The sequence below is a fragment of the Tachyglossus aculeatus genome, chromosome 4, assembly GCF_015852505.1.
Source record: "Tachyglossus aculeatus isolate mTacAcu1 chromosome 4, mTacAcu1.pri, whole genome shotgun sequence".
NCBI classification, from domain to species: domain Eukaryota; kingdom Metazoa; phylum Chordata; class Mammalia; order Monotremata; family Tachyglossidae; genus Tachyglossus; species Tachyglossus aculeatus.
In genome coordinates, this window is record NC_052069.1 from 114,421,385 (window position 1) to 114,545,817 (window position 124,433).

The 124,433-nt window shown below is 48.0% G+C and overlaps 1 protein-coding gene across 1 annotated transcript; it reads right to left on the reverse strand.

Moving 5' to 3' along the window:
- Positions 1-20,810: 20,810 nt before the first annotated feature.
- Positions 20,811-119,869, reverse strand: ASS1 (argininosuccinate synthase 1). The gene is made up of 16 exons (XM_038745109.1): positions 119,776-119,869; positions 106,770-106,837; positions 100,108-100,217; positions 97,352-97,420; positions 96,326-96,514; positions 80,727-80,783; positions 76,140-76,214; positions 67,012-67,082; positions 65,750-65,780; positions 58,075-58,165; positions 52,936-53,020; positions 51,067-51,131; positions 35,340-35,471; positions 27,678-27,834; positions 22,597-22,662; positions 20,811-21,090 (listed from the first exon to the last, which is right to left on the reverse strand). Exons 3-16 carry the CDS (start codon positions 100,210-100,212, stop codon positions 21,045-21,047), a joined length of 1,239 nt encoding a protein of 412 aa, XP_038601037.1. The 5' UTR covers positions 100,213-100,217; positions 106,770-106,837; positions 119,776-119,869; the 3' UTR covers positions 20,811-21,044.
- Between the last annotated feature and the right edge of the window lie 4,564 nt (positions 119,870-124,433).

The window sequence follows — 124,433 nt, forward strand, 5'->3', positions numbered from 1 at the left end:
GCTGGGAAGTGTGTCATGAGGATCTATGGATAAGGGAGGAAGGACCCTTTGAAAATGAGTATAAGCTCCCTGAGGGTAGGGATTGTCTTGGTTATTTTCCTGCACTTTCCTAGCACCAAGAGGGCACTTGTCTACCGTGGCTCACTTGAAAGAGCCCGGGCTTTGGAATCAGAGTTCATGGGTTCAAATCCCAGCTATGCCAATTGTCAGCTGGGTGACTTTGGGCAAGTCACTTAACTTCTCTGTGCCTCAGTTATCTCATCTGTAAAATGGGGGTTAAGACTGTAAGCCCCCCGTGGGACAACCTGATCACCTTGTAACCTCCCCACTGCTTAGAACAGTGCTTTGCACATAGTAAGCGCTTAATAAATGCCATTATTATTATTATTATTACCTCCCCAAGGGGTTGAGGGATCAGCAGAAGAGCGCAGGAAACACAGTATTCCTATGAGCTCAGCACACCCCCTTCCCAAGTTTGAAAATGTTTTAAGGCATTCCATTTTCCCCTTGTATTGAGAAGCGGAGGGATGGGTCTTGGCTGCTAACCCCTCCTGGCAAAACTCCTGGCTGAGCTGGCAAACAGATTAGTGACTCCAGGTGAAAGAGCAAACCTTCTCAATGTCTTCAGCTGGATTTCGTTGCCTGCACCTACTCCTGGGATTGGGCTAGCCTTCCTCTCCAGTCTTCAGCTTCTCCCTTCCTTCTTCCCTGTAGTCGGGGGGCCATGGGGCAGTGCTTGACACATAGTAAGGGCTTAACAAGTGCCATAATTATTATATCGCTTGATTGGTCATATTGCAGGGGGTTGGCAACCTGCCTGAAGAGTAAGTTTGAATAGCAATCAGAACTGAACATCAAGCGTTTCGTACAGTGCTCTGCACACAGTGAGCGCTCAATAAATATGATTGAATGAATTTCTAAGTCAATTCCCAATTTGGACCAAGCTCTCAGTAATTCCAGGTACATTAACATTGATTAGCACATACGACAGTTTTGACATGTTCCATAGTTTTTTTCCTAGATCACTATAAACTTGTGGTTAATACGTACCACCTCTCACTTTTATATTTCTTTATGCCCACGTGATCCTCATTTATTTAAACAAACCTGTCTAATTTCAGGGTAGTAGCCACTACTATTTAGTCACCTTTGAAGAGAACCCCATCTATTAGGTTTAAATAATGACTTCATTATCTTTTATCCACTGCATATGCATCAATTCAATCAATCATCTTTATTGAGCACTTACTGTGTGCAGAGCACTGTACTAAGTGGTAGGGAGAGTACAATACAATAATATAACAGAAACATTCCCAGCCCACAATTAGTTTACAGGCTAGAGGGGGAGACAGACATTGATATAAATAAATTACATAAATAAATAAATGTACATAAGCGTTGCCAGGCTGGGGGTAGGGGGGGGGGGGGGGGGGGATATGTACTTGTCTACCCCATTAGATTGCAAACTCCTTGATGAAAGAGGGTTTGTCTAAAATGATTTTTGAATATCTCAAATACTCACCAAAAAGATTGTCCTCAATAAATGCTGTTGAAGATGATAATAAAGTTATCTAACTCCCCATTCCGGTAGCAGAATTTTCTTTGTGAAATATCTGAACTGAATTTCATTTTTTTATCCACATCTTTTCTTGGTCAAATTGTCGTTATCCTCAGTTAGATATCGCCCTCTATTGCATGTACAATTGACCTATTTTAATGTCTGAGTTTAAATCCAGTTTACTTTTCTTATTTCCTTTCTTTTCCCATATTTCCTATTTCTTTTTTTCTTCCACCAATCATCAGCTGATCTATAAGGAAGGAATCCACTAGAGTTCTAGATTTGCAAGTTAGAGTTCACGTCTTCAGCGCTGTAAGATTGCAAAATCTTCATCTTCTGTCTGATATCCTAACATTAAATTTAAATCGTTCCATTATCTCATGGATCTTTGGCAAATAATTCCTTCCCTGATTAAGCCCTCTTTTCTCCACATCCCTCTCAATCATATTTGATTGCTTACCATGTACAGAGCACCTTACTAAGTGCTTGGAAGAGCGGGCTGTGTACTGAACACTCTACTGAGTGCTCATGAGCTTCTTGAGGTCAGGGATCATGCATTGTGCTTTCCCCAAGCATTTAGTATGGAGCTCTGCATGAAATAAATGCTTAATTAATACTATTGATTGATAGACGAACTTGGAGAGTGTTTCCCCTCCTCTATACACATTCACTGAGTCCTAAAAGTCATGGGTACTGGAACCAGAGAGGGCAGGAATCTAAATGTGGAAGAGCTGTTAGGGGGATCACGGTGGAACTTTAGCAATTTGAGGTCATAATACTACCTGCCTGCGAAACCAATCTCCTCTCCCTTTATCCTAGGGGCGGGTGGGAAGCCACACAAAGACCTGGGTCACTGACCACTGACCAGATGGGGTTCCAGCAGAGCTCTTGGGTTAGACCTCTTGTTGGCAGTGGGCTCTAACTGTCTATTCCCTCAGGGCAGCCTTTTGTCATAAGCAAAACTCCCTTAAATAAGGCCAGGCTGTTCCCTGGCTCTCCCTGCCCCCATCCGCCTGGCCTCCCCCTTCCCAACAGTGTATCCCAGGGATAGATATAATGCTGTCTTTCAAACCTCTGAGGGCCGACTTTGGGAAACTCCCGAGGAGAAGCCAGAGCGATTCCTGTTAAATGTTCAGACAAAGCCACCTTGTTAAGGGGTTTACAAAGAAAATGATATTCTCATTACCCTGAAAAACATTCCATTAAAGGTCCCGGACAAGAAAAGGGAAGATTTCTTCCCGATTCCCAGTTAATGCCCATTTTGTGCCTAAAGACTGAAGCTTGGATTGAGAGGTAGAGCCCGGTGAGGGAAAATAAAAGTGAGAGGCCTTACTTTTGGGCTGGCGATTGGCTCAGAACAGCTCAGAGGATGCAAGCACCAGAAAGGACTTCTAGATGGGACTCCATGGAAGGAGGAGACACTGGAAATCCGTGAGAAAAGAAGAAACAACTATCCACAGAGATTTCCATTCAAAATGGACAGCTTAGATAACCACTGGCTGGGAGGCGGAGGCTTAGATAAGTTAACTTATTGAGAGCTCTTCCTGTGTCAGAATTTGATAACTATCAACACATGGGAGCCAGGACTCCAGAATCCCAAAGAGTTTCCACCTGAAAGAGGGCTCAGTTCCTGTCACTAGAGTGGGTGCGGGAACAAAACTAAACAATGAATTTCTTGTGCTGTTTTGACCACCGGATCCCCTCCCCTGAAGTTTGATGAGGTGAAAAGCGAGGCAGGACAGAGTTTGGGGTCTCTTGCTTCTGGAAGTTGGAGATGCTAAGACCTCTTTGAAGGGAATGGCTTTCCCAGCTGGAAAGCCCTCCTCCTTATTCTCCCATTTCTCCTTCTCCTCCCACTCCCCTTCATCATCATCAATCGTATTTATTGAGTGCTTACTATGTGCAGAGCACTGTACTAAGTGCTTGGGAAGTACAAATTGGCAACATATAGAGACAGTCCCTACCCAACAGTGGGCTCACAGTCTAAAAGGGGGAGACAGAGAACAAAACCAAACATACTAACAAAATAAAATAAATAGAATAGATATGTACAAGTAAAATAAGTAGAGTAATAAATATGTACAAACATATATACATATATACAGGTGCTGTGGGGAAGGGAAGGAGGTAACATGGGGGGGATGGAGAGGGGGACGAGGGGGAGAGGAAGGAAGGGGCTCAGTCTGGGAAGGCCTCCTGGAGGAGGTGAGCTCTCAGCAGGGCCTTGAAGGGAGGAAGAGAGCTAGCTTGGCGGATGGGCAGAGGGAGGCCATTCCAGGCCCGGGGGATGACGTGGGCCGGGGGTCGATGGCGGGACAGGTGAGAACGAGGTACGGTGAGGAGATTAGCGGCGGAGGAGCGGAGGGTGCGGGCTGGGCTGTAGAAGTAGAGAAGGGAGGTGAGGTAGGAGGGGGCGAGGTGATGGAGAGCCTTGAAGCCCAGGGTGAGGAGTTTCTGCCTGATGCGCAGATTGATTGGTAGCCACTGGAGATTTTTGAGGAGGCGAGTAATATACCCAGAGCGTTTCTGGACAAAGATAATCCGGGCAGCAGCACGAAATATGGATTGAAGTGGAGAGAGACACGAGGATGGGAGATCAGAGAGAAGGCTGATGCAGTAGTCCAGACGGGATAGGATGAGAGCTTGAATGAGCAGGGTAACGGTATGGACGGAGAGGAAAGGGCGGATCTTGGCAATGTTGCAGGCAGGTTTTGGTGACGGCTTGGATGTGAGAGGTGAATGAGAGAGCGGAGTCGAAGATGACACCAAGGTTGCGGGCTTGTGAGACGGGTAGGATGGTAGTGCCGTCAACAGAGATGGGAAAGTCAGGGAGAGGGCAAGGTTTGGGAGGGAAGACAAGGAGTTCAGTCTTCGACATGTTGAGCTTTAGGTGGCGGGCAGACATCCAGATGGAGATGTCCTGAAGGCAGGAGGAGATGCGAGCCTGGAGAGAGGGGGAGCCCCTCCTGCCCAATCCCTGGCTGTGGAAAGCCAGAATGAGAGGCAGGCCTGGAGAAAACTGAATCCCAAATTCAGTACAACTGATCCCCTCAGGTCTCTTAGGTCTTTCAAAAGACACGGTTAAAAACAAAGCAGGGAATGGACTTTCACAAGAACTCCCTCTGCACCCAACCCTTTTGGCTCGACTTTCCAAATCTAATGCATGACTCTCGTGGCTCTCCAGACCATTGAATAACCACAATGGTGCACTGGCCACAGGCCCTTTGGTTCTTTGAGCTCCCTTCAGCCTCTCCAGGAGTGGTCTTAATCCCCTAGAGCCTCTCTTGACCAGAGGAGATGACTCAAGGGCCTATGACATCCATCTTCATAAATGGAGATCCGGTGGGGGCCGGGAACGGCCCTGGACAGGCTCCTCACCAGTGAAGATGAATGTCCTGAGAAGTCATAAGAGATCAGGGACCGTGTTGGGTGGGGCGGCATGAGTGTGTAATATAAATAAATCATAAGCGCAGATAAACAGCCGGGGGCCTGGAATACACAGAGCTATCATTCCATCAAGGTTTTCTAGTGATATCATAAACCCCCAGACAGGAGTCAAGTCACCCCGTGACCCCCAGATGGAAATTCCTTCTGTTCCAAGTCACATGTTTATGTTTTTTTAATTGAACGGGTTCGACTGTTTCTGTTGGCCCCGCTGTCTGCTTTCTCGGATCCTTGAGGCTAATATTGTTCATCCTTTGGCAGTAATAGTGCCTTTTCCTTCACTCAGATCTTTCATCCACAGATCTGGAAATACCGTATAGGACTATGTTAGGAAAAATCATCCCATCCGTTAAGCAGTGAGGGGAGGGGGTGCTGTGATTAATGACCACAGGCCCTCCAGATGGGAGTTCAAAATAATGATAAGAATCATGTACTATTTGTTAAGTACTTACTATGTGCCTAGCGCTGTATTAAGCACTGAAGAAAATACAGTGCAATCAGATTGGACACAGTCCCTCTTCCACATGGAGCTCACAGTCTGAGGGAGGCGAGAACAGATATTTTATCTCCACTTACCATTTGAGGAAACTGAGGCATAGAAAAGTTAAGTGATTAGCCCAAAGTCAGACAATAAGCAATGGTGGTGGCAGGATTAGAACCCAGATCTCCTGATTCCCCATCCTGTGCATTGAGCTTTATCCACTAGGACACGCTGCTATGCCAGACCGTACCTGATGCAGTTTTAGAATGATGACGTTCTTCTGATCCAAGGCTTTCAGGACTTTCTAGCTGATGTAATTGTATTATAGAGGTGAGAAGTTGCCAGCTTGCCATCAACTTTTACCAGCTCACCCCTCCCCCTCTCCCCAGGCAGCTCAGGGTGAGTCAGATAAAGCCAGCATTCTTTACTACTTGCCCAAGGAAACCCATTAGCTGGCCACTATCTGGCAGGATGAGTTAAAAGGTCTGAACTAAATCCACAGCTGACATCTGCCCTGCCAGTGGTCTTAGGTCCCCAGGAAGAGAAGGTTAAAAGAAAAAAAAAGGAGAGAACAAAATACTGGTAAAGAAAAGTCACGTTCAATTTATCTGAGCATCCCAGAAATGCCCGTTTCTCAGTTCATTCATTCACTCAGTCATATTTATTGAGCACTTACTGTGTGGAAAGTAACTTGGGAGAGCGCAGTATAACAGTAAACAAACACATTCTCTGTCCACAACGAGCTTACAGGCTGGTATGGTAACTTTGGGGCTCAGTAGAAAGAGCACGGGCTTGGGAGTCAGATGTCATGGGTTCTAATCCCAGTTCCTCCACTTATCAGCTGTGTGACTTTGGGCAAATCACTTAACTCCTCTGGGCCTCAGTTACCTCACCTGTAAAATGGGGATTAAGACTGTGAGCCCCATGTGGGACAACCTGATCACCCTGTACCTCCTCCAGCACCTAGAACAGTGCTTGGCACATAGTAAGCGCTTAAACACCAAAATTATTATTCTTTGTACCTGCATCCAAGAGCTTTCAAACACTTCAAAGCACTAATACTTGCAGCCCCTCAACGTGCCCTGCAGATAGGGAAATGTTCAATCACTCAATCCACTGTGTCCATTTTTCAGATGGACAGACAGGTAGAGCCACACCGGTGGCCACCGTGCCTCTTCTAGGTCTGGGCTTGGAGGGAAGGCTCCAGGTTGTGGGTCTCGAGGGAAGTTGGCTTGGGAGAACAGGAGTGAGAGGAGGGAATAGTTCTTTGTGCTGAGAAGAGACCCAGAGACAGAGTAGCTGAATTCGACTAGCAGGGGCCTGGAGTGAAATTGGGCCGCTGTGGCTTTAAGGCGGTCTCTGCCTTCCCTCACGGTGGGGTCTAGCTGAGCTGTGAGGGAGAACGCTGACGGACACCTGCAGAGACCCTGTACAGCTGGGGAAGATTAGCCTTTTCCACTAGACAAGACCCATTACCATGTTCCAATATGCTATCACTTCCGCTAGGAGAGCCCGTAGATGAGATATCGATTGAGGGTGACCCCAAGTGAGCCCTTCCCCCAGCCTGAGAGGCCTACAGATCAGTCCTGCCACTGGCTAGGCCAGGCCCCAGGCATATGCCAATGAGATGGCGGTGGTTGACTGCCCTATACCCACCACGATCCCTCAGGCTTTCATACATGATAATAATAATTACGGTATTTGTTAAGCACTTACTATGGGTCAAGCACTGTTCTAAGCATTGGGATAGCTACAAGGTAATCAGGTTGGACACAGTTCCCATCCCACACGGAGCTCACAGTCTTAATCCCCATTTTACCATGAGGTAACTGAGGTACAGAGAAGTTAACTTGCCCAAGGTCACGGAGCAGACAACTGGCGGAGCCGGGATTAGACTGTGAACCCACTGTTGGGTAGGGACTGTCTCTATATGTTGCCAACTTGTACTTCCCAAGCGCTTAGTACAGTGCTCTGCACACAGTAAGCGCTCAATAAATACGATTGATTGATTGATTAGAACCCATAACCTCAGGCTCCGAAGCCGTTGCTCTTGTAACTAGGCCATGCATGGGAACCACCTGCCAGAGCCTGCCTAAAGATGACCAGAGGAGCCCCTAGAGAAAGGCTGAGTGGTTTGTATTGGCAGGGCCCGGCTTCTTGGCCCTGGGTTACTTAATGATCTAGGGTATAAAGATCCAGAAGAACGTGGGTGGCAGAGTCGGCCAGGATGTGGACGGGAAATTCCTGGCTCTTTGCAAGGATAAGGAGCCATACCAAAGTCACACCAGAAAACCTGCCTGCCTTGAAGAGAAAATCTCTGTGCATGCCACACCTACTCCTCTTCCTTTTCTGAAGCCTTAAATGGAGCTGATTTGAGTTTCCTTTTTTCCTTTTCCACCAGCTCTTTCCTCAGCCCAAGCTATATTCCGCAATGGTCTACTCTTACTCAGAGAATGTGCCAAAACAATCAAATCATTACTAGAACTACCTTCTACCTATCAGATAAAATAAAGACAGCCTGGACGCACCTGTGATTTAAACAATGGTTTCTCATCAATTATATCTTAGTGTAACCAAGGAGCTAAAGGATACACGGATCATTTATTATTATTATTATTTATATTAAGCACTTACCAGGTGGCAAGCATTGTACTAAGCACTGGGGTAGATACAAGATAATAAGGTTGGACACAGTTCCTGATACGTATGGGGCTCACAGTCTAAGTAGGAGGGAGAACAGGCATTGACTCCCCATTTTACAGATGAATCATGTCATCCTTGGCCATTCAGTGCATTCCAAGCAAACACTGATAACACGGTCTTGACACTGAATAATTCCCCAAACACCAAGATAGCTCAATAATAATTACGGTACTTGTTAAGCACTTACTATGTGACAAGCACTGGGGTAGATACAAATTAATCAGTTTGGACACAGTCCGTGGGCACAAAGACATTTCCCAAGAGCAGCCCAGCAACATTAGAGCAGCCCTGTTGGAACAAGGAACTCTGTCTCCAAGCTCCATTGAAAATGTTAATAATAATAATAATGGTATTTGTTATGCGCTTACTATGTGCCAAGCACTGTTCTAAGCAATGGGGAAGGTACAAGGTAATCAGATTCTCCCACATGGGGCTCACAGTCTTCATCCTCATTTTACAGATGAGGTAACTGAGGCACAGAGAAGTTAAGTGACTTGCCCACAGTCACACAGCTGACAAGTGGCGAACCCATGACCTCTGGTTCCCAAGCCCAGGCTCTTTCCACTGAGCCACGCTGCTTCTTGCTGCTTCTTCACATGTTAAGACTGTGAGCCCCATGTGGGACTGGGACTGTGGCCAACCTGTTTACCTTGTATCTACCCTAGAGCTTAGAACAGTGCTTAGCACATAGCAAGTGCTTAACAAATACCATAATTATTATTATTATGTTCAGTTCTCTTCAATTTGTTTTATGCATCTTGTTGCAATTGGGTGGGGGTCCAACAAGGGACTTGGACACTGGTGACCTCTGGAAAACTCTTCCAACTCAACAGCTATAAGAGTCTCTGAAATTCTTAGAGACAGTCATTCAAGAATTTATGCACCTTCTCTCGGCTTCTATGGATTTCCTCAACCTCCATTAACTTGCAGTTGTTTACGTAATCGTTTATACTACTGCTCTCAGCAATTGTGGCAATTTTTCTTTCTCGTCCTGTTATTTGTAATTTACTTGTGTCTTCCCCTCTCCAAATCGTATTTATCAATCCATCATGTTTGTTGAGTGCTTACTGTGTGCAGAGCACCGTATTAAGTGCTTGGTAGAGTACCATATAACAATACGACAGAGTTGGTAGACACATTCCCTGCCCAAAACAAGCTTACAGTCTAGCTTACCTGTGTGGTTGTCAGCTTCTTGAGGACAGGGATCATGCCCCTAACATTTTTGTCATCCTCCAAGTGTTTAGTACAATGCTCTGTGCATACTAGGTATTCAATGCATACTACTGATTACTATATGTAGATCATTACTCCTTAGAGACACACAGTCAAGAAGATGTACGGATAATTGTGACCTGCTCTGCAGAGTCATTAGGGACTGGGGGTAAGCTCCTTGTGGGCAGAGATTGTGTTTGTTATAGTGTTGAATTGTACTCTCCCAAGAGCTTGGTACCGTTCTCTGCACATAGTAAGTGCTCCATAAATTCCATATATTGATGGATTGAATGTTGGTGGTTCCCCCCCCCCCCCCCAAAAAAAAATTCTTCAGTCTCGCAGGCTAGTATGTTCAGGATTCAAAAATGGAAATCAAGACACTATGGAAAGTTAAAGCCTTTTTGAGGGCACATCTCCTCTAAGAAACCTTCCCTGACTAAGCTCCCTTTTCCTCTTCTTCCACTCCCTTCTGCCTCACCCTGACTTGCTCCCTTTGTTCATCCCCGACAGCACTTATGTACTTATCTGTCATTTATTCATTTGCAATAATGTCTGCCTCCCCCTCATCCAGACTGTAAGCTCGTTGTGGCAGGGAATGTGTCTATTCATTGTTGTATTGTACTCTCCCAAGCACTTAGTACAGTGCTCGGCACACAGTAAGTGCTCAATAAATACGACTGGATGAATGAATGACTGATTAATCTGTCTGTTATGATCCGTTCAGTGGAGTCATTATGGATTGATGGCGAATCCAAAAAGAACCGAGGATACGTATGAGTCTTCACCAGAGAAAACCTACGTTCAACCGAATGGGCATCGTGGAGTTGAATGGAATTTTGTTACCTTGGCAACATACTGCCCAACAGCGCAATGAAGAAGAAGAAAATTAAATCAAGAAGGCCAGCGTTTGAGAGGCTTTCAGAACATCAGAAGCAGTGTGGTCTAGTAGATAAAGCATGGGCCTGAGAATCAGAGGATCTGGGTTCTAACCCCAGCTCCACCACCTGTCTGCTGTCACTTGAACTAGTCACTTAACTTCTTTGTGCCTCAGTTACCTCACCTGTAAAATGGGGATTAAATCCTCCTCCCTCCTACTTAGACTTGGAACCCCATGTATGACAGAGACTGTGTTGAGCCTTATTATCTTCTATCCTGGCACATTGTAAGCACTTAACAGGTACCATAGAAAAAGTGGTCACAATATAGCATCAAGCTTTAGACTGTGGGTCTTCAGAGCTATGGCGCTACCCAATCTTCTATATCCCCATGAGACTTGGACACAGCACAGAAAATACATTCCGCTTCTTGTCCAGTTCCACGGCGTCATTTACGGGCCGTATGTAACACCAAGAAGCCAGACAGGATCCTAAATAAACAAGTGCTGGAATAATTTTCCTCTAATGCTAACCTTCTCAGTGTGCCTGGATCTCCTCTATCTCAACACTGCTCGCTCGCATCTTACCTCTGGCCTGGAAAGTCCTCCCTCCTCAATTCCAACAGACAGTCACTCTCCCCACCTTCAAAGCCTTATAGAAGGCACATCTCCTCCAAGAAGCTTTCCCTGACAAAGTCTCCCTTTCCTCTTCTCCCACTCGCATCTGTGTCACCCTGACTTGCTCCCTTTTTTCATTCCCCCTCCCAGCCCCACATCACTTACGCCCATATCTGTAATTTATTTATTTATATTAAAGTCTGTCTCCCCACCTCTAGACTATAAGCTTGTTGTGGGCAGGGAATGTGTCTGTTTAATAATAATAATAATGATGATGGCATTTGTTAAGTGCTTACTATGTGCAAAGCACTGTTCTAAGCACTGCGGAGGATACAAGATGATCAGGTTGTCCCACGTGGGGCTCACAGTCTTCATCCCCATTTTACAGACGAGGGAACTGAGGCATAGAGAAGTTAAGTGACTTGTCCGAAATTGCAAGGCTGACAACTGGTGGAGCCGAGATTGAACCCATGACCTCTGACTCCCAAACCCGTGATCTATCCATTGAGCCATGCTGCTTCTCTATTGTTATACTCTCCAAAGCGCTAAGTACAGTGCTGTGCACACAGTAAGCATTCCATAAACACCATTAAATGAATGAATGAATACTTGTGGCATTTATTAAGTGCTTTCTATTCACTCATTCATTCAATCGTATTTATTGAGCGCTTACTGTGTGCAGAGCACTGTACTAAGTGCTTGGGAAGTACAAGTTGGCAACATATAGAGACCGTCCCTACCCAACAGCAGGCTCACAGTCTAGAAGGGGGAGACAGACAACAAAACAAAACATATTAACAAAATAAAATAAATAGAAAAATATGGAACGCTTCATGAATTTGCGTGTCATGTGCCAAGGACTGTGGCTAAATGCTGTGGTAGATGCAGTCCCCGTTCCATACAGGGATTTCAGTCTAAGGGGCAAAGTCAGTCTACTAACATTGAAGCTAAACTCACCTCAATCCAAGTTCACTGGGTGGGGCATGGAAGACAGTATGGATACCCGAACAGCTGTTCTAAGGTGAGCTGAAGTAAAGTCACAGAGCCAAGGGGGAATGGAGGAATACTTAAAGAGCACGGCAAAGTCCAGCTTGGGAAAATGTGGCATCAGAAAAGAAATCTGGGTGTTAAGCAGCAGCTTGACCAGGGGGGTGTACTGCAATTAAGAAGGAAATTGACTTTTTTGAGCAAAAACTTAGAAAAAAAAATTTCTTGTCTCGGTCCCAGTGCTTGGACCATAGTGCTTCACAAACACCATCATAAAAAAAAGATTCAGACTCAAAACTTCATGCTGCAAACCTCAAAAACATTGGTACATATAGTCCAGAAGCACCTGTTAGCCCCATCTAATCTACTCCATCTCCACAGGTAAATGTCATATAGCAGGAGGATCAGTACAACTTGATCACCTTGTAACCTCCCCAGCACTTAGAACAGTGCTTTGCACATAGTAAGTGCTTAATAAATGCCATTATTATTATTATATTATCTTCAAATACGCAGGGCTTCTTAGGTAGAGTTATGTCCCTAGAAATAGCTGGCTATCTAGATGAAGGGGCAGCAATGTCTCCAGGGAATGCAAGAAGCTCAACCTTACAATAACAGAGACTCTGTCTCTGATGGACATTAATAATCATCATCATAATTTTGGTATTTAAATGTTTGAGGCTATCATCCATCGTGTTTCTCCAAGGTGTTCAGATGCCCTCTGCACAACGCTCTGAAAAAAGATTTTGCTCAGGCTTTCAATGGGGCATGGCAAAAGAAGCTTATTTTTGTTTTGGTCATTTGCATCTTAATAATAATAATGATGATGGCATTTATTAAGCACTTACTATGTACAAAGCACTGTTCTAAGCACTGAGGAGGTTACAAGGTGATCAGGTTGCCCCACGGGGGGCTCACAGTCTTCATCCCCATTTTACGGATGAAGGCCCAGAGAAGTGAAGTGAGTTGCCCAAAGTCACCCAGCTAATTGGCGGAGCCGGGATTTGAACCCATGACCTCTGACTCCAAACCCTGTGCTCTTTCCACTGAGCCACGCTGCTTCTTTGCTCCTAACTCTTTTCCCTGTTACAAGTTCGGCAGTTCGGGGCAACTGATCTTCCCCACTAACTTATAATAATAATGGCATTTATTAAGCGCTTACTATGTGTCAAGCACTGTTCTAAACACTGGGGACGTTACAAGGTGATCAGGTTGTCCCTTGGGGGGGCTCACAGTCTTAATCCCCATTTTACAGGTGAGGTAACTGAGGCCCAGAGAAGTGAAGTGACTTGCCCAAAGTCACATAGCTGACAACTGGCGGAGGTGGCATTCGAACCCAGGACCTCTGACTCCAAAGCCCAGGCTCTTTCCACTGAGCCACGCTGCTTCTCTGTAAACGCCCGGAGGGCAGGAACCGTATCTTTCATTTCCCTTGCATGTCCCCAAACTCTTAGTACAGTGCTCTGCACACCGTTGATAATAATCGTGGCATTTTTTAAATAGTAGTTGTTAAGAGTTTAAATTCAAGTTACGTGTGTAAGTATTTGTTAAGTGTATTTGTTAAGTGTTAAGTGCTTACTATATGCCTGGCACTGATTTAAGTGCCATATTTGTTAAGTGTTAAGTGCTTACTATATGCCTGGCACTGATCTAAGTGCCGTGAAAGATACAGCGCTTAGTACAGTACTCTGTACACAGTAAGCACTCAATAAATACAATTGGATGAATCTAATCAGGTCGGGCACAGTCCTTGTCCCACGTGGGGCTTACAGTCTTAATCCTCATTTTACACATGAGGTAACTGAGGCACAGAGAAGTAAAGTGCCTTCCCAAGGCCACACATCAGGCAAGTGGCAGTCAGAATTAGAACCCAGGTCCTTCTGACTCCTAGGCCAGAGCTCTATCCACTTGGCCACTCTGCTTCTTTAAAGCCTTTGTTTTTACTGTTTTTTTGCTACGTTTCAAGCACTGTACTAAGCACTGAGTTGGCTACAGGACAGATTTATTACCCTGTTTATTTTACTTGTACATATTTCCTATTCTATTTATTTTGTTAATGATGTGCATCTAGCTTTACTTCTATTTATTCTGATGTCCTGTCCACATGTTTTGTTTTGTTGTCCGTCACCCCCCTCTAGACTGTGAGCCCGTTGTTGGGTAGGGACCGTCTCTATATGTTGCCAACTTGTACTTCCCAAGCACTTAGTACAGTGCTCTGCACACAGTAAGCGCTTAATAAATACGATTGAATGAATGAATGAATGAATGAATGAGAATCAGGTCAGACAGTCCCCGTCGCACACGGAGCTCTGAGGTTCTGGTGGTTAGAGCCCAGGCTTGGGAGTCAGAGGTCATGGGATCTAATCCCAGCTCTAACACTTGTCTGCTGTGTGGCCTTGGGCAAGTCACTTAACTTCTCTGTGCCTTGGTTACCTTATCCGTAAAATATCCCACGTGGGACAGGGACTGAATCCAACCCTATTTGGGCGTATCCACCCCAGCACTTAGAACGGTGCCTGGCACATAGTAAGCACTTAACAAATACATTATTATAATGATGATGATGATTAGTATGTCCACTTTAAGGTCTTCCCTGGAGTCTAGTAAGATTTCAAATCACCACCCTAGCAGAACTCCAGTGATGGCCTTGCTTCGCTACCGGCCCCTTTTAGAGGAAACAGGAGTTGCTGTTAGTGCTCTGCACACAGTGAGCGCTCAATAAATACAATTGAATGAAGGAATGAATAAACCGTGATGGCTTAGAGGGGCACTGCCTGAAGGCAGGGGGATGGACCAGATGACCTCACCAGGTCCCCACCAGCCCTAAATCTACACTCCTGAGATTTCTCCTGACCTTTAATCAGTCACCCAACTGGCTGCCTCCTCACTTAAGAGCAGCAGGCTGGTCATTAGAATTGATTAGGCTATTGATTGAGATTTTCCTCACCCCACAAGTCAGCTGAGAAAGGTTGATCCCGACCACAATGGAAACTCCACTGATCTGCCGGGAGTCTCCCATCTGTCCCAATCCTGGGGCTTCCCCACCAAGCCTCGCAAACTGCACAGCCAACAAAGAGTCCCAACTTTGCCTCAGCTGGGGAAACTGAGGCCCAGGATGGTCCGGGCTCCCACACCTGGGCCCCTGACACAGTGGCATTCGCAAATGGGGCCCGGGCATCCTGTCACCCAATTTTCTACCGTAGCCACTAGATCATGCTCCCTCCTTCCAAGAGGGGAAAATAACATATTATTTTCACAGCTGTAAGATTTGAGACTCGTTATTCTCACACTTTGAAGGAAAATTGGATTTATTGGCAGCTTTTTATTCCTGCCTAAGTAATGTATGCCTGGGCTGGGTAGAGAGTGAGTTGAATAGAGATTACAAACGCTGGCTAATTAAAGTGCTTTGAAGATCAGAAGTGATACACAAGCTCACAGTGTATTTCTAATAACATGTAATAACATAATGGGATCTTATGCCGTGACTTTCATACGTGAGAAATGATATTGACGGCGTAAAGCCACAGGCTGGTCACTGGTGCCCATTTGGGACCACACAGGCTTGGAAGAGGCAGAGCGGCCCAGGAAAGACCAAACAGAATGGGTATAAGTTTTCCATGGGCTCTTGTCGCGGTGAGATCGCTGTGTGAGTCTGAGACGATCATGCCACCCTCTCTGATTCTTGGCTAATTCTTAAAAAGAAGCAGCGTGGCTCAGTAGAAAGAGTATGGGCTTGGGAGGCAGAGGTCATGGGTTCTAATCCCGGCCCTGCCACTTGTCTGCTGTGTGACTTTGGGCAAGTCACTTAACTTCTCTGTGCCTCAGTTACCTCATCTCTAAAATGGGGATTAAGACTGTGAACACCCCGTGGGACAACCGGATCACCTTGTATACTCGCCAGCACTTAGAACAGTGCTTTGCACATAGTAAGCATTCAATAAATGCCATTATCATTATAACTGTAAAATGGGGATTCAAAACTTGTTCTCCTTTCTAATTAGACTGTGTTCCCCATGCGCAGGGACTGTGTCCAACCTGGTGAATTGTGTCAACCCCAAGGGTTGGAACAGTGCCTGACATATAGTAATAATAATAATAACAATAATAATGGTATTTATTAAGTGCTTAAGCACTGGGGAGGTTACCAAGTGATCCAGTTGTCCCACGGGGGGCTCACAGTCGTAATCCCCATTTTACAGATGAGGGAACTGAGGCCCAGAAAAGTGAAGTGACTTGCCCAAAGTCCCACAGCTGACAATTGGCGGAGCCGGGATTTGAACCCATGACCTCCAACTCCAAAGCCCGGGCTCTTTCCACTGAGCCAAGCTGCTTCTCATAGTAGTAAGCACTTTAACATAAAAGAAGATCAAGGAAAAAGTGGCAACCCTTAAGCTGGAAGATCAACATGTTCCTGCCTGGGAATAGACCAGAAGAAAGCACTGTACAAACTCCACCGTGCCCTCTATTTCTACTTGCATGTGGCTCTAAAGAAGGGTAATAATAATGATGGTATTTGTTAAGCACTTACTATGTGCCAAGCACTGTTCTAAGCGCTGGGGTAGATACAGGGTAATCAGGTTGTCCCACGTGGGACTCAGTTTTAATCCCCATTTTACAGATGAGGTAACTGAGGCCCAGAGAAGTTAAGTGACTTGCCCAAAGTCACACAGCTGAAAAGTGGCGGAGCCAGGATTAGAAACCACGACCTCTGACTCTCAAGCCCGTGCTCTTTCCACTAAGCCATAAGGAGGGTGCTTGTTAAGCCCTTACTTTTCATTCATTCATTCAATCATATTTATTGAGCGCTTACTGTGTGCAGAGCACTGTACTAAGCACTTGGGAAGTACAAGTTGGCAGCACATAGAGACGGTCCCTACCCAACAGCGGGTTCACAGTCTTGAAGGGGGAGACAGACAACAAAACAAAACATATTAACAAAATAAAATAAATAGAATAAATATGTACAAGTAAAATAGAGTAATAAATATGTACAAACATACATACATATATATAGGTGTACATATATATTACATATATAATACTATATGTATTATATTACTATATATATTACTATGTGTCAAGCCCTGTTCTAAGCGCTGGGTTAGATACAGGGTAATCAGGTTGTCCCACAAAGGGCTCAGTGTCTTAATCCCCATTTTCCAAATAATAATAATAATGATGGCATTCGTTAAGCGCTTACTACTACTACTACTACTACTACTACTACTACTACTACTACTACTACTTGGCATTTGTTAAGCACTTACTATTTGCAAAGCACCGTTCAAAGCGCTGGGGAGGATACAGAGTGATCAGGTTGTCCCATGTGGGGCTCACAGTCTTAATCCCCATTTTACAGATGAGGTAACTGAGGCCCAGAGAAGTTAAGTGACTTGCCCAAGATCACACAGCAGACATGTGGTGGAGTCGGGATTCAAACCCATGACCTCTGACACCAAAGCCCGGGCTCTTTCCACTGAGTCACGCTGCTTCTAATAATAATAATTGGCATTTGTTAAGTGCTATGTGCAGAGCACTGTTCTAAGCGCTGGGGAGGTTACAAGGTGATCAGGTTGTCCCATGGAGGGCTCACAGTCTTAATCCCCATTTGACAGATGAGGTAACTGAGGCTCAGAGAAGTTAAGTGACTTGCCCAAGGTCACACAGCAGACAAGTGGCGGAACCAGAGAGAACCCAGGTCCTTGTGACTTACAGGCCTAAGCTCTATCGACTATGCCAAGCTGCAAAGCCAGGGTTTGGGAGTCAGAGGACGTGGGTTCTAATTCCGCCTCCGGCCACTTGTCTCCTGTATGACCTCGGGCAAGCCACTTCACTTCTTTGTGCCTCAGTTACCTCATCTGTAAAATGGGGATTAAAAGTATGAGCCGCACGTGGGACAACCTCATTACCCTGTATCTACCCCAGCACTTAGAACAGTGCTTGGCATAAAGTAAGCGCTAAACAAATACCATTATTATCATTATTAGGGCTACTGCCTGGGCCACATTTCCACACCTTTGTCATGATTCATTCATTCAATCGTATTTATTGAGCGCTTACTGTATGCAGAGCACTGTACTAAGCGCTTGGGAAGTACAAGTTGGCAACATATAGAGACGGTCCCTACTCAACAGCGCGCTCACAGTCTAGAACCCAGCTAGTGGCCACTGCTTCTCTTCTCTGTCCCCTGGTACTGTCCCCGGACCAGTGATTCAGCATTGTAGGGTCAATGGCAAAGGGATGACAAAGAAAATGTCCCTAGAAGTTCCAAGTTGGGTAAATTAACTGAAGGTGATGGTGGAATTGCTTTCCTAGGAGAGCTGTAAAAATGGATTCAACTCATGTTAGTCTAAGAATGTTTGTGGGGTAGTATTGCCCAGACACAAGGGGTTGGTTGTTATGACCTTTTAAGTTCGGGGTAGGGGGAGAAAGAAGAGAAGGAGAAAGAGGGAGAAAGAGGGAGAAAGAGGGAGAAAGAGGGAGAAAGAGGGAGAAAGAGGGAAATTGGGAGTGGGAAGAGAGAAATGAGGAGAAGGAGAGATGGGGAAGAGGTGAAGAAAGTGATGGAAGGAGGAGAGTGAAAAGAGAAAGAAGGGGAGTTGGGGAAGAGGTGGAGAGAGTGAGGGAAGAAGAGTGAAGGGGGAGGAGAAAGTAAGGGGGGAAAAGAAGACAAAGGGGAGAGGAGGGAAAGAGAGAGAAAGAGAGAGGAGAGAGAGAGAGAGACACAGAGAGAGAGACAGAGACAGAGAGAGAGAGAGAGAGGTTTGGGGGGGAAGGGATGGGAAAGCAGAAAAGCAGCTTGGCCTCTTGATAAAGCATGCACCTGCGAGTCAGAAGGTCCTGGGTTCTAACCTCGGCTCTGCAACTTGTCGATTATGTGACTTCAGGCAAGTTACTTAACTCCTCTGTGCCTCAGTTACGTCATCTATAAAATGGGGATTAATCCTGTGAGCACCATGTGGGACATGGACTATGCCCAACATGATTTGCTTATATCTACCGTAGTACTTAGTCCAGTTCCTGGCCCATAGTAAGCACTTAATAGCATTAAACCCCTCACATACTTTGACATTGGGAGTCCCTTGAGGGACCAGGACTGTGTCTAATTCCCACCTGTATATTCCTCCCAGCACTTAGTACAGCGTTCAGCCTACAGTAAGCACTTTATAAATACTATTATTTATTACTATGATCACTTGGTTGCGGCATCAGCCTCCTTGCTGACCTCCCTGTCTCCTGCCTGTCCCTGCTCCAGTCCATGCTTTACTCTGCTGTCTAGATCATTTTTCTAAAGTCTTTCAGTCCATGTTTCCCCCCTCCTCAAGAACTTCCAGTGGTTGCCCATCCGTCGCTGCATCAAAAAGAAACTTCTTACCATTGACTTTAACGCACTCAATCACCTTGCCCCTCTCCTGTCTTACCTCACTGCTCTCCTGCTACAACCCAGCTCACACGCTTCACTCCTCAATCTACTCAATCTACTCTACTACTCCACTCATCAATCTCATCTATCTGTCCGCAGACCTCTTGCCCGTGTCCTGCCTCTGGACTGAAACTACCTCCCTTTCACATCTGACAGATGATCACTCTTCCCACCTTCAGTCTTACTAAAAGGATATCTCCTCTAAGACTCACCCTACTTAAACTCTCATTTCCTCTTCTCCCACTCCCTTCTGCATCATCTTTGCACTTGGATTTGCACGCTTTTTTCACCCCTCTCTCAGCCTCACAGCACTTATAATAAAAATAATGGCATTTATTGAGCGCTTACTATGTGCACAGCACTGTTCTAAGCGCTGGGGAGGTTACAAGGTGATCAGGTTGTCCCACGGGGGTGATCACAGTCTTAATCCCCATTTTACAGATGAGGTAACTGAGGCTCAAAGAAGTGAAGTGATTTGCCCAAAGTCACACAGCTGACAAGACTGTGAGCCCACTGTTGGGTAGGGACCGTCTCTATATGTTGCCAACTTGTACTTCCCAAGCGCTTAGTACAGTGCTCTGCACACAGTAAGCACTCAATAAATATGACAACGAATGAATGAAGTGGCAGAGCCAGGATTTGAACCCACGACCTCTGACTCCAAAGCCCGGGCTCTTTCCACTGAGCCACGTAAATATCCATAATTTACTTATATTAATGTTTGCATCCCAGGTAACCTGTCTACGAAATCTATTACACTGTACTTTCCCAAGCACTGGGTACAGCCCACAGTAAGCGCTCAATAAATACAACTGATTTGATTGATTATTACTACTATGACAGGCACAGTGCTACCTACGAAAACCTCTCAACTTGGCAAGAAAATGTTTGCATTTGTTTTAGCTTTTCCAAGCTGCAGCTGTCTTTCTCTGAGCTTGGCTTCTAGCAGCCAGTGAGCCTGAGAATAATCTGGTTAGAATCATCCCTGCCTCTTGAGTTCCTCCAAAGGAAAGCATCGTATGTATTTGGCAAAATGTGACCGTCAGATGCACTGGGTAAAAATTGGCCTGAGAAGGGTATGGTCGGTGTCTCCCTCTCACACACACACACACGGTATCTCTCCATTCTGAATATGGGGATGAGAAAGTAGCAGGGATCTTTTGGGGAGAATTTAAGGGATGGGGCAGGCTTCAAAGAGCTCATAGGCCAGAAAGCCACCATTTTGCGTTTTTTCAGTCCATATTGGAAAGTTTCAGATCTTGTCGGACTCCAGGGATGAAATCCAGCACAAAAAGCTGTGAGGGCAACTTCCCTCAACATCCTTATGTGGGAGATGCACTGTTTCCAACCTGATTATCTTGTATCTACCCCAGTGTCAGTAAAGTGCTCAGCACATAGTAAACGCTTAACAAGTACCATTATCCCCATGATGTGGGCGCCTAGATACACACATCTCTCCTGCATACTCACACAAACACCATTTGTAGAAATAAAGATAGGGAGCCTAAGGTGTGTTCCCCGCAGATTTTATTATTTTCATTCACTTCCATTCGCCTTCCTTTCCCTGACCACTTCTGCTTCTTCCATCTCACTTACTCCGGGAGGGTGGAACAAAGCGTGGGGGGACCTGAGTAACAGCCCAGGAGAACAAGTAACAATTACAAATTACCACAACAATTAGCGCCTGTGCAGAGGAGATCGGAAACAAAGTGAAGCGCTGCAGGCTACTGATTTGCCGTTCAGTCTATTTCGAGGTGACCTTGCTCTGGAGGCGATGATATTCCTTTAGCCTACAAACAAGATTTATAAAATTGTGAATTAACAGCAATCACACTTATTCTGTTCAATTAATTTAGGCAGGGCCGGGGGGGGGCCCGAGGGCAGCTGTTTGTTAAGATGTGTGTGAGGTTGTCTTTTTGTTCCCCCTTCCCCCCTTCATGATAAAGTAATTAATTTCTCTCAGGGGAAAACATTATGCATTATTGTGGAGGACAAAGCAGTTAACTGGCAATGGGAAGATTAAGAGCCCATTATGAAGATATGTTGGGTTCCCTGCCCTTCGAAAAGGCTTTATGGTGAGGGAGGGGGTGGAGAGTTGTATATAGGAATACATAAAGGGGGCGATTGGCATGGAATAGTTAGCCGTGACTGAGGATGGTATGGGGTCTTGAAAGGCTGAGGCCGGAGACCACAGTTGGCTAACCCACACCTGAGCTAGCCGGTCCGGAGCCAGACACTTCCAGGAGATCCTGGTCGTGAAGTGGTTGGGGGTGAGGGGGTGGACAGAAGGACGTGGGAGAGAAAGCATTTGTGTGTTCGTCTTCACTCTGGCAATGCTCTCACCTGTGGGATTCACTTTCTTGCTATCTGAGTGGATTTTTGGTGATAGGGAGCAGACCCGGCTGCCTCTTCAGGATCTCTTTCTCCTGGAGTGGTGACTGGCTAAGAAGCCTCAGGGAGCTGTCCCTGGCAGCAGGGATCACAGAACTGGAGCTCTGAGGCAGCAAGAGGGGGCATGATAATGGGAGCAAGGGCTTCTAGGAGACAGGATGGCTTGGACAATCCACCGAGAGCCCCCAACCAGATTTTCACCATTTGTTTCAACTTCTTTTTCATGGTATTTGTTAAGCACTTAGTTCGCGCTGGGGTAGATAAAAGATCATCTTTTATCATGGGGCTGCCAGTATTAATCCCCATTTTACGGATAAGGTACCTGAGGTACAGAGATGTTAAGTGCATTGCCCAAGGTCACAAAGCAGACAAGTAAGTTCCAATCCCAGCTCCGCCACATGTCTACTGTGTCACCCTGGGCAAGTCACTTTAACTCCTCTGTGCCTTTGTTACCTCATCTGTAAAATGGGGATGAGAACCGTGAGCCCAATGCGGGACAGGGACAGTGTCCAATCCCATTTGCTTGATTCCATCCCAGCACTCGGCACAGTGCCTGGCACATACTAAGCACTTAACAAACACCACAGTTATTATTATTACCGAAATAGATCATGACAAAGTTAGGCTTTCTTGAGCCTAAGTATGGGCAGGGAGGAAGACTCAGCATTGCACTAGGGATGCCAACAGATCCTGAGCAATGCACTTCCCTCTGATAGTAGCTTCTCCCTCTTCCCTGGGCACCAGGGCCTAGAGGTCACAGTTAAGAAGGGGATCAGGTTCCTGATCCCATCTCCCCACCAACCCCTGTGGGTGGATGGAGACTCCCTCCTTTGGCTGGAGAGGTTCTGGGAGGTGGAGAAGCCTAGGCTCACCAAAGGGATCACACTGGGCTCGGGACCACTCACCTGAGGGAATTGATGTTGATGAATCCAGTGGCGTCGGCTGGCTCATAGTCACCCTGTACGTTCATGCTGTAAGAGAAGAAGATGTGGTGAGGAGTTGGTGATGCAGGGGAGGCCAAGGGCTCGGATGAGGATGGGGGCTCCGAGCTACCCCGCCTCCCACTGCTCTCTCTCTGGGGCAGTAAGTGCCGGGGTGGAAAGGCAGGCGAAAGGTTTGGGTTATAGCTGTTTCAGATGAAGCAATCGAGCCTGAGAATTCACCTCTCTCAACTTACATTTTGTCCTTAGAGCAACCTGGCCCACGGGACAAACTACCTCTCATCCCTCCATTCAAAAACACACTCCAAACCCTGCTTTCTGTAACTACTAGGGGCAGGGATACTTACCTGCAATTCTTGCCTCCTTCCAGATACTCCTCTCCCTAAACCAAACCCCAACTCTTGAGCCCAGTCAGTCACTCAGTCAATTGTATTTACTGAATGCTTACTATGCGCAGAACAGTGTACTAAGTGCTTGGGAGAGTACAATATAACAATACAACAGACACATTCCCTTCCCACAATGAGCTTACAGCCTAGAGCCCAGATCTTTGATCTCTCATTCCCTTTCTGGAACTGATCATCTCAAAGGCAGGCCCAAGCGAGGTAGAACAGAAGATTCAAAGGTGCTGGACATCCAGAAATAATAATCTCTTTTGCAACCAAGCACTCTTCTCCCAAAGTTCATTCATTCATTCAATCGTATTTATTGAGCGCTTACTGTGTGCAGAGCACTGTACTAAGCGCTTGGAAGGTACAAGTTGGCAACATATAGAGATGGTCCCTACCCAACAGTGGGCTCACAGTCTAGAAAACAGAGATTGCTTTATTATGAAAACTGAAACCTGAGGAAGCACGGTTATTGAGGCTCTTCAGGAACTACAACAGGATGACTTGAAATGCTGTGGGCACCTCCTGTCTTGGCTAATATCATCTACTAGTCTCTGGCCCATAGTGACGCTTTGGACACATCTCTCTTCCATCTGCAAACGTCCTGGTAGTGTATCCATACAGTCTTCTGGTGAGTAAATCCCACAGTCTTCTAGACTGTGAGCCTACTGTTAGGTAGGTACCGTCTCTATATGTTGCCAAATTGTACTTCCCAAGTGCTTAGTACAGTGCTCTACACACAGTAAGCGCTCAATAAATATGACTGAATGAAATATCAGAGTGTAGGTTCTTTCTGCCTGGGATTGCCAATTATCAGAAGCCATTAGACTTTCGACAGCTTTCCTGGGGACAGCAGAGCCCACAGAGAGAAAAGGCTAGGTCCTTGGTGGTGGAATTTAGGAAGACCTAGAATCTCAAGACTGTAAACTCATCTCTAGACTAAGCTCATTACAGGCAAGGGACGTGTCTGTTAATTCTGTTGTATTGTACTCTCCCAAGTGCTTAGTGCAGTGCTCTAGAACTGTAAGCTCGTCTCTAAACTGTAAATTTGTTATGGGCATGGAATGTGTTTGCTAATTCTGTTGTACTGTACTCTTCCAAGTGCTTAGTACAGTGCTCTAGACTCTAAACTCGTCCTCTAGACTGAAAGCTCGTTGTGGGTGGGGAACGTGTCTGTTTATTGTTATATTGTACTCTCCCAAGCATTTAGTACAGCACTCTGAAACAGTAAGTGATCAATAAATATGAATTAACGAGTGCTCTGCACATAATAAGCACTCAATAAATGCCACTGATTGATTGAAGACCCCCATTTGGGGGCAGCCCGGCCTCCCCTGAATGCTAATGTTTCAGCTAAATGCAAATAACTTCTCAATAAAATGGCCAAGACTTCCAAGGCAGAGCATTCTAGGTTCATTCCTGCTTTACACACAGACACACCTGGATACTCATAATGCACCCCTACTGCCTCATATTAATATCTGCCTCCCCCTCTAGATTGTAAGCTCATTATGGGAAGGGAATGTATGCTTGGCACAGAGTAAGCGCTCAATAAATATGACTGATTGATTGATTGGGACACCCCCACGCTAGGTAAACACAATGGACTAAAACACTGGGCTCTCAGGCCTGTAAGAAAAACAAATTAACTTTCTTGGAGAGGACCTGGCCCTCCAACTCCTGCTCTGATCCCTGGTCTGATGGGAGAAGGGCTCCAGAGGGAGACGAGTAGGCTCAAACTCCCCTCAGTTCACTTCCTCACAATCCAGCTGGTCCCCAGGGGAGTCATTTCCCACATCCAGCAGCAAAGGCAGATGTGGGGTGGGGATGGGGGGTCTGAGGAAGTAGGAGAAAAGAACTGCCCCATCTCTCAGACTTCTGACAGTTCCAGACCCAGGGCTAAAATGGGGAGGGTGCTCAACTCTGGTGCTTCAGATGCTAGGAACAGGGTAAGGGGGCTGGGAAACATTCCCACAACAGGCAGAAAGAGGAGAGGGGAGAGGGAGGGCTGATGCCTGCTCAAATCCTACTTCCTCCTTGCCCCTCCTTTCTTCTCTGCCAGGACTTCACCACCGAGCTCCAGCTTCCTTGCGAAGAGGCCTCCTGTTTGACCCTGGACAATTTCCTAACCAGAACAGGGGACCGAGAATCTTTTTTCCATTCCCTCTGTCCTAGGGACATGGGATCTGAACTTCCAGCAGGCACAGCAGCCTCAGAAGGGTTCACTGGGGAGGTGAGGCGCAGCAGGGGACAAGCAGCATGGGATGGCTGAGGATACATGCCTCCTCGCCTGCTGTCCTCACAACCCTCTCTGGCCCCGCTCCCGAGAATCTGCTGTTTTCCTGGGCTGAATGTGTAGAGATGATTCTACAGTTCTTAAAAAGCTTCTATTTTCCTTGACCTTTTAAGTTCTCTCTGCCTGCTGAAATGTGATATTGGTCGTTCCCTCCTGCCCCTCAGGCCCCTCAGCTTGACACAGCTGAGCAACCGAGGGAGAGCAGGTGTACATCCCTTTCCACAAAACGGCCATCCTCCTGGCACATTCCCTCCACGCTGCCTAGCCTCTTCCTGTGGCCCTGGCCTATTTCATTTACCCCTCCTCCTCCTCCTGCCTCATCTCTTCCTCCTCTCCATTTCTCCTTCCTGCTTCCATCCTTCTCTCTTCCTTTCTAATTTCAACTGGTCCCTTTCCCTTCCTCTGAGCTAAGTGTTCAGAAATGTCTACACTGAGTGCTGGAGAGAATAACGTTCCAAGGGATAAGCTGCGGGGGGAACAATGCTCCAAAGGGAAAGTTGTTGGGGGAACAGGGGTCCAAGGGGAAGGCTGCTGGGGAAATGAGGCCCTGAGGAGAAGGCTGTTGGGGAAACACGGCCTGAGGGCAAGGCTGTTGGGGGAACAACACCCCGAGGGTAAGGCTGTTGGGAGAACAAGTTTCCAAGAGGAAAGCTGTTGCATGTTCAGTGAAGGGAACTCTCTTCTGGGCCCTACCTCTTTAGTGATGGCAAGGGGGCTCACCCATAACCTTCTGTGGGATTATGACAATGGAGAAGAAAGACAGTTTTCCCAACAGCACGTAGCATCTCCAGCAGAGTGGGGAGATATCTGGAAACCAGCGTGCGGCAAGAATCTCCCCATGCCCTGCATCGGCCTAAGTCCCAAGGCCACGTAGCAGCTGAGGGTCAGACAGTCGGAAAACCAGAGCAAGCAGGGACGCCTAATTGACTTCCTTCACTCCCCTCAGTTGTGTGGGACTATCTTTGTCCGTGTTCCGGTTCTCCTCTAAGTTAATGCCAAACTATTTCCTAAAACCCAAACAGACCCCCTCCCTGATTGGGGCCGACTACAAACCCACGCCCAACGAGCCTCCCAGCACCCAGCGAAGAATTGCAAGAGCTCATTTCTTGGGTACCGAAAACCTCTCCTAAAAATGGTGGGAAAAAAAAGAAAAAGAGTTTACAATGATTTTTTACCTCCCCTGACGGTCTACAGAAAAACCTCTGTGCTTTTATTTTTGCTCATTCGAGTGGCTCTGACCTGCTCTATAATTACGTTACTTTCTACCTACTGTGCTGAGGCATTTCCATCCTCCACTACCTCTCACAGCTTTCTCTCTGGTTCCTGTGACGCTGTCACTCAAAGGCTTTCAAATCAACGATGTAGAAATCAAAAAGAAAAGGAAAATGGTCGGAGGCACAGTGAGAATAAGTGCTCCTGCTTTTCTCTCTTTTTTCCCCTTTTCCCTTTTTACTTTATTCATTTAATCTCCCTGAGTGAGAATGCAAGGCATAATGAAGGGTTGGACAGATTATTAGAGGCTGTTGATTTAGAGGGGGAGGGAAGAAAGAGCCAAAGAGAGAAAGAGAGAAGATAATTTGACATTTACCCCGACTGATCTAAACTGATTCTGCTTATAAAGTGTTTAGAAAGATTGAGGGGGGAAAAAAATCCAACAATGTAAAGAGAAGGAAAAGAAAAAAATAATATTGACTGCAAAACAAAACTCGTGCTCTAATTCTCAACTCGCTTTCAGGGAAGTGATAGGTCGGAGTCAAAATTGGATCCGGCACTGCGGCCCCGACCTGCCGGGGATGGGCGAGGCACGGTCTCCCAGGCAGATGGCGGTCCGGACTGGACCCCAACTCTGGGATTCGCCTGCCCCTGATCTGGGCCTGCGCTCACTTGCGGGCTCTGGGCAGCAATGACGCTTCCAGTCTCAGTGCTTGCCAGAGGCAGAGCAGAGGCAAAATGGGGGGGGCATCTCTCTCAGTCCCTTTCTCTCCCAGCTAACACACAGTGAACACAGGCACTCTCTTGCTACCCACCGCTAACACATAGACACACACCTCTCTTTTCAAGCACGGTGAGAGTTGGTTCCCCAAGGCCACCTCGATCCACTGAAGAGCCAGGGTAGAAGTCCCCTTTGGAGAAACCCAGGTAATTATCCCTCTGACCCTAAGAGAACAGCCCACGGAAGTGGAGCTGAGCCTGGAGGCATGGGAGTTTGAGTGGAGTCTCACCTTGAACACCAACCAGGGCGAATAGAGGAACCACCGAGGCAAAGTCAGGAGGCTTAGAGGACCATGTTGTGGTAAAGATACCCAGGATCCTCTGCAAGGGGCAGAGGGGGGAAGGCCAGCTTCTGGCACAGCACCTACCTCACAAGCTCCTCATTGTACAGGGACTGAGGCGACTCTCTCCCCAGGATGTACACCTGGCCCTTGAACACGGACACCTGGACCTTTCCTTCCACCGACTCCTGAGACCTAGCGATGCAGTGGCGGATGAACTCACACTCCGGGCTGTGCCAAAACCCTAACAGAGACAAGAACAGCATGAGAAGTTGGTTCAGCTCACATCTATACACACCATTTGGGCATTTTACATTCATCCCACCCTCAGTCGCCCGGCACTTACGTACTTAGCCATAAATTATTTACATTAATGCCTGCCTTCCCCTCTAGACTGTAAACTCGTGGGCAGGGATCGTGTCTACTGACTGTGTTGTGCTGTACTCTCCCAAGCGCTTAGCATAATGCTGTGCACACAGTAAGAACTCAATAAATACCACTGATTGATTCCAGTTTGGGGCTCAAGCAAAGGCCAGTCAGGTGTCAAAGGACCACAAACAAACCAGACCTATGGATTAGTCCAGTGCCAAGGTTGAAAGCACATGACAGTTGAGGTGAGAGGGAAGGTGTTTTTTTTTATTAAATGGTATTTGTTAAGCGCTTACTATGTGCCAGGCACTGCACTAAGCGCTGGGGTAGACGGAAGGTAATCAGGTTGGATACAGTCCCTGGGCCCTATGAGGCTTACAGTCTTAAACCCCATTTTAAAGACTAAGTAGCTGAGGCCGAAAGAAGTGCAGTGATTTGAACAGCACTTTGCACATAGTAAGCGCTTAACAAATACCATCAATATTATTATTATTATTTTCCCAAGGTCATATTGTTCCTTTATTAGTTCAGGCTTGAGGGCTCCTGGGAAATTAGAGATGCCTAAGTGTAACCTCTGTAGGTGATGGCCTGGGACATTTTTCACCCTTGGGTTTCCCCTCTGCCACCCAGTACATCACTGTTCTCCTGTCCTACCCAGGAACCTTTCGGGAAGGGGAGGGAAGGGAGGCATTCCCATAGGATATTAGCTGTTGATCTGAGTGCTGGGGGGCACAAACAGAACCTGGGGAGAAAATCAGTTGGGTGGATGGATTTAAGATTATCTGGTGGAGGTGGAAGACTGTTGTATGGTGGGGAAGAGGAATGAGGACAGAGTCACCTGGCCTCTTGTTCAAAGGGTTAAAAAGAGCAAGCAGCATTTGGTGGACGAATGGGGATGAGAAGGAGTAGAAGGTTAGCATTATAAGATTGAGGTGAAAAAACCACTACTTTGGCAGAAGCAGCATGGTGTAGTGCACAGAGCATGTGACAGAGTCAGAAGGTCATGGGGTCTAATCCCAGCTCTGCCACTTGTCGGCTGTGTGACCTTGGGCAAGTCACTTCACTTCTCTGAGCCTCAGTTACCTCATCTGTAAAATGGGGACTTAAGACTGTGAGCCCCTTGTGGGACACGGACTGTGTCCCACCTGATTACCCTGTATGTACCCTAGTGCTTAGAACAGTTCTTGGCACATAGTAAGCACTTAACCAATATCATAATTATTATTCTTACTGACACTGGCAATGTCTTCCCAGCTAAGTCATGAACTCTTTGAGGGCAGGGATCTGGTCTATTTACTCTATTATATTCTCCCAAGAACACAGTACTGTGCTGTGTTCTACTGATTCCTGCCCTGACGACTCTTCCCTCTCCCCAGTCCCCCTGGAACTGCCCTTATCCTAGGAGCTTGCCTCACCACTCATGGTTCACTACTCCCCTTCAATTAGGCAGGGGTACGCGGAGCCTGGGCTGGGTCGGGAAATGGCTTCCTCTTCTTTCTCTCTGAGAACCAGTTAGCTCAGGACAAACCCCTAAAAACCCCACCTGCCTCTGGAAGCCGAGGGCCCACCTCCTGGAGCAGAATAGGTCAGGACTGGAGGGGATTGACTTTGGGGCATTATCAGGGCCAGTGATCAGAGTCCATATGGCCCAGGTGGCCTCTCAGGTGGGCTCACCTTCCCATTCTTTTCTGAAGTAACTCTACTCGCTGTCCGTCTTTCTGGCAGACCCGGCTCCGCTTTCCTCCTTCCGCTCTCTGGGGGTCCGAGGGAGAGATGTTACAGGCACATCTGTCTGTCTGATCCCCATTGTACCAGCTCTCTCCCCTTGGGAGAGCGGGGGGGGGAAGGGGCGGATTTCCCCTCCCAACTCAGGTACACTTAGAATGGCTCCAAGGCGCCCTGAGTGACAGCTTTAGGAGCCGGGGACGTGATCCCAGGGTCTCCTGTCTTTGGCTCTCGCCAGACATCCGAGAGCTCCCCGATGGATTACTGGGGCCTGAACATCCAGGGGCAGCTGAGGCAGGAGAGAGGCAGGAGTTTTGTTCCTTGAGGGGAGGTGGAGAATGGAGAGGGGTTTGGAAGTTGGCTTGGCTCCCTGGGAAAGGCATGGATTGAGCTAGTGTCGCAACCCACGCCTGTGAGCCCAGGACACTTATCCATGACTAAGGGCCAAACTCTTGCTGGCACGATGGCAAGCAGACTCCAGTTCTGGGGCTGGAAGGACAGGAGGCACCATTACCCCTTATAAGAAATCACCTGCTTGCCTTAGGCAAGAGAAAGGAGCCTCCAGGAGGACCATGAGAACCAGAGATCCCTTTTGCGGCCCTAAGAGGGTAATTAGTCCATTAAGCGCTCAGAGACCAGGAAGAAAGGCAGAAGAGATGGATCCAGCAGATAGAGGAAGAGGAGAAAGAGAATCTATTTAAAGGCCTGCAATGAGCCTGAAGTTTTATCTCTCTGATCTCTCCCATCTAGCTTCCAAACAGGTGTCCTCTCAACTTTCTTTTCCCAGCTGGCCTTCTGTGAGAAGGCCGTGAGCTCTCATCTGAGCTCTCGATCCTTGGGGAACAACAGGAAAGGAAAAAGGGCCTGGCCTGTATTATATTAAGATTGTAATGGTTTTTGTGATCGCTTTTCCAGCTTGGAACTGGGCTGTCCTGAGCCACTGCTGTAGAACTGAGGGCCAGAGGGTCTGTGGGCAGGGGCCCAGTTCAATGCTCATTTGGCTCAGCTTCTTGCTGAAAAGTAGTCCCTGAACCTGCTGGCACCTGGAAATTCGGGTGGGAGAGTGGGCTGAGGACTTCCTTGAGTTGGCACTGCTAGAGTTGGCATAACCGGGACTTCCCATGAGATGCTTCTGTTGGAGCCTGGCCCAAATGCCCCTTGGTGAGTCCAACTTCAGGGACAAGTGAGCTGGGAGACGTGGAGAGGGCTGGCATCAAGAAAGCAAAGAGAGAGAGAGAGAAGGATCAAAGAAAACATGAGGTAGGAAAGAAAGGAGGACAGCCTGCTTCTTAAAAATGAAGATGTGGTTTTCTAGGTCCTAAGTTGCTGTTTCATAATAATAATAATAATAACAATAATAATAATAATAGCATTTATTAAGCACTTACTATGAGCAAAGCACTGTTCTAAATCCCCATTTTACAGATGAGGTAACTGAGGCACAGAGAAGTTAAGTGACTTGCCCAAAGTCACACAGCTCACAATTGGCTGAGCTGGGATTTGAACCCATGACCTCTGACTCCAAAGCCCAGGCTCTTTCCACTGAGCCACGCTGCTTCCCTAAAACCTCACACAATTGGGATGGTGTAGTGGGAAAAGAGCGAGGTCTGGTTAGTAGCTTTGTTAAGTATGGGAGTCTGCACTTCTGGGTTCCATAACCAACCATGGAAAAAAAGGACACATGCTATATATGTAAGATGCTATAAGATCTTCAGATGAATGGGGGAATCTTACTAATCTTAGAGTATTAATATCACAATTAGTTATCTAATTATCTAGTTATTTAACTAATTCTGTATAAGGCCTGCAGTTAGAAATACTCTTGGGTGGGTTTTCTTCATGTCTGATTCCAGGAAGAAGAGAGGAAGTCAGAAGCTGAGCCCCACAGGGAGAGTGTCTAATTTCCATCAGTGAATTCTCCCCGAGCACTTAGTCCTGTACTTTGCTCCCAATAAACACTTAATAAACACTATTACTTCTACTACAACTAAATGAGGGTGGGGAGGAGTCGGTTCATAGCTAAAGTTGAGACTGTGCTCATTTTTACAAGCTGAGTTCCAAACATCAGCACAGTTTTGGTTTTGCTTGGAAACTTTTTTGGGGGTAGGGGCACGAACAACCCATTCAATCCCTTAAATCTTTACGACCTTTCTCAGTCCCCCAGAGACTTCCACAACCCGGGCCACGTCAGGCCAGGCCCAGCCCAGCCCAGCCGAAACCTGCAGGTGCCTCTTTCCCAGTGCCAGGGCTTCCCTAGGCCCAGCCATCAGCCCTGGTGACACTCCCACTTGGGAAAAGAAATACAGCTTTAATCACTGACATCCCAGGGAGCAAAATGAGACCGGTGGGAGACAATAGCATTTCCACACCTGGCCCAGCCTGGGAGGGGTGGGGGGGCTAAGTCAGAGTGAGGAGGCTTCAAAGCCACTTCTCACAAAGAAAGAAACCAAACACATAACCACTAATCCCTTAAACTAGTTACAACAATTAGGTGGTTAAAAAAAAGGGGGTAGGGAGAGAGAGAAGTGAAGAAGATAAACTGGAGCTTCTCAGCTTTATGGATTGCTGGTTCCACCGAAGAGGGTAAATCGTGCCTTCAATGTGGGTGCTTAAGGGGCTTTTTTAATGGTATGTGTTAAGTGCTTTACTATGTGCCAGGCACTGTGCTAAGCACTGGGGTAGAATCAAAGTAAGCAGGTTGGACACAGTCCCTGTCCCTCATTCATTCATTCATTTATTCAATCATATTTATTGAAAGCTTACTATGTGCAGATACATATCTATTCTATTTATTTTACTTTGTTAATGTGTTTGGTTTTGTTCTCTGTCTCCCCCTTCTAGACTGTGAGCCCACTGTTGGGTAGGGACTGTCTCTATATGTTGCCAACTTGTACTTCCCAAGCACTTAGTACAGTGCTCTGCACACAGTAAGCGCTCAATAAATATGATTGATTGATTGATTTAACTCAAAACCCCTGAGAATGGGCTGACTTAACTCCCCAGATGGCTTGGCTCTGGGTGAGAGAGCCACACAGGTTTCTCCCTTTGCCTTATCCTAACCCACCACCTATTGGCAGTTAGCCATGAACCTGGACCACGGCCCAATTGCTGAAATCTGCCCTCGAAGGCATACGGTAGGCTGATGGGCCTATCCTTGGGCCCTGGTAATTAGAGGAAATTCTATTTCCCTACTGCGGGCTGGTCGCCTTAAAAGAGGAAAGGCGAACCCACTTGATGTCTGTCTTCCTGCCTCTATACTGTAAGCCTGCTGTGGGCAGGGAATGTGATTATTTATTGTTTTATTGTACTGTCCCAAGCATTTAGTACAATGCTCGGCTCAATAAATACTGCTGAATGAATGATTAAATCCAGGCCCACTTCTGGTTCTGCATGGACTCTTAGCTCAATTTACAAGGTTCTGACTTGGACGGAATGGGAAGAACTGGGATTGAGGTCGGGTGGGGATTTCCAGCTCGGGAAGGACTCTAGACTCTTCCCTCTTAGACTGTAAGCTCCCTGCCGGCAGGGAATGTGTCTACTGTACTCTCCTCAGAGCTCAGTTCAGTGCTCTGCACACAGCAAGCACTCAATAAATACAGTTGACTAAGTGAAAGACTGACTCTGAGTCACATATACTCTAGTCATGTCAAAGCCGGCTTCTGGGTCGGGGAAAGGAGGCTGTGGGACATTGACTTGAGGGTCTGAGAATAGACAGTGAGCAGGGTTAATGAGTCTCGTTGCCCTACCTGGGTCCTTGGGCTACCTTGTGGCAAGCCTCCCAGAGCCCAATATTTACTCTGCCTGAAGCTGGCCATTAGAGTTTATGCTCTTTGTGGATGGGACCTTGAAGACTTAATTATTCTGTACTTCCCAAGTGCCTAGTATAGTGCTCTGCGCTAATTGAGCTCGCTGTGGGCAGGGAATGTGTCTTTTATATTGTACGGTACTCACTCACGTGCTTAGTACACTGCTCAGCACACAGTCAGTGCTCGATAAATACGACTGTGGGATTTTCATAAATGGTACTGCAGCTGCTACTGCTACTACTCAGAATCACTTCCTAGAGTGAGGAAAAGGAAATACCCAAAGGAGATTCATTCAATTCATTCAATCGTATTTATTGAGCGCTAACTGTGAGCAGAGCACTGTACTAAGCGCTTGGGAAGTACAAGTTGGCAACATATAGAGACGGTCCCTACCCAACAGTGGGCTCACAGTCTAGAACAAAGGCCTGTGGCTGCCTTGCCACCTGTGGATTAAGAAGGGCCAGAAGTTGGGAAATGTTCCTCTGAGAAGTTTTTGAGTGAACTATGGGGCTGGTGACAGTGACCAAAAAGATGAGGACGGTAGAGTTCCCCACTGGGGACAAGTTACAAGGGAGGACCCAGGATGGATTTTCCTCACCCAAACCCAAGTTTGTCCCTCGATTCCCAGAGCCACGCCCCCCAAGAAATTCTAGTCTGAGGCTCACTCAGTCTCACCGTCAGTGGTTGGGGCAAGCAGGGCTTTGGAGTACTGAGTTCCAACCTATCTCCCCTACAGGTTGCTGGGCTCCTTACTGACCTGGAAATAAGCCTGCGACCTCAGGCCAATCCCTGGTTTATTCTAAATTGCCTGGGCCACCTAGAGCTGCTTTGGGCTTCAGCAAAAATCCTGAGGAGGAGTGTGACCTAATGGAAAGAACGTGGATCTGAGAGCCAGGAGACCTGGTTTCTAATCCGGGCTCCACCACGCTCCTGCTGTATGACTCTGACAAAGTCACTTAACTTCATGACTGTGCTTATCTGATTGCATTGCATATACTGAATTGCACTTTCCTAAGCACCTAGTACAGTGCTCTGCACACAGTAAGTGCTTAATAAATACAATCAAATGAATATATCCCAGTACTTAGATGAGGCTTGGCACATTTGTTGGCATGGCTTAACTAACACCACAATTATTATTCTAAGATGAGTTAATACCGCTAGAATACCGAATTGGATGCCTTGGCTCCCCTGCTCTGATCCTTCCCTGATGATTCCAACCCAGTGCAGCACTAACCCTCGGTGTTTCCTAAAGAAAGGAGGGTGAGTGAGTTTGCTCCCAGGGGCTGAGGTGGTGTCAGTGTGACTATCCTCTACTTTAAGTAAGGTCCCCGAGTCTCTTCCTTCTGGGGCTCGGATATCCGGGCCTTTCTGACATAGGATCCTGATATACACCCCAACTGGCCTGTTCTCACCTGCTAGAATGAAACCTTTAGCCCTAGGCACAAGGGAACGGACTTTAATATAACTTTTCAGGTCCCAACCAATTCCTTCTCCCCGCAACTCCCCAAAGCCTTCACTCGAGGATGCCTCCCTCCCCAGCCAAACCACGTCACCCCTTCAGGATGGGTGGGGGACGGTGGGGAAGGGGACGGTAGGGACCGTTTCTGTTGCCGACTTGTACTTCCCAAGTGCCTAGTAAAGTGCTCTGCACACAGTAAGCGCTCAATAAATATGACTGAATGAAAGAAAGCTGCGTTGTTTGCCCTTCGCTGAAGCCAGGGCCCAGCCTTGAGAGTGAGGCAGCCATTTCGTCAGGTTGAGAGGGAGGAAGGAGCCGGAGCGGGTAGGGGAAGGAACGGAAGAAGGAAGGGGATGGGTGGGGGCGGCGGGCGAGGCGAGAACGTACCATTGTACACCAATTCGGCAAATTTCAAGCCCAGTCCCTGCTTGATCTTGCGCACTTCCCGATCCATGGTGAATGCCTCAATGTCTAAATGAGCGTGGTACAGGATCGTTCCTGCTGGGGTCTCGTAGATACCTAGCCATTTTTCCAGGCAGGGGGAAAAAGAGAAAAAAGAGAGAAACGCATGAAACCCAAACTGTCAGCAAATGACAAAAAATAATGACTTGTCTGACAAGAGGAATGCTGGTCGAGCCCATTCACTCCCAGCTTGCCGCAAAATGCATCTGTCATTATACTCATGCTGAGGCCAAGACAGTCCACTCCGCACCTTGTGGAGAAAATGTCTAGATTCCTCTCTTTGAAGAGGCCCTCTGACGAGGCTAAATGACAGGGTTTCTGAGCTGCTCCCCCCCATCCAATGCATGCCTACCGGTCTGCGGCTGAAAACCTGTAATTAAATGAGCGATGGCGGAGTGGGGGCCCAGAGAGATGGGGGCCCAAAATATCCCCTTCCCCTCTCCAGCGGTAAGGGAAGGAAGGGAAATTAAAAAAAACAAAATGCAAAACAAAAACCCCCCGCCATCAGCTGCGGGAGAAGGGGGAGGGGAGGCGAAGGAAAGGAGAGGCTACCTGGTAGGGACACAAGGTTTGCTAGGGGCTGCTTAGCTCATTGGTTCCCCAACCTCTCTGTCTCCTCTCCCCTCCATCACCTCGGGCCCCTCCTGCCCCTGGAATGGTCACAGATCTCAAGGAAACAACCAGGAAACAGAGGTATCATAGAGTGAAGGTACTCGGATTGCTTTAAGAAATGATACCTCCAAAGAGGTCACTTCCCCACGAGACTGTAAGCCTCTTGAAGCCAGTCTACCAAAACCCCTGTCCTACATGGGGCTCATGGTCTTAATCCCATTTTATAGATGAGGTAACTGAGGCCCAGAGAAGTTTAGGGACTTGCCCGAGTTCACACAGCAGACAAGTGGTGGAGCCAGGATTAGAATCCAGGGCCTTCCAACTCCCAGGCCCATGCTGTATCCACTAGGCCATTCAACTGCAGCCACATTAGCTGCTACAGTGGTTTCTTACCTCCAGCTGGAAGGTACAATACTCTACCTAACTGTAAAATACTCCTCAAGGTAAGTGCATAATTATAAGCTCTGAAAGGCCGTGAGTTCAATCAGTCAATAACATTTACTGAGTGCCTACTGTGTGTTGAGGACCGTACTAAACACTTGGAAGAGGGCAATAGTTAGTAAACATCATCTCTGCCCTTTCGCCTATGCTTGTAATAGGGCAGACGGACATTAAAATAAATTACGGGTAAAGAGTCAATCAATCAATCAATCAATGGCATTTACTGAGTGCTTCGTATACACAGAGCATTGTACTAAGCACTTGGGAGAGTACAACAGAATTAGCTGACATGTTCCCTTCTCATAATGAGTTTACAGTCTAGAGGGGGGGACCAACATAAAGATATGTCCACTGTCGGGGGTAGGAGAATGCTTGCCCAAGTGCTTAGGTGACAAAGAAATACTAAAGTGACAAGATGGAGGGGAATAGAGTGGGCAGATGAAAGATTAATCAGGGAAGGCCTCCTGGACGTGATGCAATTTCAGAAGGACCTTGAAGATAGGGGAGACAGTGGTCAACTGGATATGAAGTTGGGAGGGAGTCCCAGGCAGAAGGAAGGGTATAAACCAGAGGACAGGCATGGGATAGATGAAATTGAGACACGATGATTAGGTTGGTTTGAGAAGAGTAAAGCAGAGAGACCGGGGAGAACGGAATGCAGTGCGGAGAGGGAGTTGACTGTGTGTCTTAAAGCCAATCAACAGGAGTTTCTGGTTGATGCAGAGAGAAATGGGGAACCACTGGAGAAAGACAACTGACTCTTTGCCTCAGTATCCCTTCTGTAAAAATACAGGTAATGCTGGATTATTGTCTGCACTAATGAAGAGGAGAAACAAGTGCAGGTAATGAAAAGCAATAGATACTTCATAATAGGAAGGTAGTCTCTTTGGGCCCTGGTTTGGCTGTGGGATTGGTAGTCACAAGTTAACACAAGCTCCCTCGACAATCAAATTGATTGAGCAATTACTGTCTGGAGGGCACAGTTTTAATAATAATAATAATAATAATGGCATTTATTAAGCGCTTACTACATGCAAAGCACTGTTCTAAGCACTGGGGAGGTTGCAAGGTGATCAGGTTGTCCCACGGTGGGCTCAAAGTCTTCATCCCCATTTTACAGATCAGGGAACTGAGGCCCAGAGAAGTTAAGTGAGTTGCCCAAAGTCACACAGCTGACAATTGGTGGAGCCAGGATTTGAACCCATGACCTCTGACTCCAAAGCCTGGGCTCAAAATGCCCTGATAGGTGAGGAATTAGAAGCTCTTGGAATGCTGCCTCGGAGAGTATTTAACACATTTGATAGACACGTTCCCTGCCCACAAGGAGCTTACAGTGTAGAGAAATAGGAATAGAGAAAAGAAACACTCAAAATGCCCTGATAGGTGAGGAATTAGAAGCTCTTGAAACGCTGCCTCGGAGATGGCTGACTAAAAGAGTTTCAAGACTTTCCTCTGTCTAAACTCCATCTTCTTCCTTGATCTTCTAATTACTCACCTATCAGGGCATTCTGAGTGTTTCTTTTCTCTATTCCTATTTCTCCACACTATAAGCTCCTTGTGGGCAGCGAATGTGTCTATCAAATGTGTTAAATACTCTCCCAAGCGCTTAAAACTGTGCCCTCCACACAGTAATTGCTCCATCAATTTGATTGATTGATTGATTCTTCCTGCCTCATGGACCTACCTTCATTATCCCCTGCTGGGATTTAAGTCCTCGAGACTGTAAACTCATTGTGGGCAGGGAATGTCACTATTTACTGTTGTACTGTTCTTTTCCAAGTGCTTGGTACAGTGCTCTGCACACAGTAAGAGCTCAATACGTACGACTGAATGAATTCAAGTTGGCCATGCTCTGCACACAGTAAGCGCTCAATACGTACAACTGAATGAATTCAAGTTGGCCAGGTGAGGTGAGATTTTCCCCAAATGTCCTAGGGAGGATGCTGAGTGTGACTAGTGACTCCACTGTACTCTCCCAAGTGCTCAGTACATTGCTCTATAATAATAATGATGGCATTTGTTAAGCGCTTACTATGTGCAAAGCACTGTTCTAAGCGCTATACACAGTAAGCACTTAATAAATACCACTGACTGACTGTGACTGATTGGCCAACCACCTCCATTTGAATGGTTCATCTGGGTGAGCAGCCACAGTGCCTTGGGCACCATCAGTAGAAAACTGTCCTCTGGTTGCAGGGCGGGGAGGAGGAGGAGGAGAAAGGTCAGTGCAGTCCATCCATCTGTTATAGACTGCAAGTTCATTGCGGGCAGGGAATGTGTCTGCTAACTCTTATATTGTACTCTCCCTAGTGCTTAGTACAGTGCCCTGCAAATAATAAGCTCAATAAATACCACTGATTGATTACAGACCCAACACGGAAAAGACTGCTGATATACAGACAGCTTTATAAGAAGGGCAATGCAGACCCACAGATAGGTTTCCTCCTAGAATTCAACCAAGTTAGCTCTGTCCCTATTATTTTTCAGCCCTGAGAGCAGAAAGGTCTGCTGCTTCTACAGCTCTATGTGGACTGCTATTCAATACCTTCGCCATCCTTTGTGGGCCAAGTGGGACATGAATGTGCGGTCTGGGGTTCAGGTCGTGAGGGGCAACACAGTTAAAAATAACCAAAGCTTAAATAATAGAAAAACTTGTTTTTCTCCTCTTCCCTTTCCCCCATATACATTTGCTGGACACCTTCCTTTCCATGTCTTGTGACCAGGCACACAAGCTATCCCTGCAGCAAGAAGCAGCAGCATGGCTTATTAGAAAGTACACGGACCTGGGTTCTAATCCTAGCTTCTCCGCTTGTCTACTGTGTGACCTTGGGCAAGTCACTTAACTTCTCTGTGCCTCGGTTACCTCATCTGCAACTGAGCCCCACATGGGAATTGGACTGTGTCCGACCTGTTTAGCTTGTATCTGTCCCAGTGCTTAGTGCAGTGCCTGGAACACAGGAAGTGCTCAGTAAATACCATTGACTGTTTATGGATCCAACATGGTAAAAACTGCTGACAGATAGCTTTATAGGGCTATATAAACTTTATAACTCAACAAACATCATTTAAAAAAGCCCAAACAAACACTGTAATGGGAACTATACAGAGAATTGCAAGGGAAAAACAGTCTTTTGCCTTAAGAGGATGGACAACTAAGGCCAAATAATAATAACAGTAATAATAATAATGATAATTATGGTATTTGTTAAGCGCTTACTATGTTGCCAAATGCCAAAGGCCAAATACCAAAGTGCTTTCTGGGGGATGATTGATCCAGGTATTCCCAGAGAGTGCTGACTTCACCTAACCTGTATGTTCCTAGACAACGGTAATGGCATTTTTAAGCATTTACTGTGTGCCAAGCACTATACTAAGTGCTGGGGTAGGTACAAAATAATCAGGTTGGAGACAGTCTCTGTTCCACATGGGTCTCACAGTCCAAGTAGGAGGGACAACAGCATTGAATCCCCATTTTATAGATGAGGAAACTGAGCCACAGAGAAGTGACTTGCCCGAGGTCACACAGCAGGCCAGTGGCAGAACTGGGATTAGAACCCAGGTCCTCTGACTCTCAAGCCCATGCTCCTTCAACTAATCCATGCTCCTGGGAGGGAGCTATACATTTTGGGATCATCTATTGTCTAGTTTGACAGTACTGGCTGGAGTCAGGGCCAGGGGAAAAGGGGAGTCCATGCCCCAGGCCAGACTGAACCCTCTGAGATGGCCTTGTGTTCCCATGAAGAACCTTTAGGCCCAGCAGGCAGTCCCTTGTAGGAGGAGATAAAATGGCAAACCAAACCAAGAGCCCCAGAAGAAAAACCCTAATTCTGCTTTCCTACCTTGACCTCGCCCACTGGGAGAAACCAGAGAGACAACCAGCAAAATCCCAGTTGCTGAGAGGCGTCATGGACATAGACACCTATGCCTAGCTGCAGAGCACTTAGCCAAACACCTTGAGCCTGATATTTATTAAGTGCTCACTATGTATTATGTCTCTGTCCCATCAGGGGCTCATAATCTACCTTATTCCCATTTCATAGAAGAGGAAACTGAAGCCCAGAGAGGTGAAGTGCCTTGCCCAAAGTCTCACAGCAGACCAGTGGCAGAGTTAGGGTTCGAACCCAAGTCTCCTGACCTCCAGTCAATCAGTCGTATTTATTGAGCACTTACTGTGTGCAGAGCACTATATTAACTGCTTGGAAGAGTACAACAGACACATTCCCTGCCCACAACGAGTTTATAATCTAAAGAAGCGCATGCTCTTTCCTCTAACCATGCTGTACTGCACTATGCTGATCTCCTGCTTCTGAGATAATTCATGCAGAGCTCGTGCATCTTCACGCAAGTCCAGGAAAGAAGGGAGGGGGCAGGATTATCCCGGTTTCACAAGTGGAAAAGCAGCAACACAGGAAGAGGGATGGCTCACCCAAGGCCCATTACAAATCAGGAGAGGGAACCCAGATTTCCCTACTCCCAGTCCAATGTGATTTTCACCGCCTGTGAGAAGAGGCAGCCCAGGAGGTACCCCTAGTCTGGTACAGCTGCCAAGAGGCCTGCCAGGGGGCCTGTCACCCAGTGGGAGGGCAAGCCAAACTTAGTAGAAGCCAGCATGGCATCACAATATCAGAGACAGTGCTCCTAACGAGACTTAAAAACAACACTCCCAAACCAACAAAAATCCCAAACTCCTTCCCTATCACTCTCTCTCTCTCACACACACACACACACACATTAATATTCTTACTTCTTAGAAGATGTTAAACTTAATTCTGACTGATGAAAAAAGGGTTGTTTTGGGGCTGCATCATCTCCCAAGTTTTCTCTCATCTTCTCTCGGCTCCCTGCGGGGTGGAGAGCAGAGATTTCTCTCTCCCGTGTTTCCCTTCCTTTAATTTTATTAGTTGTTTTTTTTTTCCAATCTATGACAGAAACGTGAAGCTAAGAGGCTACAGATTCGTGGCTTTTGACAGTCGGAATACGAACCACTGCGCAAAAGGGAGGAGATGACAGCTGAGGTTTTGGAGTCACCACAGAGGAGACAACAGACATCTTTAAAGTGACACTTCCAGCATCTCCAAGTGTCTATTTTCATCTCTCCGTGTTTACAGGAAAAAGACAGAGGTGTCAGCACTACTGACTGGAGGGGCTTCAATCACACCATAATTATGGTTGAGAAGGGGGCTGAGAAAGGGGAGGGGGTGAAGGAGTAGAGTGGACAGGAAAAGAGGGGTTGGGAGACAGCTGCTGCTGCTTAAATTTTCTAATTTGTAACTGCTACTGTCAGTTTACCTCGAATTGAGCAATTTAGCGGTATTGACTGTGATCTACCAATTCAACGGGGATCAATGTAGGGGTATTTTCTGCTCTTTCTGTCTGCATCTCCCCTTGCTCGCTGATGTTCAGGGCTCTGCCACCAACACAGGACATTTGCTAAGAACCTATGCTAATGTGGCTGCGGGGGAGAACAGCAAGACCTTGGGGTGGGCATGGAAGTAGGGTGTCAGTATTTCTGTTTCCTGATTTGGCAAGGACTTTTGGGCCTTCCCTTCCCTCAGACAGGGGATGGGGGCACCGTGGATGGAGTTGCCATGGCAATGTAGACAAGCTGTGCCCAGCCACTGCAATGACCTTACTGGGCTTATAGTTGGTGGGTAGCCCAGAACTAGCCAGCCCCCATTTATAGGGGCCAAGTCAGCTGCTGCAAAGGATCACATTAAGGGGAGGATAATAATAATAATAACGGCATTTATTAAGTGCTCACTATGTGCAAAGCACTGTTCTACGTGCTGGGGGGGATACAAGGTGATCAGGTTGTCCCACATGGGGCTCACAGTCTTCATCCCCATTTTATTCACTCATTCATTCATTCAATCATATTTGTTGAGTGCTTACTGTGTGCAGAGCACTGTACCAAGCGCTTGGGAAGTACAAGTTGGCAACATATACAGATGAGGTACCTGAGGCCCAGAGAAAAGTGAAGTGACTTTCCCGAAGTCACACAGCTGACAGTTGGCGGAGCTGGGATTTGAACCCATGACCTCTGACTCCAAAGCCTGGGCTTTTTCCACTGAGCCACGCTACTTCTCTAAGATACTGTTCTTAGAAGATACTGTTATTGGGAAGATATTGTTCCCTCTGCTCACTCACTAGGGGTCTTCAGTGTGGCTAAGGGGAGGGGTCCTGAGGCCTGCCTAGTCACCCAGGCCCGCAGAGTGTGGGGACAGCTAAGAACGCTAAGTGTTGGGGAGGGTGGGGAGAGGTATTTCTTCTGCTTCTCACTGGCTTTGACTGAAGAGAATCCTAGGAAGGATTGAGGTAAAATCCTGGCTCAGGCCTCAGGAATGGAAGTCTCCTTGCTTCCTCCCTCCTACCCATCTCACACCATGAATGACAAACCCTGAGGCCTTTGAGGAAAATGAAGAGGGCAGATCAGAGGACCCATCAGTAGAAGAGGTCGGCAGATGTGGAATCTGACAACCATAGACGGCTTCAAAATAGCCCTAGGCTGGCTGAGTGTGGTTGAAAAAGACAGTGAGGATTGGATTGAGCAGCCTCAACTCTCCACAACCGTGGGAACCATGTGAGAAAGAAAGGGAGGGAGACAGCAAGCAAAGGAGTGAGGGAGAGGGGCAAGGAGACAGCCTTCAGGAAGCAGAGTGGTAGACAGCAGAGGGGGGTGGGGAGAGAGAGAGAGAGAGAGAGGCAGCGTGGCTCAGTGGAAAGAGCCCAGGCTTTGGAGTTCTAATCCCGGCTCCGCCAACTGCCAGCTGTGTGGCTGTGGGCAAGTCACTTAACTTCTCTGGGCCTCAGTTCCCTCATCTGTAAAATGGGGATTAAGACTGTGAGCCCTACGTGGGACAACCTGATCACCATGTAACCTCCCCAGTGCTTAGAGCAGTGCTTTGCACATAGTAAGAGCTTAATAAAATGCTATCATTATTATTATGAGAGAGAGAGAGAGAGAGAGAGAGAGAGAGAAAGAGAAATAGAGAGCTGGAGCTCCTATCCCTCTCCCCTCACCCCCAGCCCACAATGGACAGACCCCAGGTCAGCCCCCCACCCCAGTCCTCACACCTCCCCTCCACAGCCCTCCTTCCCTCCCTCAAAGCCACCACCTCAAGTGAATGAACAGGGCGGCTGATGCCTCACCTTCCCTGCTCCCTACCCCCTCTCCTTCCCACCATTATTAGTCTTTAACGAATTTCAATTACAAGGTTTGTAAAATCAATACATATGAATTTTTCTCCCTTTTTCTCACACTTCAAGGTCTGGACAATAGTTTTCCAGGCACTGTCCTCGATGTAATTGATGTTTAACCAGTTTCTCCTATTACCTTACACTTAAAAGCTCTTCACGGCTAGAACGGGAACAGCCACATGAAGTTATCATCTCTCACTTGCACTCCCATCACATCAACTAATTATCTTGGGGATAAAAAGCCTGGCACCACAAACACTCAGAAAAACAGAAGGAAACATTCACTCCCCTCAAATAGTCAAAGTTTGCCTCTCTCTGTACCCTCAGCCGTTTGGAAGCATTGTTTTCCTGATGTCTAGAATTGTTCCTTCCCTTCTTTTTCACAAAAATGAGATTCTCTGGTCCCACCTTTGGCTTTCCTCACTGTCTCCTGTGGCAAGGTTCCCAGGGAATACCAAGTTGAGCCCCTCCTTTCCTTCCCTACAGAGGCTCCATCTCTCATTTGTTCAGATACATTTGTGGGATTTGTTAAGCACTGACTATGTGCTGAGCACTGTGCCAAACACTGGAGCAGGTACAAGATAATCAGATTGGGCACTGTCCAACATGGGGCTCACTCAGCCACAGAATAATCACTGTCACCCAGCCAAACTCATCATCCCACTGTGGCTTCTTGAATCTGGCTAGGTTCAACCGTAAACTCATTGTGGTCAGGGAAACAACTCTGTTACATTGTACTCTCCCAAGAGCTTAGTACAACACTCCACACACAGTAACCACTCAATAAATACGACTGATCATTAGGCACACAACGCTGGCCACTGACCTGGCTAGCTGGAAGAGAAGGGCAGCCACAGTGGCTCTCAGGAGGGATGAGGAGTTAAGATTACAGACCCCCAACTCTGTCTGATTATAAAGGCAGAGAATTCCCCTTTGGGGAATTTTCCAATACTCAATTTCCCTCTCCTTCCCTGCCTCTAATTATTTAAAAGCAGCAATACTTCAAAAAGTTAGCAAAATAAAAGGCATCGACAGAGAAGTAGCAGAATTGGGAGTCAGGAGAACCGGGTCCTAATCCCTGCTCTGCTGTGTGACCTCAGGCAAGTCATATAACTTTTCTGTGCCTTAGTTTCCTCATCTGAAAAATGAGAATAAAATGTCTATTCACCTTCCCCGCTTAGATTGCGAGCCCCCTGTGGGACATGGACTGTGTCCGATCTGATTATCTTGTATCAATCCCAGCCCCTAGGACATTGCTTCACTCACAGCCCACTGCTTAAGAAATACCACAATTAGTATTATTAAGCAACTCCCTCTTCCTGAGAGGCTAAGGAGAAGACCCCAGTCACCAAGGCTCTGAGACCCAGAATTCTTTTCTCAGAGAAGACTATGGTTGAGGCTCCTTCACACAATGATCTGGCTGGGGGAAGACCCTGTTCCATTCCCAAAAGAATCAAAATTCAAAAAGGCTGCCACTCTCCCACCTTGTGACCTTGGGCAAACCCCTATATCCTTTCATGGCATGGGTCTCCGAAGGACAAATTATCTACATAACAGAGCCTCAAAAATTCACTATGTACTTAAGAAAAGAATGAAGTGGCACATTCCCTGCCCACAAGGAGCTTACCCTCTTACGATAATTCATGCCAAAGTGAATTTTTCAGGGCCTGAGCTTTCCAAATAATTTTCAACTATAAGCACAGTGAGAGACTTAGTTTCCCCAAGTAAAATGGGGATCAATACCGCTTCCCTAAAATTACTAGGGAAAATGGAAAAGAAGCCTAATTCAAAAAGTGCTTGTTAAACATCTGGGATTTCCCACAGCCATCAACACATTTTCACTATCCTTGTGATATCCCTGAGGCAGAGGCAGAAATGACTCTCCCCAGTCAGTGAATGACTTACCCAAAGTCTCTCATCCAGTAAGTCAATCAAGCAATGAATCAAAGGAATTAATTCAGTGCTTAGAGTTGGTAAACATATTCCCTGCTTACAGTGAGCTTCCCCTATCAGAGTCGCAACTGGAGAGTTTCCAGTACTCTACCAGTCTCGGCTATGGGAGGGAGAGTCAAGAAGAGGCCCACCCATTCCATTCCAAGCTTGGGCAGTGGCTAGTGAGGAGAAGGCAATCTGCTACAAGTCAAAACTCCCCTGTGCTGGGCAGCAACGTCACAACTCCCGTCTCTCCTACCATTGGCCTTTCCTCCATCCTACGTCACAGACAAATTTCCCCTGGGCAGGCTGGGGGCACTGGATGTTCACTGCAGCAACGGATCTTTAAATTCTCCCGTCTTTAAAATCTCCCCTGCTTCCTTCTTAGCATCCCAGAAAGAAGCGATAAAGATTTCCCAGGACTCAGTGGTAAAAATGAACAAAATAGCATGGCCTAGTGGAAAGAGCACGGGCTTGGGAGTCAGAGGACCTGGGTTCTAATCCGGTCTCTCTGCCACTTGTCGGCTCTGTGACTTTGGATAAGTCGCGGTTACAGGCCACGGTTACATCATCTGTAAAATTCAATCGTATTCACTGAGTGCTTACTTTGTGTGGCTCACTCTACTAAGCGTTGGGGAGAGTACAATACAACAACAGACTTAATGATGTGTATACATCTACAATTCTATTTATTTATATTGATGCTATTGATGCCTGTTCACTTTTTTTGATGCCCATCTCCCCCTTTCTACATTGTGAGCCCCTGTGGGCAGGGATTGTCTGTTGCTGAATTGTACTTTCCAAGACTTAGTATAGTGCTCTGCACACAGTAAGCACTCAATAAATACTATTGAATGAATGAACAGACACATTCCCTGACCACAATGAGTTTACAGTCTAAAGGGATTACAATGGGAATTAACACTGTGTGCTCCATGCAAGTCAGGGACTGTCTCCAATTGGATCATCTTGTATCTACCCCAATGCTTAGTACAACGCCTGGCACATAGTAAGTAATTAATAAAAACCATTCAAAAACAAAAAGAAAAACAACAACAAAAAGGCAGCTATCCCAGGTTACTGTGGGCTCCATCTCACTAGTCACTGGAAAGGAGATGAAAATCTTTGATGTTTCCTTTGAGCAGAGCGGCAGAGTAGGGAACTACAATATTTTGCTGTTCACTGCTATCAAAATATTTGCTACAAAGGGCAGGCTTACACAAAGGGGCATTTAATCAGATGTTAATGGGAGGAAAACAAAGAAGGGAGAGGATGAAAGGATGGAGCAGCTAATTAGTTGCACTGCCCTCCAGCTCTGCATTGGGGAGGACTTCCCTTGGGATTTTCAATTAAGCTGTTTTAGGGAACAATGAATTACCCAGGAAAACTATTCAAGTTCTGTTCACTCAAGGAGTTCCCCTGAAACCCAACCCGAACATGCAAATTCAGAAACTTTTTCCCTGTCTAAAAAGGAATGGCTGGGCTGGACCTAAGTCATTTTCCTCTTTGGGGGGTCCTAAATGTAAGGATTTGAGCTATGGAGAAGGTGGTGGAGGGAGGGAAGGAAGAGGGTTAGGAAAGCATCAGTACCTATTATTATCGTTGGGGTTTATTATTTGTTTGCATTTAAAATGCAAGTTTAAATGTAAATTGGACTCAATTTATTATCTGGATTGCTGCGCAACTCCAACCATCCCCAAACTGGAATGATAAAGGTCATTCTAGGATGACATTTGACCCTAACCCCCAGGACACCCTGGATAGGTTCATACAGCTGATAGCTCAGTGTTTCTTCGGTGATGGATTCATGAGAATGATGTGTCTTGGTCTACAGCTTTGCTTCACAGCTTGGCATACAGGCAGGGCTGGATCAGCCCACAGGGACACTGGCAAAATTCAGATGGGCTAGTGACCTGGCGGGCTAGTGTCCGGGTGAGCCGCTTTGGGCCTCTCCAAGTGGTGTTCGGATAGAAGGGGGACAGAATTTGCTAGGAGCCTGGGGAATGGGGAGCAGGGTCTGGGAAGTGTTTAGTGCTAGCTAAGAGAGGAGTTATAACGAGGTTTGAGCCCGGATACTGACCTTCTACATGACCTTCTTAGCCTCTCGGTGCCTCAATTTCCCAATCTGTAAAATGGGGATAATAATTCTTACCCTTCCGTACCTCACAGGGATATTGTGAGGACCATATGTGATAACAAACGTGTTATGAAAAAAATAATAGCTCTACGGAATTAGAGATATTATTGTTTCTAATCACTTCCTCATGGTTCGGCAGGGGAAGGTGGGCCGGGAAGGGGAAGAACAGAACTGGAGGACTGAAGGAATTCCTCCGTCCAGCCCTGAAATGAAGGTACTTAACTCCTGGATAAAATGAGCAGGGCAGCTTTGGGAAACTCTGAACCGACAAGCAGGCTTCTCAGGTTACTCTTCGATCCCTTCCTGTCGCTCAGATTGCCAGATCACCCAGCAACTCTTGGGGTCTGGCGCTAACCCGGGGCCGAAGCCCCGCTCCCCAGCCAGATCACATGGGCTCCGTCAGTGTCCCCCTTCGCTCAAGAATCTCCCAGCTACTGGGACCTCAAGACTGCTGATTTTAGGTGTGAGAAAAGCCTGTCATAAATGTCAAGCCCAAATCTTCTTCTCTGCTTGGTAAAGCCCTGAATGTACCGCCAAGACACGTGGAATATCACTGGGGGATGACTGCAGCCATGTGGGCCAGGGTGCCCACAAGAACCTGCAGAGGAGAGCAGAAGCCAGCAGGGTCTCAGCCTCTCTCAGGTGGGCACTGGGAGGAGGGCAGCTTAGCTATAGGCCTTCACTGCTAGCCTTCCACAATCAATCAATGGCATTTACTGGGCGTTTACCACTTCTGGAGCACTGTACTAAGCGCCTGGGCGACTACAATGCAACAGAATTAGCTGACGTGTTCCCTAACCGTAGTGAGCTTACAGATTAGAGAACCAGCATGGCTCAGTGGAAAGAGCACAGGCTTGGGAGTCAGAGGTCATGTTGAATCCCGGCTCTGCCAATTGTCAGCTGTGTGACTTTGGGCAAGTCATTTAACTTCTCTGTGCCTCAGTTACCTCATCTGTAAAATGGGGATTAAGACTGTGAGCCCCTCGTGGGACAACCCGATCACCTTATATCCTCCCCAGAGCTTAGAACAGTGCTTTGCACATAGTAAGCACTTAACAAATGCCATTATTATTATTATTGTTAGAGGGGGAGACAGACATTAATATGTAGCACCTCCCCTGGCTTCCCATCCAACGTAATTTTACTCCAACAGACTTGATCTGCATTCAGCATTTCTCCTGGACTAACGTGGTCGAGGGGACCGACCGGCAAAGCCCCCACCTCCTCTTCAGAGCTTGACCCATCTCGGGCAGCCCAGAGGGCATAACCAGGTAGCCAATACAACCCCGGGACCTCAGTCAATCTTCTCTAGGTCAGGACATCTGGTAAAAGGCTTCTAGAAAGGACTCTGAGCCCCATCCTTTGACTTTGCCCTCCACGTTAGCCCAGTCCTAGCCCAGTCCAGGCCCAGTCGACGGGTCCAGAGAAAGGCGCTGGGGCCCATAATGCAATTAGCATTAGCGATGCGGAACAGGGGCTGTGAATTAGCCAGTTGAATGAAATCCCTAATGACCAAGAAATTGCCCCCTTTCTGCCTTTTCACTGCGACATGAAAAGGACTCTGCTCCCTCCGTCCCCAAAACGGAGCTGCTCAGTCCGTGACAGCCACGCCCCAGATGGAAACGAGACCCCCAACAATGACCAGGCCCCCTTGGTTTCTCTGCCTTGATTAGTAACTGGCACCTCTGGCTCTGATCTCATTCCTCACTTCGGCTTCTTCCCCTTCCCGCCCCAAGAACCTTCCACGATTAGAGGCCTTCCTCAGTAAACCCTCTCTTCCCTGGCACCCTCTGCCTTCTGCATCGTCAGTGCCCTTGGATCTGGACTTCGGGTTATTTGGTATTCATTCATTCACTCAATCGTATTTATTGAGCGCTTACTGTGTGCTACGCACTTGGAAAGTACAACTCAGCAACAGAGACAATCCCTGCCCAACAACGGGTTCACGGTCTAGAACAGGGGAGACAGACATCATAACAAATAAACAGGCATCAAAAGCAGCAATATAAATAAACAGTACAGATTTATACACATCATTAATAAAATAAATAGAACAACAGATAGGTACATACATTCACAATCGCTGCGGGGAAGGAAGGGAGGTAGAGCAGAGGGAGCCAGTCTGTATTCACCCTACCCTCAGATCTACAGCACTTGTGCACATATCTTGAAATTATATATTTTCAATTATTTATTTATATGAATGTCTGTCTCTCCCTCTAGATTGTAAGCTCACTGGGGGCAGGGAATGTGTCTGCAAACTGTTGTGTTGTTCTCTCCCTTAAGTACAGTGCGCTCTGCACATAATAATAATAATAATAATAATAATAATAATGGCATTTATTAAGCGCTTACTATGTGCCAAGCACTGTTCTAAGCGCTTAAGAGAAACAGTATGACCTAGTGGAAAAAGCACAGGCCTGGGAGTCAGAGGTCATGGGTTCTAATTCTGGCTCCGCCACTTACCTGCCGAGAGACCTTGGCCAAGTCACTTCACTTCTCTGTACCTCAGTTCCCCCATCTGAAAAATGGGGATTCAATACCTGTGCTCCCTCCTACTCAGAATGTGAACCCCATGTGGGATCTGATTATGTTGTATCTACCCCACTTGGCAGTGTTTGGCATATAGTAAGTGCTTAACAAATACCACAATCATTATTATTATTACTATTAGTATTATTATTTTGCCAATAATAATAAATACCATTGATGATAGCGATGATGATAAGAACCTTGTCCCCACCCCTTTCCCCCTGCAATAGCTGTTATCACCTGTTCCTTTTCCCTTCTGGTCTCTCTCTGGTAGAGAAGCAGCTTGGCCTAGTGGATAGAGCATGAACTGGGTGTCCAAAGGCCTGGGTTCTAATCCAGGCTCCACCACTTACCTGCTCTGGGAGGCCTAGGGCAAATCACTTAACTTCTCTGTGCCTCAATTTCATCATCCTACTTGGACTGTGAGCCTCACGTGGAACAGGGATTGCATCTGACCTGATTATTTTGTATCTACCCCAAGGCTTAGTACAGTTTTTGCACATCATAACAAATACTATATGCACTTAATTTCTCTGTGCCTCAGTTCCCTCATTTGCAAAGTGGTGATCCAGTATCTGTTCTCCCTCCTACTTAGAATTGTGAGCCTCTTGTGGGACCTGATTTTCTTGTATCTACCCTAGTGCTTAGTACAGTGTCTAGCACAAAGTAAGTGCTTAACAAATACCATTTAAAAAAAAAAAGGGGAAGGAGAGCTCTGGCTGGGTCCAAGCACCCCAAACACCCTAGGGGCAGACCCACCCTGGGTCAGGGACAAGGAAAATTTGCAGGAAGCTTCCTCACCTCTGGACTTCATCCCAATAAATCTGTTCTCCACAATATCGATGCGTCCAACTCCGTGCTTGCCGCTGTAGGAAAAGAGAAAAGAAAAGGTCAGCCTTGGGGTACCATGTCCTTCAAATTCCCAGGATGTTCCTTAAAGAGAAGAAGAGATGTGGTGGCAATGAAGTGACCCCAACTCCAACAACTTGGCTGTCGCCACTCGTCACATCCTCAGGCCCCAGGGGAATCCAGTGCCAGTTGGGGCCTGAGGATGCCCAGTAGGCCTGGTCCTCTCCCTCCCCATCCCAAAAGGGGCTGGCCAGGAAATGAGCTGAAAAACAGGACGAATACAGTTAAAAACAAAATCAAAGCCCTGAATCCCCAGAAAGTCAAGCAAAGACACATTTTGCAGCTGGTTTCCTGGTCCCTCCATGAGAGAAGGCTCCTGCACAGAGATTTTCCAATCAAAAGGCCCGGAAGAGTGGAGATCTCCAGCAAGACAAAAGAAAGAGAGCAGAACACCTGAGCCCAAGCAGCCCAAGGGGGCCCAAAAACTCACTTAGGGCTCTAGGCAAGGTGACTTAGACTTTCTGACTGACTGTAAGTTCTTTAAGTGCAGGGAAAAGGTCTGCTAATTATGTTGTACTGTACTCTCCCAAGTGCTTAGTACAGTGCTCTACACATAGTAAGTGCTCAATAACTACCACTGATTGACTGAATGACAGTTTGGTAGATCAAGATGACCTACCAAAGGTTTGCACAATCCCATCTGCTTGTGAGATAATAATAATAATAACGTTGGTATTTGTTAAGCGCTTACTATGTGCCAAGCACTGTAAGTGCTGGGGTAGATAGAGGGTAATCAGGTTGTCCCACGTGGGGCTCACAGTCTTAATCCCCATTTTACAGATGAGGAAACTGAGGCACAGAGAAGTTAAGTGACTTGCCCGAAGTCACACAGCAGACATGTGGCGGAGCCGGAGATGGCGACTGGGCATGGCTGAACGTGGGATCCAGGCCTCCTGACTCCTGACCACTGAGACCTGAGGCTCTTGCCTGACCTCCACTCACCCTGGACCTTGTTTCTCAGGGGGGTGAGTGTGCGGCGACCCAAGCAGTCTATACTTCACTCTGCTGCCTGGATCATCTTTGTGCAGAAACGCTCTGGGCATGTTACTCCCCTCCTCAAAAATCTCCAGTGGCTGCCAGTCAGCCTATGCATCAAGCCAAAACTCCTCACTCAGCTTCAAGGCTGTCCATCCCCTCACCCCCTCCTACCTCACCTCCCTTCTCTCCTTCTCCAGCCCAGCCCGCACCTTCCGCTCCTCTGCCGCTAACCTCCTCACTGTAACTCATACTCACCTGTCCCGCCGTCGACCCCCGGCCCACGTCCTCCCCCTGGCCTGGAATGCCCTCTCTCCACACATCTGCCAAGCTAGCTCTCTTCCTCCCTTCAAAGCCCTACTGAGAGCTCACCTCCTCCAAGAGGACTTCCCAGACTGAGCCCCCTTTTCCCTCTCCTCCTCCCCATTCCCCCCACCCTACTCCTTCCCCTCCCCACAGCACTTGTACATATATTTGTACAGATTTATTACTCTATTTTACTTGTACATATTTACTATTCTATTTATTTTGTTAATGATGTATATATAGCTTTATTTCTATTTATTCTGATGACTTGACACCTGTCCCCATGTTTTGTTTTGTCATCTGTCTCCGCTTTCTAGTCTGTGAGCCTGTTGTTGGGTAGGGACCGTCTCTATATGTTGCCAACTTGGACTTCCCAAGCACTTAGTACAGTGCTCTGCATACAGTAAGCACTCAATAAATACTATTGAATGAATGAATGAAGGAGACTTCTGGTACAGAAAGACAACCGGCAGAACTTACGCGACTTCATTCAGGTAAATGAAGAGGTCCAGGGCTGTGCAGCGGTTGGTACCGTCCTTCACGTTGGTCACCTGCACCGGAACACCTGGGGAGGAACGGCAAGGTTGGGCAACGAGACGGACACGGACGAGAGGTGGGAGGAGAGGGGAGGGAGAGACGGGTTTGTCTCGCCCTCCTTCATTGTCCCTCTTAACATCACCCGGAACACATTAAATAGACGTGACAGATATGGACTCTAAATAACTTCTTAAAAGAGCATGTGCGGGCCGTGGCACTGGAGGAAAAGGGGGCGAGAGAGGCCCGGGAATGAAAGAGAAAAGGCCATAAAAACGGTCCCCCACCACCCTCCTCCTCTTTTCCCCTGATACATTTAGGGGCTGTGAAATTGCAACCAGGCCCTTAACTAATTGAATTTCACGCTCTGCCATTGTCTTATCCCGAAGCACCTTCTGTCCCACCAGTTACCGGTGCAGGCTCCCAGCTAGCCACCCAATGGCAGAGGTTGGGCTGCTTTGGAAATGCGGACGGGAGCGCACAAACACACACATACACACACGAACACACACACACACACAAACACACACCCAAAGAGCGGCGGGGCAAAGCCCGGCACATGTTTCCAGCGATCCGCCGGACGAGGGTGAATGGGTTCTAGGACTCTGCCAATGGCAGGCCGGGCTTGAGGGAATGTCAGGGGGCTTCATGAATGAATTATTACACTTCTAAAAAGAGAGCCTGCGGAGGGAGGGCAGTGATGGAGGTGGTGGTTGGAGGGTGAAGGTGGGGGGTGGGTGGGGAGGGTGGGTAAGGAGGGTGACTTTGAATAGAGAGAGGCATTTTCTTTAGCAGTGTGAAATGAGCAATAAATGTATTAGGAGGCTGACAAGGGGGCTGTAACTGCGACAAAGAAAAGCTGTTCAAAGTTGGACTCTAATCTCCCTTCCATCTGCCCTTCTCATTACCATTTAGCGAGCTATCAGTTGCCAATCCGCTCTCAATAGCCGTCTTTTGAGTCTTTATTACGGAGGCGCCCGCTAGCGTGACTACACTGAAGGGTCTGTCAGCATTTCCATTCTTAACCCCCATTTCCAGGGGTTTTATAACTCGGTTGTAAATTGCTATTAAATGTAAGTCTGGGCAATAATGAACCCTAAAGCCCTTCTCACCAACTCCCCCGTTCTCCTTTCTCTCCCTGGCTCCCTTTCTATTATCATCTTAGCCGGGGTATTGGACGGGATCCACCCGGCGGAGGGCGGACATTGTTGGGCCTGTTGTTGGAGAAAGCCGCTTATCCTTTAAAATAGTTAATAATTAGATTAAAACTTCAAATAAATTAACTAGGTGATGAATGGAGAATAGCCCGGGGAGGGCTGCTTTTTGCTGCCGCTTTTTCTTTTCCCCCCGGCGCTCCCCAAGACATTAAAATGGATCGACTTTCTTCCCTGAGTCTAGATGAGTCAAGGGTCCTGGCATGGAGACAGCCCCAGCGGGTTTCCACATTGCTTACGTGGCGGAGACGGGAGTGTGAGGTAGCTGGGAAATAGCCTTTGCTGTGTCCACGCGGCTGGCGAGCTGCCCTTTAGGGCAAGAAGCTCACTGTGGGCAGGCATCTTGTCTACTGACTCTGTTGTACTGTTCTCGTCCAAGCGCTTAGTAGAGTGCTCTGCACACAGTAAGCTCTCAATAAATAGCATTGACTGACTGATAGTTCAAGCCTTTCATACATTCATAGTTCAACATATATATTGAGCACGTACTGTGCACACAGAACTGTACTAAGCACTTGGGAGAGTACAATCCCTATCCACAGCAACAGGTCTAGAGGCAGGAGGCAGGCATCAATACAAAATAAATATATTACAGATCTATACATAAGCACTATGGGGCTGGGAGTAGGGAAGAACAAAGGGAGGAAGTAAGGGCGATGCAGAAGGGAAAGAGGAGCCTAGTCTGGGAAGGCATCTTGGAGGAGATGTGCCCTCAATAGGCTATTCAGGAGGTCTTTGGTCCCCATCCTGTGCCCCCGAAAGCCTCTCTGAGGGTAGGGGGAATAATGGGGTGTGGGACCCCTGATAAATCCAGAATAGAGAACTCAAACACCACTTATGGGGCAGAGTAACGCTGGAACACTAAACAACCTGCACTTACAAACTAAAAAGTCTCAACTGTTACCTAAAGCCTTGACTTGCTCCCTTTATAATAATAATAATGGTATTTGTTAAGCACTTACTATGTGCAAAGCACTGTTCTAAGCACTGGCGAGGTTACAAGGTGATCAGGTTGTCCGGGGCGGCGGGGGGGGGGCTCACAGTTTTATTCCCCATTTTACAGATGAGGTAACTGAGGCACAGAGAAGTTAAGTGACTTGCCCAAAGTCACACAGCTGACAGTTGGCAGAGCTGGGATCTGAATCCATGACCTCTGACTCCAAAGCCCATGCTCTTTCCACTGAGCCATGCTGCTTTATTCAACCTCCCTCCCAGCCCCACAGCACTTATGTACATATCTATAATATTACTTATTTATTTTAATGGCTGTCTTCCCCTCTAGACTGTAAGCTCCTTGTGGGCAGGAAATGTGTATATCATCATGTTATATTGTATTTGAGAAGCAGCGTGGCTTAGTGGAAAGAGCACGGGCCTGGGAGTAGGAGGTTTTGGTTCTAATCTCTGTGCCACTTACCTGCTGTGTGAACTTGCGCAAGTCTCTTAACTTCTCTGGGTTTCAGTTCTCTCATCTGTAAAAATGGGGATTAAATCCTACTCCTTCCTACCTAGACTGTAAGCCCCATGTGGGATAGGGACTATGTCCAAATTGATAGTCTTGTGGATATGTCAGCGCTTAGAATAGTGCTTGGCACACAGTAACTTCTTAACGAATACCATACTTATTATTATTATTACGCTCCCAAGCGCTCAGTACAATGCTCTGCACACAGTAAGTGCTCAAATATGACTGACTGACTCACTGAGTTAAGCAGTGGACATTAGCTGAGCTAACTCTCCAGGGTTTCCTTCAAACTTTGGAGGAGGACCCCTGGGTCTCTCTGAAGTGCCACAAGTAGTACTAAAATAATAATAATGATGGCATTTATTAAGCACTTACTATGTGAATATTTATTTACTTTGTACATAAATATGTCCATGTACATAAATATGTACATATTTACTTTATACATACTTCGTACTTTGTACATATTTATTCTAATCATTTTATTTTGTTAATATGTTTTGTTTTGTTGTCTGTCTCCCCCTTCTAGACTGTGAGCCCACTGTTGGGTAGGGACTGTCTCTATATGTTGCCAACTTGTACTTCCCAAGCGCTTAGTACAGTGTTCTGCACACAGTAAGCACTCAATAAATACGATTGATTGATTGACTGATTGTTGGGTAGGGACCATCTCTATATGTTGCCAACTTGTACTTCCCAAGCGCTTAGTAAAGTGCTCTGCACACAGTAAGTGCTCAATAAATATGATTGAATGAATGAATGAATGTGCAAAGCACTGTTCTAAGCGCTGGGGAGGTTAGAAGGAGATCAGGTTGTCCCACGGGGGGCGCACAGTCTCAATCCCCATTTTACAGATAAGGGAACTGAGGCCCAGAGAAGTTAAGTGACTTGCCCAAAGTCACACAGCTGACAGTTGGCAGAGCCGGGATTTGAACCCCTGACCTCTGACTCCAAAGACCAGTCTCTTTCCACTGAGCCATGCTGCTTCTCAATCATGGGTGGGCATGCCCTTTTTTAAGGCATCCAACACTCTCGGGGAGGTTCTTAGTTCCCCCTGCCCAGATTTGGATTTCTTTGAGTTCTTTGGTGTGAAGCAGGATCCTCGAAACAGGATTATACACTATCTACAACAGAATGTGCTGAGAAACACGGTAGATGATCCTAGTTCTAATACTATACGTTGTGCTTATGTGTCACTTCCCAAGTGCTTTGCTCTCAGAAGCCGCTCAATAAATACCACTACTACTATACATCAGAGACTACGGGTCATTTGGCCAGGGGGTAGGGTTGGCATTCAACAGCCCAGATGCTCTTACCCCAAGAGAGGAGAGAAAGCTAATAGGTCTTAAGAAAGCAGTGTTGTCTAGTGGATAGAGCACGGGCCTAGGAGCCGGAAGCACCTGGGTTCTAATGCTGGGTCCGCCCTTGTCTTCTGTGTGACTTTGGACAAGTCACTTCATTTTTCTGTGCCTTAGTTACCTCATCTGTAAAACGGGGAATAGGACTGTAAGTCCCACGTGGGAAATGGACTATGTTCAACCTGATTTCCTTGTATCTACCCCAGCGCTTAGAACAGTGCCTGGCACAGAGTAAGCACTTAAGAAATACAATAAAAAAAGAAAGGTGGGGTAACTGTGAACTGATATCTTTGGTTCTGGGAAGAGTGTAAGGTTTAGGGCCTAAGAGAAGATATTACAGCTCCCGTCTTGCTGCTTCTCTTCTACCTGTCCAAAGCCAGGAAAGGAGTCTGTCCTCTGGCCTGTGCCTGTTTTGAAAGGTCTGATGGGCCTGGGGATAAAGACCATCAGTTTTTGTTTTTTAAAATGGTACTTCTTAAGTGTTTACCACGTGCCAGGCACGGTCCTAAGCATTAGGGCAGATACCAGTAATCAGGATGGACACAGTCTCTATCCCTCGTGGGGCTCGCAGTCTTAATTCCCATTTTACGGATGAGGAGACTGAGGCCCAGAGAAGGGAAGTGATGGGTCCAAGGTCACACAACAGACAAGTGGCAGAGCCAGGATTAGAACCCATGTCCTTCTGAATCCCAGGCCTGTGCTCTATCCGCTAGGCCAGGAGCGTTAAGGTTGGAAATCCACCACAAGTCCCTCTTAATCTGCCAGAAAATGGAAGGCATAAGAGCTCCTTCTTCTCATGGTTTCCCACTTTTCCCATCTAGCCCCTACTACATCTATCCTCCCACTCAGTGTGCCCAGGTTCCAGATTGGAGATCCAGGTAGAGCTCATTCACTTCTAAGCCAAGAATAAGAGAAGCCTGCGATGACTCGGAGCTTCAAGTCAAAGCCATCTGATACTCTGGACAGCGGCACTCGATCCAGAGAGAAGAAGAACCTCAAGAAAGGAGAGGACCAGGGGCCAGAGAATACCGTCCCCCTGCTACGGACTTACCTTTCTTGAACTCAATCTCCAGGATATCTGGGCTATTTGGAGCCTTCAAGGGGTCCTGCGTCTTGGTGTAGAGCCCAGCGGGGGCCTGGTTCTGAAAAGGAAGGGAGAGGACGTTAACGGAGGCCTGGTTCTGAAAAGGAAGGGAAAGGAAGTTAATGTACCAAAGAGGGCTGAGATTTCTATCCATCACACCTCGTCTATGCACCAAGCCACCTATCCCAATTGGAGAGATAAAAGATGCTTCCTTCTGCCTAGCTTGTTGATGTATGGTAGGAAGGCACTTATGCACCTGAAGAGCTGAACCGGATGCCCGTCCACTGGGGTTAAACTGGACGCCCACCTGCCGGGGCTGAACGGGACACCCACCTGCTAGACCCAACCATCCTCCACTTGGCCGGGAGTGCTGGCCCTCCAGGCTGGCACCAGCCAAAGTCCCCCCCAACTCGCAGCCGGGTGCTGCCACCACAAAGGAGTGTGCCGGGCTCTCCGGGAGCCTGGAAACAAAGGGCTAAAGAAATCAGACAATTTTTCCCCTCAACTTGATCTCATCTTTTTCTTCGACGCCCCCACAGCTGGAGATGGAATAGCTGTGGAGGAACAAGTCAGGCAAGAAAAAGTGTGACTTTGGAGGGGAGAGGCATGCACGTACTTCCCGGGAGAGCGAGCGAGAGAGGGAGAGACACACACGCAGACGCTGAGAATTGGGGTTTATTCTGCACTGACCGAAAAGCTAATGACTAACCGTGACCCCAGCAGGTGCTCTGGCAGGCTGGGCTTTTCCACCGTGTCCCCGAGGTTAATACAGCCAGGGGAAAATAGAGGAACAAAGCAAAAACCCATTTGAAAACACATCAACCTTTATGTATATTTTTTCCGGACTTATAGTAAAGAGGCCTCTTATCTCTTTTAAACCGTGGCAACAGCTTAGGCGGCTCGCTGGAAACACGCTCTCGCAATTAGCTTACGCCTCGGGACGCACTGGGGGCCAGATCTGGAAAGCAGGATGGCTGAGTCTTTCCATCCAGAGAGGTGGCCCTCTCCTCTATTTTCCCACCAAATCCAAAGTTATTATTATCATTATTATTATTAATAATATAATAACTGTGGTATTTGTTAAGTGCTTACTATGCACTTAAGGATTGTACTAAGGATTGTACGAGGCACCAGGGTAGATACAAGATCATCAGGTCCCTCATGGGGCTAACAATTCAATTCAATTCAATTGTATTTATTGAGCTACAACAGTCTAGGTAGGAGGGAGAACAGGGACTGAATCCCCATTCTGCAGATGAGGGAACTGAGGCACAGAGAAGTGACTTGCCCAAGGTCACATGGCAGACAAATGGCCAAGCTGGCACCAGGGGGATCCTCTGGCTCCCAGGACTGTGCTCTTTCCACTAGGTCACGTGGCTTCTCCAGAGACTGGGGTGCCCTCCTCTCTCAGCTGGCTGTGTCCCTCTAATTAATATTCTGAGGGAGCTTTCTGATCTCTCTTCATTTTAGACCAGACACTGATTAGAAGCCAGTTTGACAAGAAGTCATCCCATCAGCTTCTCCCGACCTCTGAAGGTCCACTAGGCCAGATGTCAAAAACCCTTGAGGGCCAGGAAACCGTGTCTAGTTCCCACCTAGGTATTCTTTGCCAGCACATAATACAGTGCTCTGCACGTGATAAGTACTTAATAAGTTCTATTACAATTAGACGCCCCACCCTGCCCCACATCTACCATTGGCTTAAGACCCTGAAGCTCAACTCCCACCTCCCTGGGTCCAGAGGACAGGGTGGGATGAGATGAATTTCCAGGCCCTTTAATCCACCCCAAACTCCCCAAGCACATGAAGCATTGGTGGCATCAGCTGACTCTGGAAGTATAACCAGCCACTGCGGCTGGGCGTGCGAAAGAGAAGATTCCCTGGAGCAGGCTGGAGTGCCCATCCACCTCCCCACAACCCCCTTGGGTCCCCATCCACCTCCCCACAACTCCCTGGGTCTATAACTCTCCCATTTCTACTTTGCCAGAGGGTAGTTCTCAAAGGAAGGGGTCTAAAAGGACACATGCGATGAGGGTGCAGATGAGACAGCAGGAATAAGGACTCTCTTCTGTGTCTCATTGTAATCCCTACCCATTTCTCCCTCACTCTCCACTCAGTTTCCCTGATCACACTGCTCCCCACCTCCTCTCAGCAGGTCTGTCTCTGAAGGGCACACTGGCTCTTGCCTCTCAAGAAACCCCAAGAAATGAAACCACCTTCTACCTTCAGGAAATCGAATGGAGGCAACTGACCTTCCCATGTAGACTCAGACTACTAGGCCTGTCTGCACACAGTCCGGGTGTGTCAAGTCCATCCTGGATCGGAATTGCTCACGTGCCAGGAGCCAGCCGAGTCCAGGGGCCAAGGGCCGATAGAAAAACACAGTGGGCTCCTGGGCAAATGACAAGCTGGGGCCAAAAGGGCCTGAATTCTGATCCTGACTGCCTCCCGAAATGCTGTGTGACTTCAAGCAAGTCTCCGCCCCTCACGGGCTTCAGTTTCCTCCACATGCTAAGCTGCCTCCAGAAAGCGAAGGGAAGCAGCGTAGACTAGAGATAAAGCACCGGTCTGGCGTTCTGGGTTCTAATCCCAGCTCCGCCACTTGCTTGCTGTGACCTTGGGCAGGTCACATCGTCTCTGTGCCTCAGGTTTCTCAAAGGCAAAATGGGGGTTCAATGCCTATTCTCCCTCCTTTTGTATTCAGCCTGATTAACTTGAATCTACCCCAGAACTTAGGACGGCGCTTGACATATATTAAGCACTTAACAAATACCATAAAAAAGTTGAAAAACTAGCATCGGGGACAATAAAATATGGTACAAATATTTAAAGGACAGGGTGGAATCAAACCATCTGAAAGCTAATGAGCCCACCTCCAGCTCTCAAACACAACATGAAAACTACATCAAATACTAACTACAAAATCTTATGGAAGAAGATATATCAAATAACATGTATAGATATGTAAAGGCTTCCTTTTCCCCATAGGGTTCCGTCTGAGGATCGTTCCATGGACCACATTCTAAAAATCTGAAGTCATTCCAGACACACTATACTACACACACAGACTAAACTTGGAAAACAACCACATAACATTTTTTGACATTGTTCTTTTGGTTCCAGGGTAGCAAGTGGCCAGAAGAGACCTCCCAACTCATTGTGAGCAGGGAATGTGTCTGTTTACTGTCATATTGTACACCCCCAAGCGCTTAGCACAGTGCTCTGCACACAATAAGCACTCAGTAAACGCAACTGAGTGTAGGTGGGTGGGGAGTGGGGGGGTAAGGGACATGTCAGGTGAGCGGGCTCTCAAAAACTGAAGGATTGAGAAGCCTTCACTGCTCTGAAGAGCTCCAGCACCTGTTGAGAGGACATGGGCAATTCCTGGATTTTTCCCTTCATTCATTCAATCGTATTTATTGAGCGCTTACTGTGTGCAGAGCACTGTACTAAGCACTTGGGAAGTACAAGTTGGTAACATATGGAGACGGTCCCTACCTAACAACGGGATAACAGTCTAGAAGGGGGGGGACAGACAACAAAACGAAACATGTGGACAGGGGTCAAGTCGTCAGAACAAATAGAATTAAAGCTAAATGCACATCATTAACAAAATAAATAGAATAGAGGAGGTGGGTGCCAGAGGCACCTTATAGTCCCTGATTGCCTGCCTGATCCTGCAGAGAGAATGGAAGGCAAGGAGAGCAAACCTCTGAGAGCAGCCTGGTCTCTCAAGCCATTCTCCGGGAAAGGGCATATTTCAGTTCCCTCTCCCAGCTCCCCATGGCTCTCCCTCCCTTTAACCAGCACATACATGAACACATGCTGCTGCACACACAAATTACCCACTGTTGGATCGCAACCCCCGATCATACTTATTAACTCAGCAAAAACTGCCGGAGATGATGAAAAACTTTGTGTTCTGAAGGATGTGGGGCTGTTGCGGGAGGTGGCGGGGAGGGAAGGAGGAGGTGTGGTGAGGAGGCTGCAAAGTATTAAAAACTCTTTACTAAACATTGGAAGTCAGTGTCAGGTAGTTTCCAATTTCCTAACCCAAGTCTGACAGCCCCCATTAAATAAAATAACTAAATAGAAATAAAATGACATTTGCCTGGCATTCTGTCGTCACCGTGCATGTCTGCTTTCTTTTTACTCTCTCTTCTAAAAGCACAGTTCAAATGACAAATAGTTTGTTGCAGTGTATCAATGCCTTCTATTTATCCATCCCGGCAGGGGGGCTGGTCTTGCAATGTCATCTTTAAGGGGAAAAAAGGAAGAGAGTGTGGAAAAAAAAAGAGAGAAAGAAAGCACGAAACAGGGCCAGAGGAGAAGAGATTGGGAGCAAATGGCCCATGAACTAAACCATGATGTAGAGCTATGATCGATGCCGCAAATGGTTTATTCATCCGTCTGATATTGTGGTGCCCGAGGACTGAATGAACTCTTTCAGTGTGCCATATGAAGTTGAGGCAAGTAAATTTCTATCTTTCTTCGCATTAGCTGCCTCATTGCCCTTCAATCGGGCCTCACGGAGGCAGAAAATGGCTCAACCATCTGCTTTCAAATCCCTCCGTTTGTCAGGTCTCAGGGGTTTTTTGGGGTGGGGGGATGGAGCACCTCCCAGCGGCGGTCGCTCCCCTCCCAGACACCCGTCCCCGTGGCGGCCAGCTCCGCAGCCCGGGAGGGAGGGCTCGGCCCTCTTCATCCCCCAGAGGCAAAGAGCCACCCCTTGCAGCAAGTCTCCACCGACCCCTTTTCCCACCCTGGGCCCCGGTCAACCCCACTTCTGTAAACTGCCGATAGAATCGAAGGCCGCAAGGGACTGGGGTTCTCACTGGTTCATGCCCTGGCCTTCCTTCTTCTCGGGCCTTCGCTGGGCTGGCAACCTGGATATCAGTGATTCCGGAGCCAATCCCACCCCTGCACCCCAACGCACCAAGCTGAGATCCTGAAAGGGCAAAATATTGTTTTGGGGGCAGCTGTGGAGTTGGCAGAGTTCTTCAGCTGAAGCACAGGTGATGCGTCCCTAAACCACTAAATAATCCTCTCTTGCTCTTTTTCATAATTCTTTTCTAGACCCTCAAAGGCAGGCAGCTCCAAAGGAGAGAAAGTTATGCTGTCTCCTCCATCCCAGCTTGTTTGAACCACCTGCCCTGTGGAGTTATCTCAGAAGTCTCCTCTGGAGAGATGTGTCCTTTCAGGGCCTGGGCTCTCCTTCTCCTGGAGATAGACACCTTCACTACTTTCTCAATCTTGATATCCATATTCTCTCTCTCTCTCTCCTCTGCTGTTGCTTTGAGAGGCAGAGAGAAGATTAAAACCAAAGCCTCCTGGGGATTGGTGCTCTGCAGGTCTCACTCCCTAAGTTTTTCTGCTTACGTGTTTCCCACTTCTCTCTCCGCTGAATTAAACAGCCTGGTCTGTGGGAGTGATGGGCCCATCAGAAGCTGCTCAGATCATCAAAATATTGATGGACTGCAGATATTTTCCTGTCTCTGCCCCCATCTCTCTCCTTCCCTCCATCTCCCTCCCACCCCGTCTTCCTCTCCCCCACCGTTCCCCGGTCCCCCAACCTCTCGGGCCTCTCTTCCTTCCCTCTGACTGACTGTATAATTAGCGGTGACGGATAGTTCAAGTAGTTTTCCTAAGTGTTGTCAGGCTGCTGGAGCATGAACTGGAAAGACTCAGGCCAGCAGGCAGCAGCACCGGGAGCTCTATTAGGACACAGGGAGAGCAGGTCCCACGCCCTTGTGAGTGACACACGCAGTACTGAGCCGGCCTCCCTCAAGAGCCATCACCTCAGGGCCCACCACCTCAGGGAAAGGCGGCAGCCCTGAGGGCCTCAGAAGCCCCTGTAAGTCATACCCGAGGGCCTCAGGAGCTGTGGAAGCTGGGGTGCAAGAGGGATGTCTCTCTCCCCTGACAGGCGAGCCAGGGAAAGAGAAGTCCAGGACTATCTTCTCGGGGGTCACTGATGCACCCCCACTACGCCCAGCTCCATGGCACTCACGTTCATATCTTCACATTCTGCCATTTTCCCTATCTAAAATTGATTTTAACGTCCGTCTTTCCCACTAGACTTTAAGTGCCTTGAGGGCAGGGACTGAGTCTACCAACTTGATTGCACTGTACTCTCCCAAGAGTTTAGTACAGTGTTCTACACACAGTAAGTGCTCAATGAATACTCTTGAGTGATTGATCGATTAGAACTACAGGTGCAATGTTAGGCTTCCCCACTACTCCTGAGCCTGCTCCAAGAACCCTGCAGGGACACGCCTTCCGTGCTGCTTGGCTGCAGATCCCCAACCAGCCCCTCTCCAACCGCTTTTAGCATGGTGTAGTGGGTAGAACAGGGGCCTGGGAATTAGGAGGTCATGGGTTCTAATTCCGGCTCCATTGCTTGCCCACTGGGTGACCTTGGGCAAGTCACTCCACTTCTCTGTGCTTCAGTTACCTCATCCGTAAAATGGGGATTGAGTCTCTGAGCCCCACGTGGACAGAGACTGTGTCCAACCTGATTTGCTTGTATAATAATAATAATAATGATAGCATTTATTAAGTGCTTACTATGTGCAATGCACTGTTCTAAGCGCTGGGGAGGTTACAATGTGATCAGGTTGTCCCACGGTGGGGCTCACAGTCTTAATCCTCATTTTACAGATGAGGAAACTGAGGCACAGAGAAGTGAAGTGGCTTGCCCAAAGTCACACCTGGCAATTGGCAGAGCTGGGATATGAACCCATGACCTCTGACTCCAAAGACCAGGCTCTTTCCACTGAGCCACGCTGCTTCTCTACGCTGCTTGTATCCACCCCAATGCTTAGTACAGCTCCTGGCACATAGTAGCCGCTTAAATACCACAATTATTATTATTATTTCTACTCCAAGCAGAACCTAGACAACCCCTTCCCCCAACACCGCAGGCGAGACAGAGCTGGGCGGGTGCCATGAGGGGGTAGGGAAGTTGCAAAAGAAGGGCTGGTGTACACAGACATCTCTCTATTCCAGTGTTTGAGTTCTCCCCTTCCCCACCCCGGAGAAGAGGAATTAAAAGACTCACACCCTCAGGGAGAAAAGCCCTCAACTTCAAAAAGAGCAGAGGCTGCTGCAGACTGGCTAGGGCTCAGGTTCAGGGAAGACTAGAGTTTTCTAGTCAGGGACCACCTCATTGGCTTCTGATCGAGGAGGGAGAGACTGGGATAAATGATTCTTCTAACACCTTCCCCACTCCCCCTGCCTCCAGACACCCCTCCCGTCTCCTCCCCACCGCCCGGAGCGCTGCCAGGGAGGAGCTGGGCCTGAAAGCCGGTTGGTCTCTGGGCTCCCTCTCTCTTTACAAGTGCCTCATCTGTCTAATTGCTTCTTTATTGTCTCAGGATGACATTTTCTCCTTCTGTGTTGCCCTGAAATATTTCTTTCCCCTATTCATCCAGGCAGCAATTAAAAAAAAATAAAAGAAAAAGGACTCCAAACCCATCTCGGAGAGGGGGGTGATGGGGAGGAGACCAGAACACAGGCAGGGCCCAGCCCCGGCCCCACACACAGCCCCCCGTGAAATTTCAAATTAGGCCGCAAATCCATCAGACACTGTCGGCTCGAGGAGCCACCACAGGACGAGGATGTTAAGGAAATGATAAATTACCTTGGGATTCTCCAGGATTCCAGCCTCGTAGCTACAGGGAAAGAAGAGAGATAAAACCAGTGAGAAGAAAATCAAACGGGAGGGAGGGAGGAAAAACATGAAAACAAATAAAAGAAGACCAATTGGCCCAGACCTGGAGACCTTCTATCCTCTGCCATCTTCCCTCAGGTGAACCCCCTTCTAACTTCAACCCCTCAGCTGACTGCATCCCCCACCGATTCACTTTAAATTTCAGGTGCCGCTGGTTCTAACAAGGCAAGTCAAAGTACTGAGTAATTCTTGGACCCTACAGAGACATTGTGCTGGATCAGGCCCTTACTACTTATTCTCTGGGGGGACAAGTAATCATTGTGCTGTTGCTGGAGACCCTGGACCTTCAGGGTCCTTGCTCACTGGGAAACAAGCAGCCAGGAGCCCAAAGTCTCCCCTCCTGACTCTGTAGATGAGTTCCTCTGCCCACCCTCTGGCTAAGTCACTTATCCTCTGTGCCCAAGTTTTCCCAGCTGTGGAATGGGGTTCAGATGACCTGCCACTCACTTATTTTGCAAAGCTGCCCAGGGATGGGAAGGGTTGATAACAACAATGATTCTTGTTAAGGGTTTACTACGCGTCAAATCCTGGGCAAATGTTGGGGAGGATGAAAGATAAGTTGATTAGACACAGGCCCTTTTCCCATATGGGGCCCACAGTCTAAAGGAGAGAGACTAAATATTTAATCCTCATTTCATAGATGAGGAATCTGAAGCCCAGAGAAGGTATGTGGTTTGCCCCCAGTCACACAGCAGGCAAGGGAAAGAGGCAGAATTAGAACCCAGGTCTTCCGACTCCCCAGACTGTACTCTTTCCACTAGGCAACACAGGGCCTTGGGAGGGAGTAGAAAAGAATAGGAGCCACTGGATTTGGGGAATTGGTGGGTGGAGGGGAGGAGACAAGAAAGGGAAAAAACGATCACTAGCAGGTGGTGACTGGTACAGGACGATGCAGAGTGAGCTTAGACTAACAGAGGAGGGAAAGGAAAGGGACTGAATCCAAAAACGATCACTAACAGGTGGTAACTGGTACAGGATGATGTAGAGTGAGCTTAGACTAACAGAGGAGGGAAGGAAAGGGACTGAATCCTGCCACCAGATGAAAAATGGGTAAATAGAATATAAAGGAGCACCTCTCACTGGGCCATTTTCTGACCTGCTGATGGAACCTCCCACTCCTCTGAAGTTTCTCCTTCCCTGTCTCCCTCCCCCAACCCACACACAGTCCTCACCTGATGTGCATCAGGTTCTCATCCATGCTCCATGGGCTCTTGGGAGTAACGGGGACAGGGATGCCATGTTGCTGGAGGAAAGAAACAAAACCCAACTGTAACTACTTGAGGAGCCGCTGGAGAAGGGCGAGTGTCAGAGTGACTGGGTACTGCGGAACCCTCCTGTTGAAGTTCCCGGCTAGTCCCAGGGAATACTGAGCCTCAGGGGAAAAGCAGCCCCCACAACACCCCCCACACCAGCAGCGCTAGACTCTCAGGGCTATGGTTGACCTTCAACGTGGAGAGGATTCTCAGCCCTCCCAACATAAACCTGGAAAGAAGAGAGAAAAAGCAGGGACCAGCCCAGGCAGTGGCCCGCCTCACTCATATCTGCTTTTCAAGGTTATCGAAAGACAACCTTTTTATGAAAACAGGGAAATAACGTGAGGACAGAAGCAGGTTCATTTCAGAGCAAGCTTGTGCAGGACAATAGGTGAAGGAAGTGGTCATGGGAGGAGCGAGTTTGGGGAAAGCTTGTACAGTTTCATGAAACATTCCCCATTGCTTGCCTCTTTTCCTCAATGCATAAGATTAGATCCCATCTCTTCCAAAAGCCCTTCCCTGACTAAGCTCTCATTTCCTCTTTTCTCACTCTTCTGCATTGGCCTTGCCCTTAGATTTGCACTCCCTTACTCACCCCTCCATCGGCCCCACAGCACTTATGTAGATATCCAAAATTAATTTATTTATATTAATGTTTGTCTCCCCCTTTAGACTGTAAGTTCACTGTGGGCAGAGAACCTGTCTGCCAACTCTGTTATCTGTTATATTGTAATCTCTTAAGCTCTTAGTACAATCTTCTTCACACAGTAGGTGCTCAATATGATTGATTGACTGAGCAGAGAACAGGACTCCCGGGAGGAAGTTAGGTGAAGACATCACCAGCCTTGCCTTGCTTTCCTGCTCTAAGGAGGTAGCACTGAAGCAGCGTGGCTCAGTGGAAAGAGCACGGGCTTTGAAGTCAAGGGTCAAAGATACACAGTGATGTATCGCCCTTTCACATACACCGCTACTCCAATCTCACCCACTGTCTCCATTTTTCTTCCATGCCCAGCCTCACTTCTGGGGGGACCACACAGCTAGGATGTGCCTGCAGCCGTGCTCGAAGTACACACTCACACCCACACAGACATAAAACCCGTCCCTCTAACAAGGTTGCTAACTGCCTCAATTATCTGATTACATTTCAATTGGTGAAATTGCCTGTGAAAAGTAGGTGTATACGCAGGGCACCAAATTAATGGGAGAAATAACGGGGGCAATGTTGCTCCTGGAAAAGACAAAAAGCAGTAAGTGGATTATCCAGGGGCTGTCTGCCCTGTTAAAATGAAGAGCGAACGTCTCAGCTCCTCCTGGGGTGGCTGGGGAGCTGCTGGGATCCCAGCTTAGGCTCCAGGGAATGAGGCGGAGCGAGGAACGGAGGGGTCAGGAGACCTGGGAGAAGGGGTGACGGCTCTAGGCTTGGGCTAAAATCTAGGCCCAAGCCAGTGGGTTTCTTTCAGCTACTTTCCTGCTCCTTTAGCCTCAGAGAGGAAATGATTCCAATTTTAAAAGCAGACCCAACGCACAAAGATGCTGAGCCAAAAAGTCCCCTCCAGTCCCCTCTTGAGCTGATTAAGTCTCAGGTGAACACAGGGAGAGTGTCCTTGAGGATTTTATTTGAACGCTGCAGAGTGGGTGAACGCAGTAGCCAGGGAAAGGCCGGGGAAACCAAGGAGCCTTGCCTCAGCTCTCCTTTTGGTCCTAGGCTTCCTCGCTGACTTGGGTTGGTTTTGTGGTTCTGGGGCAGTCCCGGGAAGGGCTCTGGGATCCTGGGAAGACAACCCTGGGTCTAATGAAGATTGTCTGAGCCCCATTCTTGCTCAGGCTTTGTCGGCAGGAAGTGTCTCACAGGGTGACTTTAAGAACACTGGTTCTTGTGTTCAGATGGTTCTCTAAAGCTGGAAAAACCCCACAGCCACAAATCCTCAATCAGGGGAGAGAGTCCAAATAGGGAAAAACCTTCACCTCCTTGTAACTCGTCCAGTGACTCTCCCCCTGGCTTGCGGGCCCAGTCTCCCTGCACCTCTTCCGTACAGGATCAGCAGTACCTTTAGAGTATAAGCTCATTGCACAAAGGGAATATATGTTTATTGTTGTATTGTATTCTCCCAAGAGCTCACTACAGTGCTCTGCACCCAGTAAGCGCTCAATAAACACAACTGACTGACTGACTGACAATTTCTTATCACTGTTGGTACAGAGCCCTGTCTGAGCCCCTTGGTGGGGCCCGGCTCTTGAAGAAACTACAATCCACCTTCCCTCAGCTACTTTGCCCCTGCCCCTTCCTGAAGCATCCCGGGTCAGGGACAGAGGAAGTAAAAGGAGAAGAGAAAAGACCCTCAGAATCACAAACCCGGGCACGGTGACTGACCATTACTGGTCTGGGAGGAATGGTGGGCCTGCCCTGCAGAACAGCTAAGTGGGCTTGGCTACCTCCGGGCTTCCATTCTCCTCAACTCCCTTCCCTCCCATCCCATTCTATGGGGGTCGACAGATGGCTTGACTTCCCTTTGGGAAGGGGCTTTGTGGATCTGTGTGTAAATGTGGACAAGTGTGGGTGATGACTGCAAGAGGCTTTAATGGCCAAAATACTGTTTTTTACAAGCTAAGTGACTGTCTCTCCATAGGTGACCTGGTGGAAAGAGCATGGGCCTGGCTGGGTTGTACTTCCCAAGCGCTTAGTACAGTGCTCTGCACACAGTAAGTGCTCAATAAATACGATTGAATGAATGGGTTCTAATCCCAGCTCTGCCAGGTGTCTGCTGTGTGACCTTGGGCAAGACACTTAACTTCTCTGTGCCTCAGTCACCTCATCTGCAAAATGGAGATTAAGACTGCGAGGCCCCATGTAGGACACGGACTGGGTCCAAACTGATTAGCTTGTATCTGCCCCAGTGCTTAGTACAGTGCCTGGCACATAGTAAGTGCTTAACATCTCCCAAGTTCTTAGTATAGTGCTTTGTTCAAAGTTAGTGCTCAATAAATAGCACTGATTTACTGATTAGCCAGTTACGGGTCTCAGCCAAGCCTCTTTTTCTGGCATTCAGCTAGGTACGTAAGATCACTAGAGCTGAGATTTCCCCACTGCCTCTTCCAGAACTGTTAATAAGGACAGAAAAACAAAGCAACACTGGGGTCTGGAGGTCCGAGAGCAGAGAGACTGTATGCCGATCCTTCTTAGTCACTGGTGAAAAATGAGATGCAATAATATGCGTTTAAACTGTGGAATCGGCTCTTTGGGAACCAACTCTTTGTGCCACGACTGTTCAAAGTTTAGCTTTTCTTTGACGCTTTTGCTCAGAAACGTTGCCAACCCCTCTTTGAACCCCTTTACCTAGGAAGAACGGAGGCCTGAGTCAAATGAGCGGAGTGAAAATCAGGATGGGCAAAATTCTCTTTAGACTTATTCCCTGAAAACACTGAAAATTCCATGAGAGAGGAAGCTGCAAACCCACCAGCAGAGTTAGAGATCCTGGGCCCCATTACAGAGCGGCCAAACTCCCATCGACAACCATGCTGGTCTTCTAGACTGTGAGCCCGCTGTTGGGTAGGGACCGTCTCTATATGTTGCCAACTTGTACTTCCCAAGCATTTAGTACAGTGCTCTGCACACAGTAAGCGCTCAATAAATACGATTGAATGAATGAATGAATGAAAGCAGCATGGCCTAGTGGCTAGAGCCCGGGGAGTCAGAAGAACCTTGGTTCTAATCCTGCCTCTGTCACTTGTCTGCTGTGTGACCGTGGGCAAGTCCTCACTTGTCTGGGCTTCAGTTCCCTAATCTGTAAAATGGGAATTAAGACTGTGAGCCCCACGATGGACAGGGGCTGTTCCAACTTTTCATTCAGTCATATTTATTGAGCACTTACTGAGTGCAGAGCACTGCACTAATTGCTTGAGAGAGTACTTGGGCTTGGGCAGTAGCCAGGACACTCACCCAAAGGCTCATTCACATTTTCTGACGCCTCCATCAGTGATTCATGTTCACCTCACCTAAAGCACCGATGCTCTTCATCCTCGGGCACGGAATCAGCCTGCAAATATCTTCTGGCACCCCGGGGCAGGATCCAATTCAGTCTTGGAAATAGCCACTTGTCTGGGGCAAGCTATGGGGGGCACGTGCGGAGAGACCACCCAGACCACCACCTGTTCCAAACATTTCACTCCTGGCTTCTCTCGAAAGACTTGAAACAGCGCTATTTCTGCTCTGGCTCAGATCGACGGCCCAAATCAGCTATCAGCTAGTCTGTTAGCTCCTTGTGGGCAGGAATCCCCTATTCACCCTATTGAATTGTACTCCCCTAAGCGCTTAGTACAGTGTTCTGCACCCAGTAAGGGCTCAACAAATACCGTTCACTGATTGACTGATCAGAAAGGATGTCCCTAAAATACGAAAGAGAGAAAATTGCAAGGCTTCACCAGAGCACAATCCTGGGGGCTTCCTCCTTGCCCATCGGCACTTACGGAAGTGAGGGCTCACCCTTTCCTTTCTTCCAATTTCTCTCCTGGGCCCAACTCATTCTCCCAGTTCTCCAAGGAGAAGGACAGGAGTCCAGGAGGGGGCCTGCTCACACCCAGTGGATGGTCCCAGGGCTGATGACAGCTCCATTAGCTGTCAAGAACTTGTTAGTCAATTAATACTGCTCTTTGTTTACTCTGCAAGCACCAGAAATTGTCCGGAAGTCAGAATAACATGGGTTCTAATCCTGGCTTGGCCACTTTGTCTGCTGTGTGACCTTAGGTAAGTCATTTCGCTTCTCTGTGCCTCAGTTACCTCATCTGTAAAATGGGGATTGAGACTGTGAGCCCCAGGTGGGACAAGGGACTGTGTTCAACCTAATTTGCTTATGCACCCCAGCGTTTAGTAGCGTCCCTGGCACACAGTAATCCCTTAATAATAATAATAATGGCATTTATTAAGCGCTTACTATGTGCAAAGCACTGTTCTAAGCGCTGAGCAAATACCACAATTATTATTATTGTTACCTCACCACAGACTGATTTCAAACTTTTTTACACACACTCCAGCACTCTCCCCCTCTCAATCTCTTTCCCAAATGACACAGATATCAGGAATGGCTTCTGAAAGGATTTTTTGAGGGTTTTTTTTTAAACCAGCAACCCTATAAAAATCTCTCTGAAGCACGGAACCTGGCAAGCACACAGTAAACAGTATTACAGTATATCACACCTCTCCTAATCTCATGCTATTTACTAACAATATTATTGCAGGCCTCAGGGGACATTCCCTTTGGCCTCTGCTCAGAAAGATTCCCACACTAATAAGTTTCTCTTTCTCTAACCAACTACCATTTCCCGCCTGTGCTCTCTTAAAACACCTTCCCAAATAGGAAGAATTTTTCTTCTGCACTTTATTTTGGGATTGGATACTCCGAGAAGGAATCATCTGAGAAGCAGCATGGCCTAGCGGAGAGGATAGGCCTGGGACTCAGAGTCCCTGGGTTCTGATCCTGGCTCTGCCATCACGTATCTGCTGGGTGAGCCTGAGAAAGTCACTTAACTTCTCTGTGCCTCAGTTACTTCATTTGTAAATGGGAATCAGGACTGTGAGCCCTATGTGGACTGTGTCCAGCCTGATTTTACTAACCTTCTCACTGTACTCACCTCATCTATCTCACCGCCAACCCCTCGCCCATGTCCTGCCTCTGGCCTGGAATGCCCTCCCTCCTCAAATTCTCCCCTGCCTTTCATAGTCTTATCCCAAAGGCACATCTCCTTCAAGAGTCCTTCCCTGACTAAACCCCCCTGGTTCTGGGAGGCATTGAAAATCCCAGTTTCAGAAAGCCATTTTTACCTTCTCTGGGGCCATTACCGCCTGTTAGGGACTATTCAGACGGCAATTTTCACCTCCGATCTAATTCACATCAATTCTGGGCTTCCTTTACTTTCTCAAAACTCTTTCTGCAGGCAGAGGCAGTATCACGGCCAGCTGGTCCCTTACTTTCACCTGATGTTTCCAGGCAGAGAGGGAAGCTAGCACTTCTGCATCTGATAGTTCAGAAGAACATTTTAAGTGATGTTTTTTGAACTGGTTTTAATTTTATTTTAAATGCCATTTATTTAAATACCATGCTGGTCAATAAAGGCAAAAGATTTTGCAGCTCACAAAAATGAGTGATCTGCCTCTAGTACAATCTGTTAAAAGAATGAATCTTCTGGACTGTTTCCATTAAATGAAGGGAAAATTTGGTGCCCACCCTGTGACTGCTGCCTTGGTGTCAACCCTGGGCCTCCTTAACCCCAAGGGGAGAGTGCATTCTGCCTCTTCTTGTCTTTCACAGCTTTGAGGCTCCGGAGCAGAAAGCTAAGCTCGCTCCCACCCTAGGGGGTCACTGATGCTACTCTGGTCTTCCCCAACACTCACATTTGTTTTTCTTTTTAACGTGTAACAATACACTTAATAAATACAACTGATCGACACTAACTGAAAACCGGCCTGTCTGGTATAAAACAGGAAAAATGACCACCTTACCGTCTCTATATGTTGCCAACTTGTACTTCCCAAGCGCTTAGTACAGTGCTCTGCACACAGTAAGCGCCAGCAAATACAATTGAATGAATGAATCTCCCCTCAAAACCCCTTAAATCCCTAAATAACCAATCTGTTCCACTGCAAAATAAGGCCGGAGGGAGAGACCGAGAGGACTGTGCCCAGCAGACTCTCGGGAAGGAAAGAGTAAATGCAAAGTCTTAAAATAGTTTTGTTTTTCTAATCAAATGGGAACAGTTTATTTTAAAAACGTCACTCCTCAAACCTACCCTCATGGTTTGCACTCAAGGTTCTGGATGCTTTTTAAACTCCCCCAATTTTTCTCACCATTAATATCATTATCGTTTTCTAGTGTGGAAGGATTTTATTCAGTGGGTAATTTTACGTGTGGAAGAAGGCAAGAGTAAACCACTTCTGTATTTTCACCAAGAAAACTCTATGGATTCACTACCAGAACGACTGCAGATGGAGGTGGGACGTTCTGGGAGAGATGTGTCCATGGAGTCGCTATGGGTCGGAGATGACGCGACAGCATAAGTAAAGACTAATTTTATCTGGGACGCTTTAGATTTAGGGGATGGTGAGGATCCAACATTTTCTTTTCCAAGTTTCACCTAGCAGGTTTAGATTTATAAAATATGGACTCTGACATCAGAACGGAGGGGGTGATTAAAGCACCGCTCTCTCTTCATTGCAGAATTTTTTTTGTTGTCTGCATTTTGTTTGGTCGAGGACTTCGGGACAGTCCTGCTCCCTCGACCCAGCTACAGCTCAACTTGCCAGGAAATGTTCAATTAACTTCTCTTTTAATTCTTATGGCCTCTGATGTACTTTTCCAACTTACTGGAAAGTATTATATTTTCATCCTGTTCTTACCACTGAAGTGAGCTCGCTCCACCTGCCTTTCAGACATAAACGAAAAACCTCAGTGTCTGAAACCCACTCTAGAGTAACCACCCAAAGCAGGGGAGGAAGAACACCACATTCTTCCCTGAGTCTCCATGAGAATCAGAAAAGCCTTTTATCTTAGAGAAGCAGCATGGCTCAGTGGAAAGAGCCCGGGCTTGGGAGTCAGAGGTCATGGGTTCAAATCCCAGCTCCACCAATTGTCAGCTGTGTGACGCTGGGCAAGTCACTTCACTTCTCTGGGCCTCAGTTTCCTCATCTGTAAAATGGGGGTTAAGACTGTGAGCCCCACGTGGGACAACCTGATCACCCTGTAACCTCCCCAGTGCTTAGAACAGTGCTTTGCACATAGTAAGCGCTTAATAAATGCCATTATTATTATTATTATTTTACCTAAAGTGAGCACGGATGCCCAGGCCAGAAGTGACTCTCCATGGGGCCCTTCCTCCAATCCACCCCAGGGCCCCAAGATGGGTTTTTTTGTTGTCATTTTTCAAAGAAAGCACGTGCTCCATTTTCCATTTCATAAAAAAACCCGGCACTCTTAATAACTCTGCTCTCTGACAATTTGTTTGGCAACATATGGGATTGCTCTTGTAAACTCCCCTCTTAATAATAAAACAACAGATGGCTGAGCCGATCCTCGGCTCACGGCTCTCCGGGTTTTAATAGGATGCTGACGGCGGCAGAGCCGAAGCTGTAGTGACATCCAGTGCTTCTCTCCCTCCGTCGCCTTCCCCTCTCCCACCCCCCCGTCCCGTTCCCCCCCTCTTCCGACTCAGCACCTTGGCTGTATGGATATTACACAGCCAGCCCTGACGACTGCTATTTAAAAACTGAAGCAATTTTCTGGTGTATGCACAGAGTTGCTTTTTTCCTCTCTGATTGATTGAGCCTGGTTGTCAAGCACTGCCATGAAGTCGCTCAAAAGAAAGGTACCCTGGAGTGCGGCTAAGGATCCTGATGCAAAACTTCTAATATGTTTTATTGCAACTTGTACTTCAAAAGGAAAGGGACGACAAAAGGGAAAATGTACTTGCTTTTGTCTGCCATAGGGCCATTGAGCCGGTACCTGTTTCCTTAGAAAAGTGGCTGACAATTAACATCCAGGTAATTATGGCCCTTTTCAGAGAGCGACTGGCACCCCGAATGACACCGCGGAAATGGCACGCAGAGCGGGGTACAGTCATTTCCACAGTAACGAGAGCAAGATTATACTAAATAAAGCCGGTGCACCCTTTGGCTTCGAGGCCCATTGAAAGGCAGAATCAAGACAAATAGCGGGGCCGATTAAAAGCACATTTGCGGGGCTGGCCCAGCAGGAGAAAGAGCTCCAGGGGTGGTGGGGAGGGTCGCAGGCTATTCCCCAATGAGCGGGAGTTGGAGTCCGGTGGGTCAGAGAACGCCACTCCACTCCACGTGGAGCACCACTCCACGGCTTTCCCGGCGGGAGAGACCCAACGGAGATGGGTCATCGGCAGCGAGACGGACTGGTTGAGAACGGCTCCCTGCCCTGCCTGTCTCGGTTGGGGGGACAAGCTGTGGCGAAGGACTGGGGGGGAGCCTGAAGCAGGGAGAGAGGAACGAGAGCTGGAGGTCAAAGGCAAGGTCAACGGCGAGGGTACGGTACCTTGGCATACTCCATCAGATCGTTGCGTCCTTTGAATCGGTTGTAAAACTCTGGCAGCCTCCAAGGGGCGATAACCTAGAGCAGAGCAGGAGATTGATCATCCATCAGTCAGTCAGGGGTATGCAATAGAGCCCTTATTGGATGTACTGAGAAGCAGTGTGGCTTAGTGCGTAGAGTACGGGCCTGGGAATCAGAAGGACCTGGGTTCTAATCCTGGCTCCGCCACATGTCTGCTGTGTGACCTTGGGAAAGTCACTTCAGTTCTCTGGGTCTCAGTTACCTCATCTGAAAAATGGGGGTTAAGACTGTGAGTCCCATGTGGGATAGGGAGGGACTGGGTCCGATCTGATTAACTTGGTACCTACCCCAGTACTTAGTAATTTCAGGGTGAACTTTAGTGCTTGGCACCCAATAAGAGATTAGCAAGCACCATTATTATTATTATTATTATTATTATTATTACTGGCATTTGGGAGAGTACAACATAACAGAGTCCCTGCCCCCAGCTAGGGGGAAGCCAGGCTGGAGAGCTAGTCTGATAATCTGAGAAGCAGCGTAGCTCAGTGGAAATAACACGGGGTTGGGTGTTTGAGGTCATGGGTTCCAATCCCGCCTCCGCCACTAGTCAGTGTGTAACTTTGGGCAAGTCACTTCACTTCTCTGTGCCTCAGTTACCTCATCTATAAAATGGGGATGAAGACTGTGAGCCCCACATGGGACAACCTGATCACCTTGTAACCTCCTCAGTGCTTAGAACAGTACCTTGCACATAGTAAGCATCGAATAAATGCCATTATTATTATTATTATTATAACCCACTAAACTGGAGTCCTAGGGGGAGACATTCTGGATGATGGATGGGCCACAGGAGGTCCCGCCAGTGGCTTTTAGAGTCACCATTGGGAAGGCAACAAGCCTGGTGGGTTGAGATGGGGAAGAAAACATCTGTCATGCAACAAGTTCGTGGAAATTGGCCCTTTGTGGGGAGGCCGGGGTTCATGGCTTGCTGGATCCGAAAAGGGTGTGGGGGGAATCCAAAGGAGGCCCTTTGGCCCAAACAAGGGCTGAGAGACACTGGGTGGTGATTCTGGGCTAAGAGCTAAAGAAGGGGCCTCCTTTACCTCCCTAGGCTCAGAGTCTCTCCTCCCTGTGTAGTCTGCTAGGGAGGATGGCAAGAAGCAACGTGCCTTAGTGGGAAGAGCACAGGCTTGGGAGTCAGAGAATGTGGGTTCAAATCCCGGCTCTGCCACTTGTCTGCTGTGTGATCTTGGGCAAGCCACTTAACTTCTCTGTGCCTCAGTTACCTTATCTGTAAAATGAGGATTAAGACTGTGAGCCCTATGTGGGACAATCTGATTACCTTGTATCTACCCCAGTGCTTAGAACAGTGCTTGGCACATAGCAAGTGCTTAACAAATACCATCATCAACATCACCTGGGCTCTAATCCTGAGCCTGACACATGTGTGCTGTGTGACCTTGGGCAAGGTAATTCACTTCCCTGTGCCTCAGTTTCAACTGTAAAACGGGGATTAAATCCTCCTCCCTCCTTCTTCGACTGTGAGTCCCATGTAAACTGTGTCCTACCTGATTCACTTGTATCTGCCCCAACGCTTAGTACAGAACTTGACATATAGTAAACACTTCAAAAATACCATAAAAAAATGGTAAAAAACAAAAAATGAAATACTCTAGTCAAAGAAGAAAGAGACTTCTTCAGCTTGTTTCTCAATAGAGAAGCAGAGGAGCAGCGTGGCTCAGTGGAAAGAGCATGGGCTTTGGAGTCACAGGTCACGGGTTCAAATCCTGGCTCCGCAAATTGTCAGTTGTGTGACTTTGGGCAAGTCACTTCACTTCTCCGTGCCTCAGTTACCTCACCTGTAAAATGGGGATTAAGACGGTGAGCCCCCTGTGGGACAACCTGATCACCTTGTAACCTCCGCAGTGCTTAGAACAGTGCTTTGCACATAGTAAGCGCTTAATAAATGCCATTATTATTATTATTATTATTAATAGATCTTCCTTTCAGGGAGATCCAGAGGGCCCTGGGCATGACTGTCCTGGAGTTATCACGGGGGGCTGGAATCCACTGGGCCAGTTCAGCCCCTGCTTCTCCTCTTTTCAATCAACTTGGGCTTTGACCTTGGCCGGCTTCTACGGTGACAAAGGCCAGGAGGTGGCCCGGGTTGCTGGTTCCAGGTTGCTGGAATCTGAGGGTCTAGACTGAGGTCCCTTACAGCACCTGGCACATGGTAAGTGCTTAACAAATACCATTAGAAAAAAAAAAGCTCATCACTCATTCCACCACCAGATGATACCAGCTGAGAGTCCGGTCGGACCCAAAGACAGGCCCAGCCACTGAGTTTGAGGTAAAAAAGAGAAAGTAAAAGAAGCAAAGAAATGAGCTTTCTCTTTCCCTCCTCCTCCCCTGCCAGGAGATGGGGAAATTGGGGACCAGCCAGGGATCTCCACAGATTGACTCCAAACCAACCCTTTCCCATGGGCCAGGTCCTGTAGGCTACCAAAGGCTGAATCCAGACTACCAGCCCTGCTGGAGAGGAGGCACCTCATGGCACAATTGATCCGGCTGCCTGACAGGGTCTTTGGCCCTGGAAATAGACTTTCCCCTAGCCAAGCCCTCTGCCCACAGCTGGTTTAGGCTGTCAGAAGCAGAAGCAGCAGCTACGAGCTTCCGGCAGAGATGGAAAGCCACCGCGAGTCCTGGCCAGCACTGATTTCTCACCCAGAGCGCTGGGCGAATAGGCCCCAGAAGGGGGGTCTTGCCAAGACCCTCTCCCAGATCCCCAGGCCCAGCATCTAGGCCCCCCTTTTCCCCCACATCCCCTGAGGTTAAATCTCCCCAAACAAAAGCTGAGTAACCTGAGACCCCCCCAAGCTGCCACGGAGTCTAACAAGAGGGAGAACGTGCTTGTGGAAAAAGAGGCCATTATCCCACCAACCACTCCACAAGGCTGCCTTGTTACTGTTTGTTTCTCAGCAGCACGGTGTTTGGGGTAAAAATAGGTCATTAAAGATCATTACCGCCTCCCTCCGCCCCTCCTCAAAAGCCCAGCACACCCCTAACAGCTGCTGGCTTGTTAAAAAAAAAGTCATTCATGTCAGCATTAAAAAATAATAATAATAATAAATTTCCAGTACCAATTAGATTCTCCCCAGCCCCTCCTCCACCCCCGGCGAGGGGAGAAAGGGCGTTCTGCCTCTAAGGACACTCCTGGCTGCTGCCTGAATGTAAGTACTGCCCTCCGAGCACAGGGTGTCCATCTGCTGGGATCCAGAGCTCCAGAAACAGACAGGGGCTTTATCTTTCCTCAATGGTCGCCCCCTACCAAGATGATCAGGGGAGATGATCAGGGAACAGGCTAGGATAAAATTCCTTCTGGGGGGTGGATCCACGGGCCCGCGATTCTGGGTACAATGGGGAAGGACAAGGAAAATGGAAACAGCGAGAGTAGCTTTGTGCAAGACTATCTTTCCATTTCAAATGCACCCAACGGAGCGGGTGGTCAGGCCAGTGGGTGGCCAGTCCACCTCGTGGTCCAAATCTCAGCCAGAGAAGGGGAAGCAATGGCACCCAGTCATGGGAGCTCCCGGTCCGGGATCACGAGGTTCCCGGGCCCCCCAGTCACTGAAACAACATTGGTGAGCTAGAACTCAGGCCATGTGATTTGGTTGCGGAGGGTGGGTCTGCTGGGAAGACTCCTGGGGAAAGAGAATGGGAGAAAGGAGGCACAGTGGCCTCTCCCCTCAGGTGGCACAAGAATAAGGAGCTAAAGGCCCAAGTGGTGACCTTTGGGTCATCCCAGGGAACAGCCAAACTCCCTGCCTGGCAGACATTCCCAACCACAGACCAACCCCACAGCTCTACAACCTCTAGCAATGGGGCATTTGCTGCATGGAGAAGGACTTTGGAATAAGCTAGACTAGGCGGGATTACCTAAGACTGACCCTGTTGCTACTCAGCAATAATAATTGATAATAATAATAATAATGATGGCATTTATTAAGCTCTTACTATGTGCAAAGCACTATTCTAAGCACTGGGGATTTTACAACGTGATCAGGTTGTCCCACAGAGGGCTCACAGTCTTAATCCCCATTTTACAGATGAGGTAGCTGAGGCACAGAGAAGTGAAGTGACTTGCCCAAAGTCACACAGCTGACAATTGGCAGAGCCAGGATTTGAACCCATGACCTCTGACTCCAAAGCCCGAGCTCTTTCCACTGAGCCACGCTGCTTCTCATACAACTGTGGTACTTGTTAAGGGCTTATTATGTGGTGTAGATATAAGATCATCAGGTTGGACGCAGTCCCACCTGGAGTTCACAGTCTAACTAAGAAGAAAAACAGGCATTTAATCCCCATTTTACAGATGAGGAAACTGAGGCACAGAAAAGTTAAATCACTTACCCAGGTTCACACAGCAGGCAAGTGGCCGAGCAGGGATCAGAACCCAGGAACTCTGATCCCCAAGCCTGGCCTCTTTCCACTAGGCCATGCTGCTCCTCTGTCTCATCGTGCTTTGGGCAGGTGACTAATGGGGCTGGGTGCGCGGTACGGTGGTCTCACCTTAATCTGAGGCGCCAGGGCATAACAGGTGAGCTCAAACCGGATCTGGTCATTCCCCTGGAAGAGAGCAGAAAGACGGTGAGGGGGAACCAGGTGTGAGGAGCCGCCATGGCCCACCTACATCTTCTCACTGAGGGGCCCTGCTCGGACGGCTGAACCATGGGTGAGTTCATGGGCACTTTAGCCCATCACCCCCTCATGAGGGCTCTGGGGTTTGGCCTGCCCTCTAGCAGCCTTCCTGGAGGCCCCTTTGGCTGGGGCGCAACAGAGCCCAGATTAGCTCTGAATCAAGGGGCGGTCCAAATGGAGGAAAACAGAGCCCGAGCAGGCAGTGAGGCAGGGAACCGCCTTGAGGGCAGCTTGTGTTCTCCTTATTATTTTTTACAAAAGAAATCTCCTCACACCTGCCCCATCCACTGATGGACAAGAGGCCTACGATGTCCCCAGCTCCAAAGAGTGTGACAGCAGGGGGCTCAAGGGGGAGGGGGTGGGCAGACAGGCCAGACAACAATGTATCTGTCTCTAATTAACCTCCCCTCTCCATAATCCCTCACCCATCTGTTTTAGAATTACCCGAGAAGACAAATACTGGCTTCTAGCCATGCCTCAGCCCCACCAGCACAAGTCACAGGCAGAGACAAAGCAAGCCTGGGACCAGGAAGAGGGGCTACCACCCCTAGATCCCACCTGGACACAGCCCACCTCAGAGGGGCCCACAGGGGCAGACTCCCGGGGGCTGGCTGGATGGAGCAAGAAAGAAGCGACAAGGGACTGCCCGCCCTTCCATCTAAATGTTCCTTACCAATCGCTCCTGGGCCACCTGAAAGTTTACCGGCCCCCACAGCTTCCCAGGGGCCGGCTGACCCTGATTTTTCCGTCACTGTAGACAGCACCTCCATCGTTCCTGTCTCTCAAGCCCGTAAACTTGGTGTCATCCTGGACTCCTCTCTCTCATTCAACCCACTCATTCAATCTACCACTAAATCCTGTCAGTTCATCGTTCTCAACATCACTAAAATCCTCCCTTTCCTCTCCACTCAAACTGCTACCGTGTTAACCCAAGCTCTTTCATTCTTTCAGTCGTATTTACTGAGTGCTTACTGTGTGCAGAGCACTGTACAAAGCGCTTGGGAAGTACAAGTTGGCAACATACAGAGACGGTCCCTACCCAACAGCGGGCTCACAGTCTTGAAGGGGGAGACAGACAATCAAACAAAACACATTAACAAAATAAAATAAATAGAATAGTTAATACGTACAAGTAAAATAAATAGGGCAATAAATCTGTACAAACATATATACAGGTGCTGTGGGGAGAGAAAGGAGGTAGGGCGGGGGGATGGGGAGGGGGAGAGGAAGGTGGGAGCTTAGTCTGGGAAGGCCTCTTGGAGGAAGTGAGCTCTCAGTAAGGTCTTGAAGGGAGGAAGAGAGCTAGCTTGGCGGATGTGCGGAGGGAGGGCATCCCAGGCCATGGGGAGGATGTGGGCTGGGGTTCGACGGCAGGACAGGCGAGAACGAGGCACAGTGAGGAGGTTAGTGGCAGAGGAGTGGAGGGTGCGGGCTGGGCTGTAGAAGGGAAGAAGGGAGGTGAGGTAGAAGGGGGCGAGGTGATGGAGAGCCCTGAAGCCGAGAGTGAGGAGTTTTTGCCTGATGCGCAGGTTGACTGGTAGCCACTGGAGATTTTTGAGGAGGGGAGTAACATGTCCAGAGCGTTTCTGCACAAAGATGATCCGGGCAGCAGCATGAAGTACAGACTGAAGTGGGGAGAGACAGGAGGATGAGAGATCAGTGAGGAGGCTGATGCAGTAATCCAGTCGGGATAGGATGAGAGATTGAACCAGCAGGGTAGCGGTTTGGATGGAGAGGAAATGACGGATCTTGGTGTTGTTGTGGAGGTAAGAGCGGCAGGTTTTGGTGACGGATTGGATGTGAGGGGTGAATAAGAGAGCAGAGTCGAGGATGACACCAAGGTTGTGGGCTTGTGAAACTTATTCTCTCCCGCTTTGAGTACCGTATCAGCCTCCTTGCTGACCTCCCTGCCTCCCATCTCTCCCTGCGCCAGTCCATATTTCATTCTGTTGTCCAGATCATTGTTCAGCAAACACATTCAAGACATGTCACCCCCATCTTCAAAAACTTCCAGTGGTTGCCCATCCATCTCTGCATCAAACAGAAACTCCTTACCTTCGGCTTTAAAGTACTCAATAACCTTGCCCCCGTCACCTCATCTCGCTGCTCTCCAACTACAACCCAGCCCACTCATTTAGCTTCTCTAATGCCAACTTACTCTCTGTACCTCTGTCTCATCTATCTCACCACTGACCCCTCACCAACATTTGGCCTTTAGTCGTGAACACTGCAACTCTTCATATCTGAAAGACAATGACTCTCTCCCCCTCAAAGCCTTAATAAAGGCTCGTCTCCTCCAAGAGGCTTTCCCTGACTAAGCCTCTTTTCCCACTCCCTTCTGCATTCTCCTGATTTGTTCCCTTTACTCACCACTCCTTCAGCCCCAAAACACGTATGTGCATATACATAATTAATTTATATTGATGTCAGTTTCCCTCTCTAAACTGTGAGTTCACTGTGGGCAGGTAATGTGTCCACCAACTCGTTTGCACTCTCCCACATGCTTAGTGCTCTGCACACAGTAAGCGCTCAATAAATATGATTGATTGATAGAAGCAGAATATCCTCTGGCTTCCAACCTCTTCTCCTCCATGACTGGGAGGACAGAGAAGCAGCGCGACTCAGTGGAAAGAGCATAGGCTTTGGAGTCAGAAGTCATGGGTTCAAATCCTGGCTCTTCCAATTGACAGTTGTGTGACTTTGGGCAAGTCACTTAACTTCTCTGGGCCTCAGTTACCTCATCTGTAAAATGGGGATTAAGACTGTGAGCCCTCCGTGGGACAACCTGATCACTTTGAAACCTCCCCAGCTCTTAGAACAGTGCGTTGCACATAGTAAGCACTTAATAAATGCCATCATTATTACTATTATTATTATTATTACTGGGGGACAGAGGAGGGAGACTCTTCTTTTCCCCCTTCAAAGTGTCCCGAGCAGAAAGCTCAACACTCTGGGCAGCGGGTCAGGGGTACCTGAGCACCCCCTGCCCACTGAAAAGCACTGAATGAGTCTCCCTGGCTGGTTGTGCTTTCTCTACCAAAAGCAAGATGGGGAACAGGGCAGCTCAGGAGTCAGGAGCCAGACTCCAAAAGCCCCCTTTTCCATTTGAGCGACCATCTTGAGGGTACTGAGTGATCTTGAAACCGACCCTGTCACTTCAGCCTTCCAACCCTCCAGTGTCCTTCTTCAGAAGCTGTTCTGCGGTGCTTCGGTTGGGGGGGCGGGGGAAATAAAATCTCCCTTCATCTAGCTACCAAGGAGAAAATGGCCCCGTTCTCCTAACTGCTCTTTCCCTGTCAAGTACGTCCACTTAGGGTGACATATCCACTCTGGAAATAACAGAGGGGCGATTTGCCTACTGTGAAAACCACCCGGGGACGACATGGCTACAAGGTGAATAACATGTTATTTTCACAGGTGTTCTGTCAGGCGATTCCATAATCCGGGCTTCAGATCCTTTATCGCTTTGAGTTATGAGGCGAGTTAGGAGCCTTTGATGACATGGGCCGGTCCAGTGCCACCTCTCCATTCTAGGGCCGCCCGGGGCCGCACCGGGCCCTGCCTGGGCTGGAAAGATCCCCATCTCTTAACGTGACTAGTGTCTGCCCCCTCTTTCCCCATGAGGAGCAAATCCGAACTGGGTTCACGTTGAAGAATCCTGGCTTTCTCCCAGAAGGAAGACAGGATGGAAAAATATGGTGAAGTGGCTTTCGTTTTGTTTTAAAACTAATTTTCCAGGAGCCTGTAGAGTTTAATGAATGTCCACTTGGCACACAGGAAGTTCAGAATAACAAAGTGACACATCCCCTTTCCACAAGGTGTTAGACTAAGGGGGAGGAAAACTTAAATATTTACAACTAGAGAGGTCAAAAATCAATAGAGCAGACATAAATGCTTCAGTGCTAAAGAGAGAGTAAATACCTTCTAAGTGTTACTGCTGGGTAATAAATGCCAAGTGCAGCGTCACCAGGGCTCAGATTCTATGACTAAGAGCTGATGGCTCGCAGCAGTTCATGAACAGTCACCATCTAACTGATCTAGGAGGTTTGATAAGAACCCCCGATATCCCCACAGAGCCCTTCTCCATCAAGGCTTTGGAGTGGGAAGGAGCTGGAAGCTTGTCCTTTGACTGTAAGCTTGCTGTGAGCAGGGAATGTGTCTACCAACTCTGTTGTGCTTAGTACAGTGCTCTGCATACAATAAATACTCAATATATACAACTGATTGGTCCGAAGTGAGGGGTTTCACTCTCTGAGAAATCCTCAGGACTACAGAGTGACCTAGTGGATAAAGCACAGGCCTGGGCCAGAGGATCTGGTTTCTAATCTTGGCTCTCCCACCTGTCTGCTGTAGGACCCTGGGCAAGTCACTTAAATTCTCTGTGCCTCTGTTCCCTCAACTGCAATACCTGTTCTCCCTCCGATTTGACTGTGAACCCCATGTGAGACAGGGACTGATTATACTGTACCCCAGCACTTAGCACAATACTTGGCATCTGGTAAATGCCTACCAAACGTTATTATTATTACATATTGAGAGATTCAAATGGTCACTTTGGTTTTGAAGTAGAGACCAGGATGAAGGTGTTCCTTCTCAAAGGGTCTAGGGACCTGGGCAGTGGGGAACCTCATCCAATCCCCCAGCCATTTTACTGTTTTCATTCACTCATTCAATCCTATTTATTGAGCGCTTGTTGTTTGCAAAGCACCGTACTAAGCGCTTGGGAGAGTACAATATAGCAATAAACAGACATGTTTCCTGCCCATAACAAACTCACAGTCTAAAGGGAGCTCACCCTATTGCTACCGGTTTTCCTTAGGGGCAGCCCAGTTTTCCATCCTGGTGGATGAATTTCAGTCCAGCCAAAATCACGCCTTTGTTAAACGAATCAGTGTTGGGAATGAATGACTTCTGGGTGTGCATTGAGCCATTAAGAAATTACCAACAGTGAATTCGTGGAGAAAATGTTCCCAGGTATTATAATCATCATCATTGTTATATTTGTTAAGGGCTCACATGTACATGTGCTCATCAGTATGGTACCTGAGTATATGTTTGAATCTTGGGTCTATGTGTTACATGTGGGTGGGGGACACGTGTATTTGCATGTGCAGATGTGGGCATGCAGGTGACTTTTAGACTTAAGGGCACAGTTATAAATTAGTTTGGATTTGCATGCACGCACGAACAAATACATGTGGGCTCTACCTGACTTGTCCTGGGATCTCCCACACTTACAGGGGTATACATGTATATGGGCATAAATGTGTGAATTGAGCATGTTATTTGAACTCCTGGGCAAATGTCAATATTCTGAACTCAACAAACTGGTCAGAAAAATCAAGACTGACTAGTAGGTAATTAGGAAATCCAGCCAGGGAGGCCAAAAAGTATTAGGATAAGACAAACTAAAGCAGAGGAATGACCAAGCCACAGGTCACATACCCAAGAAAAAGTAGAGAAAAACTGGGCACAGTAAAAACTCTTTGGTGAACTAAGTCAGCACTGCGGAGGCCAGTGAATGCACACATAAAGGTAAATGGGTAGCAGTGTGGCCTAATGGAAAGCACTCTGGCCTAAGAATCAGAGGATCCACCCTGGGTTAGAATCCGGGATCTGACACTTATCTGCTTTGTGACCTCGGGCAAGTCACTTAACTTCTCTGTACCTCAGTTATCTCCTCTGTAAAATGGGGATTAATTCCTTCGCCTTCCTACTTAGAATGTGAGCCCCCTGTGGGTCCGGGACTGTGTCCAATCTGATGATCTTGTACCCACCCCAGTGCTCAGTACAGTGTTTAGCACAAAGTAAGTGCTTAACAAGTACCATAAAAAAAATTCCAGGTGCACATGTGTGTGTGACCATGGGAATGTTTGTATGATTAGGGATCTATTTTCTAATATGTGCAAAGGTATACAGTGCTTTGCACATAGTAAGTGCTTAATAAATGTCATCATTATTATTATGTGTGGGCTTATACTTTCACTAAATAGCTGTGGGTAATTGTATTGGTGTACATATCTGTGCACATGTATAGTCACACGCATTCTAATGGACTTATTCACACGTGACTAGAGTATGTGCAAATAATAATAGTAATAATAATAATGATGGCATTTGTTAAGCGCTTACTATGTGCAAAGCAGTGTTCTAAGCGATTGGGGGGATACAAGGTGATCAGGTTGTCCCACGTGGGGCTCACAGTCTTCACCCCCATTTTACAGATGAGGTAACTGAGGCTCAGAGAAGTTCAGTGACTTGCCCAAGGTCACACCACAGACATGTGGCGGTGTGTGATTCTAGAGCTGGGGGTGTCCCCATGCACTCCTACGCAGGTGTCTACTGTTGTGACTCTATGGATCTCTGTGTGTGCATGTGGTGTGTGAAATCCCCATTTTCCCTGGCGACTCCAGAAGCCCCATCTGCTCCTGGGCCAGCAGCCCTGCAGATGGACCCGTCCCACTGCCCTCTCCCCCTTCACCACCCAGCCCCCCACCAACCCCCACACAGGCGGTTTGAGCCAGGAGATGACATGCCCCCATCTCAGATTTCCCCCCAAGTCCCTGCTCTCCCAACCTCTCTCACCGCTTAAGAGCTGCTTGGGGGGATCTTTATGAAGATTCCACAGGGAGGGTGCTTTCTCAGCTCTCTGGGCCTCTATCTGGCTGTGGGGAATACTTCTGGGCTCTGTGTGTGTGACTCTGTGTATCAGACCATCAAAGGGCTGCAAATGTGACTGTGGGGGAGGGACCGCACCTCCAAATGGAATCAGGGAAGATTCAATTTGGGGTAGGGGAGGTAGGGAGGTAGGGTATCTCCAGTGGCTGCCTGTCAACCTACGAATCAAGCAAAAACCCCTCACTCTTGGCTTCAAGGCTGTCCATCACCTCACCCCCTCCTACTTCACCTCCGTACTCTCCTTCTCCAGCCCAGCCCGCACCCCCAGCTCCTCTGCCGCTAACCTCCTCAGTGGGCCTCGTTCTCGCCTGTGTTGACCCCTGGCTCACATCCTTCCCCTGGCCTGGAATGCCCTCCCCTCCACAGATCCGCCAAGCTCGCTCTCTTCCTCCCTTCAAAGCCCTACTGAGAGCTCACCTCCTCCAGGAGGCCTTCCCAGACTGAGCCCCCTTTTCCCTCTCCTCCTCCCCATCCCCCACCACCCTACCTCCTTCCCCTCCCCACAGCACTTGTATATATATTTGTACAGATTTATTACTCTTCTTATTTTACTTGTACATCTTTACTATTCTATTTCTTTTGTTAATGATGTGCATATAGCTTTAATTCTATTTGTTCTGGCAATTTTGACACGTGTCCACATGTTTGGTTTTGTTGTCTGTCTCCCCCTTCTAGACGGTGAGCCCATTGTTGGGTAGGGACCTTCTCTATATGTTGCCGACTTGTACTTCCCAAGCGCTTAGTACAGTGCTCTGCACACAGTAAGCGCTCAATGAATATGATTGAATGAATGAATGAATGACTAGGGAGGGCAGGACACACCTGTATCTTCCAACCCACGCCTGCCTGCAGACCTCTTCACTCAGAGCTCTCTCTCCAGCCTCAGCATCTCACCAGAAGCCGCCCCCCACCAGCTATTTTTAAATGGTATTTGCTAGCGTTTACTATGTAACAGACACTGTACTAAGCTCTAGGGTGGACTCACTCTAATAAAGTTGGACACAGTCATGTCCCATATAGGGCTCACAGTCTTAATCCTTTTGCACGGAAAAGCCTCCTTGATTCCTACACCCCCTGCCTCTTCTCTTTGAAATCACAGCTCAATGCCCGCCACCTCCAGGAAGTCACCCTAGCTTAACTGCATCCATTCTCAAACCCTCAGCACAATTCATGACCCACCTCTTCATTCCTGCCTCTAAAGTGCCCATTTCTGCTAACAATCCATCTGTCTGACAACCCCCTTAGTCCTTGAGCTCCTTGCAGGCAGAAAAAACTTGTCTATTCCCTAAACAGCGTCTCAGGGCTGGGCCCCCACTGGGAGCCCAGTAAATGAGGGTGGGCTTTTGACTGGGAAGGTTCTGCATCCCTTGATCTGTGCTTCTAAGTCTGATCTGACACCCACAGATCCTGGGAGCGGCCAAGCTAAACTCAGTGCTCAGGAAGAGCAGCTGAATTTCCTCCGGAACAGCTCATTCCTCCCCGAAACTGAAACATCTTTTCTGCACAGTTAATAATAATAACTATGTTACCTCATCTGTAAAATGGGGATGAAGACTGTGAGCCCCCCGTGGGACAACCTGTTCACCGTGTAACTTCCCCAGTGCTTAAAACAGTGCTTTGCACATAGTAGGCACTTAATAAATGCCATCATTATTATTATTATTATTACTATGTGCCAGGCACTGTACTAAGCAAGGGGGTAAATACAAGGTAGCTGGGTTGGACACAATCCCTGTCCCACATGGGGCTTGCAGTCAAACCCCATTTTACAGATGAGGTAATTGAGGCACAGAGAAGTGAGGCGACTTGCCCAAGGTCACACAGCAGACAGGTGGCGGAGTCGGAATTAGAACTCAGGTCCTCTGACTCTCAGGCCCATGTTCTATCCACTAGCTATGCTGCTTCTACTATTACTAATAATAGTATTTGTTAAGCATCTACTAAATGACAAACACTGTTCTAAGCACTGGGAGAGATACAATACAGCCAGGTCAGACACAGTCCATGTCCCACATGGGGCACTCAAAGTTTATCTAACTCCCCACCTCCACCTTAAAAATGCTTTTAGGACAGAATTCTCTGGCTAACTACTCAGGAAAAGAAGAAACACTAAACAGCCTACCAGAAGTGTATAGCTAACTCTGCCTGCAAGGTATATGGGGCTCTGAATTATCCAGATAATAATCCTGGCTCTGTCCCTTGTCTGCTGTGTGACCTCTGGGAAGTCACTTAACTTTTCTGTGCCTCAGTTTCCTCCTCTGGAAAATGGGGACCCAATACCTGCCTCCCTCATACTGTGAGCTCCAGGTGAGAAAGGGACTGTGTTTTACCCCAACACTTAGAAAAGTGCTTGACACCTAGTAACCACTTAAATACCATCATTTATCATTATTATTACACTTGTTACAGTAAGCATGTGTAGATCTGGCCTATGGGCTGGTATAACAGCCCACCCTCTCGCCCCTGGGATGGGGTGAAAAAGGGGAGTTTTGACTAGCCTGAGACGCTATATCTCTGGTCCTCTAAACTGTAATCTTACTGTGGGGAGGGAACGTGTCTGCTAATTCTGTTGTACTGTACTCTCCCAACCACTTGGTACAGTGCTCTGCACACGGTAAGCGCTCAATAAATACCACTGACTGATTGAGCAACTGATTAGTGCTGTTGGTTCACACCTCCAACAGCATCAGGTGCTTCTCTCTGAAATATCTCTCTCTCCTTCAGAAAGGGCGGCGGACAGTCAAACGACCATTTTTACTGAGTGCTTACTGTGTGCAGGGCACTAAGAGCGCAAAAGAGTTAGCAGACATGTTCTCTGGCCACAATGAGCTTGGAGTCTAAAGTTGGGAAGCTCACAATCTAGAGGTCCGCTCTGCAGCCACCTCTTTTGGACACAGTGTTCTCTCTTCCTCCCTGCTGGGGGATGAGGAGGTTGAGATGGGAGGAAGGTGGTTTCCTCGGCTCTGGGCTGCAGCCTGTGATCCCTTTGTTTAAGCCAAACAGTGTTGGAAAGCTGGGAGCCTAACTGGCATCAGAGCCCCTGGGTTCATTTCCTTCCCCAGCTGGTTCCCTGGTCCTAACGGGAGGTGGATGGGAATCCTGTGTGCAGGGGTGGGGGAATCTCAATTCCTAGCCCAGACTCAGTGAGTTACTCCTTCAGCTAGGCTGGCTTCTGCCATCCCCGGTGAGCCCACGTATCCTGCAGGAAGGTTTCCCAGAGAAAACTGCAGATTTCCAGCCCTGGCTTCTTCCCCCAGGGCAGTTCCACCCTGCTCCCCTCTGTCTTTGAAGCTCAGGGTCAAACCCGATGACCCGGGGGTCACGACTTCTAGATCTCCTTGGAATCACTGAGCAGCTCCGGCCTTGGGGAGGCTGGGGAGAAAAGCTGGGTCCTGCATGGGCCATCTCTCCCAATGACCCACGGCCTATGGGAGCAAACACCTGGAGAGACTTCCTCTCCTCACCATCTCTGAGAAGAAGCATGGCAAAGTGGAGTCAGGTGGTCATGGGTTCTAATCCCAACGCTGCCACTCATCTGCTGTGTGACCTTAGGCAAGTCACTTCACATCTCTGTGTCTCACTTACCTTATCTGTCAAATGGGGATTGAGACAGCAAGCCCCATGTGGGACAAACGCTATTTGCTTGTATCCATCCCAGTGCTTAATAGTGCCTGGCACATTGTAAGCACTTAACAAATACCATAATTATTCTGATTATCATTATTGTCTCTGGGACAGGATGCTTTAGGTTTTGAGGAATGACTTCTTGTAACTGGGGTTACAGTGATGTACTGTCTCATCCATGGAGAGCTCAGTTCCCCATGGACAGTGAGTTCACCTCCAGGACTGCCTAGAGTCTATCAACTGGGGCCCAGGGGTTTCTGTTCCAATTGGCCCATTTTACACCAACCCCAAAGACAAAGATGCAACAGAAAAGTCAGATGAAGTGACAAAGATGACTCTCCAGCCCAAATATGTCCCGTTCTGTCTCTGAGCAACAGAGCAAACAACCTCTAGCCTGCTTTCTAGCCACTTACCAGTGGCTCCTTCCTGGCCCAAAATGTCCACGGGTCTCTGTACCTGAAACTCCTCCTCTTCCTCAGAATTTTGCAACACAGAAGAAAAACGGCTCTCCCACCCCATCGTGAGGGGAATGGCCACTTGGGTCCAATTCATTCCTCTCTCTGGGTCCAAACTCCCAGAAATGAATCTTCTATGGATAAAACAAAAATTTGCTTGACGAACGACAATTTACTGTTTTTCCTGGACCCAAGAAGAATCCATAAATACTGAGAGCACCCAGAGAAAAAAAGACCAACAGTGCCCTTCCAGGGCCCGGAGAGAAGAGGGCATGAGGGCCCTTTGGTGCCCAGACCTTCTTGCTTGTGCCCAGGGAGCAAGAGCGAAATGAAAGGGGAAAAAGGGCAGCCTGGGACTGGGGAAACGGAATCCCCCCCAGGGGCTTGCTGGCTGTGGAAAATTGTAATGACCTTTTTACTCTGGGTGCAGCGCGAAACCCAATCAAAGCTACAGCCGAGGAGCAAAACAATTCAACTGGTGTGTTCCCACCAGATGGTGGGATCGCTCCCGCATTCTGTGCCGCTTCCGCAACCTGTCTGGTGACAACATTAAGTGGCAACCTAATGGTCTCTGCCTGCCTCTAGTGAGGAATAAAAGAATCAAACCGTCTTAGGGATGAAAGGGCCCTCCAGAGACTCCATCCAGCCATGCTGCAGGTGGGACAGGGAAGAGAAAACTTGCAATGTAGGCTTCCAGGGCCCTCTGGTGGAAAACGGGAAGCATTCACTCTTCCTCCAAACTAGTTCGGAGAATTGAAATCAGCTTGGCTGAAAAAATCAATCAGTCAATCGTATTGCACGCTTACTGTGTGCAGAGCACTGTACTAAGCACTTGAGAGAGTACCATATAACACTAACGGATACATTCACTGCCCACAACGGGTTTACAATCAACCAATCCTACTTACTGAGCACTTACTGTGTGCAGAACTGTACTAAGTGCTAGGCAAAGTAAAATAAAATAGGGTCAACGGGCACTTCCCTGCCTAACATGAGAGAAGTAGCGTGGCTCAGTGGAAAGAGCCCAGGCTTTGGAGTCAGAGGTCATGGGTTCAAATCACAGCTCCACCACTTGTCAGCTGTGTGACAACTTCACTTAACTTCTCTGGGCCTCAGTTCCCAAATCTGTAAAATGGGGATTAAGACTGTGAGCCCCCCCGTGAGACAACCTGATCACCTTGTATCCTCCCCAGCACTTAGAAAAGTGCTTTGCACATAGTAAGCGCTTAATAAATGCCATCATTATTATTATGTCTATAGGGGGAGCTTACAGTCCCATAGAATCACACTAAAAATTGGAGCTGGGTCTGACCACATCAGCCAAATACTGGCTCGTCTGGTCATTTGAACTTATAATTGCCCAAGTGAACCCCAGGCTCAATTATGTAGCTCTTATAGCCTTAACATTAAGGGTAATAATCTAAAACATACTTGCGAGGTGTGACTAGACACTCTTGATAAATATCCAGTGCCAAAAGCCATAAAAACACAAGCAAAGCCACAAAAAGTCACATCCAACCCAAAGCCTGACCCCAACAGCTTCAGATACTTAGGGGAACCATTGTGTCCCCCAAGACATCCACCATCTTGGTTAGGAATGGACCAAACAGCAACCTTCTCTTCCCCCACTACAGCCCTTCATTTTCTCTGTAGCAGCACATGATGGCCCTCTTGTTCCTGAATCTAAATAAACCCGCTGATAAGCTGCAGTCACAACTTCCTCCAGTCACATATGTCTTAGGCTTCCACGCTGCTTGCTGAAGAAATCCAGTCCTTTATAAAAACTTGAATCTACCACCTTCAATGGGTGCCTTACAGTTCTATCAATCACTCATATTTATTGAGCACTTACTGTGTGCAGAGCACTGTACTAAGTATGTGGGAGAGTACAATATAACAGAGTTGGTAGACACATTCCCTGCTCACAAGGAGCTTATAGTCTAGAGGGAAGTTCTTGCAGTTCTGCTTTTGTAAGACTTAATGAGTTCCCATTGTCCACACCCTTCATGATTTTAATCTTGGCCTTTCCAGGCTGAAGGGCCTAACCTTTTAATGATAATAATTGAATTTTTTAAATGTTTAATTTGCCAAGAGCTGCACTAAGCACTGTGGGGCAGGTACAAAATGATTAGGTTGGATACAATTCCTGTCCCAAATGGGCTCACAATCGAAATGGGAGGGAGATTGGCTGTGTGAACCCCATTTTACAGATGAAGAAAATGATGCCCAGAGAAGTTGCCCAAATGACCTGCTCAAGGACACAGAGCAGGCAAGTGGCAGAATCGGGATTCCGGACTTCTGGGCTGGGCTCTTTCCTTTATCTATTCGGTCATGGAAGCTGCTGCACCTTCTGATTATCTTGATCACTCTTCTCTGTGCCTTCTCTTCAAGGCAGCTCTAATACTAATAATACTAATAATAATTAGGGTATTTGTTAAGCACTTACTCTGTGCCCAGCACTGTTCTAAGTACTGGGGTGGATACAAGCAAATTGGGTTGGACACAGTCCCTGTCACACCTGGGGCTCACAGCCTCACTCCCCGTTTCACAGATGAGGTAAATGATGCACAGAGAAGTGAAGTAACTTGCCCAAGGTCACACAACTGACAATGGAGGAGCCGGAATTAGAACCCATGACCTTCTGACTCCTGGGCCTGTGCTCTAGCCACTATACCATGCTGCTTCTTGGATGTCCCGCCAACACCTCAAACTTAACATATTCAAAATAGAACTCTATATCATTCGTTCATTCAATCGTACTTATTGAGTGCTTACTGTGTGCAGAGCACTGTACTAAGCGCTTCCCACCCAAATCTCCTTATCACCTTCCCTAGCACAGAAAACACCACCCCCATCCTCCGTCTCACAAGCCCGTAACTTTGGCATTATCCTTGACTTATCTCTCTCATTCAACCCATACTTTCAACCTCTCATGAAATCCTGTCAGTTCTACCTTCACAACATCTCTAGAATCAGCCCTTTCCTTTCCATCTGCTACGGCGCACTCATCATTTTCCATCTGGATTACTGCATCAGCCTTCTCACTGACTGCCTCCTGTCTCTCCCCACTCCAGTCTACTTCACTCTGCTGCCCTGATCATTTTTCTAAAAAAAAAAAAGTCAGTCCACATCTCTCCTCAAAAACCATCAATGATTGCCTATCCACTTCCACATCAAACAGAAACTCCTTATCATAGGCTTTACGGTAATCATTCAGCTCTCTTCGTCCTATATTACATCACTCATCTATTACAACCCAATCCTCACGCTACACTCATCCAATATCAACCTGCTCACTGTACCTCGATCTCATCTATCTCACCGCCGACGTTTTGCCCATGTCTTCCCTTGTCCTAAAACTTTCTCTCTCTCTCCCTGTCCGACAGTCCACCACTCTCCCCATCTTCAAAGCCATCCTCGAGTCGCATCTCTAAGTGGCCTTCCCTAAGTCCTCATTTCCCTTGCCTTCCCTTGGCATTGACTATGCTCTTGTTTATCCACCCCTTCCGCACTGTGATACTCATTCCAACCCCACAGCACTTATTTATTCTTATGCTTTACTATTTCCTGTGACTGTAATTTATTTTAAAGTCTGTCTCCCCCTAAAGACTGTAAGGTCTTGGTTGCTCTTCTCTGTGCCTTCTCCCAGGCCTATTTTGTCCTTCTTAAGATTCAATCGTATTTATCGGGCACTTACCGTGTGCACAGCACTGTACTAAGTGCTTGGGAAGTACAAGTTGGCAACATATAGATGGTCCCTACGTCCCTAAGATACAGCAACCCTGACTCACTTTTATCAACTTTATTATATTGTACTTTCCCCAGTGCTTAGTACGTTGCCCAGAACACAGTATAAGTGTTCAATAAAAACCACTGACTGACTGGTGTTTTTTGCCTTTTGTATTATTATGAATAATAATGATGATAATGGTATTTGTTAAGTGCTTACTATGTGCCAGTCACAGTACTAAGCGCTGGGGTGGATGTAAGCAAATAGGTTTGGACACAGTCCCTGCCCTACATGGGACTCACAGTCTTATTCCCCATTTTACAAATGAGTTAACAGAGGAACAGAGAAGTGAAGTGACTTGCCCAAAATCACACAGCAGACAAGTGGAGGAGTCAGGATTAGAACCCGGGGCCTTCTGACTCCCAGGTATCCGCTTTATTCACTAGGACCTGCTGCTCTCTCTTCTAACAAATTAAACATGAAGAGATCTTCATTTCATTCATTTAATCGTACTTATTGAGCACTTACTGTGTGCAGAGCACTGTACTAAGCGCTGTTCCACAGATCAGAGCCCTTCACTGGCCCAACCAAATCTTTCACTAATAATAACAATGATGGCATTTATTAAGCACTTACCTATGTGCCAAGCACTGTTCTAAGCACTGGGGAGGTTACAAGGTGATCAGGTTGTCCCACGGGGGGCTCACAGTCGTCATCCCCATTTTACAGATGAGGTAACTGAGGCACAGAGAAGTTAAGTGACTTGCTCAAAGTCACCCAGCTGACAACTGGCGGAGACCACACTACAGAAAGTTCCCAGATAAAACAAGAAATGGAGTCAGCATTATCTTTGGCTCTCTCTGGGGCAGTGACTGCCCCAAGGCAAGTTATTCAACAGCAAGGTGACGCGGAATTGGCGGGCAGCCCCCGGCCCTCCGCGGCCCAGCCCTCTTCTTGTCCCAGAAGTTCGCCCCTGCCCTCACCTTGCCGGTGGCTCCATGGGACACGTATTTGGCCCCCTCCCTCTTGGCGATTTCCACCTGCTTGCGGGCGATGCAGGGTCTGGCCAGCGAGGTCCCCAGCAGGTATCGGTCCTCATACAAGGCGCTTGACTGGACCGCAGGCCAGATGAATTCTTCCACGAACTCCTTGCTGACATCTTCGATGAAAACCTGAGTGGGGAGAAGGCCAAGGGCGTGAGCCACCTCCATGCAGGGACGGTGGGGTGGGGGGAGCCAGGATGGGAGCAGCCCTGGAACAGTTTCCCAGGGCTTCAATTCAATCTAGCATCTGAAGCATCCTCAGAGGCTTGTCCCCCTCCTCAGTCAGGGACCCTGGCTGGTGGTCTCCTCTCCTGCCACCTCAGAATGGCAGAGAAGGGGTCATCATCATCATCATCATCATCAATCGTATTTATTGAGCGCTTACTGTGTGCAGAGCACTGTACTAAGCGCTTGGGAAGTACAAATTGGCAACATATAGAGACAGTCCCTACCCAACAGTGGGCTCACAGTCTAAAAGCGGGAGACAGAGAACAAAACCAAACATACTAACAAAATAAAATAAATGGAATAGATATGTACAAGTAAAATAAATAAATAGAGTAATAAATATGTACAACCATATATACATATATACAGGTGCTGTGGGGAAGGGAAGGAGGTAAGATGGGGGGGATGGAGAGGGGGACGAGGGGGAGAGGAAGGAAGGGGCTCAGTTTGGGAAGGCCTCCTGGAGGAGGTGAGCTCTCAGTAGGGTCACATGCCTTCCCCATTACCCTCCAGTAGGGAAGGCCTCTCCTGCCAACCCAGGTAGGATGTGGGAAGAGAGACCAGAAGTGGTGAGAGAGAAGAGGAGGAAGAGAAGGGAGGAGGGTGTGTTTGAATTATTGCTGCACTTTCCAGCTCACTCAGCACTCTCTCATACAACAGTCCCACTTCCAACTGTGGCCTTCCTCCCCCCTAGGGATTGTGATCTTGCGCACTCCCTCTCTCTCTCTCTCTCTTTACCTTCTTGGCTCCAAGTTTCAGAGCTTTCTTCCTGGCTTCTTCAAAGTCCTCTTTCTGTCCAATGTTGGCCTGAGGGCAAAAAAAAAAAAACAAAACCCACCAGCTCAGACATGGGAGATGTGAAAGGAAGAAGGAATCTGACTTTAAAAGAGAAGATTGGCCCTCCCGCCAACCCCAATGCCCCAGACCAAAGACCAGCAGTGCACAGGGGTGAGGGGAGAAGGGAGCCCACTGTCCCAAGCTCTAGGCCGGAGGAGTAGGGGCAGAGATTCCCCAGTGGGCTACGGAATAAGCTTTATGATGTTAGTGTTCGAGGGACATCAGCCTCCGACAATGTAATAACAATAATAATGATATTTGTTAAGCGCTTTCTATATATCAAGCACTGTTCTAAGCACTGGGGTAGATACAAGGTAATCACATTGGGCAGAATCCCTGTCCCATATGGATGGGGCTCACAGTCTTAATGCCCATTTTACAGATGAGGTAACTGAGGCCCAGAGAAGTCAAATGCCTTCTCCAAGGTCACATAACGGACAAGTGGCAGAGCCAGGATTAGAACCCAAGTCCTTCTGACTACCAGGGCTGTGTTCTATTCACTAGACTATGATGCTTCCCCATATCCACGAGCCCTGCATGGCAGTGGCCCTGGAAAAAACAGAAATGCAAACAATGAGTCATTTCTTCCAGCTGGAAAGTGGACCCCCATCCCTTGCCCTGGGTGAGGGACTATTTCCGAAGGGGAGATGTGCAAATGGATTTTCATTCTGAAAGCGTTCAAGTTCTGGTGGTCCTGAATACTGGAAAGGAAATGCTCCCTTCCCATCTCCATCCTTGCTCCCTGAGCCATTTCACAGGACTTTCCTCCTCCCGCAAAGCTCCAGGCCCCCCAAGGTCACCCACCTGAGAGCCTCTGAGGGACAGGGGGCAGTGGGGGCCTCAGAAATTTATCTTTCCTCTCCATAGCTGTCAGTGGGAGAGAGGGTGCTTAACTGATGCCACCAGGAGATGGTGGATACTTCATCCTTGGGTCGCTTGCTGGCCAGGGCTGGTGCAAGTCAGGCCCAGCTCTCATTTGCCCCCAGGGAAATCCAGCACCAGAAGGAGCCCAGTGGCGGGAGATATTAGTGAGTGGTGGTAGAGGTCCCCTACCTCGCTCTCTCCTTAGGGATCTGGTCTCTCCCACTGCCACCCTCTGCTTCCTCCTCAGTTATCCCTCATTAGGGATCCGAGAGCCCACATTCTACAGGCCCACAGGACATGCTAGTGATCCCCAGGGTCCAGGGTTCTGGCCCAGTGCAGCCAAGTGGGACCAGACAACCCCTAGTAATGGCAGGCGCCTTTCTCTGAGAGACAGTAGAAAGCACGTCCTGCCCTCCTGTCTGGGTCAGGTCCAGTCCCAGACATGGCTCAGCTCCTCCTCTCCAGAAGCTGAGAAACAGCAGCCCTGCCACCTCCTCCTGCTGCCCACAGCTCCCCAAAGTCAGAGACATCCATGTTGTCCCAGGAGAGCGGAGCCGGAACCCTAGGCTCTCGTTTTGACAGCGGAGCTGATGAGGGCCGCCGGGGTCACTGGGTTCGCAGACTCCAGAGAGGCAGCGCCAGCCAGCCATGACGGAGGTGGCGAGGTGGCACCCGGAGATGAAAACGGTGCCCACAGCCCTCCCGTGCCTCTATCTCTTGTGCAAGGGAGCTCAGACAGAAGCTGCCTCAATCACCACCCTCCCTGACTGGGCCTCTGAGACCCGGCTGCCACCACCATTCACATATGGCTGGGCACCCCACATCCCGGGAGAGAGAGGAGGAGAGGGCGGATATGGCCATTCTCACCCCTCATTAAAATATGCACCACCACAGCACATTGCTATCTGCTTTTCATTCACCCCTCCCAACCTCTTTTGTGTTCCCCTGACTTGTTCCTTTTACTGTGGCCTACTGGCTAGAGCACAGGCCTGGGAATCAGAAGGACCTGGGTTCTAATTCCGGCTCGCCCACTTGTCTGCTGGGTGACCCTGGGCAACTCACTTAACTTCTCTGTACTTCAGTTCCCTCATCTGTAAAATGGGGATTAAGACTATAAACCCTATGTGGGACAAGGACTGTGTCCAAACCAGTTACCTTGTATATACCCATGCGCTTAGAATAGCGCGTGGCACATAGTAAGTGCTTGACAAACACAATTATTATTACCAGAGAAGCAGCGTGGCTCAGTGGAAAGAGCCTGGGCTTTGGAGTCAGAGGTCATGGGTTCAAATCTCTGTTCCACCAATTATCAGCTGTGTGACTTTGGGCAAGTCACTTCACTTCTCTGTGCCTCAGTTACCTCATCTGTAAAATGGGGATTAAGACTGTGAGCCCCCCATGGGACAACCTGATCACCTTGTAACCTCCCCAGTGCTTAGAACAGTGCTTTGCACCTAGTAAGCATTTAATAAATGCCATCATTATTATTATTATTGTTATTACCAGTTTAATGGTTGGAAAAAACTGAGGCACTTTGAAGAGAAAGGGGACAAACCAAAGTTTAAGTCCCAGCCTTGGTTCACTCCAACGACCTTCAGAAAGCCTCAAAAGGAGACCCCCACAGCTCAAGTCTTGTGCCCCCATTTTATTTCCCCAAGCACTTAGTAGGCTGCCCTACACTGGGCAGGTGCTCAGTAAATACCATCACTGCTGCTAAAATGGGGAGATGTTCCCCACCCCAAGCACCGCCTCCAGCCTAAAAGCGAGAGGCAGCGCACGAGTGTTTTCCTCACCAGGTACGCGATGATGTCATAGCCTTGCTCCTTCAGCCATACCAGGATGCAGGAGGTGTCCAGCCCACCGCTGTACGCCAGAACCACTGTACCTTTGCCTGGCATCTTGCCTAGAAACCAAGAGAAATTGGTTACAGCACAGTCTGCACAGTAGGCCCAGTTCTCCTTTACCAACGCATGTTGCCATCCCCTGGTGCCCAGACCTCTGAGATGCCCAGAAGAAGCAAGCAGCTGGAAACGGGACCCAGGCATTCGGAGATTCTGTCAGCCATGAAGCTAGATGGCCCTCCCACCCGCCCTGCCCCTCCTTTCCCACCTCCTTCTGTGCGCTCATTTTCCTGTGCCAGGAGACAAGACTGGCTCCTCCAACTCCCTCCCTGAAACCAGAAGGGGCTTCATTTCCAGATGGCAGCAAGAATGCTACTCCTGGGGCAAAGTCCATCACATTCAAAGCCAGCCAAGAATGGCTGAGTGGCCTCTTCTCCTTTCTTCAGCCCCCACACCTGCCTTCTGACAGCAGTCAATGGTATTTATTGAGCACTTACTTTGTGCTGAGCACTGGACTAATCTCTTGGGAGAGAACAACTGCAAAGCGTCGGTAGCCCTAAAGGTCCCTTGGATGCTTTCACCTCCTCCCCACCCCCAGAGCCTGTGAATCAACAGGAAATTCTCTCAATGTCCCTCAGGTTAACAGGGGTGGTTACGGTGGGCGGGTCACAGCAGGAAAAGGTCTGGCCTTCTTTCTCTGCCCTTCCTCCAAAATGGACACCTTATAAACCCTGGTGACTGATAATTATGATGGTATTTGTTAAGCGCTTACTATGTGCCAGGTACTGTTCTGAACGCTGGATGTACCCCCAACGAGAAAAAACATCAGATTTTCTAAGAAAACATGATAATTTCAATAAAAAGTGTTGCCATCCAGCAACTGAGGAGTATGTACGGTCTCAGTTACATTGAGCAGCAATAGAAATGGGCTCCATATTCAGGATGCTGTAAATCAAGGACAAGATTCATTCAATTCAATCGTATTTACTGAGCGCTTACTGTGTGTAGAGCACTGTACTAAGCGCTGAGAACTAAACCCCTATGAACTCTACGATGCCAAGCAGAGGCAGGGTTGCCCTGACCTCCTAGATGCTGATACCGCTGCTGGGGGGTGTCCAAAGGACACCAAAATCCACTTCTCTACAACCCAAGCAGGGAACATCACTGTAGCTGTTTCAGTCTTTTTCTCCTAGCTCCTATAGCTCCTAGAAGGGGCCGTAGGGCAGCAAGGTGTAGTAAATAGCACAGGCTTGGAAGTCAGAAGGTCATGGGTTCTAATCCCAGCTCTACCACTTATTATCTGCTGTGTGACTGTGGACAAGTCACTTCTCTCTGTCCCTCAGTTACCTCATCTGTAAAACGGGGATTGAGACTGTGAGCCCCACGTGGGACAGGGATTGTGTCCAACAAGATTTGAGCTGCGGAGGGTCTCCATTTGGGGCTTTCTGAAGGTAGATGGAGTGAGCTAGGGCTGGGATTTAACCTGCTTGTATCCACCCCAGTGTTTAGTACAGTGCCTGGCAAACAGTAAGGGCTCAACTAATACAATTATTATCATCAATATTATTAGCACCACAAGGATCTCCTTCCCCCTGAGGGTGGCTGTTGATGGGTTCTAAGATCATAGCCTACTAAGGCCTTCCCCGACTAGGACCTCAATTTCCTCTCCTCCCATTTAATAATAATTAGTAATTATGGCAAGGAAACCAACTCAACCAGCCTTACTCCATTTTGCATTAACCTACCTTGTTTTTCCTAAATCATAGTTCAGTCACACCCTTCCCCTATCATCAATTTCAACCCTACCTTCCCCTGACGTCAATTTCGGCTACCCTCTGTCACCAGTTACAGAAACTGGAGCGATATTTGATTGGATTCTGTTGCCCAGCATGGACTATTCACTAGCTACCTCTTCCACCTTTCACTGTCCACCTCTGTCCTCACCTATACAGATCTGCATTAAATACTGCAATCAAAAAATCCCTGTGCTGGTTTACTGCAACTTGATTTTTTTTTTCCCCCGTTGGACTTGATAATGGCATTTGTTAAGTGCTAACTATGTGCTGAACACTGTACAAGCAAATCGGGTTGGACAAAGTCCCTGTCATTCATTCATTCATTCCTATTAAGCGCTTACTATGTGCACAGCTCTGTACTACGCACTTGGAAAGTACAATTTGGCAACAAATAGAGGCAATCCCCACCCAATGGACTCACAGTCTAGAAGGGGGGAGACAGACAACAAAACAAAGCAAGTGGACAGGCACCAATAGCATCGATATAAATAAATAGAATTATAGGTACATGAGACTCACAGTCTTCACCCCCATTTTAAAGATGAGGTGACAAAGGCAGAGATAAGTGACTTGTCCAAGGTCACAAAGCAGACAAATGGCGGCGCTGGGATTAGAACCCTTGACCGGACAATAAGGCCCATGCTCTATCCTCTACCCCATGCTGCGCCATTTCCTTGAGAAGCAGTGTGAATCAATGGAAAGAGCCTGGGCTTGGGAGTCCGAGGTCATGGGTTCAAATCCCAGCTCCGCCGCTTGTCGACTATGTGACTTTGGGCCAGTCACATTTACTTTTCTGTGCCTCAGTTCCTTCATCTGTAAAATGGGGATTAAGACTGTGAGCCCCACATGGGACAACCTGATCACCTTGTGTTCTCCCTGGCGCTTAGAACAGTGCTTTCCACATAGTAAGCGCTTAACAAGTGCCATCATTATTATTATTCCTTTTGCATTGCTCCTGCACTTGGATGTTGCACCCTTTGTTCACTCCTTCCACAGCCCCACAGCACTCATATACATAATCCATAATTTACTTATTCGTATCAATGCCTGTCTACCACTCTAGATTGTAAGGTCATTGTGGGCAGGGAACTTGCCTACCAGCTCAGTTATATTGGACTCTCCCAGGTGCTTAGTACAGTACTTTGTACACAGTAAACACTCAGTGAGTTTCTAGACTGTGAGCTCACTGTTGGGTAGGGACAGTCTCTATATGTTGCCAACTTGTACTTCCCAAGCGCTTAGTACAGTGCTCTGCACACAGTAAGCGCTCAATAAATATGATTGAATGAATGAATGAAAGTACCACTAGCAATAAACAATGAGGGGACTCAATTCTTTACTGCAGGTATTTTTCGGGGACAGGGATCATGTCTACCAACTCTAGTGCATTGTACTCTCCCAAGTGCTTAGTACAGTGTTCTGTACACAGTAAGCACTCAAGAAGTACCACTGATTGAGTGGGGGCAGAAAGAGAAAAATCCCTGAGAAGAAGGGTTAAGAGGAGGATCTCCAGCAGAGAGGCCAATGGCTCAGCAAGACACCAGAAGGGCATGGGGGCAAAGTGGGATATGAAAACCACGGGACTACAGCTCCTCCAGAGCTCCAGGGCAGAGGAGCAAGACACTGATTTTAAAGCCCAGAGTCTAAGGGGAAAGGGCAGGAACATTACCCTGAGGGAGAGCAGAGATATAACTGCTGTTGGTGACACAAGAGGAAGAGGAGACAGAGACGATGCTTGATGGCCTTAAACAGGACATTTATGGTTCTGTGGCCAAGATCAGGGCTGCGAAATCTGCCCCGAGCGGGGAGGACTCTAGACTGTAAACTCACTGTGGGCAGGGAATATATTACATTGCAATAATAATATTAATTACGGTATTTGTCAAGTGCTTAATATGTGCCAGGCACTGACTAAGCGCTGGGGTGGATACAAGCCCATCGGGTTGGTCACAGTCCCTGTTCCGCCTGAGGCTCACAGTCTTAATCCCCAATTTACAGGTGAGGTAACTGAGGCCCAGAGAAGTGAAACGACTTACCCAAGGCCACACAGCAGATGAGTGGCAGAGCTGGGATTAGAATCAATGACCTTCTGATTCCCAGGCCTGCAGCACTGTATTTTCCCAAGCACAGTGCTCTGCATACAGTGAGTGTGCAATAAATACCTGTCTAACTTGTTTTGTTGTCTGTCTCCCCCTTCTAGACTGTGAGCCCGCTGTTGGGTAGGGACTGTATCTGTTGCCGAATTGTACTCTCCAAGCGCTTAGTACAGTGCTCTGCACACAGTAAGTGCTCAATAAATACAATTGAACTGAATGAGGGGCAGGCCCCTTCCTGCCCAGGGAAGCACCGGGACCTTCCTCCCTCCCCTACCTTCTCCTCCCTCCACCCCACTATCGGCTCCTGCTGAGGCTGCCGCGTGTTTCACGGACTCGGTGGACTTTACGGTCTAATAGGAAAGGACACTGGGAAATCTTCCAAGAATGGCAGAAACGCACAGCCCTGTGACAGGGTCTGGAGCGAGACTCGGCCAGCTTTCGCCTCCAGAAATGAATGGCTGGATCCTGCCCCGATCGGAGTCAGGAGGGCCTCAGCCTCCCGCACCCCTACTCTAATCCAGTTTCTAGGGAGACACGGCTGCACTGAAGCAGTGTGGCTCAATGGGAAGAGCCCGAGTTTAGGAGTCAGAGGTCATGGGTTCTAATCCCAGCTCCGCCACTTGTCAAGTGTGTGGTTTTGGGCAAGTCACTGAAAAATAATAAGAATAATAATAATAATAATGGAATTTATTAAACGCTTACTATGTGCAAAGCGCTTTTCTAAGCGCTGGGGAGGTTACAAGGTGATCAGGTTGTCCCAAGGAGGGCTCACAGTCTGAATCCCCATTTTACAGATGAGGTCCCTGAGGCCCAGAGAAGTTAAGTGACTTGCCCGAAGTCACACAGCTGACAATTGGCGGAGCCGGAATTTGAACCCATGACCTCCGACTCCAAAGCCCGTGCTCTTTCCACGGAACCACGCTGCTTGCCTCAGTTACCTCATCTGCAAAATGGGGATTAAGACTGTGAGCCCCACGTGGGGCAACCTGGTGACCTTGTATCCCCCCCCAATGCTTAGAACAGCGCTTGGCACATAGTAAGCGCTTAACAAATACCATCATTATTATTATCAAGGAGACAGCAGTAGGGGGTGGGTAGGTGAGCACCCCTGGCTTTGACCAGACGGTCAGTCGTTGGCTGGCTTGGTTAGCCTCTTTGGAAACCAATTTCCTGGCCTCAGGCCTCCAAACTTCAGGAGTGCCCCTTTCTCCTGGCAGGCAAGCAGCACGGCTTAGGCAGAAAGAGGTTGGGGGGTTCTAATCCTGGCTCTGCCACTTGTCGGCTGTGTGACTTTGAGCAAGTCTTTTCACTTCTCTGTGCCTCAGTTACCTCATCTGTGCAACGGGGATTAAGACTGTGAGCCCCACATGGGGCAACTTGATTACCCTGTATCTACCCTAGAGCTTAGAACAGTACTTGGCACATAGTAAAGCGCTTAACTAATACCATCATTATTAGTATTATTACTTGAATACTTCACTGCCAGGGGGATACAGATGCATATGTGTAACAGAGATAGAGACACCTTGGGTAAGTCACTTCACTTCTCTGTGCCTCAGTTATCTCATCTATAAAATGGGGATTGAGACTGTGAGCCCCATGTGGGACAGGAACTATGTCCAACCCAATTTGTCTGAATTCACCCCAGCAGTTAGTACAGTGCCTGTCACATAGTAAGTGCTTAACAAATACCACAATTATTGCTGTGTGTCTGGGAGTCTCTGTGCCTCAGTTATCTCATCTATAAAATGGGGATTGAGACTGTGAGCCCCATGTGGGACAGGAACTAGTAAGTGCTTAACAAATACCACAATTATTGCTGTGTGTCTGGGAGTCTCTGTGCCTCAGTTATCTCATCTATAAAATGGGGATTGAGACTGTGAGCCCCATGTGGGACAGGAACTAGTAAGTGCTTAACAAATACCACAATTATTGCTGTGTAGCTGAGAGTCTCTGTGCCTCAGTTATCTCATCTATAAAATGGGGATTGAGACTGTGAGCCCCATGTGGGACAGGAACTAGTAAGTGCTTAACAAATACCACAATTATTGCTGTGTGTCTGGGAGTCTCTGTGCCTCAGTTATCTCATCTATAAAATGGGGATTGAGACTGTGAGCCCCATGTGGGACAGGAACTAGTAAGTGCTTAACAAATACCACAATTATTGCTGTGTATCTGAGAGTCTCTGTGCCTCAGTTATCTCATCTATAAAATGGGGATTGAGACTGTGAGCCCCATGTGGGACAGGAACTATGTCCCACCCAATTTGTCTGAATTCATCCCAGCAGTTAGTACAGTGCCTGTCACATAGTAAGTGCTTAACAAATACCACAGTTATTGTTGTGTGTCTGAGAGAACCCATGAGAGAGAGGATGAGAGGGAACGAGTGTGAAAGACAAAAAGAGACAGAGAGAGAAAGAAAGCAAGCACGCGAAGAGAGCGCGAGGGAGACTGTGGATCCCAGGCGCCTGCACCCAGCAAATAATAATAACAATAATGATTGTATTTGTTAAGTGCTTACTATGTGCCAAGCACACAGTAAAGCACACAAAAGCCAGGCGTGGGTCTGAGGGGGGTTGCAGCTGCTGGGTGAGGGGCCCGACAGACTTGGCGATGAGGTCTGTGCCCAAGAACCAATCCTGTGGTCCCTCTGCCAACGTCAGCCAAGCAACAGGACGAACCGGTTGAAGGGACAGGTGGGCAAGTAGGGCATGGCTGGTACCTGGGCTGCAGGAAACGGGAACTGCGGTGACTGAAGTTCTCAGGGTCTTCTCAGGCTCGGCAAACACTCTGCAAAAAACACAGACAGGCTGGGTGACAGGCACTGACAGGGTGAGCTGGTGAGGGGGCACTGGGTCGCCGGGGCAAGCGTAGCCCAAGGATCCTGGTCTTTTTGGGGAAGATGAATTGCAGATAGGGTTATCTGAAATGGGATCTCCCCCCACCCCAATATATCCCAGAAATGACATCCCCCAAGGAGTGTGGTGATGAGAGTTGGAGGGGAAATTCTAAATGAAAGGGAGCAGGGGCTGGATGTTCTTGGAGGACCCCAAGTGCATTGTCTATGCATTTGGATCTAAACACTTTGGGCACTTGGTATTCGTCCCACCCTCAACCCCACAGCACTCATGCACATTACATTAATGTCTGTGTCCCCTGCTAGACTGCAAATGTGTTGTGCGCAGGAAATAAGTCTACCATCTCTGTTACACTGAAGTCTGCCAAGCACTTAGTACAATGCTCTGTTCAGAGTAAGTGCTCAATAAATCCCACTGATTGATAAGACGCTGGAGGCGATTGTGAAGGCCACAGAGGGAAGGAGGAGATCTTCATGAAAGTGGCAGAGGAGCCAGAAATGGCTTCTGAAAGGCTCCAACCCGTGAGGTACATTGGAGGCTGTCTCAGTATTCTCCAGCCTCTATGCCTACCGATCATTCAACAGTATTTATTGAGCGCTTACTGTGCATAGAGCACTGTACTAAATGCTTGGGAAGTACAAGTCAGCAACATACAGAGATGGTCCCTACCTAACGGGCTCACAGTCTAGAAGGGGGAGACAGACAACGAAACAAAACTTGTAGGCAGGTGTCAAAATCGTCAGAACAAATAGAATTAAAGCTATATGTACAATCAGTCAGTCAACCAGCAACACTGAGTACCTACTGTGTGCCACAGCACTGTAGTAAAAGTGTGTGAGTACTAAGCCATAGGGTTAGCTGATATGATCCCTGCCTTCAGCGAGCTTACACTTAAGAAGGGGAGACAGGCCCTCAAATAAATTACAACAGGAGGAAGAAGAAAAATGGACCCGTGCATGAGTTAGGGGTTAAGAAACAGAGTGTGCAAGAGATGTATAAAGACCCAAAGGAGGACTGAACAGGTAGTAGGGAGGATACAAGCAGAAAATCTTAGAAATTAAATAAGGAAACACCTTCTGAGGGGCTCTGAATAAGGGGAGAGTTGTGGTCTGCTGAATACGAAAGGGGAAGGTATTCCAGGAAGAAAGGAAGATGTGAGAAAGAGGTCAGCAGCAGGAGAGGCAAGAGCAGTAAGTAAGCTGGCTTCAGCGGAACTAAGAGTGTGAGCTGGGGTGTAAAGGGAGAAGAGAGTGGATAACTAGGAGGGAGAGAGTTGATTGAGTGCCTTAATGTCTATGTTCAGGAGTTCCTGCTTGATGTGGAGAGGAAGCGGCACCTTTTGGAGGTTTTTCAGGCACAGGGAAGAAATATACAGAATGGCATTTTAGAAAAATGATCCAAGTAGCAGAGTATGGGCTAGAGAGGGGAGAGATCGGAGGTGGGGAGGTCAGGGAAGAGGCTGATGCAACAGTCAAACTGGGGTATCAATCAAATCAATCGTATTTATTGAGCGCTTACTGTGTGCAGAGCACTGTACTAAGCACTTGGGAAGTACAAGTTGGCAACATACAGAGATGGTCCCTACCCAACAGTGGGCTCACAGTCTAGAAGGGGGAGACAGAGAGCAAAACACAACATATTAACAAAATAAAATAAACATGTACAAATAAAATAGAGTAATAAATACAAACAAACATATATACATATATACAGGTGCTGTGGGGAGGGGAAGGAGGTAAGGCAGGGGGAATGGAGAGGGGGTGGAGGGGGAGAGGAAGGAGGGGGCTCAGTCTGGGAAGGCCTCCTGGAGGAGGTGAGCTCTCAGTAGGGCCTTGAGATCTGATAAAATCTGTTAGGCGCTTTCTTTGTGCCAGGCACTTCTCTAAGTGCCAGGGTGAATACAAACAAATTGGGTCGGACACAGTACCTGTCCCACATGAGGCTCAAAGTCTCTATCCCCATTTTACAGAGGAGGTAACTGAGGCCCAGAGAAGTGAAGTGACTTACCCAAAGTCATACAGCAGACAAGTGGAGCAGCCAGGATTAGAACCCATGACCTTCTAACTCCCACGCCCGTGCTGTAGTCACTAGGCCATGATCCTGGAAATGTTACTGAGGAAAAACTGACAGGACTCGGCAGAGAAGCAGCGTGGCTCAGTGGAAAGAGCCCAGGCTTTGGAGTCAGAGATCATGTGTTCAAATCCTGGCTCCGCCAACTGTCAGCTGTGTGACTCTGGGCAAGTCACTTAACTTCTCTGGGCCTCAGTTCCCTCATCTGTAAAATGGGGATTAAAACTGTGACACCCCCCCACCCCCCGTGGGACCACCTGATCACCTTGTAACCTCCCCAGCGCTTAGAACAGTGCTTTGCACATAGTAAGTGCTTTACAAATACCATCATTATTATTATTATAGGTTGAATATGGGTATTGAAGGAGAGGGAGGAGGTTCCAGTTTGAGAGAAGGGTAGGATGGTGGTGTTTTCAACCAGAATGGGCACGCTAGGAAGGAAGATGAGGAGTTCACTTTGGGATATGTTGAAAGTGAAGTGTTGGCAGGATATCCATCCGGGAAATATTAGACTGTAGAGGAGGAAAAGGCAAGTCATGGTCCATTAGGTAGGTTTGGGAGTCATCCACATAGTAGTGGGAGCTGAAGCTATGTGAGTGGCAAAGAGAAGGGTACTCAAAACACAGCCTTGAGGGAAACCCAAGGCTTGGGGGTGGGAGGGAATGGAAACACCTGTGAAAGAGACTGTGAAGGAGAGACCACCAAGGCAAGGGAAGAAAAACTAAGGTTGGATATTGTTTCCATAGGGGAGTGGGGGTCGTTGTGGGTTGGGAATGTGTCTGTTATATTGTAATCTACCAAGCACTTAGTACAGTGTTCTGAAACGGTATCATGTAGGGGACAAAGCACGGGCTCGGGAGTTGGAAGATCATGTTCTAATCCTGGCTCCACCACTTGTCTGCTGTGTGGACTTGGGCGAGTCACTTCTCTGGGCCTCAGGTACCCATCTGTAAAATGGGGATTAAGACTGTGAGCCCCAAGAGGGACAAGGATTGTGCTGAACCGAATTATATGCACCCACCCCAGCGCTTAGTATAGTGCCTGGAACATACTAGGCACCTAACAAATGGTACAATTATTTTTAAATATGGTTAACCAGATAGTTGAGAATCCAGAATTAGGGGAGAATCCATTAAATTTAAGTAGGAGGTCTTTAGTGTGGAAACCAACGCTTAACCAGACTTTCTCCATTTTGCGTTCATCTACCTTGTTTTCCTAAATCATGGTTCAGCCACACCCTGCTCCCGTAGTCAATTTCAGCTGTATCTTCCTCATGCTGCCAATTTCAGACACACCGTGTCGTCCATTAAGAAAACTGGGGCCATACTTGATTGGATTCTGTTCTGCATGAAGAAACACCATGCCCACTAGGAGTCAAAGGCCTATGAACAGGGCATGGAAAGAACATGGGCCCAGGAGTTAGAGGACATGAGTTCTAATCCCACCTCCTCCACTTTGCTGTGTGACCTTGGGCAAGCCATTTCTCTGTGCCTCAGTTACCTCATCTGTAAAATGGTGATTAAGACTCTGAGCCCCAAGAGGGACAGGGACTGTGTTCAACCTAATTATTTGCATCCACCCCAGTGCTTAGTATAGTGGTTGGCACATAGTAAGTGCCTAATACCACAATTATTTTTAAATATGGTTGACTAACCAGATAGTTGGGATTCCAGAATCAGGGTAGAATCCATTAAATTTAAGTAGGAGGTCATTAGTGTGGAAACCAACTCTTAACCAGACTCTCCATTTTGCATTAGTCTACCGTGTTTTCCTACATCATGGTTCAGCCACACCCTGCCCCCCCCCCCCCCCCCCCCCCGTTCTCAATTTCAGCCATTCCTTCCCCATGCGCCAATTTCAGACACACCCTATCCTCCCTTAAGAATACTGGGGCCATACTTAATCGGATTCTGTTCTTAGGGTGAAGGAAACCATGACCACGAGGTGTCAAAGGACCAGATGAACAGGTGCTGGGGAGTGGAAAGAGCACGGGTTTGGGAGTCAGAGGATCTGAGTTCTAATCCCACCTCCTCCACTTGTCTGCTATGGGATCTTGGGCAAGTCTCTACTCTGTGCCTCAGTTACCTCATCTGTAAAATGGGGATTAGGACTGTGAGCCCCACAAGACAAACTGATTACCATGTATCTTCCCCAGTGCTTAGAACAGTGCTTGACACATAGTAAGCGCTTAATACCATAATAATACTTGTTAAGCACTTACTATGTGCCAAGCACCGCTGTAAACACTAGGAGAGATGCAGGTTAGTTAGGCTGAACACAGTCTCTGCCCCACATGGAGCTCACAGTCTAAATCGAAGTGACTAGGATTTAATCCCCATTTTACAGATGAGGTAACCGAGGCACAGAGAAGGTAAATGACTTGCCCAAGGTCACATAGCAGGTACGTGGCAGAACTGGAATTAGAACCCAGGCCATGCTGCTTCTCGTGGCTTTTGTATGTCTTTGCCACACCCCAACACCTGTTCAGAGGCTAATACGGTGTGCTGAGAACCAGTGTGAGGGGCTATCTTCATACTTCCTACACCTGATTCAGCCAAGTAGAGGGCACGATGTTGTTTGGCAACTTTCAGGCCTACCCATTCTTACAAGGGAGTAGGGGCTTCTCTGAACCTTGTCATTTTGCAATTGAAGCATCCTACAAACTATGTGAACTCCTAGACTGTGAGCTCGTTGTGGGCAGGGAATGTCTGTTTGCTGTTGTAGTCTCCCAAGTGCTTAGTACAGTGTTTTGCATACAGTAAGTAGTCAATAAATACATACAACTGAATGAATGAACCAATTGGGCCTGCACAGGAGAGAGAGTAGCAACCCACACTTTACCCCTCTTAAGGTTTGGAAAGGCACAAATCAGGGGTTCAACCCAAACCAACCCAGTTTATCCTAATCCAACCCAATGACCCTAACCTGAGGGTCATCCACATGCCCCCCTTAAAGCTGCCCTCTGGGGTCAGGAAACATTGCCCAAAGAGCTGGGATTCCAAGGGGGATCTAACCATCTGGACTGTAAATTCGTTACAGTCAGGGAACACGTTTGCTAATTCTGTTGTATTGTACTCTCCCAAGAGCTTAATACAGTGCTCTGCACATAATAAGCACTAAATAAATTAAGTGACTGATCCCAAGGTTACCTGACCTCTCTCTCTGGCCCTCCTTTGGGAATGCAGGGCTTCCAAATAGGAAAAAAGGAAGAAAGAAACCTGACCCCAACCCAGGAAACACAGAAGCTTGGCTCGCCGCCTGGAACTTGGAGACCTTTGAGGAAGAAGACCTGCTGGGGGCAGCTGATTCCCTTCCCCAAACGATCAACTCCGGTTTCCAGAAGCTTGGTTCAGAGCCTGGGACTAGGAGACCTTTGAGGAAGCACACCTGCTGGGGGTGGCTGATTCCCTTCCCGACCAAATCACACCAGTTTCCAGATGAAACCCCATAGGCCGGTTGGATGTTGTGTCAAGAGGCAGCAGCCCAGATGTCCGGGGGCGGTGGAGGGGGTCCCTTCTCCAGGGAAAATGTAGTGACCTCCTGCCGTCTAGGCAGGGCATCCCAAAGGGAGGAGGCACTTCTAAAAGGCCAGATGCCCCATGGCCAAAAGGAAAACTTCCTCAGATCCTGCTGGCTGGAAACATTTTCAGGGCAGTAATAACAGAAGAATTCCAAGTGCCTGATAAGATGGTTGGGTTTAGTAAGTATACAGCTTGTCATCTATTTCCTGAATGCTGGGTCTATTCTGCTTGCCCTGATCATTATGGAATAAATATTTTCACCCAGCGCTTAGAACAGTGCTTTGCACATAGTAAGTGCTTAATAAATGCCATTAAAAAAAAACAGCAGGGTCTGCTGAGAACACCTGTCCTAAGTGTGGTATGCTGGACTGTCCTATCCCCTGCTCTGCCCTTTATCACAAAGGAATCGGGCCGGGGAAAATAAGTTCTTTGTTGAAAGGAGCCAGAGCGTTATTCACAGGTGGATACACTGCTAGCCTCACCCAAACTGAATGCTGGAAGGGCACATTTTAGCATTCATCATCAGGACCACAGCCATTTCCCAAGCCTCCTCCAAGTGGGCTTGACCTAAAGAAGCAGGTGTAGCCTAGGGGATAGGGCACAGGCTTCGGAGTCGGAAGGACCTGGATTCTAATCCCAGCTCCACCGCTTGTCTGCTGTGTGACCTTGGGCAAGTCACTTATCTTCTCTGTGACTCAGTTACCTCATCTGGAAAATGCAGATTGAGGCTGGGAGCCCTATGTGGGATAGGGAATGTGTCCAACCTGATTATCTTGTATCTCCCCCAGCACTTAGTACAGTGCCTGACCTATAGAAAGCCCTTAATGAGAAGCAGCGTGGCTCAGTGGAAAGAGCACGGGCTTGGGAGTCAGAGGTCATGGGTTCAAATCTCAGGTCCGCCAGTTGTCGGCTGTGTGACTTTGGGCAAATCACTTAACCTCTCTGTGCCTCAGTGACCTCATCTGTAAAATGGGGATAAAGACCGTGAGCCCCCGTGGGACAACCTGATCACCTTGTAACCTCGCCAGCGCCTAGAACAGAGCAGCGTGGCTCAGTGGAAAGAGCCCGGGCTTTGGAGTCAGAGGTTAGGGGTTCAAATCCCAGCTCCGCCAATTATCAGCTGTGTGACTTTGGACAAGTCACTTAACTTCTCTGTGCCTCAGTTACCTCATCTGTAAAATGGGGATTAAGACTGTGAGCCCCCCAGTGGGACAACCTGATCACCTTGTAACCTCCCCAGCGCTTAGAACAGTGCTTTGCACATAATAAGCGCTTAATAAATGTCATCATTATTATTATTATTATTTGCACATAGCAAGCGCTTATTGTTGTCTGTCTCCCCCTTCTAGACTATAAACCCGTTGTTGGGTAGGGACCGTCTCTGTAGGTTGCCAACTTGTACTTCCCAACCGCTTAGTACAGTGCTCTGCACACAGTAAGTGCTCAATAAATACGATTGAATGAATGAATAAATGTCATTAAAAAAACCGAACACGACAATTATTATTATTAGGAAGGGAGGAAAGGGGGACGGGGGGCATTCCATATAAGATGAGTTCCTGCTCTCATGAACACCTCCCCGACTCTCTTCCCCTGCAGACGATCCGAGGCTGATCTGATTTTAGACTGTGAGCCCACTGTTGGGTAGGGACTGTCTCTATATGTTGCCAACTTGTCCTTCCCAAGCGCTTAGTACAGTGCTCTGCACACAGTAAGCGCTCAATAAATATGATTGATTGATTGATTGATTGAACCCTCACTCCACACTCCTTCCTGGCAGAGAGGCCAACAGGTCGGAGATTCCAGAGGCTTCTCCTCCCTGCTACGCTTCAGGAAGCCAAGGACACTGCTTGTCTGGTTCAATCATGTGCCAGCTGGTCAGAAAGGGGAGAAGGAGGCAGAGAACTGCACACATATAGAGCAGCGTGGCTCAGTGGAAAGAGCCTGGGCTTTGGAGTCAGTGGTCGTGGGTTCAAATTCCGGCTCCTCCAACTGTCAGCTGTGTGACTTTGGGCATGTCACTTCTCTGGGCCTCAGTTACCTCATCTGTAAAACGGGGATTAAGACTGTGAGCCCCCTGTGGGACAACCTGATCACCTTGTAACCTCCCCAGTGCTTAGAACAGTGCTTTGTACATAGTAAGCGCCTAACAAATACCATCATTGTATAGAGAAGCAGCATGGCCGAGTGGAAAGAGCAAGCTCCTGGGAGTCAAAGGACCTGGGTTCTAACCCCAGCTTTGCCGTATACCCATTATGTGACCCACAGTTGGGTAGGGACCGCCTCTATAGGTTGCCAACTTGTACTTCCCAAGCGCTTAGTACAGTGCTCTGCACACCGTAAGCGCTCAATAAATATGAATGAATGAATGAATGAATGTGACCTTGGGCACGTCACTTTTTCATGCCTCGATTTCCTCATCTGTAAAATGGGGATTCAATCCTAATCCCACCCAGACAGTGGGCCTGATGCAGGACGGGGACTGTGCCCCAACTGATAATCTTGTATCTACAACAGTACTTGGGTAAATAGTAAGTGCTTAACAAATACCATAAACAATTATTATTGCTATTTAGGATCCAGGATGTCAACACCCTATTATGAAGAACCAGAATCATGCCTGAGGGAATGGCTATCCCAGCTGCTGTTTCAGGGAGAGTTTTTTTTGGGGGGGGGCATTTGGGGAAAGGGAGGGTTGTAATTAAAATGAAAAAATCCCAAATTAACCATTAAGTAGGGACCGTCTCTCTATGTTGCCAACTTGTACTTCCCAAGCGCTTAGTACAGTGCTCTGCACACAGTAAGCGCTCAATAAATGATTGAATGAATGAATGAAAGAATTAAGAAAAGGGGAATGTAGTTTTCAGGGAACAGGTCCCACACTGCTTCGCTTCCCTGCCCTGGCTCTACTCACAGAAGCCAGTGTTATAGTGCTGGGTTGCCCCCTCATTCTGGTGTCCCCCAGAATCACAATTTTAGGGAAGAGAAAAGTCCAGAAAGGTATTTGGCAAATTAAAGACACCTCCAGGCTGAGGATCAGGAAAAGCTAAAGGTTTCTCCACTCGTTGCGCCCTGCCAGTGCAGAATCCATTTCTGATGGTCTCCCCCGCCACACCAGATTTTACATGTTTCCTAGTTTAATCCCTGGACGTTTCCTCCTTCCCTAGAGCTTTTGAAAAATAGGCCCTTCCCCACCCCTTCCCCTCCCTTCCTGCCGCTATGCCGCTATGTGATTGCCAGGAAAAGCTGTAGGGCAGGGAATGGAGGCTAGGGCTCCGCACAGTCCACGCACCTCAGCCACCCCAAATAGTCTGCCGTCAGTATGGGACCTCCAGGACGGGACAAATGGCCTGTTTTCCCCTGGAGGCAGGTTTGTCAAGTTGTCCAGGCTGCAAGTGACCAGGCAGCCTAGCTCCCGCCTCTTCAGGATGGGAGAGGTGTTTCCTACTTTTCACCACGTCCACTGAGTCTCCATGCCAACGCAGCCAGCCCCAGACAGGGAAAAAGTCAAAGGAAATGCCAGGTGGGAAAAAGGCTTCCTGGAAGTGTCCGTTTCTTCCCCTAAGGCATACCCCAGATCCCCATCATTCTAATTCCACTTTGCCCTCGACTCTCCGGTTTCTGATGCCGAGTTCCTTTGGTTTCCTCTGGAATTTCCTGACCGGCAAGGCCTGCCCACTTCCTCAAGGTCTCCTTCCCTAGTTAATCAGTCCACACCCCAACAACATCTGCTTGTACCATTTCTGGATGCTTACCCCATTATATTGTAAACTCACTATGGGCAAGGAGGGTGTCTACAAACCCTGTTGAACTGTACTCTTCCAAGTGCTTAGTACAGTGCTCTGCATGCAGTAAGCACCCAATAAACATCATTATTGATTAATTGAGTTCTTCAGGGCTGGGAAATGGAAGGTTAGTGCAACAGCACCTAGACACAGTAGAACTGAATAAAGAAGCAGCACTGCCTATGGGTAAAGCATAGGTTTGGGAGTCTGAAGGACCTGGGTTCTAATCTGGACTCCGTCACGTGTCTATTGTGAGACCCTGGGCAAGCCACCTAACTTCTCTATGCCTCAGTTACATCATCTGTCACGTGGGGATTAAGACCGTGAGCCCCACTGGGACATTGACTGTGTAAAACCTGATTATCTTCTACCTCTGGGCTTGGTACAGTGCCTGTTACATTGTAAGTGCTTAAGAAGTATCAAAAAAAAAAAAAAGTCCTCAACTAATAGGGTAACTTTACTTGGAAGATCTGTATACAAACCCTCTAGCCCGTAAGCTCATTATGGGCAGGGGACGTCTGCTAATTCTGTTGTAGTTTTCCAAGAGCTTAGCAGAATGCACTATACATAGTAAGTGCTCAATAAATACTATTAGCTGATTTTAGATGGGCACCCATATGATATAGGGGTGAAAAAAATAATCCGTCAGTGTGCAATATACCCTGCAGTCATTTGTAACGGGAAAACTATCACTCCAAACCGGGACCAAGGCAGGGCAGAGATGGGCTCAGGGGTCCCTCACCATGCGGCATCCCACCTCTCTCCAGAAATGCTGCTGGGAAGAGGAGTGGCTCCTTGGCAGGCAAAGCCAGATGAAGGGGAAGGGAGTTTTGGGAAGGAACCTGGTTTTCTTACTACAAATAAAACCAGTTCCATTCGGCCAAGCCTCCAAAATGGAGGAGACAGGGGGTCGGGAGTGGAAGGATGGAAGAAGTTGAATGGCAGGCATCGGCCTGTTCCTCTGCCTAAACCCCCCTTCATCTTCACCCCATTACCCACGTCCAGACCTGCCCCTTTGGAGATCAAAAAACCCCCAAGGGCTTTCCTGAAGTTGCTAGGCCACTTTCACCATCTTGTCCTCAATGGCCAACTGGGGGGCCCTTTCAGGGGACTGGGCACCCCAATATTATGGGTGGGGGGCAATCTGCAACCTGGGGAGCGCCCCTGTCCCCAACCCCTCTTCCTCCAGGCTTTAACCCTGGTGCTGTTGGCATGACCAACTATCCTCTCTTCTCCCTGGGATTATTACTATTAACATAGCATTATTAGCATTATTATTATTATTGGAAAGAGTACAGCCTTGGAAGTCAGACGCTGTGGGTTCTAATCCCAGCTCCGCCACTTGTCTGATGTGTAACCTTGGGCAAGTCACTTAATTTCTCTGGGCCTCAGTTACCTCATCTGTACAATGGGAATTAAGACTGTGAGCCCCATGTGGGGCAACCTGATGATCTTGTATCTACCCCAGTGCTTAGAACAGTGCTGGGCACATAGTAAACGCTTAACAAATACCATAATTATTATTAGTAATCATATTTACTGAACTCTTGCTGTGTGCAAAGCAGTGGACTAAGCGCTTCGGAGAGGACAATAGAATATCAGACACATTTCCTGCCCACAAGGAGTTCACAGTCTAGAGGGGATATCTGCAGAAACTGGGGGGGGGGGGGGGGGATTAAGGGGGGGTTCAGGCAGGTCACACACACACACAGGCTGGGGAAGGGGCGCTCATAAAGGTCAAGGGTCTGCAGGAAGAGGAGCCTAAGGATATTAGGGAATCGCTTAGAACAGTGCTTCTACCTCCTTCTGCCCTACCTCCATCCCCTCTCCCCAGAACCTGTATATATGTTTGTACAGATTTATTACTGTATTTATTTTACTTGTACATATTCACTATTCTATTTATTTTGTTAATGATGTGTATCCAGCTTTATTTTTATTTATTCTGGTGACTTGACACCTGTCTACCTGTTTTGTTTTGTTGTCTGTCTCCCCCTTCTAGACTGTGAGCCCGTTGTTGGGTAGGGACCGTCTCTATATATTGCCATCTTGTACTTCCCAAGCGCTTAGTACAGTGCTCGGCACATAGTAAGTGCTCAATAAATGCGACTGAATGAATGAATGCTTTGCACATAGTAAGCGGTTGACAAATGCCATCAATAATAATAATAATGTTGGTATTTGTTAAGCGGATACTACGTGCCAAGCACTGTTCTAAACGCTGGAGAAGGTGCTTTTGCAGACCGAATCGGGGCAAACATCTGGTTTCCAGAATCGTGATTGGGATGGCGTTGATGTAACCAGTCTCTGGGGCATCAGTGATGCCCATCCCGCCCCCTGGGCAGACACCGGGCTCCTGCCGCCCCCCACACCATGCACAATCGAGGTCCTACTGTCCCCTACCCTGGGTACACTCCGGCCTCCTGTCGTCCTACACCTTGGCCACACACTCTGGGCACGATTGGTCTCCTGGTGCCCTGCAGCCTGGGCACACACCCACTGTACACTACCGGCCTCCTGATGCCCCACAACCTGGGCACGACCGGGGTTCAGGTGCCCTGCACCCTGGGCACACCCCGGTGTCCTACACCTTGGGCACATACGGGACTCCCACCTCCCCGCAGCCCATGCAAGGACGAGTCCCTGGTGTCCCGCACCCTGGGCACACTCCGGGGTCAATCAATCAATCAATCAATCGTATTTATTGAGCGCTTACTGTGTGCAGAACACTGCAGTAAGCACTTGGGAAGTACAAGTTGACAACATATAGAAACAGTCCCTACCCAACAGTGGGGGTCCTGGTGTCCTGCACCTTGGCACGGCCCAGGCTCCCCGGGCACCATACATGATTGGGCTCCTTCTCTCCCACCCCCTGGACACGATCGGGGTCCTGGTGCCCCGCAGCCTGGCCACGTTCAGGGCCCCTCCTGTCATTCACTCAATCGCATTTATTGAGCGCTTACTGTGTGCAGAGCACTGGACTAAGCGCTTGGGAAGTCCAAGTTGGCAACATTTAGAGACGGGCCCTACCCAACAGCGGGCTCACAGTCTATCATCATCATCAATCGTATTTATTGAGCGCTTACTGTGTGCAGAGCACTGGACTAAGCGCTTGGGAAGTCCAAGTTGGCAACATATAGAGACGGTCCCTACCCAACAGTGGGCTCACAGTCTAGAAGGGGGAACTTGCATCTTGGGCACACAGCTGGCTCCCGCCTTCCCACACACAACTGGGCACAATTGGGCTTCTGGTGCCCGCACCGTGGGCTCCCCCAAAACGTGCACGATCGGTGTCTTAGTGCCCCGGAGCCTGGGCACAGTCCGAGCTCCACACAGCGGGCTCCGGATGCCCCTTATCCTGGGCACGAAAGGGGTCCAAGTGCTGCACACCCTGGGCACACACCCGATCGGGCTCCTGTTGTCCCGCACCCTGGGCAGGCATCCTCCCCCTGGGCACGCAGTGGGCACCCACCGGCCCCTGGTCCGGTCCTTACCGTCCCCGGCGAGGTGCGGAGCTTTCAGGGCTGGGCACGATCCTCCTGGGCTGGGCATGATCCTCCGGAGCATCACCCGCGGTATAAGAGGGCACCCTGGGGGAGGGGTTGGGGGGTGAGCCCCACGTGTGCCTGACACATAAAGGAGGCCCCGCCCCTGCCCATTCACCGTTCTCCAGCGACACACCCACAAATCATCATCATCATCATCATCATGGTGGCATCGGGGCTCAGTGGAAAATCAATCAATCAATCGTATTTATAATAATAATAATAATAATGGCATTTATTAAGCGCTTACTATGTGCAAAGCACTGTTCTAAGCGCTGGGGTGGTTACAAGGAGATCAGGTTGCCCCTCAAGGGGCTCACAGTCTTAATCCCCATTTTACAGAGGAGGGAACTGAGGCCCAGAGAAGTGAAGTGACTTGCCCAAAGTCACACAGCTGACAATTGGCAGAGCTGGGATTCGAACCTATGACCCCTGACTCCAAAGCCCGGGCTCTTTCCACTGAGCCCCGCTGCTTCTCTGTTTATTGAGAAGAGCCAGGGCTTTGGCGTCAGAGCTCATGGGTTCAAATCCCAACTCTGCCATTTGTCAGTTGGGTGACTTTGGGCAAGTCACTTCTTTGGGCCTCAGTGACCTCATCTGTAAAATGGGGATTAAAACTTGTGAGCCCCCACCATGAGACGGCCTGATCACCTTGTAACCTCCCCAGCGCTTAGAACAGTGCTTTGCACATAGTAAGCGCTTAATAAATGCCATCATCATCATCATCATTCCCTGGGCCTCAGTGACCTCATCTGTAAAATGGGGATGTAGACTGTGAGCCCTCCGTGGGACAACCTGGTCACCTTGTAACCTCCCCAGCGCTTAGAACGGTACTTTGCACTTTGTAAGTGCTTAACAAATGCCATCATTATTATCACCCCCCACCCCCCCAAATCATCATCATCACAATGGCATTTGTTAAGCTCTTACTATGTGCTAACAACTGTTCTAAACCCTGGTGGTGGTGGGAGGGGGGGATACAAGGTGATCATTCATTCATTCATTCAATCGTATTTATTGAGCGCTTACTGTGTGCACAGCACTGTACTAAATGCTTGGAAAGTACAATTCAGCAACAGATAGAGACCGTCTCTACCCAACAAAGGGCTCACAGTCTAGAAGGGGGAGACAGACAACAAAACAAGCCAAGTAGATAGGCAAAAATACAGTGCTCTGCACACACTAAGCGCTCAATAAATACGATTGATGATGATGAACAAAACAAGTAGACAGACAAGGTGGCGGCTCAACACTCTTAATAATAATAATGGCATTTATTAAGCACTTACTATGTGCCAAGCACTATTCTAAGCCCTGGAGAGGTTAGAAGGTGATCAGGTTGTCCCACGGGGGGGGGGGGGGGTCACAGTCTTAATCCCCATTTTACAGATGAGGTAACTGAGGCCCAGAGAAGTGAAGTGACTTTCCCAAAGTCACACAACTGACAAGTGGCGGAGCTGGGATTTGAACCCATGACTTCTGACTCCAAAGCCCAGGCTCTTTCCACTGAACCATGTTGTTTCTCTGATTCCTAATTCCACTTCCCTTACAGGCAGGCCACATCTCTGGGGCTGGGAGTTCCAGGAATCAGTCAAGGATTCTTCCTATCTCCATCGGGCTTCACTGGGCTCCTGGTGGGACTTCTCTCCCTCATCTGACTCTCAAGGCAGTTTGGGACTTTTTGTTCTTCTAACCGATAATAACTGAGGTATCTGTTAAGTGCTTACTATATGTTCAGCTGTGTGGTTGGGGTAGGGGTAGGCCCCTCCCTGCCCTAGAATAACAGCCCAACCCACCTCCAAACTGGGTCCTCCTACAGCTCTTAATAATAATGTTGGTATTTGTTAAGTGCTTACTATGTGCCGAGCACTGTTATAAGCGCTGGGGAGGATACTGGGTAATCAGGTTGTCCCACATGGGGCTCACAGTCTTAATCCCCATTTTACAGATAAGATAACTGAGGCACCAAGAAGTTAAGTGACTTGCCCAAGCTTCTCTTGGGCAGGAGAGCTGCTGAGGATTATTATTATTTTTATGGTATTTGTTAAATGCTTACTAAGTGCCAAGCACTGTTCTAAGCGCTAGGGTAGACTCAAGGTCATCAGGTTGTCCCACGTGGGGCTCACAGTCTTAATCCCCATATTACAGATGCAGTGACTGAGACCCAGAGAAGTTAAGTAATCCCGGCTCCACCAATTGTCAGCTGTGTGACTTTGGGCAAGTCACTTAACTTCTCTGGGCCTCAGTTCCCTCATCTGTAAAATGGGGATGAAGACTGTGAGCCCCCTGTGGGACAATCTGATCACCTTGTAACCTCCCCAGCGCTTAGAACAGTGCTTTGCACATAGTAAGCACTTAATAAATGCCATCATCATCATCATCATCATTGTTTGCCCACACAGCAGACAAGTGGAAGAGGCAGGATTAGAACCCACAGCCTCTGACTCCCAATCCCGGTCTTTCCACTAAGCCACGTTGCTTCTCTTAGGTGGATAGTGGGAGCTCGCAGAATGTTGCTGGTTTGTACTTCTCAAGCACTTAGTACAGTGCTCTGCACTCAATAAGCATTCAATAAATACGATTGAATGAATGAATTCCTGAGGACGAAGCAGGAACCTCAGTTTCCCCTTTGGGACCAGGGGAGAGGGGCAGAGGCACATGGGTGGGCTAAGGGCAAGCCAGGCCATGGCAGGGCATAAGGTGTCATGGTCGCCTTTCGCCTGGCACAGCTCAAATGCCACTGCCCCCAGAGAAGCGCGTCTAATTACCAGCCTGGAGAAAGCCATTATAGCCTTGCCTAGTTTGGGACACGATAAGCAGAATTTTCATAAGCAAAAAGTTTAGTTGGAGGAAAGCTCTCTGCCCTAATTCGGTTCCCCTATGAAACGAGGGTAGCATAAGAAGTGCAACTATTACAGAAATCCCTGCGCAATTCACAGTAGAACTTGTTTTCTCACAGCCCCTCTGAAAACATAAAAGCACTTTTCTAGGGATGGGGCTAAGCATTGTCCCATTCCTCAGACCATGGGGACAAAGAATTCAATCAATTCACCATCATTCTAAACTTGGGAAGTGGATTGACTTTGGGAATAATTTGGCAACATAAGGGTCATTCTTTTCAACCTCCTTTCACCCCTGTTTCAATCAGCTTTTTGGGTCCCAGTACTTGCTCATCCCAGGCCTCCTACAAGACTGATGGACCTGGGCTGAAAGAGGCACAAACCTGAGTCTGTGCGTTTTGCAAAGTCTATTTCTCCAGTTGCTCCCTGCAAGCCTCCACAACCCCCAAAAAAGTCTCTTTTCAACCCCACACCTGAAATGAAAAGTTGGACAGTGTATCTGGACAGTGCTTATTTTACAGATGGATCCAAAGTAGAGAGAGGTTAAACATTTTTGCCAAAAGTCATCTATCAGGTTAACAGTTGAGTTGAGACTAGAACTCATGACTCACAAAGAACAAAGCCTTTCCACGAAACAGATTTTCTCCTCTTCTGATTTCCTGCCCTGCCCACCGACTTCCTAGGACAAATTCAATCAGATTGAAATTTGCGAGTTCAATAGACAAATCCTCACTCCGCAGCTGAATTCTGGCCTCAGAATGAGATTAGCTAAGGGCAGAAACCCTCCAGCATTTTCTTAGTTGATTGACTTAGGGTGAAGATACCCTACTACATCCTAGAGGCATGGATCTTATCCACTCTTATTTTGATCTGTGATCAAAGAAGCATTTGACTAAAAAAAAAATAAAATCCTCAGAAGAGTTGTTTAGAAATTGCAGAAGTTTTATAATTGCACAAACCTGTGACTCATCACTCCTTTCAGCATAATTAGAGGCACAGAGGACTCTTAGAGCACATGGGCCCTAACCTGCCCCTTAGCTACGGGGAAAGATGTAAGGAACACCTCCCCACACACACACCCCCAACCCTCTCATTTTAGAGCCTCCTGGGGAGAAGGGACTAAGGTTCTGCCTTAAAAACCCTTCTGAAATCGCAGGATGGGGAGACGTTTTTCAGAAATCATTCCAACCCAGCAGAAGACCCAGGGAATGTCCCCTTCCAAGATGAGGAGAACTCTGTTCTCCTTTCCACAAGCTGCTGGAGTGAAGGCCCCAGGACTTCTGAACAACTCCCTTCCAAAGAGCTCGGTGTGCCTTGAAAACACCAGGTCGTCCATTGTGGCCATCCTCCTCCTCATTAATTGGAGGAGAGGCCAGGGTCTCTTCTTCTCTGTAACAAAGTGAGAAACTGAGGCTCAAACATTGGAACCCAGTCCTGCAGCCTACTGATCTCAAGTGCCATTCTCTGTAGGGAGATGCCTTCAGCCGTTGCCCCTCCTGACCTGTCCTCCTGAGCTGAGCTGCTTCTGTTGGAGACATTGTGGGAGAGCAAGCATGTTGGCTGGGACAGTGGGGGATGGCTTAAATCCTCTCTCTCGCAGGAGGATAGGAACGGTCCTACCAACTCTGGAGGACGAGGAGGGCAGAACTGGGGGCGGGCCAGAGGGTCACGGACCTCCAAATCGTTGCCTTTCCTGACGTGAGCATCAGACGAGATGGGGGACTGGGTTGGGGCCAAGAGTCCTCCGGATCACTAGTCAGTGGGATG

What these genes read in the sequence shown, in the direction of transcription:
- ASS1 (XM_038745109.1), bottom strand. Translation starts at nt 100,212, where the DNA reads ATGCCAGGCAAAGGTACAGTGGTTCTGGCGTACAGCGGTGGGCTGGAC. An exon ending in ATGACATCATCGCGTACCTG is followed by an intron (nt 97,421 to 100,107) that starts GTGAGGAAAACA and finishes TTTTGCCCTCAG; the next exon opens with GCCAACATTGGACAGAAAGA. An exon ending in GAGAACCTGATGCACATCAG is followed by an intron (nt 65,781 to 67,011) that starts GTGAGGACTGTG and finishes CTTTCCCTGTAG; the next exon opens with CTACGAGGCTGGAATCCTGG.